Source organism: Hakea prostrata, chromosome 7 (genome assembly GCF_041222555.1).
Source record: "Hakea prostrata isolate BN-2017 chromosome 7, UWA_Hpros_2, whole genome shotgun sequence".
Lineage (NCBI taxonomy): Eukaryota > Viridiplantae > Streptophyta > Magnoliopsida > Proteales > Proteaceae > Hakea > Hakea prostrata.
This window is the reverse complement of record NC_142606.1, coordinates 72,645,971-72,790,149: the sequence shown is the minus strand read 5'-3', so window position 1 is coordinate 72,790,149 and position 144,179 is coordinate 72,645,971. Positions and strand designations below refer to the sequence as shown.

General features: G+C 39.1%; 5 protein-coding genes, 1 long non-coding RNA gene, 1 other non-coding gene and 1 pseudogene across 8 annotated transcripts; 5 read left to right on the top strand and 3 right to left on the bottom strand.

Moving 5' to 3' along the window:
- The first annotated feature begins 8,850 nt into the window (after window positions 1–8,850).
- On the top strand, window positions 8,851–12,100 carry LOC149012023 (F-box family protein). The gene is given in 3 exon segments (XM_089164318.1): window positions 8,851–9,555; window positions 10,529–10,909; window positions 10,911–12,100. Coding segments are annotated over 3 exon segments (1,263 nt in total). The 5' UTR covers window positions 8,851–9,543; the 3' UTR covers window positions 11,781–12,100.
- Window positions 12,101–17,729: 5,629 nt separating this feature from the next.
- LOC149012022 (uncharacterized) lies at window positions 17,730–18,804 on the top strand. Its single transcript, XR_016174580.1, has 3 exons — window positions 17,730–18,186; window positions 18,279–18,413; window positions 18,562–18,804. It is a non-coding gene; the product is annotated as an uncharacterized LOC149012022 (long non-coding RNA).
- Window positions 18,805–35,709: 16,905 nt separating this feature from the next.
- On the bottom strand, window positions 35,710–80,602 carry LOC149012021 (1-phosphatidylinositol-3-phosphate 5-kinase FAB1B-like). The gene is given in 13 exon segments (XM_089162053.1): window positions 35,710–36,194; window positions 36,196–36,440; window positions 37,785–38,051; window positions 68,556–70,115; window positions 70,868–71,038; window positions 71,138–71,261; window positions 72,364–72,695; window positions 72,825–73,727; window positions 74,362–74,706; window positions 75,180–75,333; window positions 77,032–77,736; window positions 78,496–79,224; window positions 79,325–80,602. Coding segments are annotated over 12 exon segments (5,496 nt in total). The 5' UTR covers window positions 79,113–79,224; window positions 79,325–80,602; the 3' UTR covers window positions 35,710–36,121.
- An 8,439-nt stretch (window positions 80,603–89,041) lies between these two features.
- Window positions 89,042–100,152, top strand: LOC149012020 (uncharacterized). Its single transcript, XM_089163519.1, has 5 exons — window positions 89,042–89,664; window positions 91,045–91,197; window positions 91,311–91,452; window positions 98,399–98,640; window positions 99,637–100,152. Exons 1-5 carry the CDS (start codon window positions 89,209–89,211, stop codon window positions 99,841–99,843), a joined length of 1,200 nt encoding a protein of 399 aa, XP_089019645.1. The 5' UTR covers window positions 89,042–89,208; the 3' UTR covers window positions 99,844–100,152.
- A 4,456-nt stretch (window positions 100,153–104,608) lies between these two features.
- On the top strand, window positions 104,609–123,552 carry LOC149012018 (AT-rich interactive domain-containing protein 4-like). Of its 2 annotated transcripts, none has more exons than XM_089160657.1 (16): window positions 104,609–105,238; window positions 106,069–106,675; window positions 106,782–106,973; window positions 109,411–109,464; window positions 109,658–109,746; window positions 111,311–111,587; window positions 111,693–111,749; window positions 114,248–114,279; window positions 114,673–114,808; window positions 114,960–115,133; window positions 117,461–118,096; window positions 118,707–118,844; window positions 118,963–119,061; window positions 120,446–120,546; window positions 121,104–121,194; window positions 122,716–123,552. In XM_089160657.1, exons 2-16 carry the CDS (start codon window positions 106,520–106,522, stop codon window positions 122,812–122,814), a joined length of 2,331 nt encoding a protein of 776 aa, XP_089016783.1. In that variant the 5' UTR covers window positions 104,609–105,238; window positions 106,069–106,519; the 3' UTR covers window positions 122,815–123,552. The 2 variants fall into 2 exon arrangements, with proteins under 2 accessions (XP_089016783.1, XP_089016784.1); XM_089160658.1 differs by lacking the exon at window positions 104,609–105,238 and adding an exon at window positions 105,250–105,272.
- Window positions 113,614–113,708, bottom strand: LOC149012019 (small nucleolar RNA Z103). Its single transcript, XR_016174833.1, has one exon. It is a non-coding gene; the product is annotated as a small nucleolar RNA Z103 (small nucleolar RNA).
- Window positions 123,553–125,583: 2,031 nt separating the features above from the next.
- Window positions 125,584–127,344, top strand: LOC149012017 (protein neprosin-like). Its single transcript, XM_089162813.1, has 7 exons — window positions 125,584–125,739; window positions 125,860–125,946; window positions 126,027–126,227; window positions 126,305–126,460; window positions 126,554–126,607; window positions 126,727–126,873; window positions 126,952–127,344. Exons 1-7 carry the CDS (start codon window positions 125,584–125,586, stop codon window positions 127,342–127,344), a joined length of 1,194 nt encoding a protein of 397 aa, XP_089018939.1.
- A 5,818-nt stretch (window positions 127,345–133,162) lies between these two features.
- LOC149012016 (E3 ubiquitin-protein ligase RSL1-like) lies at window positions 133,163–133,896 on the bottom strand (annotated as a pseudogene).
- Window positions 133,897–144,179: the final 10,283 nt, after the last annotated feature.

Below are 144,179 nucleotides of genomic sequence, written 5' to 3'. Positions count from 1 at the left end.
TGATTATAATGCATACTTGCAAATCAATGATAAACAAGGAGGAAATATACTTTTTTTCAATGATATCCAACCCTCAGATTATTCACATGAGAGTTACTATAAATCAATCGCAACAAAAATTCTTAGCCTCATTTATATACGTGTTTAAATCTGTTGATGGTCATGAAACCCTATGGACTACACTTTGACAACTTAACAACCCCTCTTTACCATGGGTATGTCTTGGTGATTATAATGCATACTTGCAAATCAATGATAAATAGGGAGGAAATATACTTTCTTTCACTGATATCCAACCCTTTTGGAGCTGTACTTATCATTGTGACCTAGTAGATCTTCGATGGATAGGACACTGCCTCACATGGAGTAACTGTTCCAATGGTCCTCAAAGAATTGTATCAAAGCTAGCTAGATCAAGTTCTCATTAATCCTACATGGACTAATACTTTCCCTTATGCATCAGCTCGCTTTCTTCATCCTAGCGTATCCAACCATTCTCCAGTGGTGGTATGCCTAGGTGCAATGCCTGCAACAAGAGGTAAACACTTTTCCTTTTATAACCATTGGGTTTATAATCCTAGTTTTCTCCCCATTGTAGCTGAAGCTTGGAGCAAGTCACAATCGGGTTCCCCCATTTGTGCCTTTCTCTTGAAATGTAAAGAAGTCAAGTATAAATTAAAGAGATGGAGCCACAACACTTATTAGAATTAGATGAGCAGATTATTGCTCAACAGAATAAAGTCTAACACTTACAAGATCTCATAGCCTTTGGCCCCTTCACCGAAAGAGAAGAATTTAAACATAAAAATTAAGAAGCTTGATGTTTGCAAGGGAATCTAAATACAAGCAAAAATCTCGGATCAGCTGGCTTTTCGAAGGTGATGGTAACACAGGTTTCTTTCATAATGCCATAAAAGAATATTGTCACAGAAATTGTATCTCTTACATCTCAGATTCCACCGGCAACGTTCTAACAGATCCGGATCTGATCTGTATTGAAGCTGGGCGGTTCTTTAAAAATTTATATTCAGGTACAACTCCTTTGCCTTGTGAAGATATAAATCTTCCATTTGAATGATCCCTGAGCCAGGCTGAGGCGGCACCCCTAATTTAACTGATTATTGATTTGGAGATCAAGTGTGTCGTTTTTATTATGGATGACAATAGTTCTCCTGGTCCTGATGGCTTTGGCGCTTGTTTTTACAAAAGTTGTTGGGATGTTATCGGACACGACTTATGCACAGTAATAAAAGGTTTTTTCAAAAAGCCTTGGTTGCCCAACCAAGTTAAACTAGCAAGGTTAACTCTCATTCCGAAAGGTGATGTTCAAAATACTTTTGGCGACTATCGTCCTATTGTAGTGTCCCCACTTCTTTATAGATTCATCTCCAAAATATTAGCCAACAAATTAAAGAAAGTTATAGACATTTTGGTTGATGTCAGTTAATCAGCTTTCATTGAAGGTCACCAAATTTCTGATAATATTCTTTTGAGCCAAAAATTGTTATTTGGATTCACAACCAAGCTTGATATTAAAAAAGCCTATGATCAGTTCAATGGGATTTTCTCTTTACTCTGTTGAGAAAACATAATTTTCCAAATCCATTTATTAACTGGGTACAACAATGTACGATAAACCCTGAATATGCAACTTTTGTTAATGGAGCCTACTCTCCTCTTCACAGCCAACAAGGGTCTCCACCAGGGATGTTCTATGCCCCCACTATTGTTTAATATTGTCCTTCAAGTCCTCATAGACAGAATTACTTATGGTGCCTCAGATGGGAAGTTCGACTATCACCCCCACTGCAAATCACCCCAAATCACAACTGTTTCATTTGCAGATGATCTTTTTGTCTTTGGTGCTACATCAATAAAAAACTCCAGGTTCCTAGGTGACGCTCTTATGGAATTTGCATCTCAATCAAGTTTACTGATCAACCCAACAAAATCAGCTATATTATATGGGAATTGCACGACTGATCTTATCCTATCTTTTGAACAAGTCCTTCACATCCCTGCAGGGGAGTTCCTCATTACCTATCTAGGGGTTCTAATTGAAGCTAAATCTCCTAACCGGGCAACCTTTAATGATCTCATCCAAAGGTGAATGGCAGAATTTAGAGTTGGAGAAACCGAGCTCTATCCTTTGCTGGTCGCCTTTCTCTTATTCGATCCATACTTGGAGGAATCATATCGTATTGGGCAAATGTCTTTTACATCCTGACCAGCATCATCCAACATCTTGAGGGTATTATGGCTCACTTTCTATGGAAAGGAAATTCTGAAAACGGCAGCTATAAGGTGTCTTGGGATGCTATCTGTTGTCCCAAATTGGAAGGTGGGCTAGGGCTCAAACGCTTACGAGATTGGAACTTGGCTTCTTAATGAAACATTTTTGGACTTTGGCAACTAACAAAAAGAGATGTTGGCCAATCTTCATCAAACATAGATGGTTCTTGAAAAGCTCTTTGTGGAGTATGCCCCAACAGAACCATTGTTCATATACACTTCGATATATACTAAAGGTACGTGACTAACTCATACCAAATGTGCAGATTCAATTGAAAGGTGGAAATGAGACGTACCTATGGATAGATCTGTGGATCAATGGCAATCCAATTCAACATGAAAAACTCCTATTGGTTGAGGCGATGGGAAGAAAGATTAGTGGTAAGGTTACAACTATTTGTAGTAGTGAAGGAACATGGAAACAAAATCTCAGCGATGCTGAAGTTTTGAGGCATTGGGATGAGATAAAAGTCATTAGATTCCACCACAGATTACCAAGTGATATTGTCATCTTGAAACCGCTAGCTAATGGCCTATTCACTATGAAATATGCATGGGACTGTATAAGACAAAGGAGCCCAGCGACAACTTGGGCCAAGGTGGTGTGGCACTCTGGTGGATAGCCTCACTTCTCTTTCATCTCTTGGCTGACTTGTAAAAAGTGGTTAAATACGAAGGATGTGATTGCTTCATGGGGGATACAAGTGGATCTTAATTGTTGTCTATGTGGTAGAGAATCCGAAACTTTAGATCACTTGCTATTTAAATGCTCATTTACTCAATTTATATGGAAGAATATTCTTGTAAGAAACGGAAGACAAATATGCTCAACTTGGATGGAGGAACTTCATTGGGTACAATCGCACTTACCAGGATCATCTTTTATTTGCAAAATTAGGTGTTTCAGTTTTAATGCAACCATCTACCAAATTTGGCAAGTTCAGAATTACAAGATTTTTAGAGGTGATAACATTTTGCTCCTACCTTACTTGCTCAAATCATCTCTAATACAAGGCATAGATTTTTGAACTCAATCGATTATGTGGAGGATACTAATCATAGCCGTGATTTTTTCAACTGGTGGCACATTCGACCTAACTTCCGACGAGCCAAATTCTCAATGCACAAGTGGACCAAACCCTAATCCTTGGATTGGTATTAATTACAATGGATCATTTCGGGATAATCGTGGTGGCTATGACACAATTTGAAGAAACTCAAAAGGCCATGTAATCTTTGCTTCAACGGGCTGTAGTGATGACAAAAATGTGCTTCATATGGAGTTGAAAGCAATAATTTGTGGTTTACAAAGAGCTACACATTATGGTCATACTCAAGTACAGGTGCTATCTGACTCTCAAATCGCAATTCAAATCCTAACTGGAGGCTTACAAATCCCATGGGCAGCAAGAGGTATTGTGGATGATAAATTGGACATTAAACATAGGCTACATCGCTATGTGTTTACACATTATTTTAGGGAATCTAATTTTTTTGCAGATTTTTTTAGCTAGTTTCTCAAAATCCCTTGGAGAAACCCACTTATGTCTCTGTAACCTTCCTTCGGATCTAGCCCGATTTGTTCACCAGGATGTCAACGGAAAGTGTTACCAACGCATGTAATTTTTATTTTCTATTCCTAGTTTAATACAAAGCACCCTTTCACCAATTTTTTTTTTAATTAAATAAATATGCTAAAAGGTGAAAAACTAATGGAGAGAAGGATAGACTAAGGGCATCATTGTAATTTAGTACCTTTATTAGTAAAGATTAAAGAAGATTTTTGATTAAGTGCATGTAAATTAAAGAACTTTCAGAGAGTACGCATGCGGTGAGGGCATAGAAAGTAGACCTTACTTAGTCTTATGGGTAATGAATCACGAGTCACAACACTCCATGCCCAAGTCAGCCTGAATCGATCGTGTAGCAATCAGCAGAGTTTTGGGTACCCAGAAAGCTTCCAAAGAGAGACAGAAACAATTGGAGGAAGAAACCAAAGTCCAAGCAGGGTGGGGATGGAGAGAGAGAGAGAGAGAGAGTATAGGCCATGAAAAGAGACGAAGAGAGGTAGATGAGGTGGGGGTCCAGCTATGTGACAGAGAGAGAGAGAGAGAGAGCAAAAGCAGATACTGACAATGGTGGGGCATCGAGAGCTCTGCATTGGAGGAGCATCGGCATCCCCATCTGGATTCTGGAACAACCACAACAACAACAACTGGTACTAGTGTTGTTTAACACGAGAAAAGAGATCGCAATTAGCGGCTTTTCTTCCTCCGTTTCTTTCCTTTCCAGTTTCCCCCACCACTGTTTTCCTTTTATTATTATTATTATTATTATATTTAATCTAAATCCGCCCCACCTTCCTTCTCCCTTCTTCCTCTCCCCTAGGGTTTCTCGTGTCCTCGAGCATTGACTTTTCGAAAAGAAACAAAAAGAAAAAACATCAAACCCTAAATCCCATTCCCCACTTCCGTCTCTCTCATATCCTCTCTCTTCTTGACCTCTTCCTTGGGAGGTTCGGTGAGGCTGGTGAAGGGGCCTACTTACTCTCTCTCACTTCTTCTTCTTCTTCTGAGTTCTGACATAATATATTTGATAAAGTGCCCTTCACAGGCTCTCACAGGCTTACTTACACACTCAAGACACAGAAAAAGAGAGAAGCACAGACAAACAGAGAGAGAGAGGAGATTCCTCAACGAGGTATTGGGCTCTGGTGGTGGAGTCTGCTTTTGCTTTACAAAGGTCAGCCACACCTGTGGCCTTTGACATATGTTTCTTCTTTGATTCTCAATAATTCCCATTTTCCTCCCCCCTCTCACTCTTTTTATTTATTTGTTTATTTATTTTCTCGCTTTTTCCCAAGTCTCTTTTCTTTACTTATATACTTAAAACTAATAATGTATGCTTCCAAGGTGCTTTGTTTAATTACGGCGGAAAGGGTGCTTCAGAAAGACAATCTCAAACCATCTACTGCATCTGTTCTTCCACCGTTCTCTGTTTTCCCATTTCTTTTTTGAGCCTTCGGGAGTGGGAACTTTCAAGTCAGTCTCTTCACGGAAGCATTACTAACACCAATGGTTCATTCTCTGTTCAAATATTTTTAGTGTTGATTCAGATCCATTGTATGAAAAAGAAAAACTATAAAGAAATTAGGGTTTCTTAAATATATAAAGAAAAGAAGAAAAAAAACCCTTTTCTTTTCTTAGCCAACCCTAACCCTTTTTGTGTGTGCGTGTGAAAGAAAGAAGGGGGAGAAGGGAGGCCTTTTACAAGTCAAAGTTAGTTGTTTGGGAGCTTTGGATTTGCTTCCCTTTCTTATTATAAATTTCTTTTCTGTTTTTGTTTTTGTTTTTGTTTTTAAGAACCAGATTCTGCAATGGTTGGGTGATAAAGCAACGACGAGTTAAAAGAAGAATTCCCACTACGACAACGGTCCAAAGTTTATTCTAATCTTTGCTTCCTCGTTACGCTTATGACTTCATGAGTAGTGGACCCACGGAATCAAAGCATGGTATCACCTCCGTGTTTCATCCCATCCGATATGTATCGATATTAGACACGCCTCATCGAAAAAAGAAATACTAATTTTTTTTTTTGGGTAATAGAAATACTAATTGAAAGCTTAGATAATAACATGGTTCCGTGTGTTGGCGGTATATCGCAGACACATGGCGAAAAATCGTTGTGTCGCTAGGGGGCGACACGACACCCCTAGCGACGCGATATCTTCCTTAAGTCGGCAATATATCTCTGAGAAATTGGCGATATATCACCGACGGTCGACTTTTTCGAAGCATTGTGGCGAAAATGACCCTGTCGACGCCGGAATCTGCAGGTGCTTGGTGGCTCTGAGCCGAAGAGGATTCCGAGAGAGTGAGGGGTGGATAGATTGCTTCAGTGGAGGCGGTGGCGGTGGACTTGGAGGAGGAGCTGGTAGCAGACTCGATGAGTTGCAGGCGGGGTCTGGGAGGAGGAGCTGGTGGTGGTGGTGCTGCCTTGCTAGTGGAGATGCAGGAGGAGGTCTGGGCGGCGGTGTTGGTGCTGGTGGAGGAGCAGGAGCTTCGATGCTGGTGGCTGGTGCTGGATTTACTTGCTGACAGAGCCGGTTTTGGAGTCAGTGCTGGTGGCGATGGTCACTAATTTCAGATGTCTGTGAAATGTGGAACCCAGTCGAACTGTACCGTCTCATCTATTTGTTCATTTTTTGGTGCTTTTCAGAAAGAAAGACCCACATGACCTTTTCAAATTAATCATCAAAAGTCCCATGTTTTCCACCGTTTCATCAAAGTTCCCCTGTTTTCCCATCTATTTGTTCATTTATGCTAGATCTCAGTTTTTTATATACTATTTTGATTGGATCCGAGAAGCCAACTCCATCAAGCCACGATAATGCTTAGTTGTTGTTGACAGGCTACGAGAACTCACCCTTCACGCCCACCGTCGCTAGCACTGAAGCATCTTTCGAACGAAGACGGAAGCACTCGAAACCCATTTCAAGGATTTTGGTCTTCGAAAAATCGCTCGACATATCGGCGATTGTCGCCGTGTTAGTGGTGTTGCCAGCCATCGACACGGCGACTTCAGTCGACGTATCAAACCTTGGATAATAGGTGAACTATAACAGCACTAGTATAGCACTAGTGCATCAGATCCCAGAAGGAATCTTTCTATTTATTTTGTTTCCTATTCTCTCAATTTTAAACATTAAAAAAATATAATAATTTTTTTTAGAAGAAGTACAAAATACTGTTATCTATCATGTAAATCATGCATGAATAAAAAAAAAAATCTTGCATAGACATAATGAGTGGAAATATACACAAAATGGATAAACTATTGATTCTAATAGTGTTGTATCTAAGCCCATGGTAAAGATCAATTTCGTCTTACATCAAAATTTGTTCAAGTTTGTTCAAATTTGAATTACTCCTAAAAGAATGGAAGTGTTGAGGTGTCTCAACAAATTAAAGAAATTGTAATTTTGGCAATATAAACTTTGGAAAGTCTACCATTGCCAAGGTTAAAAATGCATGTGAGGAAATGAGCTTGAACTGGTTTTGAAGGCTTGGATACAATTGGAAAGATTGTGTTGACTTTGAATTCATGTATAGACAATGCACAAGGAAGTTGTTGTAATGAGTCCTGAAGAATATGAAATTGTTGGTTTTTTCTTTTCTATTAAACAAGGGAGATAATCTAGGTAAAAAAAATCGATAGATCCTTACCTGAATTCGCTATTCCCAAAATAAATAAAGAATGAAGTGTAAGAATGTTAAGATCCATGCCCTCGTTTCTTCACAAGAAATTTTCACCAGCAAATCCTCTACAATCTTGAGGAAAATGAAGAAAATCTACAACCAAATACTGTTGTGGATGGTTGGTTGAATATCGAGATCAAATTAGGAAAAAAAAACTTTCACAGAGTTTTCCCTTTTGTTCCTGCATTTCTTGGAGAGAGAGAGAATCAGAAAGCCGTTTCTAGAAAATATCTCCTAATTCAAGTATATCGTTATATTTTGTAAACAGCCTAATAAGTGAACTTCTACAAGTACTATTGAGCATATTAATAAACCCGAACATAAATTCTTGTATTTATTTTTAGACATTCCTTTTGGATAAGGGATAAATTTTATAGTTTTTCAATTTGGGTTGAGAGATATAGAGAGTGGGTAGAGAAAATTAACTAAGATGTATCTTTTTCATAGTGAAATATTAAATTTGTTCAGCGACATTTGGTGCATACCGCAGAACAACCCAAATCTAGAGTCCAAGTTCTTCTGCAGTGGGCTTTACAGGTACACCTCTACGGCAGTGACAGATGGCAGGCTAGATCTTCTCCGCAATATTAATGCTCCCAACGCGACAACCACGATTCGGCGCTTGTATGTTTTTGTGTCCACCCTTGTGGTTAATTTTGTGTCCACCCTTGTGGCATGTTAATCTTCACATTCGTAGTGTATTTCCCCCTTTATGGGTGTTGGTGCTTAACTGTTGCTGTATTTGGTACAGCTCTCATTTTAAGGGTTTATTGGACTTGATCCATCCCTTAGCCTGCACGACCCTGTCAATTGCATGTACGACAGTTTGGTCAATTTCCGCTCTTTGGTTCGGACTGAACCTTGTATTTTCATGCACTTATCGTCTGTATTTTCCTTTCTTTTGTGTGTCTGTATTTTTCTTAATTTATGAATAAAGTGTTTCTCTTCTTACCATTAAAAAAAAGGATGTAGCTTTGTGGTGAACTAAAATAAACTTCTACCCGAACCTAACTACATAATTTTTAACAAATCTTGAAATTTCTAATTTAACATGAGCAACTGATCCAATAAAACCAGATTTTCTATCAATATGAATTTCTGATTTTGTTTCTTTTCATTTTTTCTTTTTGCCAAATGGCAGCTTCATTTCACTTTTCAGTTCCCTGTTTGGCTCCCCCTTCCTCGGTCCCTTTCCCTTTCCCTTTCCCTTTTATTAACCCCTTCCCCCTTCCCCACACCCACTCTGTCAACGCGAACAAAAAGAGCTCCCCAGGAAGCTTCCTCGCTGCCTGCTTCTCTCTCTCTCTCTCTCTCTCTCTCTCTCTATCTCTCTTTTTACCTTTCTTTCACTGCATTACTCAGCTCCACCATTTATTATATCTCTCAACGCAGAGCCCTTGACCACTCTATTTCACACTGGGGATCGATACTTCTTGTATTGTATCCTCTGCCGCCTTGCTCCTTGGAGCGATCGGGGAAGCTAGAAGTGTAAGATGGGGATAGGATCATAGGAGAGCTGCATATACACATTGTTTAACATCGGTGTGCCAGTTTACCACCACAAAAATAGGTGAGTTTCTCCTTCTCTCCCAACCCCTGTTATCTATTATTCATCTCCAGCCTCTTTTCAGTTTTCTTATTTTATCTTTGAATGGACTATGAAGTTCTTGGGTACCCACACCATATATTTCTCTCTTCTCCACGGAAAACCCAATTTTTATTGGGTTCATGAACATTGAAAAAACCAACCGATACTCAGGTTGTTTGGTGTTTTGTTGGAAGATGTGATATTTGGTGTTGTTTTTAAGCTGAATTAGGGTTCTATTTATTAAGCGACACCCGCCAAATGCATTTCCAGTCTTATATCATCTACTTCTTTGCCTTGTGATTTAGTGTCCATTTTCGTTGATCTGTAATGGGTTCTCTCTCTCTTCTTGCTTCCTCATTCATACTGCTGTTGCTGTTTTACTAGTCTGATTCTTTTGGATTTTCCATGATCTACGGCGTAAGTAGAGATGCCCATGAATTATCGATTGCCTTAAAAGATGTAGTTTTTCTTCTCTCTCTTTTCTGTGGTGTGTAAAAGTAGTTTTTTTTTTGTTCTTTTTTCTTCTCACGTTCAGTGGGGGTTGAAGGTTTTTATCTTCCTTATACCGTACTAAGTGGTTTGTGAAGGACGACCAGGAACTGGATTGGGTGTTGTGAAACCGTATGTACTGATTACGCTTTGGGTAATTGTCCTTGTGGGATTCTGGTTTTGGGGCTGTAAAACCCCTTACAATGTCTACTCTTCAGGTCCTTATGGGGTTGTTTGTTTGCTCTGCTAGGTGGTAGCTTCGTCTGAAAGATGCAAAATACCCTTTTGGTCTTCAGTATTTCTTTCTGAAATCTAAAAACCCATAAGTTGCAGGATTTACTCTTACTATATTGTTGATGCTTCTCAACGCCCCAAAATGGTTTTCCTTTTTCCTGTTATGTTGTTGGCATCTGCCTCCTTTTTCTGAATTCAAACTTGTTCTACTTTGACGATTTCTCTGTTTTTTTGTGTACTTTATTGGTCAATTCAGGTTTCCTACCTTGACGAATTCCTTATCTGAACATTGGATCGTGGCTATTAGATCATTTCTTCACCTCTTTTCCTTTTCTGCTATTCTTTCATAACAATCAAATTGGGTTGTCACAATCCTTATTCACATATTTTTATGCTTTTTGAATTTGCCTTAGATTTTGTTTTGTTTATTATTAGTCATATATGTGCACTTACTTCAAAATATTATTACTTATCATTTCTTAGGACTGTACTCCAACGTCTGAGTTCTTTTTTCAAGATTACTCGGTTACTCTCACATTTGTTTTCTTTTTCACCTCTCGAGTCTCATGTTGCGCATTCATTTGATGACCAAGGACTTTTTGGGTGACAATTGAGGTTGACTCATATACGCTCTTTTTACTGATTATAATCTTGTCCTTTGTTTCAGTCATTCATACATTCCCCATCCATGGAGCAAGATCAGAGCCAGTTTCTGAAGAAAACCAGGAAGAGAAAGCGAGTTGAGGAAGGGCATGGGATGCTTGGTTTGTCCTTGGATGACTTGAATGAAGACCTTCTTGAAAGGATACTTTCATGGTTGCCCACCTCGAGCTTCTGCCGCCTTCGTTCAGTGTGCAAAAGATGGAGTTCTGTTGCAGCCTCTGCAACCTTCCGACAGGCTTGTTCTGAAGTTCCATCCCGAGATCCTTGGTTTTTCATGGTCAATCCTCACCTCAATCAATCGATTGTTTTTGACACTGCCGAAAAGAATTGGAAAAATCTCAACTATCCTCCTTCACTTCAACGAAATCCCAACTGCAATGCCATACCCAGTTGCTGCCGCTGGTGGATTGATCTGTTTCCGCACTGATTCTGGGGACTTCACTGTATGTAATCCAGTAACAGGCATCTGCCAAGAACTACCTTCAGCTGGTCCTGCCAGTCTAAGTCATAACCTCCATGCTGTTGCTATGATTTCATCTTCCAAGTACTCATACAAGCTGATTTTAGTCTCTGGTGAACTCCCCTGTGTTTGTGTGAAAATTTATGATTCAAGTAAGAATCAGTGGGAAGAGGAAGGTCCAATATGTCGGAAGGCCAAGAGCATCTTGGAATCAGATTCAACTGGGGATGATACCATGTATTTCCTTAGTAAGGCTGGAGACGTGGTGGCAACTAACATGCAGAGGAGCCCATCCAAACAGTACTCCTCTGTTGTAACTGTTAAGGATGGTGAGGAGATTATATATTTCCTTAGTCCTGCAGGGATGATTGTGGCTTGCAATCTGTCTAAGAAATGCATCTCTGAATACCCAAGATTGCTTCCGATGTTTTTTGAGTATTCAATTGATGTGATCGAGTGTAAAGGGGAGATGATGGTGGTGGTCTTGTCTGAGTTCCTAGAAAGTGCAAGCCTCAGGGTGTGGAGATACTCCGAGGTGGATCAGGCATGGTATCAGATTGCTGCAATGCCCCCAGCGATGTCACACGAATTCTATGGTAAGAAAGCTGATATAAACTGTGTGGGATGCAAAGATCAGATACTGATCTGTGTGAATTCTAGTGATCTTAGTAGCTATATCTTGTATAATTTGGAGGCCAATGAATGGGTTGAATTGCCCAAGTATTTGGTGAATGGGGAAGCTAAGGAGTTCATGTCTGCCTTCTCTTTTGAGCCTAGGATTGAAGCTTGTGTATGAGAAAAAGTGGAAACAAATTCATGAGTGGAAGAGATGCTAGAGTAAGGATTCGGATTTGTGATTTTTCCTTTTCTGTTTACTTTTTCTTACACTGATTTTAGTATTTGAGTATTGTTGTAAAATGGCCTGGAGAAATTGGTAATGAATGTAAATATATCTTTACAGTTTGGCCGGAGCCATTGATAATTTGATACGTGGTTTTTGCGTACTAAACAATTGATGATAAGTCTTGCCAATTTATTGGCCATTGAGAGATAGGATCTTAAAAAAGGCGAGTTTTTCTTTTCTTTATCTTGTTGCTACATGATGTTTAATAGTATTTCAAAATCTGATGGGTTCCTAATATGGTTGACTTTGGGATGGATTCTTGAACAGTTAATCTTTAAGGCATTCGATTTGCTAGTCTAATACTTGGCAGTATATCAAAATAGGACTTTGTTTTTTTCTTGGTTCATTAGCAGCTACAGATCGATTTCCTTTGTCCTTTTTTTTTTTTTGGGTAGAAAAATAATTATTTATTGATAAATTAGGGCAAGAGGAACCCTCAACAACTTGATTACACAGATCAAGAAGCCAAGGTGAGGAAATCGGTCAGGATGTCTTACTTGCCAAAGACAATGCCCTCCTAGATAGAGCATCGGCTACACAATTAGCCTTTCTAGAAAAAAGGACAAAGACCAACTAGGGATGAGCTGTGAAAGATCTTTAATATCCTCCAGAATCAGTTGAACCTCTGACGGATCATCAAGACCATCACCATTAACTAGATAAACCAGCTGCTGGCAATCGTATTCGAAGCACAACTGGGAAAAATTCACCTCAATCGTTGCAAGGAGCCCCTCACGAAGAGCCGCCGCTTCACCACACAATACTAAAAGGGTATAGACATAGATTAGAAATAGCAAGGCAAATTGAACCAGTTGAGTCGCAGATGATTAGACCCACCATGCCCTTTTCACTCGAACTACCCTTCGCGTAGTCCGAGTTGGCTTTGAGACCTTGTGCCAGGGCAGTCCAATGGGTCTACAGTCCAAGTAATCCAAGTTTGTAACAATATTGGGCATCATTCCATCCTCCATTGTAGTCCAAAACTTCATATGGGCTTGCTTAGTTTTATTCACTATTTTCTGAAGGCTCCAATATTTAACATTAAAGACCAAATCATTACGGGCCAAACCACAGGGTCCAGCACCCACAGGGTCCAGCACCCATACAGAAGTAGGCTCAGCATCTTCTTACTTGTTCTCTTATCTGGAAATTTAATCTCTGCTCCAGTTGTTAAGGACCTCAGCTAAGGACGTTGATTCCCATTGAGCTAGAATGGAGGCTAAGTGGCACACAAACCATACTGCCCTGGTATTTGTTCACATTCAAAGAAAATTTGATTGCTGGTATCCATTCCTTTTCCACACCTCCTACATTCCACGTCCAACCCCCACCTTTTTTGGTATAACCCCTCACCAATTGCCAAACCTTTGGCAAACACTTAGTACTCTGAACTTACCTCCAAGTTTGTGGCTTCACTAATTCTCATTCGTGCCTTCTTAATGATGAGCCTTCCAAGCTTTTACAATATCCCTGCGGTTACATAAGAGATGATAGGCACTCTTCACATAGAATTTCTCATCCTTGGCTGCACTCCACACCACTCTGTCCTCCCTTTGTCCTTCTTTTCGGTGTTGGAGGAAGGGGTGGGTTAGAGGTGTTGAAATAACTTAAATAATTTTCATATGCTTTCTGATATCAGTTCTGTAGTTGGGCAGTGAAAAGTATAGTAAATTGGTTTGAAAGTTTCGAAATAATGGTTATGAACAACATCAATTTCATTTTGATTCTGAGATTCATTTCGTAAATGTTTTAAAGATTTGTTTGCTTACAGATTAATCTTCTGGTTTCGATTAGATAGAAAGAGATGTAGGTAGAAGATGGGCGTACCTAAGAGTTGGGTAGGATCATTTTAAATGATTTAAATGGGGATAAGGGCATTTAGGTAATTTTATTTGTTATTTAATAACAAAACATAACTATGAGTAACTTGTAAATATTCAAGTGAGTGACATATAATTTACAGCCATTACAAAAAAAATTGGTATTTGCCTAAAACCACCACATATCCTCCACCAATTTCACCGCAGCCATTTCATGGTGGAAACCGTGGAATATCCTAATATTAAGGGGCGATAAGGTAAAAATGCCACTAATATATTCACAATTGCCAATGGTTTCCAAAAATCGCCACTAAATGTATGTTTCTTTCATTATCTCATAGGCATAGAGTGGTGCCTAGTGGGTTTTTATTAATTAGTTGGCAGTTTAAATTAACCGACACTAATTCTCTTTTTTCTTGTAGTGAGTATAATAGTAGGTGGTTACTAGTTTCACCCCAATAATTGTAGGTGACGTGTAAAGAACTCTTAATATTTTATTCTAATTGAATATTATTCTATTCGATAAGCAATTATTTGAATTCGAATCGAGTTGCTTAAAAAATGGATACATATACTTTTAGATAAAAAATTTCTAAATTTGAACAAGCAGACGAGAATTTCAAAGCTGATTTCGACTGTTCGCTTAAATGTCAAATTTTAATGGTCATGATAGTCATTATCATTATCATGCCATGACTCATCATGACCCATGCATGTTGGTAGTCTTTGTCAAGAACTGTCCAAATATATATACCTCCTATGGCAAATCTGAGGGGGACAGCTTTGGGCCCCAGCGAGAATGTTGTAGGGAAAATTATGAGATTAGCCATTATTGGGTTTACTTTTACAAAACTAACCACCATTAGTGTACTTCAAAACAGTGTTCTACACTTAGTCTTCGACTGTATACCTATTGCAAATCGATGAAAATAACAACGTTGTTGTTGAAGAGGTTGTAGCAATCGGACTTTTTTTTCTTCTCCGAAATCGTGGACTCAACTGTTGATCGACAAAGATTATACCGAGATCGCAGGATAAAGAAATGACGGATCCTAAAACTTGTCGAAGATTTCAAACTATTCAGTATTGATCGATGGTAAGCATTTTATGTCTCTTACATATCTTTGCTGGTTAATTTTGTTCCAAACTCCTTTATTTTTTTCCCCTTCTTCTCCTTCTTTGCTAACTACTGTTGCAAATCAAGCAGATATCATTTTCTTCTTCTAGTTGATAATGACTCTTTTGCTTCTTTTTTTCGTTAAACATATTGAACATTTTTCTTTTCTATTATGTATATCATTATTTGTTGTCTATTGTTCATTTTTGATCTTCACATTCAATTGTTTTGTTGTTTAATCAAAAACAAATTAAAGAGATACATTTGTATCTTCTAATGTCGTTCGTTACTGGTTAGTAATAGAGATGTCCGATGTAATGCCTCAATGGGACAAGGAAAACTCGGAAACCCTTGTATGTTGCAAAGCTCCCTCTGTCGGACCCATTCTCAAATGAGAACGAACAATGGGAGAGAAGCAAATTTTTTTCTTTCTTTCTAATAGCTTCCCTTGATTTAGCACAAAGCCTGAATACATGTTATATAGAATACCAAATAGAGTTAATTAACAAACTCACGCCCAATCTAGTTCCTTATGCGCAAAAGGATGATGTACACCATTTGGAATCTAGTTCAAGATATATGAACTTCCTGCTGTATTCGCCTAGGTTTTCTATTTAGAAAAAGGATGCTATAGTTGTGGGTTGGTGAATCTTTTGTATGTCCAATATCTGTGTTCTATAAACATGGAAATTGCTTCAATTTTGTGCATTTAATGTGCAGGATTGTCAAGCCGAATTATGGATGGTCAGATCTGAAATTTTGATCGAGATTTCGATTTCATCAACGGCCGAGATTTTAATCCGACGGCCAAAATTGTTTTGCTTGACAGTCATGCGCATTAGATGCGCATGGACTGAAGCAAAGTCCAGTGAAATGAACACTCGTATGTACCTTAGATATCCATTTATGTGCTCTAGTTTGGATTTACATGGCCTGACAGCAAATTGTCATTAGAGAGGTTAGCATTCCCTTAGCCAGTTACTTCATGTTTCATGTTTCTTGAGCCATCTCAACTCTAATCTCGTCTAGTATGTAAAGTTCTGGCTCTAGTTTCATGTAAAACTTAACATGTTATGAACTGATCCAAAATTGATTGATACCATGGAAATTGGTCAAAATTAGCTATTAAAACTTGTCAAAGATATCAATACTGAACTGATTGAAATCAGTGAGAACATAGTAAATCTGTTGAGCTTTCTTTCTTTCTTCCCCTTCTTTTTCTTTTTTTTTTTTTTTTATATTTATTTCTATCGAACTTTATCTTGATGATGATTTCTTAGGAGCTCGGAAACAATGACAAAAGGTTTAGCAAAGTAAGCCTGTTCAAATCAGTGAGGTCCTTGCTAATAGCAATAGAACAAAAGCTTATTCATGTAGGGATTATGGCTGTTCTCACCCTTTCTCTCTCCTCTTCTCCTCTGGTGTTTTCGATAGTAATTATTTTTTCTTCATCCAAAAAAATCTGAATCAATAAAGATTTTTATGTTTATGTTCTCAGTATGCTGGTATACAACTTGCTTCAAAGGGAGAAAAGATGTACAAACTGTACTAACAATGGGAATCATGTAAGATGATAGCATTATTGCCTAGCTTGCAAGAGGTGATCTAGGTTGTCTATTTTTTTTTTTAACTAAATAACTTTCTAATGTTGTATCTCTATTTTTCACTCACCTTTTTCATTCTTAGAGATGGTACACTTGGTCATTGTTCAAAGTAAATGAAGATCCTATACCATTCTTAGTGATTCTTCTTGTAGATTTTTTTTTTGGGGGTTCCATTTGTAAGTTTTTCTGTTATCATTTCAATGTCTCGTAAGTTGTAACTTCACTAACTTGTATCCCTTTTAGTCCTTAGAAAAGCATTTAGTGGTTGATCTTATCTATCAATCTTTTTCTAAAAAATATATATATATATATATATATATATATATATATATATATAGATAAATAGATATATCTTTCTTATCATTTGTTTTTTCCCTATTCATTGTTGTTGGCTAGATAGGGTCCTCAATAGATTTAACGCTGAACCTTTGCTTTCATGCTTGTGCTTCTAAATAGCGCATTCATTTATGATTTAATGATGGGATATTTTTGTAATCAAATGATTCGTCTTTAACTTCTTATGCATTGGGGCATGTCAGATTAGTTGATAGTGTCATGGTGCTATGGTAGTATATCTTTGTTGTTAGCTGTTGAGCTATACTTTTTTTTACTAGGATTTTGCATAAAAAAACATATCCAATATCAAAGGCTTTTGCACAAGCTAGTTCAGGGTACAGTTTTCCTATGAAGTCTTATCCCTAATAAAGAGAAAAGAAAACATTAGGGACGTAAAATACTTACCATCGATCAATACTGAACAGATTGAAATCTTCGACAAGTTTTAAAATCCATCATTTCTTTATCTTGCGATTTCAGTGTAATCTTGGTCTGAATACAGTCGAAGACTAAGTGTAGAACACTATTTTGGCTACTTTTGTAATACCTAAACTGATACATGGGTATTAGCTGTGAGAGAGAGAGAGGGGGAGAGAGAGAGGGCGTTTGGGGGAAAAAATAAACAAAACTTTATTTTAAAAGACGACTACCTTCTGGCTTCTACCTACAATGATAAGTGTTGATTAGTTTTTTTGGGTTAAAATAAGTTATAATTATTGGAGCCGGAGGTGAGTAGATAAGAATTATATCATTAAAAATTGAGATGCGAAAAGTCATCTCAGAGATGACCTAATGAGGCAGAATGACTTTTACCAAAAAAAAAGAGGCAGAATGACGCATTAGACAACTCACCCAATACATAAAAATGAATTTGTGGACACGCTAACCACACGCTAACCCCTCATCCAATCCGCATTTGTCGTCTTTAATTGATAAGATAACTAAAGAGGACCTACTAGCTTTCGTGCATGTCTTATCAGATTAGTTCAATACAAAATGAATGCACCATGATGATGAATCGTATCCTCATCACCCATGCACCGTAGCTGCTGCTCCTACTGTCTTCAGTCTGTATTATATAACTTCAACCTGCCATTCATGATTAAGCAAACCCACATTATCTTGGAATTCTGAATCAGCATTAGTTTAGTAACAGAAGCACACAGTAGAGTAGCACCAGAAACAAGGGCTTCTTTGATCGATCATCTTTCTCCCTGAAAACTGAAAAGAGGCCAGCAAAGGGGGAGTCATCAATGGCTCTGAGAATAAGCTATTCTTCACCAGCTACAAATCAGTTTATCAATCCACTATCCAGAGCATCTTCCAGGAAGAGAATGGTCATGATGCATCACAATAGTCGAAGTCAGGCCCAGAAACCAATTCCTGTAAAGATCATCAAATACTTCCCAACCCAAAATAAGGTTTGTATATAGGGTGTTTTATTGATGAACCCATACTTCCATCACATCTGAGATGTGCTGCTTTTGCTAATTTTGTTCTTCACAATTCACAGGTATTTGAGGATGAGTCAAGAGGGAGTAGTCTGTTACAGAGATGAAGACAGTGGGGAGATTGTCTGTGAAGGATTGGATGAAAGCCCGCGTCCTTGTATTCAGCTGCCTTCCACACCGCCAGCGTACCACTTAAGGTTAAATTTTATTTCTCCATAATCACCAATTCATCAACTACTCTCATGAAGTAGTGATTGTTAGTTGATCAGACTAGCTAACTTAATTGATTTCTAAAACTTCTAAAAATTGCATTTTCCCCCCTTTTCCCTGCAATTCTCTGTCTAGAAAACTTGGAATCGTGGATCTCCTCCTTCTACAACAAAGCTCTTTCCAAGCAGTCGGAGACGTCTGATGGATTCCCCTTGTTGATCGCAAGGTTTTTCAGAATGATCTCTTTACAAGATATACATAGATTTTGTTAATGGCTTGTATATATTTTCTTTTTGTTCGTCCATCACTTACCATGGTTTACATTAAGGAACTCATCTTTCTTTCTTTCTTCTTCTTTCTTTTTTTTTATTTTTATATTTGGGAAGGTGGTGGCTGGAACGCGGTGTAAATTGCTTGTGAACAGTTCTAAAAATTCTACCATTAAATTTGGTGGGATTAAATCTGAATCGTCCATCATTCACGATTTAGATTTAATTCAATACGTTTAATGGTGGATTTATTTACACACGCCTTCAGCCATATTTATGCCTTTATATTTTTATTATTATTTTATTTGGGGTAATCTATAATTCTATTGAAAATACAAGAGGGAGTGGAAGATGGGTGAAACCAAGGTCCGAAATATGGCATGTGTTGCCATGTTGGTGGCTGGCGACACCATCAACATAGGCCGATATTTCGGTTGACTTTTTGAGTGGTGTCGATGAAAAATCAACCCCCAGTTTCAAGGGGTATTTGGGTCATTTTTGCCTGAATTTTGATGAGTTGCCTAATTTGAGGCCAATAAATACATTGGAGTGTTATTTTGACCTAAAACAAACCTAAACTAATGTTCTTGATCGACACATGCTTGACTGCATGTAGCCGAAACTAGTAGTCTGGAAACTCATATAAATCAAATCAATATAAACATGCAAAGAGAACACAAGTACACAATTAGTGGAGAATGAAGAGAACAACAATTCATTATACAAGTACATAGAGTCATCCAATCATCTCAAATCTCCAACTCTCAATTCCAAGTATTGTGCCTAGGTGGATCCAACTCCCATTGAATGTGCTCTCTCCAACCCATAGTGTCAATCATCATCGCCCCCAACCAATTTACATATTTATCCCATCTCATTTGATATTGATAGTTCTCCAGATAGTCCTAAATTGTAGCATTATAGTGGTCATCTTCTGCCTCCAAGAGAACTCCCATGTGAAGGAATTGAGAATAGGGCCAAGGAAGGTCCTATAGGCCTAATGATGGTACTACTGGTGCCAATGACTGTGCAGATGATAGGATTGTCTACCATGAGCCAAATATGGACTCCACAACAGACTCTGACCCTGAGAGACCACGCTCATAGTAACTATCGTCTTGCGAGTGCTCATAATACGAACTACTAGAGGGGATACCCATACCCATACCATAATATCCATGAGAAGGAGGGACCATAAATGTCGATAGGCCCATAGGCAAATGTAGAGCCTACAGACTCATCCAAGCTCATGGACCCCATCGCTCCTATTAAATTGTCCGCCGAATCCAGAGTTGAAGGATTTACGTAAGATCCTCTGTAAGAACCGTAAGATCCGTGCAAGAAGGTGACATCATCATAACCACCTCTGTGTTGTTGCTACTGCCCATGGTCCTTCCCCTTCCGATGGTGGCTCGTATAAAGATATTCACAACCACGATGTTGCTCACCACCATGATCATAATCTTGGATGGCATGTGTAAAATGACTCTCGCCAGTGTATTTGAGTGGGGGTTGTTGTGTCTCTAGTAGTGAAACATTCAAACACTCTTCAAGTCCTCCGCCGCCATTGCCACCGCCACCACCATCATCATCATCATCATCATCCCTCTCAGTCGGACTAGGAGCGAGTGTGTCCTCTAGATCGTTGTCCTGCCGCTTCTGCATGCCTGGTGCCACCATCCAATCCTCATCAACAGTACTAGCTGCCTCTGGTGCATGTGCCTGCCCATCTCGAGAGGCCATAAACTCATCCCTATAGCTCAAGCTAGCTCTGGGTCAAGCCTCCCTCTAGGTTGGTCCAACACCGGTCACTCCTGTCCAACATCCACTGAGTGAGGGGATCTTGCTCATCTGCGCCCACCTTAAATATATCATCGAGATTGATGTTCTGCCGACTATTTTCAACCTGCTCCCTGACATGTTGTATTTTCAACCTCATATTGTAGTGACAAAACACTAGATCATTTAGGCACTGGCTTCCCAACCGGTTCCTCCTCTTAGAGTGGATCATGTTAAATATACTTCAATTCCTCTCACACTCAAGGCAGAGCAAGTTTGAAACAGGATCTTGATCACCAATCTTCGAAGGTTGGATGCACTGTTCCCACAGAGATACTACCACTCAGTTGCATTATCACAAAAACATTAAGTTAAAACTTTAATACTTAACATCAAACCAACTTATCTATGCATTTATCCATTTAAGGATCTAACCTGGATCACTGGTTTCTCTGCCCCGTATAGCAACATCTCCACTAAAGGCCCCAAATGCATCCCTAAACAACTTGATCTGCAATGGTACATCATTTGTATTGATTGGTTAGCTAAATTCTTTAAACAAAAAATACAAAACCTGATGGTTCGAAATTCTTGATGTCTCACCTCGTTGTTGAAAAATGATTGGACCATCGGATCTGGCTCCAACCCCGAAATCACCTATAACAGGCATCCAACAGGTTTGTGTCCAACCCTAAATGTTCATTATACTGATATCTAGGGTTTAGAAAATAGGCTGCACAATTAAAAAAGTTTACAGTTAGAAGTTAGAGTTAGGATTGAATGAGTTACCAATAGCTACAACTACAAGTCAATAACCCACAATATTTACTTTTCAACCCTATTTAGTGGATGCATTAGATGAGTAGTCCATCATGCATACACAATATCCAAGAAAGCTTGATGCCCTCTAGGGTTTGCTGCCTCTATAGCAACCTTCATACGCTCAAGGGCTGCATAGGTGGGGCATAGTGGGTCCCCTCAACGAAGAGTCCACCATGGGCAAGACCTTTATAATAGGCTCTAAGGTCTGCAACACCACAATAACATTTCTCCACAACTCATTAGACGATATTGTATTATGTGCCTCACACACCTTGGTCATACTGAATTATCACAAACTCATTAAGTCAATAAATAATATAACTAGATATACAAGATAATCATAGGCTCATGGTATAATAATTTGAAAGATGAAATAGCAGATAGTTATCTTACTTGGATCCAACCCAGTCAAACCACTCTTGAGATGCAAACATGGATCTGAGGCCCAACTTCTTCTCCTACATACTGCTTAAGGCAATGAAATTCGTTGTAAATCTTGTTGTACTAGGTCGCACCAACTCACATCCACATGATATCCTCATCATAGCCAAAGTAGTGTTATGATTGTAGATGAAGTTGATTACCTGTCTAGCCCTTTCAACTATGTTATGGACAATGCTAATTTTTTTCAATGTCCTTCAGCATTATGTCGATAGAATGAGCTGCACAAGGTGTCCAAAAAACATGATGGTCTAGTGAACTCATCAACACTTCACTAGCCTTCTTGAAGTTGGAGTCATAGTTAGTGACTATTTTCACCACATTCTTCCTCCCAACCCCATCTATCACATCCTATAGGAGACCAAGGATATATCTATGGTCTTTTGTATGACCAGCTGCATCCATTGATTTCAAGAAAATGGTTCTCCTATCACAATACACTATAAAGTCAATGCTGGACTTTCTTGTCAAACCAGTCCATCCATCAAACATGATGATGCATCCAAATTTACCCAAGAAGGGTTTCATACTATCTATATACTGTTGAAGCTCTTTCTTCTCCTCTTGAAGGAGGGTGGTCATCAACTCTGTAGGGGTGGGACCCTCATATCCAAGACATGCATCTGCAATAGTATCAATCATGTGCTTGTAGTATGGACCTTGCGTCATGTTTATTGAAATGGAACTATAATACATCCACTTTGATTATGCCTTTATAACCTTCTTGGCCATATATTTCCATGCACCATAAATCTTGGGCTGCTTGCCCTCCTTCTTCCTGAAAACTTCAGGATCCTGCTCCAGGATCGGGTCCCCATAGCGTGGATAATCAAATGGTGATGGTCTAGCTGGATCTGATGTACGAGGGGTCCTCTGACTCTTTGATCTGTTAAACATGCCAAATACCCACCCCTTCCCTAAAATTTAGATGGTCTAGCCCCTACAGCCCTAGAGGAACCAACTCCTAAAGCTCCAGCTCTAGCCCTATCCTACTCTTGATAGTGCAATATTCTACTCTCTGCCATGGCCCGCCACATGTCCCTGTCCTCTTGATCTCTCGCCACATCAACAGGATCAACATGTTGATCATCATCTGAATCATCTTTGTATGATGACAATCCTCGCACCGCATCATCTATTGTTTTGTTCACTCTCCTCTTATCATATTTCTTCTTCCCCTTCACTTACTGTAAATCCCTAAGTGCCTTCACTACATCTAGATTGGCTTTTGTCCATGTGGTCACATCCTTCGAACTCTCAGTGATGTGACCCTTAAATCGGCTAATGCCACCTGGGTAGATTTTCTTCCCACACAAATTACATTGTGTTTTGTTCTTATCTCCAACAATAGCCGCACAGTATTGCCATGCTAGGTCAGTCCTCCCTCCTGCTACTAGTCTCTTAGACTCTCCCTATGGTTGTGGTTGTCCCCGTCCACTCTGTGTCCATGACTGTCCCTGTCCACCCTGTGTTCGTGACTGTCCCCGTCCACCCTGTGAAGAACCAACTCCCCTCTAACTCCCACTAACAGACATGATGATTGTTGCATTTAAAATGACTTCATAAGTCACTGAAGAACACCAAAATAATTTTCTCCACACAAATAAACAATCATGTATGATATACCTAAATATAAGTGTATAACTAGAAATTCTTCATTTTATTGAATTTTTACAATTTTTTCGGCAAAAAAATAGGCTGCCCATATCAAAACCAGCAACGAAGCCACATGGGCAACAACTACAACACTTGAGAAATACTTTATAATTATTCCATAGTTTTCAAAACCTTTTTCCCCATTTCCCCTATTTTCTCCATTTTTTTTTATAATTATTGATATTCTTATTAATATTTTAATAATTTTTAAAAAAAAAATATGTATTTATTGGGTGGAAGAATGTTCGACTCCGTCCGTACATGGAGTTCCACATATATTTTTTCTATAATCATACAATAGACATATCACTTAAAAAGTAAGCATTTTCCATGTAAAAAATACAATTTTTACTCCCAAAAATAAAATAAAAAATTAATTTGCGATCCAACTCCGTGACCTCGTAGATCGGCTCATGGTATTCAACATACTTTAATTTCATAACCATCCAACAACATTATGGCATGCATTTTGTCAAAAATTAGTTGGAGAAGAATGGTTACTTATGAGACGAAAAAACTCGCAAATCTATGTGAAATCCCTCTTGATCGTCAGAAACAATGTGATATCTAGAAATAACAAAGCAAGATGTACTCGTAGATGTCAAAGATCGGAGCAAAATATGGTGAAAAGTGCAAGAAATAAGAGAGAGAGGCTTTGGAGAAGTTTGGAGAGGAGAGAGAAAATATGTAAAATTGAATTGAAATTCGATCAAAAATTTGACTGACATTTCATTATATTGTTAGAAACTGGAAATATATTACTGATTTCTTGACGATATATCGTCGACTTATGACATATATTGCTTCGGGTGGGGGTTTCGTGTCTCCTACTAGTGACATGGCGATATATCGGTGACACATTGAACCATGGGTGAAACTTCATCTACCACTCAATGGAAAACGACCATTCTTTTGGATCCGAAACCAAAAGGGTCTTCCCAGCTAGGAGATCTGCAACATTGTTGGAAATCCTAGGCGCATAAGAAGGATCACAAGAAATTCATATTGTTCCTTACTTTATAGCTAGCTGATCCTTCCCCTTCCATACTTCATCATTCTTACTTTCATGTCAACTGAAAATATTACAGGCCTTCGAGGCCTAAATTTAGGAGCTCTCTTCATTTAATTGGAGCCTATGGGTTTAGCTTAGGGTTGACCCCTAACAAATTAGGGTTCTAACTCTCTCTCTCTCTCTCTCTCTCTCTCTCTCTCTCTCTCTCTCTCTCTCTCTCTCTCTCTCTCTCTCTCTCTCTCTCTCTCTCTCTTCAGGTAGAAAGAAAGACTTTATTAAAGGGAAAAACCACGAGTAAAATCAAGACTTAAAGCATCAAACAACATAAGCCACCAAACATGAAGAGGGGGTGTGTGATGGTAAAGAAAAGCCTCCTGAGTTAAAGCTCCTTCCTTAGCCAAAGCATTTGCAACCATATTTGCTTCCCTATGCACATGATTGAAGGAGATGTATACAAAAGAGGTCGCCATGGCTAAGGATATTTGAAATTATGGGAAAGACCTCCAAGGTGCCTCGGTTGGATGCTTTTGAAGGATTGCTATTAACGCTTTATTATCACTTTCGATTTCCACCTGAGTTGATGAAAATCTTGTGCCCCTATTAGAGTCTGTCACATGGCCAGCGCCTCTAAAGTGAGAACATCCTATAATGCATCACCACGATCAAAGCTAAACAACATCTTGCCCATATGATCACGCTCAATTCTTCCATACCATCTCGCTTTAAAGAAAGATCCATCAACATTAATTTTGGTGATACATGGTTGAGGATTCACCCATTTGATCAATCTGGGAGGCAGAGGATGAACTATCTTCAACGATGCATTCGAACTATAAAATTGAAGGCCTTTACATGTCTAAAATCTAAGATGTGTCACCAAGTTATTAAAGGCCGTATCCAGTTATGTCATATAGGATTTCCATAGTAGCCATAAAGCGATCAAATTCTCTATGACCCTCATAGCTTCATCTCCTAAATGCCATTAAGTTACTAGGTGCTTAACTGTTTCAATAATCGACCCACCCGCAACCATCATAAGGTATTGCAAGGCACCCCAGACTTGAGTGGCATTGGAACATTGCAAGAAAATGTGATTTGGAGATGTGTCAAATGCCCCATAAAGGAGGCATAAAGAAGCAACCTCTAGAAGACAATAAAGAAGCAGTATGGAGTTTCTAATGTATTAACTTCCACAGAAAATGGGTAACAAGCGGAGGTACAGGTATTGCCATAGTTGCTACCAAACAATAGGAGAAATCTTCTGATTACTACTTCCATGAACTTGGAGTAATGCAAGCCTATAAGCGGATCGAACCAAAAAGTCCCCTGGAGAAGTCCTGTACCATATGATGTGATCATCAATAGCCAACCGAGGAATTGAAATGGCTAGAATTTTTACTAGTATATGGCTAGGTCACCAAGTATGCAAGAGCCCAAGCCCAATTTCAAGTATTAAAGTGAGTATCAATCAAGTGAACTACCTTAGTAGGACCATGTGTAGCATACGAATAACAACCAATATCAGGCAAAGTATCAGGGATCCAATTTGATGTCCATGGATTTATCATTTGACCATTCCCAACCTATGAGAACATCCCTTGCTTTATGATATCTCGCCCAATCACGATAGATTGCCAACTCCAAGAGTCTGATGGTTGTGGTTGCACGTCCAAGAAGGATCTATGTTTGCAGTATTTTTGCATCATTAACTTCCCCCCACATAGAATGTGGGTGTAGAAGCAACTCCCATGCCTTTCGAGATAAAAACGCTAGGTTAAAGCATGAAGGTTTCGAAAATTTAAACCACCTTCATATTTTGGAGAACAAATAGTATGCCATCCACTGTATGCACATGTTGCTTTTCTCCATTAGCCAAAAAAAGGATCTCATATGCTTCTCCATATCCTTCAATATTGCTGATGGCATCTTGAAACATGACATGAAGTGGGAAGGCAAGGCGGCAAGCGTAGATTGAATGAGAACAACCTTCCCAGGAGAAGATAAGAGTTTTGTTTTCTAGCCTTGAAGGTTACTACTAACCCGAGATAAAAGGGTAGCACAATGATTCTGCCTTAACTTACCCAAAAATAGAGGAATACCTAGATGGATGTTCAATTATGACATTGGCTTGATGTGGAAATGGGTTGATAACTCCCTCTTTATACTAGCTGACGTACTAGGGCTGTAATGAGCTCTGGTCTTCTAAATGCTCATTTCCCGATTGACTGCAATAATCCTGAATTATTTGACCGAACTTCCGAGCTTCTGCCTTGGTAGCTTGTCCAAACAAGATTAAGTGGTCAAGGAAAGCAAGGTGAGAGTCTTTCTCCCCCCCCCCCCGTCACCAATTGAATACCCTTCAGTTTCTTCTACATCATAGCCAGCTCTAAATGAGAGGACAACAATTTAACACATAAAACAAATAAATAAGGTGACAAAGGATCGCCCTACCAAAGACCTCTAGAAGGAGTGATAGAGCCTGAAATTGACCCATTGATAAGAGTAGAGTATTTAACTATAGTATCACAAAACATAATCCACTCTATCCATTTCAAGGGAAATCCATAGGAAGAAAGGGCTTGTTTGAGAAAACCCCACTCCAGCCGATCATAAGCCTTACTCATATCCAGCTGAATGGCCATAATACCTTTCTTTCTTTTCTTATGATGATGAATCTTTATAAGGATCTCATGTGCAATCAAAATATTGTCTTATATATGATGCCCTTAAACAAAACCATTTTGTTGAAAAGAGATCAAATGAGGAAGAATATGTTTCAACCTGTTCCACAAAATCTTTGAAATAATTTTGTAGCTCATATTGCATAGGCTGATTGGCCTATAGTCTCCAACAGTTTGTGGTGAGTCCACCTTCAACATAAGAGTGATGAAGGTAGCATTGTGAGTTAGAGAGAAAGTACCTGTATGAAAAAAATGATAAACCATTGCTTGAACCTCATCTTTCATAGAATCCCAAGCATGTTGATAAAACAAGCCAGGGTAGCCATTGGGACCTGAAGACTTCAGCCCATTAGCACCAAACATTGCAGTCTTTATTTCCTCTCCCGAGATTGGCCTTAACAGCCAAGACTTAACCTCATCAGAGACCCTATTCTTTATAGGATTTAAATAAGACTCAGAGATCACTGGGTGGACAGAAGTAAATAAATGCTTATAATGTTGCTCAAAGGTTGAAGAAATATCTCTTTGATTAGTGAAAGTTAGGCCATTATGGTGAATTAGCCTAATATTATTACAAGCCCTTCGTACCATAGTGCTTTGGTGAGAGAAGGAGGAATTTCTGTCCCCATGCAGCTTCCAGGTAATACGAGATTTCTGAAGCCACTTATCTGCTTGTTGCTTGATGATCAACTTCAATTGAGCTATTATTCTCTGTCCTTCTACATACCATTGCTCCAACCTGTTATTCAATGCCACACTTTCATGAGCAACAATAGGTTTTCTGATTGTGTCCTCTTTTAGCTCTAGATGCTGCATTGTTTCCTTATTCCATTTCTTTAATGAAGTAGACAAATAATGCAGTTTTTAGCTAGAGTGAAAGAGGGAGTTCCATTAAATTGCATTGCCATGTCTTATCAAATAGGGCTTGATAGGTGTCTTCATGAACCCAAAAGAGTTGAAATCTGAAAGGATACAGATGCTTCCTTATCTGTGGATCCATATGAAGGAATAAAGCCTTATGATCCGAATGTGAGATAGCAGTGTTGTGAACAGTTGCCTCGGGAAACTTTGAGAGCTAGTCCATATTACAAATAATATGATCCAGAAGCCCCTCTATACGATGAGCACCCTTTTGTTTGTTGTTCCATGTAAATTTGCTTCCAGTACAAGGAATTTTAATCATGCCAAAGTCATTAACAAATTATAGAAATGGGTTCAAAATTGCATTAGTTAATGGCCTACCCCCTAGTTGATCAGCAAGCTCTAAGTTGGCATTCCAATCACCTCCAATTGCCCATGGTTGTTCAATGAAAGAAGCCAAATTGGATAGCGTTTGGCACTGAAATCTTTGAGTGATTGGGTTCAAGCTGAAGTACACACAAGTAAGATACCATATATTAGAAGGATATCCAAATAAGAGATGAACACACCAAGAAGAAAACAACACCACATCCACTTTAATAGCATCACTCCAACAAAACACAACACCACTAGCTCTACTCTCCGGTGGAACAGACACACTTTGAAAACCCCCACTTGTTACAAAGCACATTGACATCAACTTTGACAGACTTAACCTTAGAAATAAAAACAAACATGGATCTATGCTTCTTAATGAGAACACTAATTTCCTTTTGAATAGAGGACTGCCACAATCCTCTACAGTTCAGCATAATTCCATTCATTTTCCCTTGGATGGCCTATCCCGGCTGGCCATCATCACCTCAGTACACCTACAGATTAGAGCCGTATTAATCAACTTTTAATTTTTTCCATCCTTCATCATCATGTCCTAGCTTGACTTCATCAGATAGTTCCTGAAGAACCAATTTCCGTTTGCAAGGCAGCAAGTCAGTTGATTCACTAAGGACTATCTTACCTTTGCCTTTTCCGTGAGATGTATTTTTGGAGGAAAAATTAGTATACACGATAGATTGGAGATCAAGTTCTAATGTAGCAGGGATAGTTAGAGCAGCATCTTTAACTGGGGTTGAATGAGGTGTAGGAGGTGGAGAGTATGGCATCACATTGTCCAACATAGAATTAGGAGAAACTGTATGACAGTATGAGAGAACTCTAGGAGAGTGTGAGGTGGATTAAGCTGGTGAACAATGAAATGCATATCCACATCTTGCACGGTAGATGGTATTGTTGAAGAATTGTTTTGGCATGGTCAAATAATTGCCACCGCCGGTGAGTTTCTACCTTCCACATGTTTGGGGATACTCACATTGAAAATGGACAACTTGAGGAAGCTCCTTTTTATGGCTTCTTCTCGATCCTTCAAAACCAGGCCATTGTAAAGAGAAGGCTCTGCTTGAAAGAAACCCACAAAGACTTGCTCATACAGATAATCATTTTCACAAACCCAGTTCGTTTGGCTGGAATTGCAACTGGGGGAATAGTATATGGTGGATAAGAAGTAGTAGTTGAAGAGCTCGCCTGTCTAGGGTCGAGACTTCTAAAGCGACATTCCTAGCTTTTATGTCCCAACCAACCACAATAAGAGCAAATTAGGGATGGGTGCAGCTCATATGCAAAGTTGACTGCGATAACTTCAGTGGAAGAGATTTCAAACACAACAGAAGTAGTAAGGTCCTGGTTTAAGGGATTAGCACTCGAGCAGCAGAGACAAAGGGGGGTGAGCCATCCCCTTTGGGACATTCAATTTCAATGACATAACCCACCTTATTGAAAATTAAGTTGAGTACCTCATGATTATGATATCTCTAGTGAAGCTTTAGAATCTGCACCCACATCAGAACATATATATTGAAAAGGTACAATAGAAATGCAATGAGGTGACCCCAATAGTTCCACGGCTGAGCAAACATGATTAAATTCATTGTTAGTAAAGCGATCAGATGCCCCCTCAACTAGGTGAACCCCATCAATTTCAAAGCTTTCTACCTTTAACGCACAAGAAATTAAGGTATTTCATTACAAAAAAAATGAAGGTATTTAGGTCATACATGGTAACCACACTACCTCAACAGCCGAACCCAGAATAGTAAACTTGATGCTTTCACGTATGTCTTTACTATTGCCATCAAAAAGGGAAACTTTAGTAGGAGGGTGGACAGGTAATTCCAATTTGGCAAAATCAGCTGCCAGACGATTAGAGGAGAAGGAAGTGGAGGAAGAGGAAGGGCAAGAAGATAAGGGTGTCAATCGGTATGGTTTCAGTAATTCGATATAGTATCGATACGATACCAACTTTGAATGCCAAAAACTAGAACCATATACTGAATTTGAATTTACATGGTACGGTTTCGATATTAAATCGGTGTGAGAAAACGGTTTAAACACGATATCTAGTGCGATACTATTTTGGAACGAACGAACGTATGCCACTTTTGTTATTAGTTCATTAAGATCCTAATAAAATTGTGATCAAACAATCAATAGAATTTGATATTAACAGAGACAAAACAATTAAATCTAAGAGGAGGAATGAAGCACAAAACAAAAAACTGAAACAGGAAATTAAGGGATATTGTAAAGTTACATTTATATCCCTCAATTTGATACAGTAACAATTTGATACGGTTTTGGTACATACCGACGGTATGAGTACCTGAAACCGGAACGAAGAAATTCGGTTTTAGTATATACCGCAACGAATTTTGAACAGTGCAGTTTTAAACGGTGCGGTTCGGTACGGTTAAATAGTTTTGGTACTGCAACTAACACACTTACAAGAGGAAGAGTACATGGGTATGAAGAGAACACAATCACCAGAGCAGAGAACAAGGCTAACGAAGTTTGCTGTAATACAGATTAACTCTTGACCTAGAATCCGCTCCAAGATGTGTAAGCAAAACCTGTAACAACAGAGAATGTATAGTGAGAGGAAGAAGAGTCTGTCCATCGTCTATAAACCATCTCACCACAACTGTCACATGCCCCGCCCTTACCTCAAGAATCCATGACGAGCAACAACACACAAGAGAGGCAGTGTTACCAAGTAAACGATAGAAACACATCAGAGGTACAGTAGAGATTTAATTGCAGTAGCTCATGAGAAATAGAGGTGAGGCAGCTTGTAACGTTCCATCTATCTCTGTAAGCTCGAGACTCAATCCATGCTGAAGATTGATAAGCGAAGAGAGCTAGGTCATCAATCAATCGATCACCAGAGATGAATGAAGAGAAGACCCATAATCGACATGTAAGCGCCAGATACTAGCTTCGACAATAACAAGAACATGATCAACGACGACATGTAGGTGGAGATTCAGGGAGGACAACCCTAGAAACGATTGAAAAGATAACCACCCTACCAGAAGTAGCTGATTCACGATCCACTTCTTCAAAAAGATGTGACCCACTTGCAAGTTCCATCATGAACACATCCCACAAGGCACCCGCTTGAGTAGCAGATAGAGAAGAGAGAAGGGAAAGATACAACACCAGACGCATGAGAGGAGGTAGGGAAAGGAAGAGAAATCATGGCGGAGATATGCATGCACCCCCAACCCTAGGTCTCCAGAAACCTCCTCTCGCACACTCATTCTCTCTGTTCTCTCTATTCTCTCGTTATGGGGTTCCTGTCTATAATACCATCGGGTTCTAACTCTTACATTGTCTTTTCTCCTTCGAATAGTTTGGATTAACGTCCATTTCGCATGCCAAAGATGAGCCTGTTTTTTCACTTTGTTGCAATTTTGCACGCATTTTGGCATTTTGCCAACAGCTAATATTTCACATCTGGTAAATTCAAGATGAAAATTTGAAAGAAAAAAGATTTATGATAATTGGAAATTTCAATTAAAAAAAAAAAAAAAAACTTCTGTCCAAATACCCAAAATTTGGTTACTCCTCGTCATGTGTTAAATTATGATAGGTTGTTAGGATCGAAACTAAAAAAAAATGCAGTACACAAAAATTTTATGTAGGAAACCCTCAAGGGGAAGAAACCTACGGCCACCAAATAATCCACTAATTTTCAACGAATTGAAAAACCAAGTACAGAGGAGGAGAATTACATTATACCAAAAAATCCTAAACCGAGGTATGATCAATACCATCATAATCTTGGCCATTGGATGAACGATTTTAATGTAAATCAGGTACACAAAAAACTCCACGAGCTCCATTCCCCACAGGAAACTGCAGGCCCCCTGCCAACCCCTGCATGATTGCAGAATCAGACCCAACATACGTAACATAAGTTTGGTTAGACTGTTTGAAATCTTGATATTAACATTGACCCAAAAATCTTGATGGACCCTTTTCCACCTTGATTGACTTTGATTGCACTAAGCAAAGCTGAGTTAAACTCTAATTGGCAATGGTCTTGTTTATGCTACCAAGAATCAGGGCTTTGATCTTGATTGGCAAACAATAAAGCCATTCACAATTAGAGTTAGGATTAAGGCTGAAATTAGGGACAATATTAGGGTCATAAATGGGATCTGATATGGCTGGATAAACACTCAAACCTGATCCAACCCTGATCTTTGGTTCGAGGCCTATGTCTTTAGTCCCTAATCTCCTCTTTTCCAACCTAATCCTTGTTCGTATCCAGGGCATGATGCCAAGACCAACTCAGGCCATTAATGCCAAAATTGCATCCCTATTTAAAAAAAAATGATGTTCCTATTCTTTTCCTTTCCAAAATTGGGAAAAATGAGTTCCTGTTCGTATCCTTTCCTATTCTGTTAGCCGCTAGGAGGTAGATTATATCAAAGAAATAAAAAGTTAGAACGTTACAGAACACATGGGAAACAAAGAGATACACAACAATGGCCCCTTTCAGTTTTCACGAGAATTCACCCAGACCTTTATCTTGGACAGCCTGATACTGCGTCCATTTCCAAGTCATTAGAATAGTTCCTGGCCAAGAAAACTCATTTGATGAAGATTGTTCCTTAGCAGCTGAGTAGCTAGAAAATCAGATACTGGGTTTGCTTTTACGGAATCAATGAGATTATATCTTCCATTCTATCCCTTGGTGATAGTCCTGCAAACCTGCCACCTCTGTAGTATAAACCAAGATGGTTCCCTCTTTTCAATGAGATCTACCACTATTGCTGAGTCACATTCAACACAAATTTTCTGTATATTCATGTCTTTGGCCATTTAGAATCCCACCACCAGAGGGTGATTTGCCAAAATCAATCAACCTGAGAAAATAATACTGAATCAAGAGTAGGAGGCAGGAACAGTCCAGGAACGGAGTGAATGGTCATTAGAGAAAAGGAAAGACCGTGGCAAATACAGAATCCAAGTTAGTGTTGAATATTACTAGGGAAACGGTTGTTATGTACACATCTGTGATGTTAAGGAGTTTTATGAAGTAAAATCACATACATCTAAGGCAAATAAAGTCAATGCTAGATAAACGTGGGACGCCTAAGGTCAAGACTTAAAGAGGACTTCCAATTCAAAACCACATCTAGTGAAACACAGCCCTCTAGCAAGCTCCCAGTGGTTGTATCACCAGGATACCATAATTCATTTGGCATAGGTAATTACAATCAAGAGCACTTTGGATCAACATAACAATATAAAGAACCCCCAAAAAATGACAAAACAAATAAGTTCATCTGGCACAAGTAATTGGATCTGCAAAACAATATAAAGAGGAAAGACAAAAGATCACATCACAAACCCATTTGTTGATAAACATGCTAACAGTTAAATAAAGATGGATTCTACACAAAATAAATAAATACAGAAAAGGTTCAATACAGACTGAATAGGCACTAGAAAGGTGAAGGGAGAAAACAAAATCCTAGGCATCCTAGGCATCCACAAGATAAAACAAATTCAAACTAGCATGAAAAAATTATTCATAATAACATCTCTCAGACATGATTGCTGTCGGTGAAGACTAGTTTGGCTAAGTCAGAATAATCTGCAATTCATTTCAGGGTCTAAGTATGTTTGGATTGCAAAACAAGATGAACATCATTTTGAATAATATTCAGATCATTGAGATGGGCTGTTAAAAAGAATCATATAGATAAACTGTGGCAGAAGAGGTCCTCAATTGTTCAGAGATGGTTAGTGTCATTTTCGTCAGCGACATTTCAATAATTTGCTTGGTTTTAAGGTTTTTCTTTTCGTCCTTTATTTTTTTTATAACTAGATGTCTCATGTGTTTGAGAGCTGTTTAAAAAAAGTTCACCTATGTCTGTATCGAGTTCTTCATCGTCTTTGTGGTAAAACCATCAGGTAGTTTGGTCATGGATGTAAACTTCAGATGAAACAGATAAACTTTATCTTTTGCGTGTGCCTTCTCTATTTCTGTGCTTTTTCTATGTTGCTTTACTGACAATGATGTCCCAAGAATACCTAAGAACAAAACATGCATAATTGGACTAACCATTGAAAAATATAATCTAATCTAAACAAGCAAAATATATATAAAAAGTAAATGGAAGATTAAGCACACCTAAAATAGATTAAAAGTGAGAAGGGATTGGCCCTAGTAGCAGTATTCACCAATTAAAAAACACCCCCCCCCCTTTTTAGTGGTAATCTACAAGCTTAGAAGCTGAAAAAGGAGATGCAAAGCTAAGATACAATATCATCATAACACATAAGCTAAATAAAATGTACAGGTAATAAGTTTCATTAACAAGTGCTCCATAGTGTAGGAATATCACTAAATTCATAAGACAAGTACTATTAAATAAATGCCATGTAATTACTCACGAAAAGTCTCAAATTGGTAATGATATTGTTGGATTTATATTTACATGTAATGTCGCTCAGTAAAATGCATGCAGGGGCATCAGCAAAGATATAGTTTATTATATCATGAGGGTGACAGTATTTTCAAAACTCTGTATAAGAGCCCCATGGCTGTAACCAATCCATGCCGTGAGGGGAAAACAACATAGTAAAATTGAACACAGGATAGCCGCACCACATTTCATACTTCATCTGTTTAACGTTGACTTTTCTCCATTACTTTATTATCTTCCTCTTATAAACAAATTGAAGGAGAAACTAACTGGAACTACTGAATTGAGCTCAAAAGTTGCCTAGATGGCCATTTTAAGACGAAATCATAAAGACAAGCACACCTTATTCTTATGCATGGAAGGGCAATTCTGATAACTTATTTTGGATGGGTCATGGACCTAATTTTCAGACCCAAACCCAATCATATAACCCCCTAATGTTTATCTATTCACCCAATGAATAATCCTGAGCACCCCCTGTATTGAACTGGTTATATCAGATGATTTTTGGCATGTGACCAACTCCTTTTACATTGCAAGTTAGCATATGAGTAGGTACCTTGGGGTCAAAATTTCAGTTCCTACCAACCTTTATCTTCCATTTGGCAAGACTACCTGAAAGAGACTCAAGAAAACTCAAAATAAGTGACAAGATTTAAAAATCTAAAACTAGGCCCAAAATCAACCTCCAATGCTTCTGATTCAATTTGAATAGGATGAGACTTGGTCAGATCAGCTAAGAATCAATCAAATCCAAGTATCCCAAATAGGAAGTCAAAAGGATTTCTACATTTGGAACATTTTACTCTAAAAGACTCCAGATTCACACTACAAGGGTTTAGTTTTCTTGTTTTTGTATTATTCTACTGACTACAAGACAGGGAATAAATCAGAATTGAAGATAAAGGAGCATTCTTGCCCTATTCTAAAATAAATAACATTAATGATCAAACTCTGTGGTCTCCATTTCTGATCCAAATTCTGAAACATGATTAGTGCCTAATGACTGGGACTTCTGGGCCATGAAAATCACCTTCAATGTACTTCGACGAATAAAAATTCAAATATCTCAGATGGGTTACACTGTACACATGCTGCCATTATAAATACAATGTACATGTAATTCACACATCAATTACGCTCTAACAAGTAGCTGATTTTCTTTTTAAGAATAAAGACACTATCTGGCATTCGAAGGGAAGAGGGGATGATTACAATCGAGGAAAGAAACAAAAGGCTGCAAGAGCCAGAAAGTAAGGGCATGATCAACAAAAAAGAGGGGAGGAGAGGTAGTCATCCTCAGATCTCTAGCATATACAAGAAGACTGTTTCATGGTATCAGTGAAGGAAGGTCAAACCTGGAGGATCTTCACAGAGGTCAGTATGGGATCCACGGCAGTCAATGGTTGGACCACTGATCTGGTACCATAAGGAAATAAGTAGACATCGCTTTCCTGAACCTTTTCTTGTACTGCTTGGGTGAGATTACGGTTGGAGATGCGTTCTTTGGCCCGCCAAGAATGCCTGAAGCCTTCACCCATGTCTCAAGATGCTTGTCCCATGTGTACTGCCTCACAAAATCAATGATCCCCAGGACAAGCTCATGCTTCTCCTCATCCACCCCAACCAGTAGCGAGTAATCCATTACATCAATTGACTGCCACAATTTCAATGAGAATCCTTTTATCAGAAAATACAAGGAAGCAATTATTTCTGCTTAGACAGGTAGAGTGTATTTTTTTCAGTCATTTTTCCTAAAACACAAGCATGCCAGTCAAGATTATAAGAATTTTACAGATGCACATCAACATGATCTCTAAAACTATTTCACATAATTGAAATGTAAAAAGCAAACTAAACAAATGCACCAACTGGGAAAAATCAATTGGGTCTGAGCCACAAGAAATCAATGCCATGAATTCCACCTGTCTCATAGGTAGGGCCCGCTGGGTTAGGCATGATTAAAACGTGGTTCTCCAACTCAACCATGATACCCACATTATATGGGCATTTGACTTTTTTTCATTGTAGCAACAGCGGAAGTCTGTCAAGCTCCTATGATTGATCATTTGACCTCATTTGCCATGTGAAGGACTTGGGCTGAAATTATAGAGATGATGGGAAACAACATAACCTATCTATACCCCCACCCCCAAAAAAAGAGATTGCCATGTGGCAGCATATGGCAGGCTGTTGCATCAAGGCTGGCCGGGCTTGTGCTAGCAACACCCTAATGTACAATTATCACTCAATGCAAGACCAAGGCAAAATAAAATCATTTAGTTTTTCTGAAACATAAATATTAAATTTGAAAATCAAATGGAACCAACAGATTTCACTCGTTTTCTGTAGCATTTCGGTGCAAGAAATGAACATCCGAATCTCATGAAACTGAGAGTAACTGGTAAACAGTATTATGCTATCTAAAGTTTAGAACTCATTTGACTTAATCCAATTTTCCATGATGATGCCATCTCAAATAATGAAGCCATTCTCAAAACACTATGGAAATCCCAAAGAAATTATTTCATTCCAGGGAGTCTCCAACCAGTGCCTAGGAGATAAAAATGCAAGTCAATCTTCCTAAGGTTGCTGGAAAGAAGTGCCTTAGAGCTCATCCTTGCACCCTGACAAGTGCAGCATATGATTAAAGTAGGCTGAATGGCATTTGATAGAACAGAAGTGATAACCGTAGAAACCAACCCTGTTTAAATGTCATTAGCAACAACTTTCCTGCTCATCTAAACAGTTTTCTAATGTTGTGAGACTATGGTGTTGTCTCCTAAAGATAGGATATTATCAGTTTGGATTTCTTGAGATGAAGCATATGTGGTAGAAGCACACATCCAATCCCTCAATCCTTGATCCCAGAATTAACTATTTAGACAAAGATCTGATTTGAATTGGTTATGTTAGCCCTTGAAGTCTTAAACTTCTCGTCATCTAAGTTCATCAGTTACTTTTCTACAAAAAAAACAGTTCATCAGTTACTTAGGCTTACCGCTAGAAAAGAAGTGTCATTCCAGACAGCTCTCTCAAGCAACCGCTTAGCCTTGTTTTCCACAAAAATTGGAGAGGTTGGCATAGCTTCAATCAGGTTCTGATCCAGCAAAACTTTATTGCTCCCACTAGAATCTGGATTATACCGTGACCGAGATGATCCTTTGAGATCATAGAGTCTTGTAAAATTCCGGCCAAACAGAAGATTCTCCATAACTAGGACATCCATCCTGGATTCCTTCCCACCCTTTATGTGCTTTGACGAAACCTTCACATAATACAAAAAGTTATTTAGAGAAAGGGAAAAAAAACAACAAAAAGACAACAAAAAAACAAAACAAAACAAAAGCCTCTGAAAAAGGCTAAATAAGAATGTGAAACTAGGAAAAAGAATCAATTAAGTTTCAACCTAAGTTGCACGCCCCCTCAGATCAATGTGATAGAGCACCACCTAGAAGGTTCCTCTACAAATAAACATCCAATCCCAGTATATGGTTATAAACTTGCAATTGATACATTGTTCAGGAGGTGAAAACATGGTTGCAATTTAAAAAGCTTGAGAAGAGAGAACAGTTCACCCAATTAAATAAGCCTTTTCCTAAGTAATACACACTTATACACCAATAAACTCTATACATTAGCTCCATGGCGACGTTGACATTTAATAAGAAGAACCCATATGACAATACCTGAAGCCACTAAAAGCATCCAGTAAAGAGAATGGAGCATGTGGAGCAATCAGTAGTTGAAATTCAATTTTAAACACGACTTTATGTAAGTTAAGCAGGAATGGAACAGGAAAAAAGAAAAACCCACCTGACTCCAATGGTGAATTTGGAAGAGACAACTATTCAGTGTAATGGTGCCTATTGCAACCATACTTGTCACAGGATCCCTTTTTTTGTTGTTGTTGGGGGGTTAGTGAAGCTCAGCAACAAGGCAACTAGGCATCACCTACACAATCAAGGCAACACCAGGTGTAGGCACAAACAAAGCACCTCAACAGCTAGGCCTTGACAAATAAGTTGCAACAGGAAATAAGCAGGGTAGATCTGAAAGTTCTTGAAAGAGAGGGCAATGGAAGTTTGTTGAGATCTTCAGCTACTCGAAAGAAGAAAAACTTTCTTGTTCCAGAGAGCATTGAAAATTTTAGCCATTTGAAGTATGATAGCAGTGTTATGGTGTAATACAATAGGGGAGTGACTGAGAGTTCATGCAGTACAGCCGTATGGATACTTTTGGAACCAGTCCATTGACTAGCAGCCTAATTATTTAGTGCTTATTTTTACCTTTACCTCCCTAGGGAGATGTATGTGATTTCTTCTATTATCACTTATGAAGGAATATAGGCACTGGAGAATCTCTCTACATGCAACATTCTATCATTTCATTTATCTTTTCTCTTTTTCACTATCTACTTCTTCCTCAACACTTCTTCTTTATTGATTTTGCTGTTCTCTACATTAGTAACTTTCAACATGGTATCAAACCAGATCTTGCTGGTTTCTCTAATCGTTCTCTTCTTTCCCTCTCTTTAGAACCTTAGGTTACAAATGATTTCCAACAAAGGGATTCTTAAAGTTCTCTGAAGAATCACTTGGTGTAGCATGAATGCTGATGATGGGGACATCAAACAACCAGCTCGTTTCAAGAAATCGAGCTTCCAAAGCAGACATCAAGATTTCCCTGCCGCCACCATCCTGGGTACTCTTTCTGTTGCTTCTTCAGTGTTTGATCAGCTATATAGCCATTATTTGGCTCATTTGAATCACCCCAAGATGCGGTCTTTTCCCCATAGTGTTCCTGTGTTACTTCAAGAGTTGGAGGTCCACCTCCTGTTCATGCTTTAGATTAATGCCAGAACCTTATTTTATGAAAATTTTCTTCAATCGTGCTTCTCAATCTCTTTGTTGATGATTTATGTTGTTTAGGGTTCTATGGTATTTGAGGAATGCAGTTGTGTTTCGTAAAGCTTGTTTGAAAATTCTTCCCTTGGTTCTTGTTCCTTTGTCTTTCATTTGCTACAATCCTCAACAGTATTCTGGTTGAGACCACAACAACAACAATGACAACAAGTCTTGTCCCAACTAAATGGGGTCAGCTACATGGATCCTGACTTGACTTGGGTTGCTGTCCTATCCTTGTTGGTTTGTTTTTTACATTGAGACTCTTCTCCCCATTTAAGTTTGGTTGTTGTCCTCTACTTGGGTTGAGACCATCCACCCTTCTTTAAAATGTCTGGAAGTAGCGACTAAAAGATACTTAGTATGCGTTTGGTAACGTTTCCGTTCTGAGAAACCAGTTCTTATGCAAAACCCTTTTTTAATGTTTCTGTGCTAAAAGACCGTTCTTTGCTTGAAAATGGAGGTTTGATAAATCATTCTGAAAATATTTTTAGAACACTAATAGAATATTTTTTTTTTTTTTTTTTTTTGTTGAAAAATAAGTTGGTGTTTGATAAACTTGTTCCAAGGCTTCAATTTGAACCAATTTTATCACTTCCGTTTCTGTTCTTTTGTAAAAACATCTTTTTGATGTTTTGTAAAAAGCGTTCTTTAGAACACTTTTCTGACCGGTCCATTCTTAAAGAACAGAAGAACAAACCGTTTTATCAAACGCCTCTAACCCGTTCTTCCGTTCCCAAAGAACAGAAGAACGCCAAAAACGTTTTTTAAGAACGTTATCAAACGTGCCCTTAACATCCCGTTCAGCTGCTCAAGTGTTCCTTGACAACTATAATGCTCAGATATCTCTGATGAAGTTGGATTTTACCAACTTAGATTGGGAAGAATCCATGACGCTTTCAGAGTAGGGGGAATTTATGCTATATTATAGGTATTACCAAAGCTCCCGTTACACTGACCCGGCATATCTTGAATGGGAGACAAAAAATTCTACTACAATTACTAGGCTTATCTTCTCCATGAAGTCTGAGATAGGAAGAAGGTTTATGAAGAAGGAAGCAGCCAAGGAGATTGGAAGGTGTTTTTTCTTTTTTTGGGTGAATAAATAATTAAATTAAAGGCAAAACCAAAGAGAAATACAAAGAGATACAGAGGGAAGGGGGGCAGCAGCCAGTCAAGAGGAAGACTGGAAAGAGGAGGCGAGACTCCAAGAACTAACAATCCACCTATTCCTTGGAGAGTCAATAACTGAGGGATGGGGGAAAGACAGAAGTCTAGAAGAAACATCAAAATAGATGGCATTCCAAATCACATCTCGGGATCTAGATTTGGAAGTCCATCTCCTCATTTTGCGTTCCCACCACAAATGGTGGACGGTGGCAGCAAAGACAAGCTTACCAACTTGGTCATAAATCATAGCACCAGGAAAGCTTCTCAAAATCCAATTCTAATCTCGGGCAAACCCAAAAGAACGTCTCGATCTAGACCAAATAGAAGCAAGAACTAAGGTCCAAATGGAACATGAGAAGGGACAAGAGAAAAAAAAAGGTGATCTGGGTCGTCTAAATCATTCCAACAAAGAATACAATTGGGGTTGACTAGGATATGGTGGCTAATGAGGAAGGATTGGGTGGGGAGGGCGAGGTTGAGAGCTCTCCAAAGGGTGAGGAAATGGCAAGGGATTTGGCATTTAAACCAGACAAGAGGGGTCCAAGGGACAAGGGAGAGGGGGACCTAAGGAGGTTCCAGGCAAAGCGGTAGTGAAGGATTTGGTGTGGGAGAGGAGCCAAATGGTGAGGTCAGAAGCTAAGGGCGAGAGGGGGGGGAAGGGAGTTTCATACTTGTGTGACACTAGGGTGGGGAGAGTGGACCAAGAGCCATTAGAGATAAAGGATGAGAGGGAGATAGCTTTTGGAATGCGAGTATCATAGACAGCACGAGGGACAAGAAGAGTGAACAATATGCTCATCGGATGCCAGGGATCAAGCCAGAAGGATGTGGAGGACCTTGAGGAGATTTGAACAGAGATAGCAGAAAGGGAGCGAGGTCAAAGGATTAGGAGCTTCCTCCAGATCCAGGAAGAGTTGGAGTGAATCAAGACAGTCTAGATGCAATCCAATTTAAGAAGATAGGAGTGAACCTAGGAGACCCAGATGGAATAGTGTTCAAAGGCAATTTTCCAGATGAGTTTGAGGAGGTAAGCCAAATTAACATCAAGTATGTGGCGGATTCCAAGGCCACCTTCAGTTTTAGGGCGGCAGGTGGTAGCCCAACTGATAGGGTGAAGGAATCGGGATTCGTGGCCTTTCTAGAGGAATGCACAGAAAAGGGATTCCATGGCATGGATGGTAGATGTGGAGAGGGAGAAGATACCACACCAATAAAGGTTTGGTGATTGGAGATCATAATAGATGAACACCACTCTACCAGCAAAGGAGAGAAGTTTTCCTTTCCAGAGTTAAAGCTTTTTGTTGGAAGTATGATTAAGGTTTCCTAATTGAAGTAGACTCCTCTTTTAGTTATGCTTCTATTCTATTGGCTTTGTATTTCCTTATCCTACTCAGAGTAGGATTTACTCAGATTGTAACTATAAATACCCCATTGGGGCCTATGAATGAAAATAACCTTCTGAGCAATTATTTCTTTAAATTTCAACATGGTATCAAAGCCTAATATTTGATTAGGGAAGGAGAGGGAACTAGAGAAACTTTCTTTCTCTTAATTTCCCTCGCCGCTGCCGCTGCCGATATCCTCGCCGCCGCTGTCGCTACTGATCTCTTGATTTCACTCAATGCCGCTGCCGCTGCCGCTACCGATATCGCTGCTCTTCAACTCAGCATCCATCGCTTCCAGCAATTGGCCTTTTTTTTTTTTTTCATTCCCATTGCCTTCCAGCAGCAGGTCTTTTGGAATCGCAAGAGCAGCAAGTTTTTTTTTCTTTCCTATTCTTGCAAGAGCAAGAGCAGCCAACCATTTTTGCTTTTTTTTAGGAATCGTAGGATCAAGCTGCCTTCCAGAAGCAAAATCCACATGCTAGACCACCTCAATCCTGGTAGAAGCATGTCTTGATTTTTCACTTTCTAACCTACGGTTCTATTAGCCCAAAAAAAGAGAAAAAAAAAAAAGAGGAAGAAGCCTGCAACCAGCACAATTCGCAACAGAAGTTTTCTCTGTTGATCCAACTAAGAACAACTTCTTTTCTTGTTCAAACCTGCAAAAGTAGTTCTGAAGTTCGAATATAGGTGAATACAAGAGAGCAGCTCAAACTTCGTCGTCGGATACTAAAATTTCAAGACAAAAAGGATATTCAAACTCAATTGAAAAGGCTTGTTTTAGAATTTTAGCATCCGATGAGGGAAATCAGACTTCCTGAACCGCCTAGCAGTTCTGTAGGCATGCCGGAGATATTTGAAGGAGGGATTTCCAGTGTTATTAGGCGGGCGGTGATAATCGGGAATGGTTTCGCCGGTCCGGAAAATCAGAGTTTTGGATTCGTTCGCGCTCTAGGACTTGCGGAGAGGCAATCGTTCTATCGAGTCACAAGACCAAGAGGAGTCAATGAGTGGCTTCTTTGGCTTCCAGTTTCTCTCCACAAAAAATTATACTATGTCATCAAGCGGATTTGTGGTGATTCACGATTTCTAACTGTTGGGACAAGGAAATTGGCTCCCATTGGTGTGGAAAATGGTGGGGTTTCAGGCTTGTCTGTTGTTCTAGAGGCTGATGCTAAACATATTGCAACAATTGCTCGTGAGTCCTTTGAGAAGAATGGCCCTTTATTGGTGGTAGCTTCTGGCCATGACACCATATCTATAGCAAGCTCTATAAAGCAATTAGCACCAGAGCATGTTTTTACGGTCCAGATACAACATCCAAGATTGCAATTAAATAGGTTTTTGGATTTGGCTCACTGTGGTTTTTCAGATCTGATTTGAGACTACATCTCGTCTGCTTTGCGATCTGTTTTGTGATCGGTTCTTGATCTATGATCGCTTTGTATTACTCTGAAATTTCAGATTTCTCAAATTTTCAACTCTATTTTGTGGTTTGTTCTTTTTTTCCGAATTTCTTGGATACTTGATGGCCTTTGCCTCCACCTTTCCGCCATCAACAATCCATCTTTCAACCATCATACCTGCAGAATCGGAAAAGCCATCATCCCTGCTAAACAAAAGGAATGAAAAAGGAAAAAGAAAAATTCCATAACTTCGATACAGCCCCTGTAAGTATCACCATCACTTCTTCTTCTTTCTTTGTCAACCTCTGAAACCAGACCTGAAATTTCCTTTTTTCCTATCGTTGATATCTTCTATCAAATTTTAAAAGACCATCATTACAATTCTCTTCCTTCTGCCATCATGAGATTTTTTCTTTAAATTTTTAGGGGGCTGGTTTGTGAATTCACATATTTCCAGGGGGTTCATTGTGAATTCCTATACATTCAAGGGTCTATTTGCGATTTCACATATTTTAAGGGGCTAATTGTAAATACTCATATATCCATGGGTCTATTATAATTCCTATATTTCTAGGGGTCTAATTGTGAATTTCCATATATTTAGGGGTCTGTCTATGTTTCTCATATAACCAGGGGGTCTCTTTCGTAAATTAAAATATTCGTAAGAAAAAAAGTGTTAGTTGGACCTTTCAAATTTTGTAATTTTCTCTAGATTTATTTTCATGATACTTTCATCTTACCATTACAATTTCTTCCTTTCCAAGTTTCCCCATTGGCTTGAATTTTGTCTTCAGAGAATTCTTCTAATTACATTCAAGCCATTATCTTATCTTAACTTGGTGGACCATGGACCATATCATTTGGGATTTCCTTTGTTATTGTTTTTCCCAGATGTAAAGCTACACATGAGGGGGAGATTGAAGATGTTCAAGAGTATTGTCTATATTTTTTAGGTCATTGTTTAAATGCCTTTCATGTAGACTTCCTTATGTAGACTTTGATCTTTGTTACCTTTGAAAGTTTGTCCCTTACCTTCGCAATCTTCCACTTTGGAAATCTAACATTGCTATAGAGCTAACTTTTTTGACTGTGCAGAACTTGATCTCTGTTAAACCTGGAGATTTGCCCCTTACCTTGACATCTTCCCTTCGGAGATCTAACCTTGCAAAAGATTTGGCGTTTGACCTTTGCAGAACTTGATCTCTATTACCTTTGGAGATTGTCACTTATCTTGAAAAATTCTCCCCTTACTTTGGAGATTGTTCCTTGGCAAACTTTCCCTTTAAAGATCTAACATTTGAAACTTCCCTTCTCAACATTTGAAGATTTTACCTTTTTTTCTTGGGCGTTCTTCCTTGGAGACATAAAGTTGCAGTAAAGATGAGGACAAAGCAAATGGAAGTCTATAAGGCAGACGTGATCTATACGCTATTAATGAAGTTTGAAGATCAAACTGCAGATGTTTACCTGGACAGATGTTTTATACTCTTTTGGTAAAGTTAGGCATGTGTGATATCCATGCCTCAACTTGAGGGGGAGTGTTGGAAGTATGATTAAGGTTTCCTAATTGAAGTAGACTCTTCTTTTAGTTATGCTTCTATTCTATTTGCTTTTTATTTCCTTATCCTACTCAGAGTAGGATTTACTCAGATTGTAACTATAAATACCCCCATTGGGGCCTATGAATGAAAATAACCTTCTGAGCAATTATTTCTTTAAATTTCAACACTTTTTCCCAATGGGATCAAGCATTGGGTAAAAGTGGTGGCGGGTGAGTCTACCAGGGATAAGGGGGAGGCCAAGGTATGTAATAGGAAAGGAATCGAGCTTAAACCCAAAAGTTGCAAGAGAGAGGAGCGAGTAGAGTCAAAGATACCCGAAAGGAAAATGGTAGTTTTCTCAAGATTAACTCGAAGGCCAGACAGGGATTCAAAGGAGGAGAGAGTGGAAAGGATAGAGGAGATAGAAGTGTGGTCAGCCTTGGAGAAAATCATGAGATCATCTACAACAGCAAGGTGGGTAAGTTCGAGAGATTTACACTTAGGAATGAGGGAGATGAGAAGTTGATTGGTTTTGGATTGGAGGAGCCGAGAAAGGACTTCCAAAGCCAGAGAGAAGAGATAGGGGAGAGTGGGAAACCTTGACGGATACCTACCCTAAAAGGAAAAAAAAAAGCCACCAGGGGATCCATTGGTGATAATGGAGAAATGAGGGGAAGAGATACATATTTCAATCCAGTTGACAAAGGAGGGCGGGAAACCCATAGCAGAGAGGACCTCGCTAATATAGTCCCAACAGATGGAATCAAAAGCTTTGTGGAGGTCAACCTTCAGGAGGGAGGCCGAAGAGTGGGCAGTTCTATCAAAGCCTCTAACAATTTCTGCACAGAGGAGAATATTTCCTAAGATACTGCAGTCGAAAATAAAGGCACACTGGTAAGGACTCACTAGCGAGGGCATAACCAGCTTAATACAGTTGGCAAGGACTTTGGAGATGAATTTGTAAAGGAGATTACAGAGGGAGATGGGGCGAAAGTCAGAAAGAGAGGAGGCACCGAGCTTTTTGGGAATAAGACAAAGAAAAGTTTGGTTAATGGAGGAGAGTTGGGAAGGGTTAAGGAAGAAACTATGAATAGCATGAACAAGGTCTTCCTCAATGAAATCCCAAGCAACAAGGAAGAAACCCATGCTAAAACCATCAGAGCCAGGGGCACAATTAGCTTTGCAAGAGCGGATGGCGGAGAGGATTTCCCCCTGATGGAGCGAAGAGAGACCCAGTAGGAAGACTCAACAAATTTATTAAGGATGGAAGAGGGAAGAGAAAGCTGGGAGGGAAGAGAAGGAGGAGAGAGGAGCCTAGAGAAATAGGAGATAACTTTAGTCTTAATACTAGGGTGTCATAGATCTAAGAGCCACTACTAGTAAGAAGACAAGGAAAATAATTAAAGTTGAGGCAAGCTTTAAGGGAGCAATGGAAATAGGCAGTATTGGCGTCCCCAAGCTCAAGCCAATTGATTCACGATTTCTGGTGGAGGAAACTCTCCTCCTGGGAAGCAAGGGTAGAGAGATTCTCTAAAAGAGATTTTTCTTCCTTAGCCAGGATCGGGTTAAGAGAGTCACTTTCGAGAAGGGTTTGAGCCCTAGAGAGTTCTGATCAACAAGAGGAGACCCTAGAGGAGATATTGCCAAAGGTGGAGGAACGGAGGGCAATCTTGGTATTCCTGAGCTTACGAGCGAAGGCCACAAGAGGGAGGGAGTGGCAGTGGACCAGCTGAGTCCAAGTGGCTTGGACAATGGGAAGGCAGGAGAGGTTGGAGGTCCACATATCAAAGAATTTGAAGGGCTTAGGACCAAAGGAAGGGAGATCTAGAAAGTGGAGGTGGCAAAGTGGTCCGAGAGAAGGGGGGAGAGAAGTGGCTATGGAAAGTAGGGAAGTGAGAGATCCAGGTGTCATTAGCTAAAAAGCGGTCAAGTTTGGAGGCTATACAGGCAGCTCCACTTCTACAGTTTTGCCAAGTGAGGCGATGGCCGAACTAACAAAGATCAAAGATTCCCACATCAGCTATCCAAGAGTTCAAGGCTTCAACCGCCACACGATCTAGCGGGCAGCCACCAACCCATTCATGCTAGAAATGAACAACAGTAAAAAGTCACCTCCAATACCCCAGGGCTGCCCCCACCATGGAGGGGGAGAGAGAGTGGAGGTCAGCCCAAAGTGGGGCACGATCAAAGGAGCGATTAAACCCATAAAAGATGGTGAGGAAGGAGGGGGCCGAGGGAGTAGTAAATGGAAGTGCATAAGCTAGGAGGAGGAGAAAAGGAGAGAGGGTTGGAATTTAGCCGGGTCCCAAAGAATCCAAATGTGTCCATTAGGAGAGAGAGGAAAGACCAAGAGGGGGCTATGGAAAGGGCATTCCGACAAGCATTGTCACTATGAATGAGGGTTTCAAGAAGAGCACAAAAGGATGCTTTCGAGTCACAGGGAATGTGCTTGATTTCAGATTGTTTAGCAAGGGAATTGAGGCCCCTTACATTCCAAATGAGGATGTCAGTAATTTAATGGCTAGTGGGGGGGGCATCAAAAGAGTCACTAGGGGAGGGGGCATCAATTTGCAAATTGAAGTTGATCAATTGGCCTTCAGAAAAAGAGGGGGAGGGAGTCTCACACAAAGAGGAACCCAAAGGGAAGGGGGGTTCAAAAATGTTAGGGTCAATAGTGGACCTCAGGTGGGTTCAGAAAGAAGGTTTTGTTTGTGTTGAGGCGTATCGAAGGTGGTTTCAGAGGGTTCTAAGAATGGTGGGTTAAGAGGGTTCGTGTGGGTTAAGGGGAGTTGGGTAAGGGTTTTAACGGGGGTAGTTTGATGAGGTGGGCCAAAGCTTGGCTGGTTCAAAGGCCTTTGGACAAAAATAGGAGGATGGGTTATAAGGGTTGGGATTGGAAATTGAGGCCCAATAGGTAAAAAGGTAGTAAGGCTAGTGGGGGTGTGGGGGTTTAGAGGGCTTATGTTTAGTTGGTTCGGGGGCCTTGGGCCAACATAGGGAGATTGGGTTAAGTGGTTTGGGCCAGATGAAAGCCGAGGCCCAGGAGGAGTTAAAAGAGGGTTAAGCGTGGGCTCCGGGTAAGAAGTTAAGAGCCTAAAACCAAGGATGGAAGGCTCAACTTTATCGATAAGGGGGGTAGAGAAAGGTGATTTAGCAGGTTTAGGACTCGAGGCATGAGGGAGAGGTAGGTTAGAAGCAAGGGAAAGCATACATGGATGGCTAGAAGAGGAATGTTAGTTTGACTTGCGAGAAAAGGGAAAAGTACATGTTCGAGATAAGAGATCTGATCGTCAAGGATTCGCGGCAACCAAGAGGCAGAAACCATCGGTTCGTAGTGGCAATGGAAGTAACGACGATCTCCAGAGGAGCAACAACATCGGCGGACAGCAGGGAGTCAAGCACTGGAGTTGCAAGAGTCACGGCAGAGGCCATTAGCGTCATATTTTCTGCAGGTACAGGGGTACGGCCAACTTTCTTTTTCCTTTTTCTTCAGTAGGTTTTTGCAGTGGGAGGGCCTACTAGAGAAGGAGCAGCAGCGGTAATGTCTGAAGTGGTGAGACTTAACCAGTCAAGCAGAGAGCTTGGAATAGGCAAGCTTTCCAACGGCATGCAAACTTAAGGTAATGGAGATGAGATTTTGGCATCAGGAGCATTCGGCGGAACCACCAGTCGATCGGCGGAGATAGAGGAGGTAGGCGTAGGCACCATCGAGAGAACTCCAGTAGTAGTGGCAGCGTTATTCAACACTTTGGTACAGGCATGAATATCATGACCGAAAGATAAGCAAGCGGAACATCTGGCAAGGATCCAATCATTTGCAATGATTTGGCTATAGTGCAAACTGAAATCATCCTCAATGGAGATGCAGGGGGGAAGTGGTTTGGAAGCAGACACTTTAATACAAATGGGAGCATAGGACAAGCACTCCAGCTTGCAGGTCTTCAGGTCAGATCGGAGAGGGTGACTAATGGCAGAGCCAATATGACTAAGGTATTCTTCATTCCAAAATTCCAGGGGAAGACCAGGGAGGTTGATCCACAGGGGAAGGGAGCTGAAGTCGACCCTGCGGAGAGGCATAGAGGGCTCCCAGGATTTGATGAAGATAGGGGATTTCCCCACAAACCAAGGAGAACCTTCGAGAGCTTTATTCTTACATTCAGCAGAGGGGAATTTAAACAAGAAGATACCAGAATCGATCACAAAAGTTTCCATAGAACCAAGAAAGTTCCATTGTTCGGAAAGAGAGGCTTTGGCAATACCAAGGGGAGGGCAAGGGCCAAGGAATTGACCAAGGACGGCCAAATTCCAATGGAGAATACCGGATTCAGTAGCTAAGGAGGGGCAGCGGACCAGGGGGGATAGGATCATCGGAGGAGGGAGAGATATATGAAAGGTTACAGTCGGTGGAGGAGGGGTTGGAGGTGGAGGAGGAGAAGAGGGATTTCTAGGCTACAGGGGTGGGGTGGTGGTTGACGAGGGAAGATGGAGAGGGGTTGATTGGGGGGCAGGAGGTGGAGGGAGGAGGAGAACCATCGGATGATTATGGCTTCCTCTCCCTCTAGTTATTCAATCCATTCACTCACTTTGTATTTTGGTTTTTGATTGGGAAGGTGTTACTTGAACTGTTGCATACGTTGGGGACTCATTCAAAGCATATCAGCTCCTCCAATAGATCATTACAATGACAAAAGGGGATAAATCCATTTCTGAATTTTACAATACCTTCACTGGCCTTGGGAAGAATATGACCATTATAGAGATCTTCATCTAACCAGGCTCGAAGTTGAAGAGAAGGTTTATCATATTACTTATTCTCCTTGGAAAATTAAACTCCAAATTTGAGCCCATCATGTACAAATATTGGGCAAAGTCCTCTTCTATCATTGGGAGAAGTGAGATTTTCTGCCAAAAATCAGAGAACAATTTCCTCCCAAAACCTGCCCAAAATGTCCTCTGTTGTGCCAATCCAATTTTAGGAAATATACCCCAAAAATGTTGCTGCACTCTCTGCTAACTAGCTGGTACATTGCCAACACTGGCTACACCCAAATACAGCTATTTCACTGACAAACTTCTCAAGCATTCCAATCTCCTGAGATGGTTAAGGCTCCAAACTTGGTTCCACATCTTCAGCAATGGGTACTACCACCTGATCCTTAATTCCTATTTCCAGATACATGAATTTTTTTCAGTCCAAAGTTGTTGAGTTGCATAGAAGGCCAACCCTTCCCAATCCAATCTTATCATCCCTACAAAGGTGGCACTTTACCCATTATGCTGAGTCTTGCACCAGGTTCATTAGATTTTTCTCATTAGGTAGCATTGCAAAGATACAGTCCCAAAATGAAGAACTGAAGTAACATTGAAATACAAGCAACCTCTGCTCTCTATACCCAACCAACATAATCTACAATTTGGCTGCACCTTGATATTCTTTTTGATTAAGATCTCCCTAGTTGGAAACTTGGAAGCGCATTCCTAAGGCATCTCCGGTAAAAACGAATGTCTAGGGATATTATCTTAAAACTAAACTGTTGCCAGCCAGTCCAAAATCTGAGACTTATTTCTGATTATCTCCCAAGCTGATTTAGTAGCAAAGCCTGTTAGGAATAGTGTTTAGGACTGCTTATGTGGAGTCATACTGTGGTTTGGTAATTTTTCTAAATTTCTGTTTCTGTTCGGTGGGTGTTAGTTATTAACCTCTTTTTAGTGGGTTGTCAGTAATCAAGTTAGTTACATTTCTGAAGTAAATTAATTCAATTCAGTCTTTGGCCCAAACATCTCTCTCAACTCTCCATTTTCACTGCTCAATTCTTTCCTTCTCTTCTCAAAATAACTACATATGGTATATGAGCCCTCTTATTAAGCGACTGTGTGTGAGTTTGATGTGTCATGGAAGCCGAAGCACGTCTCTCATCAATTGCTCCACCAGTGTTCGACAGAGTAAACTACCAAATTTGGGCAGTACGCATAGAGTCGTACTTGGATGCTCTGGACCGTTGGGAAGCAGTCGAAGAAGACTATGAAATCCCTGCTTGTCCAAACAATCCCACTATCACATAGAAAAAGGCACATAAGGAGAAGATGAAGAAAACAAAGGCAAAGGCCTGCTTGTTTGCTACAGTCTCATGCACTATCTTCACTCATATCATGTCTCAGAAGTTGATAAGACCCCAGATCCAGTAGAACAAAAGTGACAAACAGCAGCAATACGTTATTGGATTCAAATCAAAACAGGACATGCTACATCAGTAGGTGATCCTAATCTACCCGAGAGCAATTGCCCCCTCCCTTATTTCCCTAACAACTCAAAACACATAATCGACTATTCTCCCTTCCCCTACTAATAGTAGTTACTTTCCTAATAAGAATCCCTTAACCAAATCACACCAAATCCAATCCCAAAAGGCATCATGTATCTTAACAGAATCACCCCACAGTAAATATCTCTCAAATATTTCCTTCTATTCCTGGCTGCTGTGCAGCAGGTTGTGTATCTTGCTTTCCTTGTCTGCGAGTATAGACTCTTGAGATGAGGGGTCTATCAATACTCCCCTCCAAAAGTTTCACCTTGTCCTCAAGGTGAAATGCTGGAAAATTGGACTGCAGCGCATCAAAATCTTCCCACGTATTCTCACAAGAAGGGACTCCTTTCCACTGAATCAAAACTTCCAATATCCCCTGAGCAGAGAAGCGAATGCTGATCAAATGTTCAGGTGTGAGTTGTAACTCGCCGTTTTCTCGCAAACAGGAGGGAAGAAGTTGGGAACCATGTGTTGACCAACTGCTGGTTTCAACTGCGAAACGTGGAACACAGGGTGGATGCAAGTACCTTCTGGTAACTGTAACCAATAGGCAGCTGGGCCCACTTGCTCTATGATTTGGTATGGCCCGTAAAAGCGATGACTTGGCTTTTTGTTTGGGCGTTTGGCAAGCTTTTGAAAATGATAAGGCTGGAGCTTAAGAAAAACCTCGTCCCCCACTTTGTAGTGCACTTCCCTGCAATTGGGATCCGCGGTAGCGCGCATCGGTTCTTGCGCCACCCGGAGGTTAGATTTGAGATCATCCAGCACGCGAGTGCGCTCACGAAGGAACACATCAACATCCTCAACCTTGGACCAGCCATCCTCTCAACGCAAAAGCGAAGGCGGTTCACGAACATACACAATCTGAAATGGAGACATTTTAGTGGCTGAATGAAAGGTCGTGTTGTACCAATACTCTGCCCAAGGTAACCAATTAATCCAATCCTTTGGTTGGCGAGCACAGAAACAGCGTAAGTAAACTTCAAGGCTGTGATTCACCACTTCTGTTTGGCCATTGGTTTGTGGATGATACTATGATAGGCACTGATATACTTCAGGTGGGTGCCTGCAAGCTTGAATAACTCCATCCAAAAGTGACTAAGGAAGACACGATCTCGATCAAAAACAATGGATGATGGAAATCCATGCAAGCGGATAACTTCCCTAGTGAAAGAGACAGCCACCTCTTTCAAGGAGTAAGGGTGCGAAAGAGCAAGGAAATGGGCGTATTTTGAGAGACAATCCACTACCACCAGCACTGTTTCCCCGCCTTAGTCTTGGGTAATCCACCTATAAAATCCATACTAATATCCTCCCAAATGCGTTCCGGAATTGGCAGCAGTTGAAGGAGACCTGCAAGTTTTATAGCTAAGTATTTACTGCGCTGACAAGCATCACAACTAGCCACAAAGTCCCAAACAGCAGCCTTCATTCCCACCCAATAGACCACAGCCGTTAATCACTTGTAGGTCCACAGGAATCTTGAATGTCCACCGAATGGGGTGGATTGATACTTGGACAATAATTTGGGGATTAGGGGAGATCCTTCAGGGATGACTAACCTGTTTTTATAGAGTAATGATCCTTGTTGGAGCTGATAGTTAGGATAGTCTTGGGATCCCTTCATCAAGGCCTGAATAATCTTCTGGTAACGTTCTGAGGCGTGAACTTCTGCATCTAATCCCTCACTTTCCTGCCAAGTTGTTGTTGTCATAGTGAGGAGCTGCATATCAGCCTCTCACCGTCGCGAGAGCGTCGGCGGCTTTGTTCTCGCTGCCCGGACGATACAATATCTCAAAATCAAAACCCAAAAGCTTCAAGACCCACTTCTGTTGATCAGTAGCCACAATGCGCTGTTCCAGCAAATATTTCAAACTCTTTTGATCAATTCGTACTTTGAAATGTCTCCCCATCAAGTAGTGACGCCATTTCTGGATAGCTAGCACAATTGCCATTAGTTCTTCCTCATAGACAAACTTGGTTTGTGCGCAAGGGGACAACACTTGGCTCCAGTAGGCAATTAGATGGCCATCTTGCCGCACCTAGCCCAAAACCTGAAGCATCAGTCTCCACCCAAAACTCCTTTGTGAAATCGGGAATAACCAACATAGGGACGGTTGTCATGGCTGTCTTTAGGGCGTTAAACGCCGTTGTTGCCTCTTTGCCCCACTGAAATGCATCTTTCTTCAATAAGTTAGTGAGCAGAGCAGCAATCTTACCATAATCTTGGACGAATATGCGGTAATACCCGGTTAAACCTAAAAACCCTCGTAGGGCTTTAAGATTGGTGGGTTGGGGCCACTCCACCATGCACTTGATCTTCCGTGGGTCCGCCGCAACTTCGTCTTTAGATATGATGTGCCCTAAATACTCCAATGTAGCAACCCCAAACATGCATTTTTTTTTGTTGACGACAAGGTTGTGCTATGTGAGGAGTATAAGGCGGTTTGTAAATGACCCACATGTTCCTCCATGGTCCTGCTATACACCAAAATATCGTCAAAGAACACCAAAATAAATTTTCACAAATGTTCTAGAAATACCTCATTCATGAGTGATTGAAATGTGGCTGGAGCATTCCAGAGCCCAAATGGCATCACCAAAAACTCGTAATGCCCATTATGGGTATGAAAAGCCGTCTTTTCCTCATCACCTTCCGCCATTCTGATCTGGTGGTATCCTGCTTTCAAATAAAGCTTGGTGAACACTGTGGCTCCTCCTAACTCATCCAACAGTTCATCAATTGCGGGAATAGGAAACTTGTCAGGAACCTTTAGCCCATTAAGGGCACGATAATCCACGCAGAAGCGCCACTCGCCATCCTTCTTTCGGACCAACAATACCGCATTGGAGTAAGGACTCACAGTAGGCCGTATCAATCCTACAGTTAACATTTCCTGTACTAACCTTTCGACCTCGTTCTTTTGAGAGTGCGGGTAACGATAGGGTCAAATATTAGGTGGTGTACTCTCGGCTAGTCGTATCCGGTGGTCTTGTTCTCTCCTGGGTGGCAATTCAGTGGGTTCCGCAAAAAGTTTAGCAAATTCGGTTAATAAAGTTGATACAGCTGTACTCTTATGTCCCTTCAGAGGTTCACATTTGGGTCCCTCCAAAGGTTCACATTCGGGACGCTGAGGCTGTAGCCAGTATCCATCACTGCCCGCCTGAACTGACTGTAGCACGCCTTTCAATGTCGTTTTCAATCGCAGCAAAGTCAGATCCCCATTTAGTTTCACGGGTCGTCCCTGCCACTCAAAACTCATAGTTCTTAAACGTCAATTGCTTCTGACCTCCCTGAGCATCTGCAACCATTCTATGCCCAAGATTATATCAATGCTACCCAAATTAAAAGGGTAAAAATTCTGTACGAAAATCTCACCGCCCAGGTGAATCAGAACTTGTCGACAAACTCCAGTGCCCTAGTTAATCGTTCCATCCCCCAAAGCCACCTGAAACTTTGTGTTCTTTACCTCCAATCCCATCGGCTCCACCAATTCTTGAGTGATGAAATTGTGTGTTGCCACAGTCAACCAAAACGATAACATTGCAACCATGGATCTGCCCTGTTAGTTTTAAGGTGTGTGGGGAATTGATTCCGACTAGAGAAGTATGCGAGAGTTTTGTTTCAAGCACAGGTTTGATTTCAACTGCACCACGATCCTCATCGAGAACTCCTACTGGCGCTGCAACTTCTGTTTCATCGTCGTCGTGAAGTAGCAGCAACTTAAGTTGCTTCAGGGGGCATCGATGGCCTTTAATGTAAGGAGTGTCGCACCGGAAGCATATTCCTCTGTCCATTTTCTCCTTAATTTAGTCTTGAGACAACCACAGTGAACGGCTGGAATTTCCAATCGCAGAAGACGTTGCAGATTGTATTTGGGAGGAGGAAGACGATGGCCCAATTTTTTGGTTTGGTCGAACCGGCGTGCGATTCCCTTGGTTCATTACGGATCCGGTTCCTTTATAAAAACTGATGGTTGGGCCCAAATTAATAAACCGTTGGGTTGGGTTTTGGTTTGGCTGAATGGGCTGGGCCCTGGGTGCTTTCTTACTAAATTTTCCAACCCAATTTTTGGCCTCCACCGCCTGGGCAAGGTCCATTATTTGGCCCAATGTTGAGGGTCCAGATAAACGAACTTCAGCCCTCACTTCATCGTGTAGCCTTGCCAAGAACAAACCCTTAGGCCAATCTTCGTCTACAGCTCCGGCGTCACTGCAAGTATCTCAAACACTTCTCTATAAGCTATGAACGTACCAATCTGCTTATGAGTGATCAACGCCTCTTGGGTGGTCTTCATTAGCGCTGAACTAAACCGCTAGATCATAGCCTCTTTCAAACCTCTCCAAGATAGCAAAGGTTGCTGTAATTAGCGGAAGCATATCTATCCCAAGGCTGCTCCTTCAAAACACAGAGTTGAAGTTCTGAGTTTCTCCCCGTCGCTCAGTTTGTATAGATCAAAGTACCTCTCAGCTCTTGCAATCCACCCCATCGGATGTTCCCCCATGAAAATCGGCATCTCAAGATGTCTAGGAAGGAAGTCTCACAATTTTTCTGGTTCGATTGTTCGCTCGTTGTAATCTGGAGTTCTATCGGTTTCAGTCACCTCTGCTGATTTTCCTTTCAACAGCATAAACCTTAATTCCTCTCTGAAATCGTCATTAGCCTTTTCTCCTTTTTCTATGTGTTGTGCTAAGAGCCCAACTTGACCTTGGATCTCCTTCACAATACTTTCCAATTCCTCTACCCTCTGCTCCATTCGACTCTTTACCATTCCCCTGGAATCGATGGCTCTGATGCCAAATTGATAAGACCCCAGATCCAGTAGAACAAAAGTGACAAACAGCAGCAATACGTTATTGGATTCAAATCAAAACAAGACACGCTACATCAGTAGGTGATCCTAATCTACACGAGAGCAATTGCCCCCTCCCTTATTTCCCTAACAACTTAAAACGCATAATCGACTATTCTCCCTTCCCCTACTAATAGTAATTACTTTTCTAATAAGAATGCCTTAACCAAATCACACCAAATCCAATCCCAAAAGGCATCCTGTATCTTAACAGAATCACTCCACAGTAAATATCTCTTAAATATTTTCTTCTATTCCTGGCTGTTGTGCAGCAGGTTGTGTATCTTGCTTTCCTTGTCTGCGAGTATAGACTCGTGAGATGAGGGGTCTATCAGAAGTCACAAAGGAGATATCAGATTATCTCAAGGCCAACTAGGAAGGAGATGAAGGGATACGAGGGATGCAAGTGCTGAATCTGGTACATGATTTTAAGTTGCAGAAGATCACGAAGACTAAATCCATCAAAGAGTATTATGACAGGTTGTTACCATTGGAAGCCAAGTCAGATTACTCGGTTTTTCTCTGCTAGAATCAAGGATTGCCAAAGAAATCCTTGTAATGGTACCTAAAATATTTGAGGCCAAAATTTCATCCTTAGAAATGTCAAAGATCACTCAGGCAAAACTGTTGATGCTTTACAAGCATAGGAGCAAAAAAGAGCCATGAGGCAGGTAGGTGATATTAAAGGAGCCTTACCTATCAAGCATCAAGAAAATACAATAAACAAGACAAAGAAGGGTGAAAGTTATCAATGCTCAGATGAGAGTTCATTATCAATAATAAAGGAGCAAAGCTGGAAACATAGAAGGATATCATCCTCCATGCAAGCATTCCTTGGTGCAATGGTTGGTAGACCACAGTTGTAGCTTGAGGTCAAGTCTCAAAACAGCCTCTCAAAAAAAATTGTTGAGGTAAGGCTGCATAGGAGAAATGCCCCTAGGGCTCTACTTGTGCAAAAGCCTTTAGCATTAGGTTCACATCCTCCATGCAAGCCTATGGTGGAAAGTCTCATCCACATTTTAAATGCTAGAAAAAGACCAAATGCCAAGTGCACCAAATGTGACTAAATGGGAAATGAAGCTATCATCTGCAAAAAAAAAAAACCAACAGCATGGTGGAGAGGCACAGATGCTGCTCAAGAGGACGATCAGTTCTTCGTGGCCACATGTTTCTTTGGCATTAAATCAAGTGCATGTTGGCTTATGGAAATGGTTGTACTAACCATATGACACATGACAGGGATTTATGTCGAAGGTACAAATTGGAAATGGCGAGTACATAACTATGGAAGGAAAGGGAACAGTTGCAATTTTGAGCTATTCTGGTACAAAGTTCATGCCCAATGCAGTGAATACAACAACAACAACAACAACAATAAGCCTTGTCCCAACTAAATGGGATCGTCTACATGGATTCTTGCCCTCCAATCAGTTCTGTTCGAGGCCATGCTAGATACAAGGCCTAAGCTATACATATCCTTTCTCACCACTTCTCCTAAGGTTATCTTAGGTCTACCCCTAGCTCTTCTAGTTCCTTCAATATGGATTATATCACTACTCCATACAAGAGCATTTATAGGTCTTCGTTGAACGTGGCCGTGCCACCTCAAACGACTTTCTCAAAGCTTATCACTTATGGGAGCAACTCCCATACCAACTCTAATATGATCGTTTCTTATCTTATCCATCCTAGTTTTACCACTCATCCACCTTAGCATCCTCATTTCTGCTACACTGATTTATCTATATGATTCTTTTTAACAGCCCAACATTCTGCACCGTACATCATAGCTGGTTGAACAACGGTCCTATAAAATTTTCCTTTAAGCTTTAATGGAATGCGCCGATCACATAAGACCCCGGACGCACCTCTCCACTTCATCCACCCTATTTTAATTCTTTGGGAAACCTCATCCTCTAAATCACCTCTTTTACTTATGATTGAACCTAGGTACCTAAAACAATCACTCTGAGGAATCTCTTTATCGTCAAGTATCACCACCTCATCATCTGCCTGATCATGACTAAAGTTACAAACTAGATATTCTGTCTTCAATCTACTAAGTTTAAAGCCTTTTGATTCCAAAGCTACTCTTCATGATTCTAATTTGGTATTAATCCCCACTTGGGTCTCATCAATCAAAACAATATCATCCGTTAAAAGCATACACCAGGGGACCTCATCTTGAATGTCTTTGGTTAATTCATCCATTACCAGTGCAAATAGATATGGGCTTAAAGTTGACCCTTGATGTAGCCCAACTGTTATCGGGAATTCATTACTTTGTCCCCCCACTGTTCTAACACTAGTCACCGAACCATCATACATATCCTTAACTATATCTACATATTTACTTGCAACACTTCTTTTCTCTAGTACTTGCCAAATTAACGCTCTATGGACTCTATCATAAGCTTTTTCTAAGTCAATAAATACCATATGAAGGTCTTTCCTACATTCTCTATACCTTTCCACAAGTCTCCTAATTAAGTAAATAGCCTCCGTTGTAGATCTTCCCGGCATATACCCAAATTGGTTCTCCGTAACTGTAGTTAAGTGTCTCAAACGGGTTTCAATTATTCTCTCCCATAATTTCATTGTATGGCTCATCAATTTAATGCCCCTATAGTTATTACAACTTTGAATATCTCCTTTATTTTTGTAAATTGGAACCACAACACTTCTTCTCCAATCATCTGGTATTTTCCCTGTGCTCATAATCTTATTAAACAACTTAGTCAACCAAACTAGTCCATGGGTTCCTAAGCTCTTCCATACTTCAATTGGGATTTCATCAGGACCTTGTGTCTTGCCGAGTTTCATCCTCCTTAAAGCTTCTTTTACTTCGGACATCGAAATTCTACGTATATAAGTTCAGACATTGGTGCCTTGGTGAAAAGTGTAATTGTCCGAAACATAAGTGCTTGAAGAATGCTCATTTAGTAAACTAGAAAAATAGGTTTCCCATCTTTTCTTAATATCCTCCTCACAAACTAATACTTTACCATCTCCATTTTTAATACATCTAACATGGTCAAGATCTCTCCTCTTCCTATTCCTCATCTTAGCTATCTTATAAATAGATTTTTCCCATTACTTCGTGCCCAACTTATTGTATAACTCTTCGTACTTCATTTCCCTTGCTTTTCCTGCAATTTTCATAGCTTCATTTCTATCCAACCTATACCTTTGAAGATCATCAACATCCTTAGTTCTTTGCCATGTCTTAAAACTAGCTTTTTTATTCCTAATGGCAGCTTGAACCTCACTATCCCACCACCACGTCTCTCTATAAGAATGGATCTTTCCTTTTGATTCACCTAGAACATCTTTAGCCACCTTCTTAATACACATAGCCATCTCATTCCACATTGCATTGGTATCCCCTTTAAAATCCCATTTTCCTTGTTTGACTACTTCATTAACGAAGGATTTAGAGTACTCTCCTTTCAAATTCCGCCATCTTATTCTGGGATAGTTTACCTTGGACCTTTTATGTGTTCTTGGGACTAAGCACATATCCAAGACCACAAGTCTATGTTGTGCAGTTAAGCTTTCCCCCGGTATCACCTTGCAATCCTTACACAACAATCTAGCCGTCCTTCTAGTTAGGAAGAAATCTATTTGGCTTCTATACTGTCCACTTTTGAAAGTAATTAAATGTTCATCTCTCTTTTTTAAGTAAGTATTTATAATAGATAGATCAAAAGCAGTAGCAAAATCCAAAATTGAAATCCCCTCCTCATTCCTTTCTCCAAAACCATATCCTCCATGAACACTCTCATATCCTCTTTGATCTTTTCCAATATGTCCATTTAAATCACCTCCTATGATAATCTTTTCTCCTTGACGAATTCCTTGCATTAATTCATCCATATTTTCCCAAAATTCTAGCTTTAGACTTTCATCTAATCCTACTTGAGGTGCATATGCACAAATTATATTTACGAACTCTTTCTCCATTACAAGCTTGATAGCAATAATCCTATCACCCACTCTTTTAACATCCACCACATCATTTTTTAAATCTTTATCCACAATTATACCCACTCCATTTTTATTTGTTTTATCCCCAGTATACCAAAGTTTAAAGTCATCCAACTCTTTGGCTTTTTTACCCCTCCATCTAGTCTCTTGAATGCAAGCTACATTAATCCTTCTTCTCCTCATAACATCTATCAATTCTAAGCTCTTACCAATTAAAGATCCTATGTTCCAAGATGCCAATCTAATCCTATGATTATGGACTAGCTTCTTTACCCGCACTCGTCCACGGCGTGGGAACCCTTGCCTACTTATCACCACATCCGGGCGCTAATGCGACGCGTTGCTTAGAGGGGACGCCCTAGCTAACCCTTGCCCACTTATCACTACACCCAGGCCATAGTGTAGCGCGTCGCTTCTATTGTCAGGGAACGCCCTAGCATAGCTTTTATCATATAAGGTTGAATCCATGAAAAAAGGTTTGGCTAGATTTTTTCCGGTGCCGGCTGCCGACCTGATGCACCAACCCTCCTCCTTTACCCGGGCTTGGGACCGGCAGCAAAACACTAGCGGAGTTTGCCCAATGCAGTGAATGTTCCTGAAATTGATCAAAACTTGTTAAGTGTCAAACAACTAATGCTAAAAGGTTGTAAAGTTTTGTTCAAAGACAAAGTTGCTTGATTAAAGATGCAGTTGGCCGAGATATTTTCGAAGTAAAGATGAAAGATAAAAGCTTTGCACTGAATCCATTGGAGGAGCAAACCACTTTTCCAATCAAAGGAAATATCACTTAAAGTTGGCACAAAAGGCTTGGGCACTATCAACATCAGGGGCTTTTGCAAATGAAGTCCAAGATGATGGAAAATGATCTTCTAGAACTCGATGATCACATTCCAGTCTGCGAAGTATATCAATTTGGAAAACAAAGCAGAAAACCATTTCCCAAGGTAACATGGAGAGCATCAAAGAAGCTCCAATTGATTCATACAGACATTGTAGACCCACAAAGTATGCCTCCTCTGAAAGGTAGTCTTTATTATGCTAAAATCATTGATGATTTCACGTGTATGTGTTGGATTTTCTTTTTGCAGCACAAGTCATAAGTGGCTCAAGTCTTCTAAAAGTTTAAAGCTAGAGTTGAGAATGAGAGTGGTTGTAGAATGCAAACTCAATCTTCTGAAAGTCTAAAGCTACAGCTGAGAATGAGAGTGGTTGTAGAATTCAAACTCTTAAATCAGACAATGACAAGGAGTACACTTCTGAATTATTTAATCAATTCTGTCATACAGGCATCAAACATCAATTAACTGCTCCATACACTGACAAAATGGAGTGAGAGATGGAACAAATTCATATTGGAGATGACATGATGTATGCTACATGAGAAGAAAGCAATTCTGGGCAAAAGCAGCGAACACTGCTGTCTTTTTGCAAAAACAAGCTTTTCACAAGATTAGTGAAGGATCAAACACCCTTCAAGGCATGGTATGGTTATAAACCATCTGTGATTTTTCTTAGAGTATTTGGAAGTTTGTGCTTCACTTATGTTCCACAGGTTAAGAGAGATACACTAGATAAGAGAGCACTTCCAGGAATCTTCATTGCTACAGCTTGGTTACAAAAACTTTTAAAGTTTTTCAACCACAAACTAGAAGCATTGTTTTTAGCAGGGATGTGCACTTTGTGGAAGATGAACGGTGGAACTGGGATGTTGCAAAAATGATGGATCTAGCCTCAAAAGAGCCAAAGCACAATTTTGATATTCTAGACACAGCAGAACAAAGCACTGGAGACTAACAGAACAACATGATAGATGAAGTTCCAATAAGAAGCACAAGATCGAATTATGATGTATATTGGAGATGCAACATAGTTGTGTGTGAACCTGCACACTATGAGGAAGAAATAAAGAATCAAAACTGGATAGCTGCAATGAAGGAAGAGCTGTCAAGGATAGAGAGAAACAAAACTGGATAGCTGCACACTTCGCATTGGTGCTGGTTTGCAGAAGTCCACATCCTATCCTGAGCCACCAGGAAATTTGCCTTCAATTCATCAAAGACATGGTCGCGCTCCACCAAATAAGAGTCAACCTCATCTATACTTCGGTATGGTGTCCATCCCAGCAGATCAAAGATGGTGGTTCTCGGCCATATACTACTGCTACGAAAGGTGTCATCTTAGTGGAAGCATGGTAAGCTGTGTTGTACCAATCTTCACCCCAAGCAAGCCAATTTGGACAATCTTTAAGTTGCTGTGCACAGAAGCAACACAAGTAGATCTCCAGACATCGATGGACTACCTCTGTTTGCAATCTGTTTGTGGGTGATAAGCACTGTTGTACTTGAGATTTGTGCCAGCAATTATGAAGAATTCTGACTAGAAGTTGCTTGGGAAGAGGCGGTCTCAATCAAAAACTATGGATCGTGGGAATCCATAGAGTTTGACAACCTCCAAGCTGAATAGCAATGCTACCTCACAAGACCGATGAAGTGCCCGTACTTGGTCAACGTGTCCAATACTACAAGTATAGTGTCCCTCCTTTTGCCTTTGGTAGCCCTATGATGAAATTCATGTTAATATCTTCCCATATGCGTTCAGGTACAGGCAGGGGCTGAAGGAATCCCGCGGGACTCATTGACTGGTATTTGTTTCACTGGCAAATATCACAGGTTGCTACATAATCTTCAATTGTTGCATTTATGCCTACCAATAGACCACAGCTACTACCCTTTGTAGGTCCTAAGGAAACCCGAATGCCCACCATAAGGAGTGGAATGAAATTATGCTAAGAGCTTGGGTAGCCAAGTTGTCTACTACTACGAACCTCCCTTTATAGTAGAGGACCCCATTCTGCAAGTTGATACTTGGGATGAGCAGAAGATTCTGAAAGTTTCTCTTGAACAACAATTTTGTACGAGGATGAAGGCTTTCTTCTTCAATTAGTTGCTGCCCTTATTGTCAGATGCTTGCTGAGAGTGTTCCCAGGTCTGTTTTATCAGTTTGCTGTTGCAACAAAGCATCAACAGCTCTGTTTTCAAAGCCTGGTTTGTAGAGGATCTTGAAGTTATAACCTAGCAACTTCATGATTCATTTCTGCAGGTCAGTGGCTACTAACCTTTGCTCCAAAAGATATTTCCAGCTGCATAGACTGCTCTTGACTTTGAATTGCCATCCCAGCAAATAATGCCGTGACTTGGTTAATGCCAAGACAATGGCCATCAATTACTTTTCATACGCTAATTCAGCTTGAGCTCGTGGGTATAAAGCTTCAGTCCAATAGGCAATAGGATGTCCCTCCTGCATGAGTATAGCTAACCCAAGTCCTGATGCGTTTGTCACCACGACAAAATCTTCTGCAAATACTGGAACTGTGGTCATCGCCTCTTTGAGTGCTTGGAAGGCTCTTATAGCGTCCTCTCTTACATAAAAGCATCTATTTTTAGTAGTTGACAGAGTGGAGCAACAATCTTACCATAATCTTTCAAAAAAATTTGATAGTATCCTGTTAGTTCTAGGAATCCTCACAATGCCCTCAACTTTTCGGCTCAGGCCGGTCAACCATGCTCTTGCTCTTGTGTGGGTGTGCTGAACATCCCTTCTAAGAAATGATATGTCCCAAGTATTCCAGCTCTACCAATCAAGTGAGCATTTCATCCTATTCAGTATTCACCACAAGCTTATGTTGTGCTAGCAAAGAAAAAGTAACTTTGAGATGTTCTACATGCTCTTCCATGGATTTGCTAAACACCAAGATGTCATTAAAAAGAAATACTGAGGATTTTTGCGAACATTCTCTAAATACCTCATTAGTTAAGGCCTACAAAGTTGCTGATGCATTTGTCAGTCCGAATGGCATGACGAGAAACTCATAGTGCCCATCATGGGTTCTAAAAGCAGTCTTCTCAATTTCCTCCTCATTCACTCTGATTTGATGATATTCAGCCTTGAGATTCAACTTGCTAAACACCATTACCCCTCCTAACTCATTCAATAACTCATCAATAGCCGGAATAGGGAACTTATCAGGTATTTTAATCTTGTTCAAGGCCCGGTAGTCCACACAAAATCTTTAGCCACCATCTTTCTTTTGAATCAGCAACAACGGACTTGAGAATGGACTTGTGCTTCGTCAAATAATTCCCACAGTTAACATCTCATTCACCAGCTTCTCCACTTCATTTTTTTAGCATGTGGATAATGATAGGGCCTGAATTTGGCAGGATGTTGGCAGGTACCAACCTGATGCGATGATTGTTAGCTTTTCTCGGTGGTAATCCCTTCAACTCAGAGAATTAAGTGCTTAAACTCAGTTAACAGATGCCCTGATGGTGGATCGGTAGTATTTTGTACCTCCGGCTCTTCAAAGTACTAACGGTTGTAGCAAAAATCTTCTCCTCCTACCTGCATCATTCTCCACAATCCTTGTAGTGTGGTTTCCTTGAGTAGTAAAGACGGGTCCCCCTATAATCTAATGTGTTTCCTATTCCAATGGAAGCTCATAGTTTGTCGCTTCCAGTTGCCTCGGATTTCTCCCAGGTCCCAGCAAGGACAACCATTCGATACCCAGGATAACATCAACACTCCCCATGTTAAACAAAGCAAGTTCAAAGAAAAAACCGTGTTGCAAAGCTTGATCGGGACCCCTTCACAGACACCATACCCAAGGATGCATTACCCATCGCCCAATACCACTCTAAAACCCTCCAACACTTCCATCCCAATCGATTTTGCTAGATCTTATCACATGAAGTTGTGCGAAGCCCCACAATAGACTAAGACTCCCACAAAATTCCCACAGATCACCCCTCCCAGTCTCATGGTGTGTGGCGAATCAGTTCCCACCAAAAAGTGGATAGAAAGGTCTGCCTTCACTCCTAGAGGCTCCACCTGCTCTATTGACCTCCATTGTTGCCGATTCCCCTGTCTTCTTCTTCATTCAACAACATAACAAGAAGCCGCTTGTTAGGGCGCATATGATTTTGAGAAAATGGCCCATTGCACCTAAAACACAAGCATTTTTAGTACTTTTCTTTTGATCCTCTATTCATAGCCATTGGTACCCTATTCCCCTTAGACTTTTGTTTATCACCGTTGCAAAAGATGTCAAGTGGGGAGACGAAGTTTAAGAATCGTCTTTCCCAATTGATTTGGTATGGGCTTGGGTTTGATTCAGGGGTCTGGGTGAATCCCCTTAGAGTCCTTTGGATGAACCCTGTTGTTGCACCCCCTAGAATCCAAGGCTCAAGCTCATGCTTTGTCTGGTGGGAAGTGGATCTGTTATTGGCCCTCAAAGCCCAATATTTTGCTTCAATGACTAGGGCTAAATCCATTACATGGCCCATACTTATTGGAGCAAACAAACGTACCTTTGCTTGAATTTCTTCTTCAAGTCCAGCAAGGAAAACCCCTTAAGCCATTTTGGCTTCTCACAGCCGCTGCCACTGCTAGCCACCTATATTCTGTTATTGTCCGTGTTTGCCTAGTGACGAACTCCTCTTGTTTTCATTTGCGGCCACCAAAGCTCTTCAACAACTCATTCTTGAGTTCTATCCATGATTGAATAGGAGCATTAAGCTCCCTGAATTGCAGCCATTCCAACGTTGTTCCATCAAAGAAAACATGGGCCACAGTCAATCGCTCCTCTAGTATGCCATTAATGGAAAGTAGCGTTCCTCATGAGTCAACCACAACATGGGGTCTTCGCCCCAAAATTCCAGCAGTTCAAGTTGTATTTGGTAAGTCTCCTTTGGCTTTCCTCTTCAACACATGGCGCCCTTCCTTCTACCCTACCACTCCAAGAAAACCCTACACACAATGATTATGGCTGCCTGCCACCTCCCCCCAAGTCAGTGACTTTGGGAGATTCGGAGTCAATCTCAATAGAATTTCGCCTTGCCTCCGTCATATATTCCTTCATTTCCTCCATAAATGTTTCAAAATGCTGCATCCCCATTTTGAGCTTCTGAAACCATGTTCCAAACTTTAATTCCACCGCGGAAATTTGACCTTGCAAACCTCGAAATCTCCCTTGGAATTCATTAATGTTTTTTTCCAACTCCTCCATTCTCCCGTCTCCCCTATTCCCTTAGGATCATACACGCTCTGATGCCAATTTGATAAATTCTCTTTTTCCACTCGACAATAGAGAAATAAAAGTGAAAGAAATGCAGTAAGAGAAAAGTCTGGATTACCTAGAGTCCCGGTCTTCCCAGCAGTAATCTGCAATCAAAACACCAAAAATTGATCTTTCTTGCCTCACATGATTCCTCCCCTTTCCCCATATCTGAGTTGCATAACTGAATTGATTTGTCTACTCAACCATTTCTGTCCACGTATCTCTCTCTTATTCTCTTTATTTCCATTTCGTTGGCCTCTTGTTCCCCTCAATTATTGCTGGATAACTGCTCCTTATTAATGTAGTAACTGCTGGTCTGATCCCACGAGTGTAAACTCGTGAAATCAGTGGCCTATCAGCTTCCCCACCCTCCTGTTACAGATACCCCAAGAGTAGGATTATTGTTTTTAGCTGGGGCATAGGTTCAACATTATTGTCGACTAGTCGATTATAGTCCCCCCCCCCCCATTTGTACATACTTCTCCCTTTCTTCCCTTTGGGTTTTGGTAATGATATTCTTCATTCATCCGAGGGGGAGAAGGAAAAGGAGTTTACCAAATTCTAATTAGAAAATGGCCGCCGAATTGGATCCAAGGGAAGTAACTCAGTTGTGGTAATAGCAATCTGCCTTTGGTGACTCATAAGTATGAGTGTATGTATTCCCATATATTTTGTTAGTGCTCAGTAGTTTCCCCCTTTATAGAAAGATGAGCACCAAGCAGCAGAAGAGACAACAAAGGACTGTCAAAGGGACATCCATCGACACATCATCACTAGACCCACTAAATACAACAGTTACAGCGACAGCAGTATAGGAGAGGACCATTGGCACATCATCACTAGAAGACCCCTTAAAGAACATCGTGGGAGAGAAGTAGATAGCAAACTCATGGAACACAACATCCATAGTGACAAAAGTAAGACATGGAGGACGATAGCACTTATAGCCCTTCTAAGTGGCTGAATAACCAAAAAACATGTACTGGAGGCCTCGAGGGTCAAGCTTGCTACAAAAATGACGATTACATACAAGTACACACACCTAAAGACTCAGGGAGGAAGGATAACAGAGGGCTACAGCATAAGAATATCTAAAGGAAACTTAGAACCCAAAACACAGGGATTATTTATTACCTATAAAACTATGAGCATTTCTTTTTTGTTTTGGATAAGTAAAAAGTTAACTTACAATGAATGGTGAAGGAGTATCTCACAGGGCTTAAGGACTAACTTACAATGAATAGTGAAGGAGTATCTCACAGTGCTTAAGGACATGCATTTCAAACATAAGGACATGAGCAGCCTACAGTAGGTGGTGATACTGATGTTCCATGAAAGAAATTAGTACATTGAGGTTGAATGCTACTTTCAATGGAATGTAGTCATGAGGAAACTGATTGTTACTGCTTCCATTTCTTTTTTTTAATCAACTGAGTAATGCTTTTAACATAGCTTTATTTGGTACTGCTTTCCAACAAGTTTGCGGCAAGCTGAGCAAGGCTGACTTGTTAGCTTCAGCTTCAACAGCAGCATTAGCAGTGTTGTCATGTACCAAAATAGTAACATGTACCTTGGTTTGAGGTTCCCCTAATTATGTTGGGTCTTATCTTGTTCTCTTAGCTAATTGTTTTGTTTCTAGATTCCTACTTGTTCTTAAAGTTTGATTTCCTACTAGCTATCTATGTTTTGCACTCTTTTCCTTATTATAAAAACAATCAATCAGGGAGCTGCAAAGATATAGAGCAAGTGTGCTATTTTCCACAATATCACCCTCTTCTCACATTGTCTTCTCTTTCTTTGTGGTTGCTGCTATTCAGTGAGTGGTATTGTTTTAAAGACAAAACAAGTTCTTGTTCTGGATATCGTTTTAATAATAGTTCAGCTGAAAGAATGCAGAACAAGATCTACTAGGTCACAAAAGCAATGCTAGAATGCATGCCTCAATGGAGCTAGGGGATAAGATTTGCTAAACCCCCAAAAAACCCCAGCCATTAAACCTAGAAAGCTGATCATAGAGAGAAAGTCTTGCAAAAGATGGAAGACATGCTTAAGAAAGGAAACAAATAAATTTGGAAACTGTGATGGGCTGAGCTTAAATTAAAGTTGTACCTGATAAATCCCAAGAATCTTTGCCAAACACGTAGGGCTTCCAGCGCTGATCGACTCAGATAGGTACTTGAAGTATTCAGGAGCAAACTTGATGAAAGATTCCAGCTCCGTCTTTGTAACCTGTTTAACAATAAACCTATCATCCAAGGTTTTTGCAAAGAATACATTGCTCTTTCCTCCCTGGGCCCCCCATTTCTTACAATGACTAAGTGACCTAATGAAATCCAACTCAGATGGGCAACATGTCCGCCTCAAGTTCTCAAAGCTCTTTGCACAATAACAAGTCACAGTATACTTCACGCTTCCCAAAGGGCCATCATCTGTAAAAGAAACTCTGACATGCAATGCCTTCGTACAAAAAAGTGGGTCCAAAGCCAAGGAACTTCGGGACCCTGATATGGATAAGATGCTATCATCCGTAGATCCAAGGCTTCTAAAAGATTCAATATGTGTCTCATCCAAGGAATGAAGTGAGTAAAAATTTACTGAATCAGACAACAGTGAAACTGAAGACTCCCCATCATCCTTTGGTCTTTCACAGTCATCGGATATCTGAAGATGGTAATCAGGTGAGACCAGAGCATATGCAATAATACTTGTGGGTTCATCATCATAAACTGGCACCACAGCGTCATTGACACCCACAGGCAGGAGCAGCCTAGCCCCACCTTGACGTTCCAACTCCCAGAAAGATGAAATATAGATAAGATTATACTCTCTAAGAATATCAAGCTTTGGAGCACTCCCAGGGGAATTCTTGTTGAGAGAACGGTCGAAGTTCAGAAAAGGTATCCTTAGCCAATCTGCAGAGTCTTCCATAGTTACAGCCCCCTTGATGGGTAATGCATGCTCGGTAGATCGGGTTGCCTCAACCGTGTTGTGGTCTTCCACTTGCTCTTCTAAAATAGGCCTCGTTGATGAAGCAGACTCTACCACAACTGAAGAATCTGCAGAAACTGCATCAGAAAATGTGCAGCCACTGTCCTTTGAAGTGATACTTCTGGCCTGACTTTCACCTGTCCATTCAGCATCAAGGGTGTCTGACAAATTTTCCATGAAGGGGACATGCCCTTCTGAAAGGACCCTTCGGACAACTACCCCAGATTCCAAAGGATCAGACAGACTACCAAAATTAGCACTAGCAGAAGCATGGGCAAGACCCTCCTTTTTGTGATTTGGATCCTTATCTACATCATTTGAGTGAGGAACTAATACAGGCAATTTAGGAACATCACCAATATCACTTCCTTCACTAAGGCTTTCATCAGGACCCACATCTGCAAGTGAATCAATACTGGTAAAACCACAATCTGGCCTACGAGACAAATTCATTTCAGAAAGCTTCTTGGTATCACTCGAATGCTTCTCCTTTTGTCTTTTTGTAGAGCAGTTTCGCCCTTCCTGATGTATGTTGTTGTCTAAACTGGCTGCATTTATCAGGCGGTGGTCCCAGACATAAGAATAAAATAGCAACTGCCTCCGCAACCAATTGATGTCAAGAATATTAACTACAGGTTGGCCTTTTTCAGGCTCTCTGTTCAGTGTTTTGTGGAGAGCTTCCTGAACAATATTTAAAAACAATCAAAACCTGCATGCTTGAAACAGGTGTTTCTTCAATACTTGAAAATAAAATGCCACCCAGAAAAAGCCCCACACCGCCCGCGGCTTGGGGCGGTGTTGTTAAAACAAACATAGAGTATTGGGAACCAACTAACAAAAGCAATCACAGGTCAGATTTCTTGTTGCCTCTGTGTGTGTGTGTGTGTGTGTGTGTTTGTGTGTGTGTGAGAGAGAGAGAGAGGAGTAGGAGGATGCAAGGGAACCAGAACCTTCTTTTTCATTTTTCCATTTGTGTGTGTGTGTGGATTATTGGGTTGATGGGTTGGGGCTTGGGGGTGCTATTGTAAAACATGCACTTGCACGCATATCAGTCAAATGGGAGCAAAGACGCTTATATTGGATGACTTGCCGTAAAAGGTTCACAAGTACCCACAATTGTGGATATGCATATTGTCAGCCTACTCTCTAATAGAACATGGATCACAGATCATATAAGATATCCTAACAACAGCTATTATTAGGTAACAGTTTTCATCTAGGTCTCTTTTTTATTTCTTTCTCTCGAATGTGAAGCTGAAGGTCAACCCATACATTTTTGTGGTTTTTGTAGCACATCCAAGATCTCACCCGCTGATAGACTGACTTTGCACCATATCCCCGAATAGATATATGGTGTCAAATTTGCAAATTTAGGTCTTGTAAATGAAAATCTTAACTAAGGAGGAAGACAAACAAAAATCACAAGGCACAACCTCAAATTCTGTCTTCTCCTTCTGTAACATCACTTTTAGTTCAGAAATGTGGCATCTTGATTCAGGTGCTTTCAAGTTGCTGTTAACTAACCCAGCATCTGATCTTTTCTCTGCAATCTGACAAAGAGCATTGAGTACTTCAGTAAATAGAAGTTCTGCCCTGTCAACCACCTGGTACACACAATTTCAGAGAATCAATTACTATGGGTTACAAACACCCAAACCTAAAAGGTTAGAAAAAGATCTTTCAAATTGGCTTGATAGTTCAACCTCACTTGCTTCTTTTTGTATCCACCCCTGATTTTCATGGTTAAAATCAAGTTCCGGGGGTGGAAGGTAGACAGAATGAACATCAATTGAAGCATAGCGAAAGCAAGCAACCATTTTCCCAAACCTGCAGATGCTAGAATGGGTGAGAGAAAGAGAGCAAATCGTTATGCACATAGATTTAATCATTTAGGCATCAGGATCATAAGGACCATATCAAACAAGTTAACTAAAGGACCAGAAATCACCAAGCCAGCAGATACTGCATTATACCACTTATCTCACCTCATGGATTATATTGACTGCATCAGCCAGAACTCGGGCTTGGATAGGACCAATTCAATTCTTAAATCCCAAGGCCATCTCAGAATAATCATTATGGATCACAACTATATATAATTGTAGCACTACTAGGCTGATTAGCCTTTTGTGTACATTATTAGTGGATCATAACTATTTCTGTGTCTACTAGGTGAGAATCTTAGACATCTAGAAAATCATATTTAACACAACCATCTGACAGACATGGCAATAAATACATAAAAAGGACAACATTGTCGTTCCAGATAACTTGTGCATGCAAAAAAACTGTTATGTTTAGACAGTCAAACAAGTAAACCATGGAAATTATAAGTAATACAGGAAGTTGGTGGAGGAGATAAACTCTCCACAGGAAGCTCTATCTGCAACATGATAGCTTTTAGTGTTAATTTTCTACCACTAAACAGGAGGGGAAAAGTCCAACCCATGGTGTGCATACAAGAAGAGCCACAAAATTTGAGAACATGCGGTCTATCAGGTGGATAGAATGATTAAATCAGCAGTCAAACGTGGTATAAGTAACTCAATGTGAAGGAAGCATCCCATCCAGGTAATGAAGAAAACCTAAATATTATATAGCATGTATCTTATTACTAATAATTATTTATTACTTTATTTATATTGACCACCTAGGAATGCAACACATCTATACCAGGGGTAATTAAGTTTGAAAATTCCTGCAAAGTGTTGTACAGACAACAGAAACAATATATATGGAAGGACTTTTAACCGAAAAAAACTAGACCATGACAAACATGGGTCAAACTGATTTTCTTCAAAAATTTCATCTAGTAGCAGGGGCCAGCCAATGTCAGTAAGTACAAATTTGCTATCCATTGTGGCATCTGCTTGTATATCAGACTAAATGTTACAATACAGTACATCATTTGATAAAGAATAATTCATACCCATAGAAACGGAGACAATCTCTGTGCAGAGAATGACCACAGCTAGCCGCCCTGCTGGCAGCAGCATGGTTGGAGAAACTAAGTTCCAAAAACTTCCCAAAGGATAAACCCCAAGCAGCATCAGACATCACGATTCTCCGAGTTGCTGGAGGGAATCTGTTGGTCCTTGGACACCGGAGGCACCGATGCCACATCCAGATCTTGCCTTCTTGTTCCCCTGGCAAGGAAAATTCTGGAAGCTTCTTAACAGAAATCATGAGGCTTCCTTGTCGATGAGTATAACAATGAACATGTGCTTCTGATGGCATCTCACATGAACGGCAGCAGTAACTCTGAGAAAGATGATACTGCTCTATGTTAAAAGACTATTTTTTTTCCGCGGGGGGGGGGGGAAGGAGAAGAGAAAATGTGGATAAATGATTGAGTGGAGGAGAAAGAAGAGCAAAAATTGTGATGATGACCTGATCAAATAAATGATCTCGTAAAAAACGCCCCAAAGGCTTGTCAAAGCTGCCATAGTATTTGATGCGGAAGAGATGGGCTCGTTCACACACAGTCCCTTTCCACACACACCGGGTTGATAAGTAGACTAAAATGCTCTGATGGTCAGAATGGGATGGAGGAAATTCTTCCTTAGAAGACACCTGCTCATCATGGTAGGTGTTGCCATCCTGATGCAACGATGCCAACCTTGAAGCATCAGGTAGATTCCCAGCCATGGCGTCGTGCTCAATAACAGTATCATTAACTACAACCCCACCTTTCCCCAAGGACTCAGGAGCTCCAAAACAATTAGTGACAAGATTATCATTCACATGGCCTCTGTTAGCTGATGAAGCAGTGGCCTTAATAGATTCTTCCATGTCAACTTTCTTTCTATTCTCTAGTTCATTTATAAAAGGCTTGGCTTGGCTCTCTGAAGGAGATAAGGAAGGGACAGAAACAAAAGAGCTGATAGCATGTGCAGGTCCTATAAAATGGGAGTTGTGACTTTCAGGTGAACTAGAAAATAAGGGCTTCTCTTTCTCAATTTTGCTAATAATGGTGTTGGAGATTGCTGGACTTAGACCTGAAAACACGTCCCCGTCGGGTCTTTGAGGTTCACTACTAGGTCGAGGTTCCTGAAACTGGCCAGCAGCAGGAATTATGAAACCAGGTATGGTTGAAATGGACCTAGCTGTAGTAGATGGGTTGTCAGGAAGTGCAACAGTTATTGGTGATTTCAGTGGATGTTCAGGCAGAGAAGCACCTTCATCTGCAAGAAAAGATGTCTCCAAGCCCAAGTGATATGCAGCAAAGATACCATACTGAACTACATGCTTCACTTTCTTCAACTCATCCACGTCAGCACCCTTGAGCAAAATCTAGAACAAACAAAAAGCAAATATAATATTAACACTCTTCCATGGTTTCCATATCCAAATTACCACTTAGACATATACCAAATGATAAATGATGTAATCAACAGGTAACTGAGTTGCCTACAATTATTCTTAATGGGGCATGAAAAGATATATAAATGACGTGCCAAAGTACATTGCACACAAATGGGCAGTTGTACACTTATACCAACCACTAGAAGTGCATGACCAGGAGAACACCTTCAAATCACAACCCTCCAGTCAATGTTGCACATTATGCACAAAAAGAGAGCTGTACTTGTACCATCTACTAGATCTATATAACCCAGGAGAACACCTTAAACGACCCTCCAGTCAATTTTTACTGACAATATACAGATTTCTACTGAATCATGAAGAAAAATTTTGAAAAGTTCACAATAGACTTGATGATTGAAGATCTCTGGGGCAAATCGTGAGCTAAATGAAGCGGTGGCCTCAGCAAGCACCATGCAGTGTTACATAATACACCATCCAAATTATCAAGATTTTGCACTAATAACATGCAATTCGTAGACATATTGCATTCAGTTGACCTAAACTGTGAACTACCAGACCCAAACAGATCTCGTTGAGGTTAAAGTTCTCTGACACTTACAGTAAAACCCAATGGCTTTGGACAGCCTCCGAAAAACATCAATGTCTTCATCAATTTCTTCCCACCCTGTCCAGCATTGCCATGTTCTTCAAGTAACTTCTCCACATGGAACATATCACAATAACCCAGCGCCTGCGGGGTGAAACGATCGATTGAAGGGACAATTTGTGCACCTGTACAACGGGCTATACGCTCTAACATTGGCCTCTTAATACTGAGAACAAGTGAAATATCTTTGGCAAGGAGGTACTCTTGAGCAAAACGGGAGACTGACTTCTCTACCAGAAGGACATTTGGGTGGTGAGCATCTATCTTCGCAACTGCCATCTTCAAATAGTCCATTTCCTAAGGATGTAAAAGCCATGAGAAAACCTTGAGGAAAGATTTTAATTGCCTAATAAATATCAAGCAATAAATGCCTAAATGTGAAAACGGAAGAGAAATTTTAAGACAGTAAGATAATCTCCTGCATCAATGTGACAACCACTTATAACAAAAGCTCAAGCAGTCAAATAAGGGGCAACAAAAATTTATATTAACACCCTCCTCCCTAGGGCATGTGAAGGCCTATGCACACACAGCATCACATGTGGCACACTCCACAATGTCACATGGCACCAAGGGGGAGAAAGTGTCGGGGAACCCTGCTGCACTTCCCAGAGTTTAAAACTCAATTTCCCTGCTCTGATACCATGGTACAACCACTTATCCAAAAGCTTGAGCTGTTAAGTAAGGGAAACAATAATTTATATCAACACACCTTACTCTCACTATAAAGTGCACATATTTAAAGAAAATGTACAGATAAATGGCAGAACCTGCTGCAGAAGAGTATCAACACTCGATAGGTGATTCGAAACCCGCTGATACTCAAGAGCTCCTCCAAGGATTAGAATACGAGCCTTCTCAAATTTTGACTTCATTCTCCGGTGGGCCACATTTTTCTTACAAACAACTCCTTTGACCACCATACTAGAAGTCAGGTCAAATGTTTCATCAGCGAAAAGAAAAATGGAAAAGACACTAACATGAACAAACTTTTCAGAGAAATATTGTTTGACTGATAAATCTGAAACAAAGACAATAAGATTCAAAATGAGGAACACAACCAAGCATGTTTTCACCCCTTCATAACATTAGTGATAATACTATATTGCTCGATCATACTATATAGTAAACAGGAAAAATGCCTATGACAATACTATATAGCAGGTTTTATTTGTCCTCCTACTTCTCAAGTATTTAGATAAATATCATTATAAATAACATTATAAATAAAATTATAACAAACAGGCAGAGCCTAGGGATTTGGGACACCATCATATCATTATTTAACTTTTTCCGTGCAAAATGTCCACTGTCAATAAATTAAATTGATTAATGAGAGTCAAAAGAAGGAATAAAATATTAGAGTCCAAGTGAGGTAACTGAAAGCAAATCTGATAAGATTTCACTTGTTTCACTAGTTTTAAGCCAACTGAGATTAAATGTCAGGCGAATCACTGACATACATGATTTCAGTCAAAATTCCAGTGTTTTCCTTATATTTTGGCCGAAATTCGTTATTTCAAACTTGCATGTCATCTTCGCAAAACAACACATCCTAAGTCGCTTAGATACTTCATTTCAAGTTTTTATTCGAAATTCAAGCAGAGCATGTCTGCTCCATGTATTCTAATTTGCAGAAGGAGAAAAACCTCCTTCGCTTGAATTTTCTACATATCACAGCCTCAAAATTCTAGGATACACCACAGAGGCCAAAGTTCAAGTAATAAAATCTTCCCAAAAATTATGGTAGAAACTACAGTCATAGCCTTATCCCAACTGAACGGAGTAGGCTACATGGATACTAGAGGAGGCAAAAACAAAATGAAATAAAAATGAGTTAATAAAAAGAAATATAACCCAAGAACTTCCCCAAAATCCTAAAACCCTAACTTCTTCAAGGAACTTACTTCTACCTTCAATTTGTTTCAAACATGGAAGAATCTCTTATTACATTATTCCACAAACACCTCCTAAATTTTGACCAAAACCCTAACTGAGACATCCCATCTCAAGCCACCAAAATTGATAAAGATCCTCATTCCATGTGACAAAAATTTTAATTCTCCCATCCCACAAGCAATATTTAACTTTTCAGCATCACTGTTTAGGATTGGACCCAAACCTAACCATAACCATTTCAGATGGTTCTTGAGAGATTCTGTTATTGGCCCTTAGTTGAAACGCTTCAATCTAACACTACATCAAATTAATCTTATCAAAGGTTGACAGTCTTGCATTAGTTATCCGATTATTCCTGAATCCTGATGAAATATCATTCTCTGGTTCATGAATAAAGGTAATCAATGTTCAAGTGTCTAATTATATTCTTACCTAGTTTTCAGTTTCCTCATTCATTTATGATTTACATAGTTCAGAATCTGGCCTAATGTTTGCAGAATTGTTCTCTACCCTACAAAATGGCTTTTGACCAGACTTATAGCCAGATCCGATCTGCTTTCATTATATCCTCCTGCATGCTAGTCCGGTTATTTTCTTATGAACCTGTTACAAGTTAATCTCCTAGTGGATTTGCACTGGTTTTAGTTTCACATTAATAAGCATATTAAATAGGGCGGTAAGCTGCATTTATTATGCATGATCAGATATTTATCAAAAAATTACCTCTCACTCCGACACCCACAAGCTATGCATTTGACCTTCACATATTCACCAGGATCCATTCCTCCCCCCATGCTTGTATCAGGTCTAAGGAATGTTGCAGCCTCCCAGGACAAGGATGTAATTATCTCCAACCAGCTTTCCCTGTCATCTTCCTCCCCTACAGGTAGATTTTCAACCTGCAAAAGTTGACTAACCAGAGCCCTAAAATGTCCATCAACCACATTGTTCATTCCCTTATGGTGATCTCCCCTTGATCTATCCCTGGTGCAGCACTCCCCACTGCCAAAAGTGCATGAAGAATGTAAATAACCCCACTCTCCTGTAGCATCGTACTGAGCATCATCATCATCATCAAATTGCACAGCTTCCTTCTCATCCTCTTCATCTTCTGGCTCTGGAAGGAACCAGAGCAGCCCATTGTTCTCAAAATCTGATGGCTCTGTTTCTGTATCACAATTATCATGTCCCCCTGCATCGTCTCTTAGTTTTTCAATTTCCTCTAACCCTTGATAATCTAAAGTATCATGTTCCGAAGAACCACTTATGCCCTTAGTATCTTCTGCATCAGGATGCACTGTATGTAATCCATAAATACTGTCAATCTCATCAAACTCAACTGGACAACAAAGATCGTCAACCTGAGGAAAATGTCGCCTTTCAGAATCAAATTGATATGCACCATATTCATCACCATCAGCATCACTCCTAACAACAAAAGAATAAAGAGGAAACAATAAAATTCATTAAAAGCATCTATAACTAAAAAGACATCAACCAAGGTGCCCAAAAAAAGTTTATATGGAACTACATATAAGAATAGAGAGACATTGTAAAAGGGGGAAAAAATATGAGTTGCAAAAAGAAACGAGAAAAAAATCAACGCTGTAGACACAAGAAAAAAAGAAAACTGGCTAGCCATGGGGCTGAAAGATCTTGAGGAAACCTAAATGGGGTCAGCTAGATGGATCCTTCCCTTCCAACCAGCTCTATTTGAGGTCATAATAGAAGGCCTAAGCCTTGCAATTCGTTTCTCATCACTTCTCCTAAGGTTATTTTAGGTCTACCCCTAGCTCTTCTACTTCGTTCATCTTGATTCAATCATTTCTTATAAAAGGGCATTCAAAGGCCCCGGGTAGTGCCACCTCAAATGATTTTTCTCGTAGATTATCATTTATTGGAGCTACTCTCAAATCAATTCTAATATGATCATTGCTTATTTTTTCTTTCTTATTTTTGCCACTCATCCATCTTAGCACCGATTGATTACAAGATATCCATAAATTGATGAAACATAGGGACAAGGAAGGGCACACATAGTACCTCAGCACCTGCATGAGCACACATACATACTTCATAACTAGAAAGCATGCTTATATTGATCAAATTTTGCAATAGACTATCTCCTGCAAAATATCTCTCAGTTGAACTCAAATGAAACTGAATATAGGTGAGGTTAAAGAATACCTGTTCATGTAGAATAGATCTTGATTGGGAGATTGATCCCCCTTCTTCGCAATGGGATCCATGATCCTCTCTGATGCTACTATTTCTTGCTTGTCCACACAATGTTCAATTTGAGACAATTGACGTGGGCTAAGAACAGAACTGCATGGCATCTGTTGATAAGATCCAATTGAGTATGGCATTGAACCAATGGTGCTGCTGCTGCTGTTCCCAGTTGCACTAGATTTAATGCTGGCAAAACTTGTTGAGTGTGAAGGACTGTGAACAGGAGTAGATGTTTGGATCCAATTATTGGGCACTGCTTGCCCTTGTTCCCATTGTTTGTAGCAATAAGAACAGGCCCGGATCTTCTCCGACGACTCTACAGATGTATTAGGTTCATCAAAGGAAGCGGGAACCGAGGTTGCTGTGCACTTTGAACAGAAGACTTTTCCACAGATTCGACAATGATGTCTACGATTCAAGATAGTGAATTGAGTGTCACACTCGTAGCATACCCTACAGCAATCATCTGGCATCCAGAAAGCCTTAGACACATTGGCCGGCTCAGTCCTCCAAGGGATCCAGGATTTAACAATGCCAATCAAGTCAGAGAACCTTTTGCGGCGATTGTCCATGGATGAACAACCCTCATAACACCACTCATTGTGTATAGTTCATCAGAAACGGATGAAGCTATGTAACTGATTACCCGTGTTGAGAGGACTGAAATCAAATCCAATGGTTCACCTAATAAACAGAAGACTCATTTAGAAACCAAAAGCTCACTATTCAAAAAGGATTCAACAGAATGCAAATCCTAACCCAAAAAAATAAAAAAAAACCATACCGGAATGGATCATAAAAGAAGTCCCTGCAGTTTGGGATGCTCCAATCCGTAACATTGAAAATCCCCAGCTCCAAACAAAAAAAATTATGACTTACGGTGTCGTTCTTTGAGGAATCCGAATAAAATAACGGGTGATAATAACACCGAAATTAATAATAACCGATTAGAAACTCAGAATTGAAAGCTAAAAATGGTAAGTAGCCAACCAATTGAACCTTGTAGTTTCTTGTGCAAATACATTATAACTAACATCCACGAATACCCTCCAATTCAAATCTCTGATAATTCTTCCACCACCAGTGCGGCATAAAACCGCAATGCAGATTTGCATTCGAAAAGAAAATTGCTTAGATGCATACCAATCCGTCGGAGGAATCCAAAATAGTTTCACACAAATCACTCTTCATGAAGGTTATCATTCTGGCCTTCTGGGTACGGAAAACCAGCAATCCAATCCATTCCATTCAAACTACTAACTCGCATTATCTGTTTCAACTTTCAAATGACGAAAACCAATTCTGCAGTTGTCGTTCTAAAACTTGAAAATGGAATACATGAACGGCGATAAACTAAAAAGGAAAGAGGCCTCCTCAACTGGAATATGCAATTTCACGCATCTTTGACAATATAATAAATAGGTGAAGCGGAAATCCTACAAATACCAGAAAATTAAAAAAAAATAGACGTGGTTGGAAATTCGTGAAGCTTTTCCTTTTCCCTCCGTTTTGTTTTGTTCCTTCTTTCTACGTTTGTAGCTCTTTTCTTCCCATTTCCTTTTTCCTGTGGCGGAGAAGAGGAAGAGACCCTTCCTCGTTAGGCTTTGACGCTACAAACCGTTAGCTTGAAAATCAAAACTTAACAGTGTTTGTCTGGACTCTCTGCTTGGTGGATGATCATGCGTCTTGGGTGCAACCGTTCAACCAAAAAAACAAAAATATCTTGTGTTAATTACAAAGAAATCTCCGTTGAAGAAGGGGGGGTGTAACTGACAAATGGCACAATTCCTGATGATCTGGGATAATAATACAACTTTCTTTCAACGTAGGAAAGCCAAAATAAAACGAGTAACTCCCAACGGTATTCCGGAATCTTAGGATGGATACGTTATATCTTTTCCTTCCGCTCCATGATTCTAATTAACAGTGATTCAACTAAATCCTACAAACGGTCCTTTGAGAATGACCTTTTTCGAGTGTGGATTGAAAATGAAAGATTTTTGGCGTCCATCGCATACAAGACTTTCTGTGTGATATGCGACGAGTGTCTGTAGCCTTTTGAGCTGATCCTGTTTCTCTCATGTTTAGCATGCTTTCAAAGGGATATACTTCATCCCACTTCTTCATGGACACCCAACCAAAAAAAAGAAAAAAAGGCTAACCAAACGTGACCCAAATATAATACAAAAATATATGGCTTGGAAACTATTGATTCTTGTAGACATGCATTGTAAACAACCTATAAGCTGATTGTGAAGTGGAAAATGATACCAAAGAAGAGTGTTGGGAAAACCCTCATATGCACGGCGGAATCCAGCATAAGAATAGAGACAAGAGACATTGATTTACTTGGTTCGGTCAAGTGACCTACATCCAAGGATGAATCTAGATGATTCAACATAATATGCACAACTAAATCAATATAAAGTTGGGTACAAATGAACTCTCAAATAACATATACAACTTCTCAAAGAATGATCAACCAATAGATCATGGCATCACAACACCGAAACACCATATAACGGTCGGTTTCCAAGGCTTTGCCCTGACTAATTCGGTGTTCAACCCGGGTCGCACACCTCCAAGGTTTTGCCCTGACTAATCCGGTGTTCGACCCGGGTCGCACACTAGGCTGTGGTGGGTGAGTCTCCCCAGCGGAGATTTTTTGCATCCACAAGGTTTCTATACCGGAACCTTGCTTAAACGGATCAAGCTACTTACCATTTGGACCAACCCCCGTTGGTTTATTTAATCCATTCTATTATCTTCTTCTTCTTCTCCTTTTTTTTTAGAGGGGGGTTGGTGTTACACCCTACTTGATGATATCATACCCGCCCCAACAACTCATGGGTGTGATCCACAGCCACAAGATCTCAATTACACTATCAATAATAAATAAAACAATCCCATAATCAAGAGCAAAAAGAAACAATTCAATATTTAATTAAAGAACTAAAGGTTTCAAAATCCAAGAATGAATACTGAATGAATTAAATAAGAAAGTATCAGCGGAAGCAAAATCAAAAAGAAATGTCTTATCATGGTTTGTTATTATCTTGTAGCATTTTAGGGTATTCTATCTCAAATCTTTCTATTAAATTGGTCATAAGACCCTCTTTCATCCACTTATTCATGCGGCAAATGACCAAAGTTCTTTTCTTGTCAATGGGTGTTGTAAGAGCACTCCATGCACCAGTTAGAAGCTTCGTGTATAACATAACTAGCTACCACTAGCGTCTCTAGTATCTCTTCAGGGTTGTTCTCCCATGCATAGGAAATTTCTCCTATTTTTGCAAGGTATCTAAAGAAAATAAAGAAAATCCACAAGGATGAGTTCTAATGAATTCCATAAGGCAACAAGTCCATACATATACCACAATCACATAGTAAGTAATGAGGAATAGATGAAATGCTATGTTATGAATGCAAGAAAAAATCTAACGATACGAGTCTCTATCTAAGAAAACATGCTGTAAGATAAACACTAGGCCTCCTTTGGGTAGGTCTCGTCACTCTGATCACTAACAAACTGGGATCCTGGGTAAGGGTTATAGTCCTCATCATAAACCATGGTTGGGGTACAGGTTCACACTCTCTCACCACAACCATTGGTCTGAGAATTGGTGTATGTTGGAGATTCTAAACCCAATGCAAAGTCATATGGTTACACACTACATGTGGTCCAAATACCTTTCCTCATGCCTAGTGCCTTTTTGGTTTAGTGTCCTTTTCCATCTAGGAATGTAAATCCTCACAGACTGGTTATCTCTTTTGAACCACATTCATTAACCCTATGGTCATCCACATATTGTTGGGGCGGATGCCTCTCATGTCTCCTCATGACACTTAAGCCGTATTTTGGATGCCCATAAACCCAACCCTAACATATGCAACCCTACTATTTGCATGATAAATAGCGGGTCATTGTGTCTCCTCACGAACTAGTTACCTCTGTTGGATGCCCGCAGGACCACGTCATTGCCATCACGGGTCACTTGACTTTAATACCCTTGTCGAAAGGATAGTAGTATGCAAGGGTAACTTAACCATGCATCTAGACATCCTATGTCACACCCCACCCAGCCAGATCCGGCCATATCCGAATACCCGTGGGGGTGATACACCGCAGGACCTAGGTTCAGTGACAATTCCATACAACACAAGATATAGCATAATTAAAAGGACAAGAATAAATCAAGTTCAAGTATAAAGTTATCAAACTTGATTGATCAAAAGGTTACAGTCATCCATATATCTAAAGTTAATCAAAATGGACATCAGAGTTTGAATGAAACATAGTTTGTTGCAGCGGAAATTAAACTAAACTGATTCCCTAATGGAATCCAACCTCATAAGAATATTCTTTGCACATGCATGAAGCTCCATGCAAGTCTACATCTTCTTCAGTCACTCCTTCAAGAAAGCCTGCCGACGACGAGTCCTCCACTTGGAAGGAGTTCTCATGACCTGTAGAATATTCTAATAGAAACAAACATACAAAAAGGAATGAGTTCAAAAGAACTCAGTGAGGTCAACTCAACATCTTATCATACATTCGTCCACAAGATTCCACATCATATAGTGCATTCGTACACAAGATCCCACACCACACATATAGTTTGAGTATCGATAATGTAATTAATGATAGTGATATGATGTATGAATGATTATGATATTATGCTCCTAACTCTATCATGAAGTCTCTATGGTAGACACGCATTAAGTTTGTACACCAATCTCCTTTGGGCGGTCTCAGTCACTCTCCCTCAACAACATACATCTATTGGGTTCTCCGCAGTTGTTGGGTAAAGTCCTGTCAAGCCATGGTTGGGGTATAGGTCACCACTCTCTCAGGCTAAGGCAATACTTTTTTTTTTTTAATACATAAACGGGGTTAAAAAACCCAAATCAATTTAAAGAGAGCTGGTCAAACAATCCACCTGAAGGAACTCCTCTATACCTTGAGGGGGTTCTTGAAAGAAATGCGTAGGAGACTCCAATGTTGTTCTCTTCGCCATCCAATCGGCAACCATATTTGCTTCTCTATTAGTATGAGTAATGATGATATTTCCATGCAAATCTACCAACTCTTGAATCACCACAATAATCCTTGTCATCCTTCCTTGATTTTGAGCACTCAGTTTCAAACAATCGATTGCTTGTGAAGAGTCAGACTCCGCGTAAACAAGTAGCATATTTCTTTCTACTGCATAGCATATGCCTACACAAATAGCATGGAGCTCAGTTTCAAGAACACTTGTCTTGGGGATTCTATGCACAAAACCTCCCAAGTACACCCCTTCTGAGCTGCGAAAAACCCCTCCAATTTGATTGAAATCTTCTTTACCAACTGTAGCATCTACATTGCATTTTAGCCACCCTTCCGTTGGTCTTTTCCACTTTGCCTTTCTTCTAACACTTCGTGATAATGATTGTGGATTATTTTCCTGGGTCCAAGCTGCCTCCACATGTGAGTAGTATTCTTTTATCATTTCCACCCCCTCCCCCCGGTCGAGTGAAGTCTTCTTCATGAGTATCACGATTTCTCCAACCCCACAAGATATAGTATGATGGCGAAATTGGCTGACCATCCTTTCTATTGTTGTGATAGATTTCCACAAATGTTTAGGTAAAGCCAATCACGACGATCACAATTGAAGAATTGTCCTTGTTGATTCATTGGGATTAATCATTTCCATACTCCACTCGCATATTGACAATCTCTAAATACATGTAGACTAGTTTCGGCTTCTTGAAGACAGAAGTTACAGAATGAGTGGTTCATGAGTCCCATTTTCCACTTCCTATCATTAGTTAGCAGCCTGTTCAGACTTAGAACCCACATGAAACAAGAGATTCTTTGAGGCACCTTTAACTTCCAAATGGCCTCCCAATACCTGTTATCAAAAGAAATGTCCACACCAAGACTATTGGAATCTTCTAACACTTCATATGCAGATTTTATTGTAAAACATCCATGCTGTGATGGATTCCATAGCCATACATCCTTTCCTCCTCCTGTACTTGGCGGTGGGCATGCTTCAATTTTAATGCAACAGTCAGAAGGTAATATATTTTCGAATTTTTCCTTTCTCCAACCTCCATTTCCATCCACATATGATGATATTTTTTCCTTATTCATTCCACTGGGTATATCATATATAGCTTTTGACTTAAAGTTCTGCCCCACCTCCAGCCAATTATCTTCCCAGAAAAAAGATGAAGTTCCATCGCCAACATCATCTTTGTTGTTGCTCAGTACTTTGGGAGCTACAGTACAAATTGCTTTCCAGATGGGAGAGTCACTCGGACTAGCTTTGAATTTCTCTTTTCTTCTATTGCTTCCATATTTTGCCTGCAAAATTGATTTCCATATAGTATTATAATTTAAGAACCCCCAAGCAAGCTTAATCTGGAAAGCTTCATTCACCTTAAAGAGATTCTAAAGCCCAATCCACCTATCTCTTTTGGTTTGCAGATAGTGTCCCACCCAATGAAATGAGATCGCCTTTTGTTTTGAGTATCACCCCATAAAAAACCTCTAGCTGATTTTTCAACATCTTGAAGTATTCCTTTTGGTAAGGGTCCTGACTGCATAGAGTAAACTGGAATAGCCATAATAACTGATTTAGCAAGGGTTATTCTACCAGCCAAAGAAAGTGTATTTATCATACAATCATTGTATTTGGTACCATAGTCACACTAGGAGCAAGGTATAAATGTGAGTTAATGTGTATGTGTATTGGTGAAAAGCCAAATATACTTCATTTATTCCTACACGTAATACTACTAGTTGTTTTTTTTTTTCCGTTACACTAAACGGGGTCAATGACTCAAGAAGAGCACTAATAACGATAAGAAATACGATCCACCATGAGAATCTCCTCCAAATTTGAGGGAGCATTCTGAATGAACATTAAGGAACACTCAGGACTAAGTATCACTTTAGACATCCAATAGGCAACCTTATTTGTGTCACGTCCCATGTGACAACACCTAATGCAATCCACACCATCAAGCACCAGGTCAATCTCATCTATTAACCTATCGAATCTACCCCGATCCACGCATCCAGGGTCCAAAAGATTCACAGCCTTTAAGGAGTCTGACTCCAAATGAAGAGGCATAAAACTCATTTCCTTAGCTACACACAAGCCAACCCAAATGGCTCTCAACTCCGGAGAGGCCCCTTAAGATATAGATCTCATAAGTAAAAATCTAGATCTACATCATCTTCTTCAATAAGATTTGCCATTAAATCAGATATAAAATCCACTCATCTTGACAAGATCCAATCGAGATCATTAATGAGAAAGAAATATATTCATCCAAACCACCAACATAACTAAAGGAAGAATAACTATTTTCTAATAGAATGAAATTCAATAGATTAAGAGAATGGTTAGACTTGCCTTCACTTTGGATCTAAAAATCAAAGAAAACTCGAAAGATTATCTATGAAAATAGGTTCTCTTCCACCAACCACATACTTTCTGACTCTTCTCAGTCCACGACAGCCTCTAGTAATAAAATAACACAAAATTAGGTCGTGGAAGGCTTTAAATGGGGTGTTGGGGGCAAAATAGGGTTTTTTCTGTGAAATTTTTCAATCAACCGCCAGGGTGGTGGTTGCTTGGCCAATCGACTACCTTAAGCAACTGCCCTAGTACTTTTAAGTACTTGGGCATTTTGCACTCCCGATTGATCCCTAGCCCTGTTACAACCTTAACCAACATGTGAAGGGCTCTTACCTCGCTCATGGACATTTTCCAACTCGACCTTTCTCATACTATATATTCACTAACCCAATTCAGTCGGGATCTGGCTGGATCTCCTTTTGGTTCCCAATGGGGCAAGTCATTTACCCACACTATCCAAATCCATGGGCTCTGAGGTTGAAACATGGGCTTCAACCTGAATGACCCACAACTTCTTTTGGCTAGAGCTTCGGGTATTCAGACCTGTAATTCGGGTTTTGGGTTAGGAATATGGGGGCCATTATAGGTGGGGAGGGGGGATATTAGGGGGTGGAGACTATTGCATATATCATAGGGAGACTTAAACCCATGACTTCTTCACTAAGAGGTGTTCGTTATTATCAAATGAGCGAACCTTCGATGGTCATCTTATCCCCTCTTTTTTTTTGCCAATGGTCATCTACTAATCCATGTTTTTTTTTTTTTTTTTTTTTTTTTGCTTTTGAGTTTAGTGCACTCACATTTGTTATTCAGACATTGTGACCAAAATATGGCTATGTATTATTACTAAGTTGGCAGTCATGACTAAGATTTGGGCTAAGGCAATACTTTATCATACAGTCATTGTATTTGGTACTATAGTCACATTGGGAGCAAGGTATAAATGTGAGTTAATGTGTATGTGTATTGGTGAAAAGCCAAATATACTTCATTTATTCCTACAAGTAATACTACTAGTTTTGTTTTTGTTTTTGTTTTTTTGTTTTTTTGTTTTTTTTTTTTTTTTTCCTGTTACACTAAACGGGGTCAATGACTCACTAAGAACGATAAGAAATACTATCCGCCATGAGAATCTCCTCCAAATTTGAGGGAGCATTCTGAATGAACATTGAGGAACACTCAGGACTAAGTATCACTTTAGACATCCAATGGGCAACCTTATTTGCGTCACGTCCCATGTGACAACACCTAATGCAATCCACACCATCAAGCACCAGGCCAATCTCATCTATTAACCTGACGAATCTACCCCGATCCATGCATCTAGGGTCCAAAAGATTCACAACCTTTAAGAAGTCTGACTCCAAATGAAGAGGCATAAAACTCATTTCCTTAGCTACACGCAGGCCAACCCAAATGGCTCTCAACTCCAACTCAAGAACACTCCCAGAGGGTACCCGTCTAACAAACCCTCCCATGAATTGACCTTGTGAATTACAAAAAACATCTCTCACCATCCGTTGCCTGCCCTCTTACTCACGGTAGTATTGACATTTAATTTTATCCACCTAGTTGGTTGTGGATGCTACCTCCCTTTCACAACAGCACATTTGATCCTTATAGTTCGAGAGCATGTGTCCCAAGCTTCCATCACAGATTCCCCATAATCTAAAGTCAGCCTTCGCCCATTAACCATCCTAATAAAGTAATGTTCATGCAAGTCTTTATTCCTCCAAAACCAGAGCAAGGACATTGTGCAAGCAAAAAAACGATCCCAACCATCTTGAATAAGCATGTAGTATCTTGACCTTATGTTCTAAGAGACATTTGTCACCATAGTGTTAACTCTTATTCTTGAATTATCAAGTACTAAAGATTAAATAAACTTACCAACACAGAGTTGTTCTAGTGGATGAAACCAACACTTCTTAGTGAAGAAGTCGTGGATTCGACTCTCGCTGAAGCATATTAATATCCTTATTCCCAGCTTAATAAAGTCCCTTTGTACAAAAAAAAATAATAATAATAATAAAACAAAAAAAAATAAACCTATACCAATATATGAGAGTAAGAATATGCAAATGTAAAATCAATTTGTAGAAGTAATGGCAGATGGTTTTGAAAAATAATTTTTATAGTAAAATCATTTCGGTCTAAAACATACTCATACATTTATTGTATGTTTAATTGAAATTTTTTAAAATTGATTAGGTACAATTGAACTTCCTAAGAGGCCTAAATTAGACCTTTACGGGATTGGTAGCAATTAATTGTCCTAGGGTCTATTTTATAAATATTAATAATAAAAGATTTTATATGTAAAAATAAATAACATTTACCTCCCTTCTTAATTTATTGAATGATAACTATATCCCTCATAATATGCATATGACATTTTAAAAGTCCAACTTTTGGGAATCTTTGCTTTTCAAGATAAAGTGGAATGTCATCAAAGGCCTATGTTTTGAGGTGTAGGAACAATTTGCTCATTTAACAATGTGGGAGACCTCGTTCTTATTTCCAAGAAGATCCAAACTTTTAAACTCATATTTCTTACGTAATTCTTTTAGTTAGGTGGTGTAAATTGTAATTGGATTTTTACCAAAAATAAAATAAAATTGTAATTGGATTTACCGGATTGGCTGCACAATTCAAAATTTGAAAAGTACAATATACAATATTGTAATTTAGCAATAATAGGGGGATGCAAGTATGCAACACTACTTACTCCAAAACTAAAAGTAGAGTGGACCAAAACCAAAAGTTCCATTGGCTTCAAATTCGTCCAATAACAAACTGAGACGGTCTCACAGATTACAAGCAAATCGCTTTAGTGTTGTACCGTGCAATTTATGGTCTAGATCAAAACTTAGTGATTAAGTTTGCCTTGTTTCACATAAATAATTTATTTTTTAGTAATGTTTAACTGTGAAACAAGTAATTAAAGATTCTGTCCCGCCAAGTTGTATCTACACCGTACACCTATGGTGCAGTGAAATACCATAAGTTTGTACTTGAACCGTAGGCTACGCAGCACCCAAGTCGAGCTCCAGACCGCACGGGCAGGGGCAACCCAAAATTCACAGAGTGGGAAGAACTATTTTACGACGGATTTGCGATCCGGATGAAGAAATAACTATTAACTACCGCTGTCGAAACCTCTGCCGATTGTATCCACTATCCACAGGGGGGGCTTTTCTTTCGTCTACGAAGCTTTGGTTGGAGATTCGCTTCTTTCATTTCGTATTAAATGTGGACGAGGTCCGCTTCTTTCATTCTTGAAAGACAACAACTTCAACCGCCGGGGATGACAAAGCCCCAAATCTTTCATTCCCCTTCCAACGAACCAACCACTACCATGCCTGAAACCACCATACAAAACCCTAACCCCTCTATCTCTGCTTACTACCAGACCCGAGCGGCTCACCATGCAGTGGTCACCAGCGACTGGCTAGCACAAGCTCAGGCCGCCGTGGGACGGAACCCAACCGATGTTCTTCCGGACGAGAACTCCACCAGTAACGTCAATATCTCTCCAGGCAAACCTTTCAGCGTGATCGACGAGTTCAACCGATGGAGGCAGCAACCTGATCTCGCCGAAGCGGTCGCTGCTATTTTGGCCTTGGCTTCCGTCATTCGATTTAGTCAGGCTACCACCATGATGGAGCTCGAGATCGAACTGAAGAAGGCATCCGATTCTCTGAAAGTTAGTTTTTTTCCTTCTTTTTCCTCACATGTTTCTGAAATTCTTTTTTCTTCTCCATTTCTTTGATCTGCCTTAGGGTCTTAGGGTTCTGGTTCCTCATAGACTGTCAACTTATATCCTGATGCATCTTTTAGATTTGTTGAAATATGAGCATATGACTGGTAATCTGTCCAGTTTCTTCGTTTTTTCGAGTTTAAGAATCCTCATATTAAAATTGGTTGTAGCTTTCTAAAATCCCTGATATATGGAAACTTCAATCAAAAGGGAAATATTTATGATTGTGTGTTAGTGTGTGGTAAAAACTCACTCATCAAAATTTATCAAGGGTTGGCAAATTTTAGGTATTACACCATGACTTGAGAGCATCCTGTTACTCGATATTAAGCTCATTGATGAATTCCATCTGTCAATTCTCTTTTTTCCTAAATCCTTTGGGATTTTTAAAATTTAGCTTTAAAAGGAGGGAAAAGATATCTTGACCAGTTGGTTTTTGGTTTTACCATTTACAAGTTGGAGCTCTAACATCGTGTTTTACTGGTGATAAGCCGCCCAAGAGTGCCAGTATAAAAGATAATGATCAAACAAACTTACAGATTCTGATCTCTATTAGATCTCCACTGTGGTAGCAGATTTATTCCAGTTTACAACAGTAGGAAGCGACACAGATAAAAAGAAAGCTGAGAAAGTTCAGGACAACAACTAGAGACAGCTCAATCACTGATAATAGGACTGGTTGCCCTATGTCTAGAGTTTATAGTGGCAATGGATTCCAGTTCTAAAATTTCAGAGAACCATGCAGTAGGAAATGCCAGCTAAATGCCTTGATAGGCGGTCCATTACTCTCAACTGGAAAATAGAGCTCCATTAACAACAAAATTCTACTTTTCAGTTACTGCTGTGCACACCCTGTTTTGTAATGATATTTGTATGATCTTCCCTAATTCCTGCCCTAGTTTTCTTATTGGTAGAATTACATCTGGAGCCCCTATATAAACAAGAGGGTTGACAATTGGCTGGACTGGATGCTTCCTCATTGGTGATCCTCTGTGGTTATGCTGAGCGCAAGTGTCAGATTTAACCTTTGGTTTTGCTTATATAATATGGTTTACTCTAATATTATTCCTAAGCATAGGCCCTTTGTGTGGGTCATTTTTGACTTTGCTGTTGGTAAATTTTTGTTTGAGGTTTCAAAACTTGAAAATTGTTCAGTGGTTGTTGCATGTCTTTATATCTAAATTCAAAACCTTGGCAAAGACCATTTGTGATATCTCTGTGATCACTCTGTCACACTTTGATGAGCACATCATGTGCTAATAATTAGGCTTCTTTGTATTATTTTTGTATCTTCATTTGAATTGGTTAACCCTATTTAAATTTCAGTCATCGGACGAAACCTCTATCTCCTTGAAGGCCGGATGTGATCTGTTCATGCGGTACGTTACCAGAACTTCAGCTTTAGAATATGAGGAGTTCAATGCTGCAAAAGCTCGGTTAATTGAACGTGGTGAGAAATTTGGGGAGATATCTCGTAAGGTATGAAGTTATTGACTGTTTTGCCATTTATATTCTTGTACTACTATTTTATTCAATCATGCTGGTTAGGAGCAATAATCATTTGCAGTGCATCTTGTATTTTCATGATTCAGGCACGCAGGACCATTGCAATGCTTAGTCAAGATTTTATCTTTGATGGTTGCACCATTTTGGTACATGGTTTCTCAAGAGTTGTGCTTGAAGTCTTGAAGACAGCAGCTCAGAATAAGAAACTCTTCCGAGTTCTTTGTACAGGTTAGTCCTGTTCTATTCGTTTCTTTTCTCACCCTCATGAATGTTTATCCCCAGAGGATTTATTAAAAGGCAGCAGCTCAGATAAGAAATTCTTCCAAGTTCTTTGCACAGGTTTGTGTTCCTTTTCTTGCAGAATGTATCGATCTCTCGAAAATGTTTTAAGTCACTCAATGATTAGAATAACGTCAAATTACTTTATAGTCATTAAGGAAAATGGACTATAAAAATTGATCTGGTTTAGTGGCCAATGAGGGAGGTTGATTTGTAGGAGAGGAGATCGAGCTGTGAAATATATATATATATATCTGATCAAAATACTCTGAGAGTATAGGTCATATTTGCATATAGCTTTGCATAGTTCGACCCAGCGAACTTAAAACTTTCTGGAATACCTCCTAATACCTCCTACCCCCTATTAGTGGTATCAGAGCAGTTACTTTCTCTGTGACTGTGTAAGTAGTAGTTTTGCATTGCATAATTATGACATGAAACAAGCCCTTAGTTTCTTTAATGTATTACATTTATCGATGTTTTTCATGCCTGATAGATAGATTAGCCATTTATGGTGAATTTGGCTTACAGACAACTTTATGAAAGATTATTTATAAGTCTTTTGTTAGATTTATAGTTTACAACAAAGAATCAGATTTACATCAGCTTCCTGATGAAGTAAAAGATATCATTTTTGAGAAATGTCTAGATAATTATCAAAATATTCATTTTGATTTAGATCCTTACGTAAAAAGATATATATCTGCAGGATGGAAGTATAACTTACCAACTCCTGAAAGATGTCTAGGACATTTATTTGGAAGAAATGATTGATCCTATTTCTTTCATAATTATTGTCATGCTAAAACAGTTTCCTATGTTAAAGATATTAGAAGAGATTGCTGATGAGATATGTTTTAAACATGAAATAAGTCGTGAAGATTTTTATTTCAGTGAAGAAGGTTCAGATTATTATCCCTTGGAATATGGAGAAGATAATGAAATTACAGATACCGAAAATTGGTACAATGATGACTGATTTAAAAAGATTAGATTATCTTGGTCTCGAAGTTTCGGATAAGATAGGACAGATTACCACTACTATAGATAGATATAAGATCAAATGTTATTTTCAGTCTATTCACTTCAGGCATAGGCTGCATGTGGAAGATTTAGATGATACCCATGAAATAATTAATTCTCTCATGGATTTAGTTATAAGCATGAGTATAAGTCTAGAAGATAATTGGAGTAAAATCCAAAACACTATAGATAGGATAGCCGATATCATAGGAGATAAAAATAAGATATTAAAACAGATAAATCAGACTCTTGATTTAGGAAAAGATAACACCCAGATTCTTAAAAATCTAAATTACATAAATCATAAGATTGAAGATTATAGAAAAATAATCCTCAACATTGATTTATCTAAGATTCCTCCAAAGATGAGATACGAGAGTTAATCCACCAATTAAGGTTAAGAGAACCTAAAGATATAGAAAGACAGACTCTAGCAAATCTAGAAAATTTAGAAGTTGAAGCCCAAAAGATGAGCCTCCAAAGGCAACAAGATTCAGAAGAGTTTAGAAAGAGAATGTCCTTAATAGATACAAAGATCGATAACCTTGAAAGTTTAACCAAAAAATTATTTGGAATATGAGTTTATCTTGCAGTATAGACTATATGAGAACCAAAGAAAGATTGAAAGAATTATATTGGGGAGACCTACCAGAAGAAAATGTAGGAATAACCAAATACAAAGCTCCAGGAGTTCCAGATACAGTTATCATAGTTCAGAATAATATTGAACTAGAGATGCTCAAGACTATCATGGAAAAGCTTGATAGGATAGAATCCAAGATTAGCCAACCAAGTACTGTTTCAAGTGCTGAAATTGACAACTTGAATTCGTCCTTGGATAGGTTAAAGGTTACTAAGAATATTGTAAAACCCAAAGGAGACTTCATTAAGTATTCCCAGGATAAGACATTCAGATTTGGTCCATATTTTTCAAAATGAGTATTAGACCATTTACTGGAAGATCCAATTCTGTAAATAGATCAGGTGGATATGAATCAAGTGGTTCAAACAGTTCTGAGTCTACCATAGGAAGAATTTTCAGAAGATTTAAGCCTTCTAGTCAAAATCTTGCATTAGAAGAAATAATAGATATAGATCAAAACATAGAAAACTTTAGAAATAATAGATTGAGTTTGTTAAAACCAGAAGCATTATATGCTTGTAATGGTTTTCTTAAAGATACTGGCTTAGTAAGAGCTTATCAAGAACAACCCATGAATGTTACTGAAAGACAGACCGGAGTGATCCAAGTCTTGTCAGATGAAACCTTGGGTAAGTTAAGGATAAACAAAAGAATGAATTTGTTACACCTTGGTGTTATAGTTATTGGCATCAAAGGACTAACAAGAAAGAATTTAGGTACCAAAGTGTTGGTAGCCCTGACAGATGACGGATGGCAAAATCCCATGAGAATCGATTATAGTCATTATGCGAAGTAGATATGAATAACAATATAGGATTGTTCTATATTGCTCCAGATTTTATGAAAGATATAAGGATGCTCGTCAGATAAGGTTAAAGATTATGACAAAAGGCTATGAGAGTTACGTTGGACATAACCTTTTGGCATGCGTAGGATTTATGGGGAACCTCCAATAATTCTACAATCAAGTTTAATGTGCAGATAGACGATGTTATCCAAGGAATAGCATCAAAACATATAGCTTTACAAAAACCAACCATGATTGACCCGATAAGATTGGCAGGATTAGAATGGGATGTCACACAACTCATCCACCAAAAGGATAATAAGGTAATTACTCCAACAGAGAATACCTTATACCAAGATTCACAAGGTAATACTTTGCTTAGATTCCATAATTATTTAGAAACTCAACAAAGAATATCTACAGATAGGAGAGATGAAGATAGTAGTATCATAAGATCAGAATTTGAGTAGACTTTGATGGCAGAGAAACCAGAAAACTCTGTGAAATTAGAGAAAGAGCTATAAAAAGAGGAGATGAAAGAATGAGGTTGATGGCGAAGATGTTCTCGAAGACGAGGAATCATATTTGAAGATAATACCCATACGAAGCTGCTGAGATTGAATCCAAATTTTTGGCAAAAATAGATGATGAGCCTACCGAAAAAGATGAGATAAGGTCAATCCCTGAATCGACCAATGACAGCATAAGAATTAGAATGGATAAGCAGGATGAAGACTTGAATCAGATTCCTTCTAATTTGGAAGATGTTGGTGAAGAATTAGACAAATAAAATTTTGTAGGAATGAACATGCAAGGAGCTCCATATGACCCTAGTAAGCCATATGGACTAGGTAATTCAGATATGAGGTTTGGAGACAGACCTAGATTAAAGATAGAAAAATTAGATTATGATGTTGAACAAATTGGACCAGGAGATATAATCAAGCCTCGAGGAAGAGAAATGCTCCGTAGAGCCTCCGGTTAGATTAGGATTAGATACTATCACAGGAAGAGGAAGATTACTGAACCTAGGACACCATGATCCTCAAAGGTGGGACAGTGTCATAGATGTCTGGAAACAGAATGTCGTTAACGAATTCTTTAAAGAAACTCGTAATTGGACGGCAGAAGAGATGTACAGATATTTGGAAACCTTTTTAGGGGAATCCATGAAAGCTAATTGGGAAAGGTATAAAACAGAATACCCACAGTCATATACTAGACTTGTAAGTCTAGGAGTAAATCCCTATAATTTTACAAGTTTTATTCATATGTTATGTACTGGACAAGATCCCAATAGTGCACAAACAAAGGTTCAAGCTATGGCTTTAACTAATCTTGAACAGTTAAGCCTTCAGAGTTACAGATACATAAAACCATTCCTAAAGAAATTAAAAAAGAAACTTACGGAAGAAGACGCGGTCTTTCTTCGCTTTGATCTTCTCAAGACAAGTGCAATATTTGAAAGTAGTACTTCATAAACATCTATTACAAACCTTACAACAGTTACTATTACAGAGCTTCACTCCTCTCTCAAGCTCTCTTCATTCCTATTCTATTTAAAACAAGAAGTCCTATTTATAGACTTTGAACTTCAAAGTTTATACAACATAATTTAATAAAAGATAAAGTGGAATCCAAAAACTATAAAAGGTAGTTTAATAAAAGATAAAAGGACTCTTATTTAGTGGTTACATGACATCAAGCATGACGTCACGGCATCTTTGTTGTGAGTGGAATCTTTTAGGCAATTATCGTTCCTACTTCAAAATCTTCAACCATGAGGCTAATGATTTCTCGCAATAGTCTCGTTGTATCTCAAGGGCCGATCATCCATCATTTCCATGATTTGGGATCTGCTCCTTCTATTGGCTTTCTTGGTCACCTTTTCATCATGCTTCTTTTCATATCTTTTCAGAAAACAGGTAACTTTCTTATTTTTCTTGAACCTTCGTCCAAGTATTTGGTCATATCTGTTTACCCATCTTAGAATAGAAATGTCTCCAAGTTGGGCAATGACTATTCTTCCGGATCTTCTATTATACTCATCTCTTCCGAGGGCCTTCTACGAGCCATCCGATCCCGTAGACCGGATGAACTGGGTCCACCATCTTCCGCCGATAGTAGCTTCTTGACCTCTGTACCAACATTCCATCAATTGATTTTACATATTGCTGGATAGGAGGTTCTAAAGCTTCTACAATTTGTTTATCTGTAGAGGGTTTATCTTTGGAATCTTCATTTGATCTTTTCTTATGCTTTCTGACAAATGATGTCATAATCTCTCGACTCATTCATGCCTAAGAGATCTTTGGCACGAAGTAGATGTGTTTATCAACTCTACTTTCTCGCTTTCAAGCTTACGGTTCGCAAGCCTTAAGTCGTTTACTTCTTCAACAAGGCGCAACAGCGGACACCCCTGTTTATTTCACATTGCTCGGTGAGATCGTTTATCTCCATCTTTGTGACAGAACACTCATCGCACGCCATAAGTGCTCCTTTGAAATCTTTTTGATCAACTTTTTCAATCTTCGGATCTTTGTAGAAGTTAATACCAAGAGTCTTCCTGGCATCCCTCAATGCTTCAGATAAATCAACATAGCCTTTGTAAAGAGGCTTGTCAAAATTTCTGATGCAAACAGAGACATCTGACCATTGTGTATAAATTCCAGGCAGCTTTCCTTTAAACACAACGTAGTATCTATAACTGGATTTTGACTTGGAATAAGCCATGTTCATCTGATAATTTAAGCAATTCATGACTGAGCTAAAATAGTCACGCTTGCTTTTATCTGCTGGATCTTGGATACTCTGGTGATGAGAAATCCAAAGATTATCTAAAATTGTTTTATCTTGTTCTTCAACTTCAAGGAGAACCTTGAACTCAAATCTTTCATCTATGGTGTAGAGGTATCTCTGCCCATACATAATCTTCTTGGGTACATGCTTCTTTTTCAAGTTAGCACTTCCCATTTGAGGAACTTTATCTTTGTTGCTTCGGGTATTAACCACAGAAGCTATAATCTCTTCAATGGAAGTATCTTTTGACTGGGAATCAATCGTATTTTCAGAATCTTTGGGCTGAGAATCAGCCATATCTTTGGGCTGGGAAACAGCCAAATCTAGTTCCTGCAAATTATTTTCCAAATAAGGATCTGGATAATCCATCTGCAAGAAAATTATCTTTTCCATTAATATGTTCAAAGGTTATATCAAAACCTTTGTTAATAATGGTATCTCTAAAAATCAACCATCTTCTTTGTGAGATCTTTTTCTCATTTAAATTTTTATAAAATCTGACTATGGCTTGGCGCGTTCTAACAAGAATCTTTTTATTTTGAAGAAAAAGTTCAAAGGCTTCTAATCCTTTAATAACAGACTCAACTTCAAAATCTATTGCTGCCAAATTTTTGTTCTAGTGCAAACCAGAGGCATATCTGCAGATTTCTTCACTGGATTTAGGTGAATACTCATTTGGTCTAATTTTGAGTATTGCTCCCCATCCTTCTTGTGAACCATCTGTTTCAACAATATGGTAATAATTATCTTTGGGATATCTCATGGGTTTAACTTTTGAAATCAACTGTTTTATTCTTTGGACCAACTTAATGTCTTGTTGGTTAAATCTTTTCTCAGCTTTTGTGGAAGTCTTAGCATATAGGGGCCTAAGATTTTTCCCAAATCTTTTATAAAGTTTCTGGCTTGGTTGAGTAAGCCAACAAAAGATTTAATCTGGGTTGTTCCTTCAAGGACATCTGGGAATTTCAAGATTTTTCTCGAAATATGATCTTGTAAAGATATCAGGTCCTTTCCTAAGACTAAGCCCAGAAAGTTAATATGTTCTTTGGCTATCTCTAATTTTTTTTTAGAAATGACTAAACCATGTTTAGCAAATAGTCTAAAGGCAGTGAGCAAATGCTCAACATGTTCCTTTTCATTTCTGCTGAATACTAAAATATCATCTATATAGACTGCAATAAATTCTCTGTATTCTAAGAATATCTGATCCATTCTGCGTTGGAACACAGAAGGGGCATTCTTTAGTCCAAAAGGCATTACGTTCCATTCGTAATGTCCTCTGCTTGTTGTAAAAGCAGTCCATGGAATTGAATCTTTGTGGACCTTTATCTGGTGGATATATATATAAGGCGCCCGTGCCCCACACCGGGGAAGGACCAGGCAGCCGGGGCGACGAACCCGCGACCTCCAGCGCACAATGGAGAGACTCCACCAGCGCCGGCGGGGTTGGATATATATATATATATATATATATATATATATATATATATATATAATATATTCAGTTTTGCACTTCAAATCATGATGTCTTTTTATGATTAAAAAGTACTGTTTGTACTAGGGATATTGAATTATACTTTTTCTTTATTCTACTTACTGTTTATATAAATTGAGCACGAACTAATGTCATTCAAAACTTGCAGAGGGAAGGCCGGACAGGACGGGCCTACGGTTCTCAAATGAACTTGATAAACTTGATGTTCCTGTAAAGCTTCTAATTGACTCTGCAGTGGCATATATAATGGATGAGGTTGACATGGTATTTGTCGGGGCAGATGGTGTGGTGGAAAGTGGAGGTATAATCAACATGGTGGGAACATACCAGATTGCATTGGTGGCTCATAGCATGAACAAACCTGTTTATGTGGCTGCTGAGAGTTACAAGGTATGCACAGTGAATTGCCAATTATGGAGACTAATAAAAAATAATTTTCTTGAAGGGGGAAAGGGAAAAAAATCCTGGCTCTCTCAATCTTTCCATCAGTCCATAAGTTTTGGTGGGTGATGAAAGATGTTTTGTAGAATAATGAGAGATGACTGCTGAAACACTACTGTTGGATGATAGAAGCTGCTTCACCACTTGAGCACGTACAGGTATAGCTATAGACTTGACCATAGGCTTGGATGATGGCAGCCCATAGATACAGAATGCCAGCTTGAGCCCAGTATAACCTGCGTTCAGACTGATTCAGCAGACCCTAGAAGAATAAAGGATGTATTTTATTGGGAAAGTGTTCCCCAGGCTGCCAGGGTTAGGAGTCAGCACTCCATGCCAATAGGTGTTTTGAAAAGTTATCATCTAGACATGATTCAACTTTTCAAAAGCAATTGAGAGCAAATAATATAAAATAGATGAGAGGGAAACTGCCCACTGACAGTTTGTCGATTTTTCTGCCCATCTGGTTCTTAGTATAAAATGTTCTTCTTTGTCAATCAGGGCTGAAACTGGCAAACCAAGAATGAGCTTGTGAGCCTTGAAGCCTAACCTGGCCGATTTTGATTCCGTGTCAATTTAACCAATCCTTGCCCGTTCCGCTCTTAAACCTTGCCCTTTATGACTAGTGTTTATTTGTGGGATGTAGCTATAGTTCTTATATGCTTGAACATCAATGCATGCCCCACTTATTAGAAAGTCTGTCATTTATCTGTTGTTTGCAGTGACATTTGATATCACACAACCTAAAAGAAATCATTTGATATTACACAAGCTGATAGAAATTGTGACTATCAAACTCTTGCTGAGTGAATAGTGGGAGTCTGTATTTAAACTGGAATAACTTATAAGATGGTAATATGGTTCTACAGTTCATAAAGCCAGTTCAGCGTTGCAGTTGTAAATGTAAATCATCTTGATGTATTGTTTCTATCTTTTGCTGTACAGTTTGCACGTCTATATCCATTGGACCAGAAAGACATGGAACCAGCCCCGCGTGACATTGATTTTGGGGTCCCTATTCCAGCTCGCGTTGAGGTCGAAAAATCTGCAAGGGATTATACTCCTCCCCAGTATCTTACTCTTCTATTTACAGATCTTGGTGTTTTAACACCTTCTGCTGTTAGTGATGAACTTATTCAACTTTACTTGTAACTTGTGGTTGAAATCAAACTCTTTCAACCGTTGTTCATCAAGCTTCGAGTCTTTGGTGAGTTTCTCTGACCCCAAAACCCAAGAAGGTTTTTAGATGTTTATTTTCTCCCATAGAGGATGCAGAGTGAAAACACGTTCACAGAGAGGCAGTTTGGCCTCTGATTTGCCTCATGGCATGCCAGGTGAGGAACTATGGAGCATTGATTAGGGAGAGGGCATATTTATGTAAACTTTTGGGGCTTCATTCAGTTTTCTGACCCATATGTAAATAGGCTATTCGCCCTGTGCCCCATTTTGTTGATGGGTCCATTCTTGCTCTCAAACCTTAAGACAACACACACGAACGGTGATATTCTCTATCCTTGCACTGGTTCAACCCGGGTTGTCTCATAAAGTATGTTAAGATATGCTAATCCAAAAATGCTGCTTTCCGTGCTAAAGTTTCTTGTGTTCGCAACCACTTGAACGCTACAACGTCATGGATGTCTTCCAACTTTACATTCACTTGTGGAACACCGTTTGGTGAAGCTTGGTTTTCTAGATTGCAGTTTTAACTAGCTATGGAAACCCAAGGATTGTCTGACAGATGGTTTAGCATGTAGTCAATTTTTTTAAAAAAGTGTTCACCGCAGAAAAGTAAGTTAAATTTTTATTATACGAGATTTCTTAAGAGGAAAATATCAGTATGTAATGAGTTTGGTTAGAGGTATGTGAAACAGTCACGTGTTCCCTGAGTCATGGTAAATTAGTTTGGCTAGGTAAATTGGATTCGAAAGCAGTTTACTTTTATCTTGAATTTTCAATCTTTTCTTTGGAGAGAAGTCGACGTCAAACATGGTGCAAGGAGGTTACTGGCTGCTATTTTTCTGTGTTATCTTCGTGGGAAGAGCGCAATATCCCAACTGAGGGTTTTCGATTACGTTTGACTTCATGATGAATTCCCAATCGCTCATTTATATGGGCAGATTTACTGAATATGAGCAGACATACCGAATATCCTTTAGAACATGCAAATTTCCATAATTTCATTGGGAATAGAACACGTTCAGCAATCAGCATCATGCTGTCTTTGAATTAACCGCATGATAGAAATTCTTGGGAAAGGAGCCCTGGAGTCTATTTATTACACGTGCCTTATTTCATTGTCATTATGATGTTCAATGTTGGGATGTATCTCTCCCATATGTCCTCTTTGGCTCAACTCATTGGAATTCTAAGGTCAAGACTGGGGGTGCAAGTTTTGTCTTGAGGGCCTTGACTCAATCTATAAGATTTTAAAGATTTTGGCCTTAGAGGACGGGTTAGGGTCAAAGGCGGATCTGGAATTACTTTTTAATCCATCGATCTATCCTAACTCATCCTTTATTTTTTGCCTATACACTAACTTTGATTCTGATTTTAATTTTATTCTTGATGCTTGATCTCAATGAATTAGGAACACGGACAAGGATATGACCAATCAAGGACAGGGATAGGGCCAAGTATATAGCCAATTAGGGCTAGGGCTAAGGATATGATCAATCATAGCTAAGGACATGGCCAATCAGGACCAATGAATCAATGTTAATTAGGACGGGAATGAGCTTGGTTTAGCCTTGAATTACGGTCAGAGCAAGAATGAGCTTAGATTAAAATATATAGCGTTGAGCTTGGAATTACATAAGTCCGGCCCAGCCCGGCCTTGTTGCAGCCCTAATCAAGACTTTAGAAATTGGTAATCTTTTCTCAAGCCTAAGTTCAAGTAGCTATGCAAGACAAGGAACTGATTGGATTTGAAGGTGCAGAACCGAATGCGGGCTCAACCATTCTTGCTGCCAATCACACTGTTCAGGAGAGCGTCCATTTTGGAGCCCAAGGTACAAGCAAAGCAACCCTCCCCATCTTACATCAATGCTATTTCTCCTCCTCAGCCGGTGGACTTTACCATTAAAGTCGATGGGGTTTGGCCTAGCGAGACAGCAATTAAGGCAAGGGGGTGTTATTGTTTGGAATGTTTTGCAAAGCGTAAATTGAGCTATAGCTTTTCGTCATCCTCAGTGGAAGCTAAAGCTTCTTACGATGCTTTGTTGTTCTCTAACACACTAAACCTTCTGAAAATCACAATCTTCATGGTTTGCTCTCTGGTTGTGGCTGGGCTGTTCGCTGGACTGGGCAAATGGAGGGAATCATTACTCACATCCTTGTGCTAGCTCCAGAGTTTACCTCCGGTCAGTCTCGATTCATCCATCGATTGGACAATATCTTTGCGGATTTCTTAGCAAGGGGTGCCTCTAGGGTAGGGTTAGTTTATTTCCACTTAATTTATTGTAAATCCTGCTGTATCTAGGGTAGATCTTTCTCCCCTGTTTCTTTGAATAAAGCTTCTTTCACTTCATACCAGGAAAAAAATAAAATAAAAATGCAACATCAATATTTTCATTGCAGGCCACCATTGCGGTATCTCTTTGATCATATATTTTTTAATTTCAAGGACAACCTTAAATGAAGAGCATAAAGCATAACACTCAAAAAAAAATAGGGTAATTTTCATCTGACTCCTGAGGTTTGGTCCAGATCACTTTTAGTCCAATTTAAGTTTTCTTTTGCATATGGTTCCCTTGGTTTAAGAAATGCTTAAATAAGGACACACTTAACAAAAATAATCAGTTTAATAAATTTTATGAAAAAAAATACCTTTGTATCCTTTGGACTTCTTTTTATTATTTTAATTTTAGTTTTCCCCAGCAATAAAGTAGGCATTTTCAGTAATTTCCAAAGGTCTAACTACCGTAAGTTTCAAAACTCATCTAGAAAGCCATACATTTAGCAACTGAAAAACCATAATTTACGAATATTCGGCATAGGTAAGAACCTAAATCAAAACTCGAGAGGAACTCGTTAATAATTTCTTGCCTTTTCTTTGTCCGACTGAGAACGTAGAAACGTCAGTGATCGAAGGCATGAGCGGCGCCAAACCACCTGTAAGCGCATGAACCTATAAAAAAAAAAACTCCCGAGAAATGCCATCAAGCTTTCTCTGAGAGTCCTTTTGTGAACGAGGTCTCTTCTCCTAAGATGCAGAGAAAGGGGTTTTAGGCAAGCTGAGAATATTCTTCGCATCCATACGATGGAGAAGAATAGGCTTATGCTCTTCGCTTAAAAGACAACACGTCGAGAGATTAAATGAACCAGTTTCATTCGCAACAAAATTAGATATAGAACTTCTGTGATTTTTTGCAAATCAAATTATGAGGAGTTTTATAACTTTGCAGGGTGGGAAGGACAAACAAAAGATGATTTCTGATTCGTCAGGGAATTCAAATGGTGCTCCTGCTTATGGGAACCATGAAGGCGATTTTGGTGTTGTCGGTTCATCAATTGTAGTTGCAAGTGATGGTAGTGGTGGTGGGGGTGGTGGAATTGGAGGTGGAGGTGGAGGAGGAGAAGATGAGAAGCTAAGAGGTGAAGAGGGTGAACTAGCTATTTTTGTTAAGTGTGTCCTTATTAAATTAAAATTAAAATAATAAAAAGAAGTCCAAAGAAAAAAAAAAAAGGTACTTTTGTCACAAAATTTATTAAACTAGCTATTTTTGTTAAGTGTGTCCTTATTTAATCATTTCCTAAAACTACATGGGAGCCATATGCAAAAGAAAACTTAAACTAGACTAAAAATGACCTGGATCAAACCTCAAGGGGTCCAGATGAAAATTACCCAAAAAAATATATCAAATTGGCAAAGATACCCAAAATATCTCTTAAATTATCATGATGGTATATTATGTTAGCAAATTTGTTAGATGATTAGACTCATAATTCATAAATTGCTCTTAACACTTGTAACTTTATAGTATTACACTTAACCCCTTGTCTATACTTTAGGGAAATTTCCCTGGCATGCTTTATTTAAAAAAAGATTTACTTCACCTTCATAAGGTTGTAATTATCTGCAAATGGTTCTATCTGGAATCTTCAGGGTGGTTACTGTGTAATAGCAAGGGTCCATGAATGTTCGGTCCTTTATGCTTTAACAAGTGCAACACATGAGTTGAGTATCAATGCAAAGGGTCTATGCTAGGCTAAATCCGCTAGCATTAGACAAGTCGAAGTGAGATATGGCTCTTAGGCTACTGTTTCAGCTATTAATAAGACACGAGCTGTCACATGGAATGTCCTTTGGGTCCTAGATGAAATTTAAGAGTTGATTGAAGTTTTTGATACTTGTTTTGTGATCCACAACTAGAGAGAGTCAGACGCCTGTGCAGACTTCTTGGCTAGGAGTTATAATTCCCCATAAGAACAATATTTGGCTCTTCTTTGGTTTCTTTCTTTTTTTTTGGTTTGCCTACCCCGGTTTATAAACCGGTGGTTCGACCCGCGTCGCACGGTTTCTTTCTTTATATGCAAATGAGCTTCCATATTTTAGGAATTTAAGGTTTTTCTGTTTTACAGTTAAATAATATAAGTCTCTTCATCCCAATTTTTTTTTTGGGTGAGGGGTAGGAACGTGGGTTTCAATTTTTGAAAATATTTACTTACTATTTATTTTAATACTTTTATTCTTTTTAATAATTATTATAATATTAATTATCCAAAAAATATATATTTTTATATTTTCAATCATTTATTCTTAAAATTTAGTAACCGGTCTTCTTGTTTTTTTCCCCAAAATATCATTTTTAAGTTTTGTCATTAATCTTCATGCTTTTTAACCTCAAAGAGGGCTTGGTTCATTTAACCCTAAAGTATGTTTTAGATAATCACCCGTATAGTATGCGATCAAGAGATCAAATTTCTCTTGGGTCAAGGGACAAAGCTATCAGAAGAATGTAGTCCAGTGAGCATACAATGGGTCCCGAATCCCAGTTCATGAATTAATTTGGAAAATCCATTGAAGTCAGAGGTTTGGTGAATCTCACCAAGAAAATTGTGTTTTTAGTTTGTAGCAGTACAATTGATGCTTTATCAACAGTTCTGATGCTTTATAGGTAACTGATGAAATGAAGTGGAGCTATGGTTTCAGGAAGAATCGTACAGAGAATATGACCCTACATCCTAATTTCATGGTTCCAGGATTTGGATTTTAGGTCTGACGATCTACGCCAGAAATTCTAACTTCATGCATGTTATGCTGTTGGCTTTACAGTTCGAGTTTGTTTTGGATGATCAATTTCCACCCTCATTTATTTTCCACGCTTTTTACGGTTTTACTGATATGGAGAGTGATAACAGGGATCAATTCCAACGCAAGACTGGAAGAACAGTGTGAGCGATAGGAAGAGGAGCGTGGCTAGAGAGAGAGAGAGAGAAGAGAGAGAGAGAGAATGAATGCTCTAGTCTCGAGCAGTAAGATTAGCAGTCATACATCCAGTCGCCAGCAAGACAGGGAATCCAAAAGAAAAAGGAAAAGGAAAAAAAGGTTGCAAGACCATCTCAGGATTATTCAGAATTTGGTATCTCAAGAAAGAAAATTTTGCTTTTGTGTATTTTTCCAATCACGACAAAATACTGGGTTTATGATTTCCGAATCTAATGGTTACATACAAAAATAATCCAAAAATCTCTTTCTGGGTTTTTCTTTCATGTTTCATTTGTTGAATAAAAGCGGCTCTTTAATATTTTTAATGATTTGTTTACGTCCTTCGCTCTCTCGCTTTCTAATTTCTAATTTTTTGATGTTCTTTTTGTTTTACGATTTGTTTCGTTTTCTTCTCTTGGTTTGTCAAAAGATCCCAGCATTTTTATTTAGTTAACCTCTCAATGACTCTCCACACGGGCATTCTCTCTCTCTCTCTCTCTTCTCTATTCCTTGATTCTTTTTCTCTGTTTCTAATTTTTTGTTTTCGGTTTGACCTTGTTGATTTGGTTTGGGAGTGTGTATATGTTTTGTGACAGCAAGAAAACTGACACTTTACTTAACCAATGCGGATTTAATTTTAAGTTGCTGGATGTTGAGTTTATGCTGATATTGCGCGTAGAGGGGGAAGTGTTAAAAGTTTTTATTCAAGACGTCCTTTCCGGTTTTAATTTATTTGCTTGGTGTGATTTTTAAGAGCCCTAGGGTTTTCTTTCCACTTTACTTTTTTTCTTGGACCAGCGTTTTGAGTTGTTAGCTGCCGACCGTGTTCTTCTCAATTTCCTCGTTGGGCTTTTCCTGATTTTCTCCTCTGCTAGTTGCCTTTCCCTGGTTTTCTTAAGGGTATCGACCGTAAGGTTTGCTGATTTCTCCTGTTTTGGTCGTCTGGGTAGGTTGATTTCGGCCATGGAGGTGTTCGCACTTATGATTCGAAGTTTTAGACTCAATTAGGTGATGCGGGCGGTTCTCTGTCCAAATGGGCTTGTGGTGTTCCTTCTAATTAAGGTTGTCAGGGAATCCTTCAAAATTTTCTAGGTTGAGGGCGTTCTGGCTGTGATAGATGTGATTGGAAGGATTATGAAGTGCTTTGTTTGAGATTTGGCGTTTTAGCTCTGCCTCTTGGTGAGATTTTGGTTCTTCTCACCCGGAATTACTGGTGCCGTGATATTGTTCTATGCTTTTAGCAATTTGGAGGTGGTGGCCTGGAATTTGAGTTTTTGAAATGGTACCGTTAAAGCCTCTGGTTTTAAGGCTTGAAAGGGCGGCAACGATTCTAACTGTTTAACAAGAAGGATATTGCTCCCCGTCTTCTGCTTTATTTGGTTTCTCTCGGGGCTGCCATGTATGATGATGTTTCATGCTCAGGGTCCTTCAAAACATACGTGTAGTCTCCTTGCAGTTCTATGTGGACAGATACCTGATCACAAGCAAAAGGAGGAGAATTCGGAGGATCACCCAAAATATCCTTTTCCAGAGCTTGCCTCTTCCGGGCGTCTAGAGGTGGAATAACTAGTACCGCATCCTCGGCATTTGATGTTGTTTTTCCCCAGCTGAACTCTACCAGTCAAGTTACTATAAGTCACCCACCTTTTGCTTGTTAATGCAGGTTCAAACATTAACAAATCCTACTACTGATGAGTTCCGTCGTGTTCTTGAATCATTAGAGCCAAGTTTTGTCTATTTGAAAGGACAGCAGCTTTCACAGGAGGAAGACTTAGGCTCTCTGGTATGGGGTGACGTTGACTTGTCAAGTCCTGAAGCTATATCGTCGTTGTTTGGTCCAACATTGCCGTCTACTGTGAGTAATTTATATGTGGCAGTGATATCTACATTGTGTTTCAGGGTTTCCTTTTTTTCTCTCCTTCCTGCTTCTGAATCTTTCTTTGGTAGGGTGATTTAGTCTGACTAGAAGACATCCCAGACCTTGAAGGTCTATTCTGGGTTTATTGTAAATGCTACTATTGTTCTGAAAGAATGTATATGAATAACCATAAAAAAAATTAGAGAACTCTTATGTGGAAGCACAGTATGATAAAATATAAATTTTGATGTATTCACTGTTTTTCAGTCTGCAAATTCTACTTCGCTTTCCTCTTCTTTGTCATCTTCTTTTTGGTCCTTATGACTTTTCCCCTTATCCCCCCTAGGTCAGTAAGAAGAAAACTCATCCAGATGAATTTGGGTTCAATTCCCAGACATGGTTTTACTTAGACAGTCTTTTCCAGCTGAGCTAGCTGGCACCTTTTGTTCCCTTTAAATTTGATGCTGGATACATAACAATTAGGTTGTATTGGTAGAAAGATGTTCTTTGGATCCCTTTGACCAGAAGATTGCTGTTTGGACCTTTGCTTTGGACTTCTGTATTTGCAGGATTTGCCTCCTATTTGATGATAAGGATAGGGAACTGTGAAAGGGAGGAAGTTAGAGGAAGATTAGCCACAGAAATTTAAGATGCTATACATTTGGAAACAGTTCTGACCCAAGCAAATCTCAAGGGACCCCCAAGTTATCTACTAGAAATAGAGGGTTGGGGGGGGGGGTGGGGGGTTTAGTAATTCTTTAGCTTTATTGTGCCTTGTTAAAGATAATCAAATGTATGGGGAAAGGTGGAAGGAAGGATAATTGGGTTTCTAAACTTCTAGCAGAAACAATACCTAACAAAGAATAGAAACGGGAATTTCAGAATGTGGGAGAGAACCAGAAAACATTGCACTCACATATCATATAAGTTTGCAACTTGGTGGACCTGGTTGCAGGTAGAATCATGATTTTTGGCTGCATTTTCAGAAAATCCTACTTTCTGCAAACCAGACAGTTGTATCACAATATCCAAATGGGAATGAATAAATCAAGAAGAGAACTTCTAGAAGTTGACTAGTGGCACCAAAAATCTAACCAGTAGATTTGGTACTATTATAATTCAAAATAATAGACCAATTTCAGGCCTAAACCAGTAGCAGATGTTAAAAATTAATGTGAATACAGGTCTGAAAATTGAGTAGGAGAAGTAGAGCTTGTAAACAGAACTTCGGAAAGAACTATACTAAAGACTGAAAGCAACGAGCTGGATGGGCAGGATCAAACAAGCAAAACATATCTGAAAACTTACAGAACAGTATATAGCAGCAGGCTATTAAGTTGAGTTGATCTGACCTTAACCTCAACAGTGAGATTGATAGCTAGATAGAAAGGAGAGATAAAAAAAAAGAAAGACAGCCAGGAATCACACCTAAGCCTTACCCAGAATGGACAACACCAGTGAATCCGCAGAGGTGGGTCTGACTTCACAGCACTGAATTTAGAAAGTGATTGCATTGTTTCTTAAATCATGAGATAGTGTTTAATCCTTTGATAGCAGTAATAACTAAAACCACTGGAACTGGAACTAAACAAGTAAGGCTCCTTAAAAAACCTCTCAATTGTACTGTTGATTGGGCCAGTTGATAAGATTCCTGCAGTAAAGTGGAATTTTTATTTCAAGCACAAGCAGAAAATAAGCAGGAGTTGCAGGTTGTCATGACTGCAGATCTCTCAGATTGCCTTACGGTGCTGTTTGTCATGGCTGTGATAGCTATGAGATTTCTTCCTCTTCTGGTACCATCACAGGAACTTGCATTCTATATCAAATCACTTATAGAGGAGATATTGACCCTTTGCAATTTCAAGGAAGCAAAGAAAAGAATTCTCGGCTTGCCATTTTGTTGATATTAGTGATAGTGTTTCTCTGCCCTTACATGTTCTCAGTTTGTTGCCTTTCTTCTGTATCTCGTGGTCACTGTCAGTATCTTAGATGCCTAGAGAGCTGATAGATACTTAACCAATCAAAACAACAACCACCCCATGGCCACCTCCCAACACCAACAACCCCCCCCCCCCAAAAAAAAAAAAAAAAAAAAAAAAAAAAGAAAGAAAGAAAGAAGAAAGAAAGAAGAAGAAGAAGAAGAAGAGAAAAAAGAAAATAAATGGAAGAAGGGTGGTAGTTCCATTATCTGTCTTGTTGGCTGATACGAAGCTTCATTTTTAACATGAAGCTGTGAATATATATAGTAGAAACATAATGGCCTTTTCATTTAGACAATGCTGAAGTTGGGAAATGGTAGTACATAGAAAGAAAGAGCCAAGTGATGGGGAATATGGTATACACACCTCTAGTGGTTTAGAGAGTTCTACAGTTTTTCGTAAGTGCGTACATAATTCTGGAATTTGATTTGTTTCCTTTCTAAATTTTGGCTTAGGTTTATTTGGAGATTCCGAATGGGGAAAAATTGGCAGAAGCACTCTACTCTAAGGTAATACAACTCAAGAAGTTTTAAACGATTTTTTTTCTTTCTCTTGCTCAGAAAGTTTTGACCCTTTGTCTTTTGGTTGAATAACAAATTATATTTGTAAACTGAATTGTAAATTATATAATTGCTTTTGCATTCTCTGCATTTTCTGCTCTCTATAGAACCCATCATTGAGGCAACATCTTTCTGCTTGCAGGGTATTCCATATGTGATATATTGGAGGAATGCTTTTTCTTGCTATGCAGCCTGCCATTTTCGCCATGCTTTGTTTTCAGTGGTTCAGAGGTATTAATTGTGTATTGCATTAGAAAGTCTGGTATGAGGGGATTCCTGCTGCATCATGGATACAACAACAACAATAATAAGCCTTGTCCCAACTAAATGGGGTCGGCTACATGGATTCTTGCCCCTCCAATCAGTTCTGTTAGAGGCCATGCTAGATATAAGGCCTAAGCTATACATATCCTTTCTCACCACTTCTCCTAAGGTTATCTTAGGTCTACCCCTAGCTCTTCTAGTTCCTTCAATATGGATTATATCACTTCTCCGTACAGGAGCATTTATAGGTCTCCGTTGAACGTGGCTGTGCCACCTCAAACGACTTTCTCTAAGTTTATCACTTATGGGAGCAACTCCCAGACCAACTCTAATATGATTGTTTCTTATCTTATCCATCCTAGTTTTGCCATTCATCCATCTTAGCATCCTCATTTCTGCTACACTGAGTTTATCTATATGATTCTTTTTAATAGCCCAACACTCTGCACCGTACATCATAGCTGGTCGAACAACGGTCCTATAAAATTTTCCTTTAAGCTTTAATGGAATACGCCGATCACATGAGACCCCGGACGCACCTCTCCACTTCATCCACCCTATTTTAATTCTTTGGGAAACCTCATCTTCTAAATCTCCTCTTTTACTTATGATTGAACCTAAGTACCTAAAACAATCACTCTGAGGAATCTCTTTATCGTCAAGTATCACCACTTCATCATCTGCCCGATCATGACTAAAGTTACAGCTTAAATATTTTGTCTTCGATCTACTAAGTTTAAAGCCTTTTGATTCCAAAGCTACTCTCCATGATTCTAATTTGGTATTAATCCCCACTTGGGTCTCATCAATCAACACAATATCATCCACAAAAAGCATACACCAGGGGACCTCATCTTGAATGTCTTTGGTTAATTCATCCATTACCAGTGCAAATAGATATGGGCTTAAAGTTGACCCTTGATGTAGCTCAATTGTTATCGGGAATTCATTACTTTGTCCCCCCATTGTTCTAACACTAGTCACCGAACCATTATACATATCTTTAACTATATCTATATATTTACTTGCAACACTTCTTTTCTCTAATACTTGCCAAATTAACGCTCTAGGGACTCTATCATAAGCTTTTTCTAGGTCAATAAATACCATATGAAGATCTTTCCTACATTCTCTATACCTTTCCTGCTGCATCATGGATGGTTGAGGTTAATGCCTCTCTGCCTGCTGGATGGGCTGTAGCCTAGGATTTAGCTATTGGATTATAAGCTTTAACTACAGGATTATTTTTTATTGATAACAACCTAGGGTTGTACAATTGATAATCCTTACTTTTGATTTTATGTCCTGATTAATCTGAATGATTTTACCTGTTAAGCAGTAAGGATGGTCCATTCTATGTTTTTCTAGGCCAAGGACCGGATGACAGTGATAGATAAATACATGTTGAGCTCTAACATGGAGCGAGCCAACACCCATTCTTGGGGTTCAGCATTTATTGTTCCTTTATTATTTATGTTAGAGGGGAACTAATGATCATGTTCTTATTTTTCCTTCTTTTTGTCTATGGCAGTTCTTGTAGTCATACATGGGACGCATTCCAGCTTGCAAATGCATCCTTTAGGCTCTACTGTGTACGAAACAGCCACGTCTTGCCTGCAAACAGCCATAAGGTTAGTGGTAAGCAGGGACCTCGCCTACTTGGGGAGCCTCCTAAAATCAACATTCTTCCTCCTGAAAAGGATGCAGTGGAAGAGGAGGACGAATCGATTGATTCTCTCCCTGCTATTAAAATATATGACGAGGATGTAAGCATGAGGTTTCTTGTTTGTGGATTGCCTTGCACATTGGTAAGCTGGGATAATTTCTTTATTCTTCTGTATTTGTTTTCTGCTGACGGATTTACTTTTTGTTGGTGGAATAGTATTCAGTGTGTACAAATTCGTTATTTGCAGGATGCTTTCTTACTAGGATCTTTGGAGGACGGTCTTAATGCTCTATTGAGCATTGAAGTAAGTGTTTTTGTAAAGTGTTTTGGATTTTGTCTATAAGTAATTTCTGGCCTTGATGTATATGCTCATCTCAGTATTTGAGGACTTTGTTGTTCCGAGTGCTACATTACCATGCCATCAAGTTCTCTTCCGTTGTAGATCCTTTTTCTGTAGAAATCAAGTTCATGTCAATGGTCAATTAAAAGGGTAATAGTTAGGATAAATGAAGAAGCTGCTTTCTAAACATCGACACAGTTCCTATTTTCTTTCTCTCTTCATGCTTTTCTAAGTGGATGTGGAGTCTTGGATTGTTATGATTTCTTGTCTGAATATTAATGAATTCCAGTCTTTATTCTGGTCATTATTTTATATTCCATAACAAGGATAGCCACATCTTGATGTAGCCTCACTTTTTCCAAAATGTCTCGAACTACAAAAAATTGTGGTTTGGCTCGTTGGTCCAATTTATGAGATCACCACTGGTGGATATAATATAGAGAAAATTACATGGCACCCACTATTTTTGGGGTGAAACTAGTGACCATCCACTATTAGCTTCAAAATTACATGACACCCACATGCATAATTACAAGTTACCCACAATTAAATTTGCTGTTAAAATGGATCATAAAATTACCCAAATGCCCTTACTTTTATTTAAGTCATTTAAAATTTCAAATTACAATCATGGATTTCAAATTACTTAAATTCCCTTTTGGCAAGGAAATTATGTGTTACCCTATCTCCCTTACATCAACAGTGTTCCTCCCTTCTCTTCTCCGACAAGGCGACAACCCTCTCTCTCACTCTTTACTTCACTGAACATCTCCAACTGCAACCCATCTTCTCTGACGACCACCGCACCAGTGCTCCTCACTTCTCTGCTCTGAGGACCCTCTCTCTTACTGTTCTCTGACAATTTTGAGAGGATACTCGATCCATGGGAAGCCAATTTCTTATTTGTGCCTGTTTACATTTCCTGCAACTCAGTTCTCAAAATGGGTTTTAGGCGATTGGTCAAGTGTGGCCTATGTTAGCGTCTGTGATTCGCCTCATCTTTTCTAAACTTTTATTCTAGAATGGAAGTGGTGAGGCTGATCATATTTTTGTTGCTTCCCACGATTATGGAGCGTGTTTTCATGCTATGGTGAGTCCAAAACCTACTTTTACTGAGATTTGAGATTTCTCCCCAAAATTTTAACCTACTTTTGCTTTTGCTGAAAGATTTGAGATTTCTCCCCAATATTTTTTTTGGGGGGGGGGGGGGGTTTCAAAACATAATAATTACGAATTGCATTCAATAAATCAGAAGTGATATGTCTTGGATTCTGAAGGAGGACGAAGCAATAGCAGATGGAATTCCGTGGTTCTTGAAGAAATCTGTTATACTACAGACATTTGGAGTCAGATACCAGCATCCCCGTCAAGATGTGGAGCATGTTTTGATTCCACCGTATATGTCGCTGGAAAGCATACAATCAACGCTCGATAGGGTGCCAGAGAATGGCAAAAGGGACATTTGGGTTCGAGGGAAGATGGAAGCTCATCCCAAGAACACCGGCAGACAAACTATAATTTCAAAAACGGTCTGAGAAACTGCTGGAGCCGAAGAGGATTTTCCTCCTTTCATCTCAAATCGCTCTGATTTTTGAAACTGTTGAAGCCAAAGAGGGAGAAGGCGGAGGAGACGAGAGACGAAGAGAGAAAACAAGATTTGTTAGAGTGGTGTGAGCACAAACCAACCAGGTCAAGAAGAGAGATAGTCCGGTTCTTGCTGAAAAACACAAGCCAGAACTGAAAGAAGAGCAGGAATCAGACTCGAACCAGAACTTGACAAGGCAGAGTTTTTTTTCTTTTTTTGTTAAATCTGTTTCGTTTCCCATATATGGATCAGATTTCTGGCTTGGATTCTCCGAAGAAGAGATAAATAGCTTCATATCATCATAGTTGAGCAGTTAGGGAAAGAATCATCACCTCCATCCATTCCATACGATCTCTGTTTTTTCATCCCAAATTAAACCAAATCACATAGAGGTCGGAGAAGATGGGTTCCACTGTAGAAGAGAGGTTGGGGTGTTTTTGTAATTTCTCTGCCCAAAGGGCATTTATGTAATTTCAATTTCAAGTTTACATAATTTCAATTTCAACATTTGAATGACTTAGCATGTTAAGGGTATTTAGGTAATTTTATCCTTCATTTAACAGTAAAATTTAATTGTGGGTAACTTGTATTATGCATGTGGGTGCCATGTAATTTTGGGGATTATAGTGGGTGGTCACTAGTTTCACCAAAAATAGTTGGTGCTTTTTTTTAATATATATATATTTTTGTGTATATATATATATATATATATATATATATATATATATATATATATATATATATATATATATATATATATTTTTTTTTTTTATGCTACGTTTGCGTTATTTGCTTTTTTACTCCAATTGAAGTTTACAGAAGAAATACAGGTCCTTATTGTCTGATTTTCTTCTATGGTGTTTTTTTTCCCTTCCAGATACGGGGGAGTAAACTTCATAATCGAGTTAGGTATGTTTTGCTCTAAAGCAATTTACTTTTCTTAGGCTGGTGCTATTGGGATCTATTCAGATTTCTATCATTGTTTGCTCTAGTTGAATGTCTTGTTATGTGAGGCCCTTTTGGGTTCGGGTCCCATTCTAATATGTATTCTCCATGTGTCTAATTGTGTTTTATGTCATTCTATTCATTGAGAGTCTTGTAATAAAAAGGCAAGTGGTCAAGGGAGCGTATGCACTCTTTCTTGGGTGATTATTATGACGATAAGAAGAACATTAGTTGGTTGACAACTTGATATCTACAAGCATAACGGCAACAAATCAGTGACTGTTGATGAAGTCTTTTTTTTGTTCTGAACAAATGAATAACTGTATGCTGATGCATTGCTTGAATTTGCTTTTCTAGTGCTCCACCACCCCCTCTTCAGGCTGGGACATTTTCTCGTGGTGTCGTGACCATGCGATGTGATTTTTCTACCTGTAGCTCTTCTCACATATCACTTTTAGTCTCTGGTAGTGCACAGACTTGTTTCGATGACCAGGTAATGAAATTTGCGTGTGGATATCTATTGAAAGGACAAGTTCGAATGTGGACAGCCTCTCTGTACTGGATTTCTATCCTTATTGGGGTTCCTAGAATTTGTTGATCTGCATTGCTGTATTATTTTATGTTTTCATGCTGTTGATTTTCAGCTTTTGGAGAATCATATAAAGAATGAGCTTATTGAAAAAAGTCAACTAGTCCATGCGTTGCCTAGCTGCGAGGAAAATAAACCACCTCTCTCTGAGCCTCGGAACTCCGATTCAATAGCGTGTGGGGCCACTGTATTTGAAGTTTGCATGAAGGTCCCAGCATGGGCTTCACAGGTATGTAGTTTCTATCTCTTCTCTTTTCATATAGTAAATAAGTTATAATGCATTAAGTAAAGTTGAGAGATCTTTATTAAGTGCAGTTATCCAGTGTTGGGCAACTGATGTAGCCTTAATCAAAGGAGGACCAAGCTGCCAAGATCTAGGTCAGAGTTATCTCTAGCCTCTAGGCTCAAAAAATGAAGGGTTTGAGAGAGTTCACAATTGCCTATGGGAAGGATTTTCAGAGAGTGGCTATGATGGGATGGCTTTTGCTGCTATTGATGGATATGCATATTGTATAATGGCTTAGTGGTCTCATATGGGATGGTTAGGTAAGGCTTGAGATGGATTATATTAGGTTTCAAGGGGTTTCAAAGACGGCAAAATGTGGTTTTTTTTTTTGGGGGGGGGGGGGGGATCTAAGGGGCTGAGAAATTGCTTGAGAGTTGGACCGAACTAGAGCTTGCTGCCTAGTAGATGTGCACCAAGTTTCATCCGATATGGATTGCTAAATTTCAAGTTGATAAAAATCTTGAACATAGGGTTTTAAATCAAGAAGTGATCAATCTATGGTTTGGTTGGGCAGAAAAAGCTGAATTTCGGAACAAAGGTTCAGGTGTGGTGGTGGTTTTTTGGCTGTAATTTGATGGAATCTTGTTGTGGACTTATAAGATATGAAGCTTCTTGATAATGTAGGGAAAGAAGGGAACCTGAGGATTGAATTGTAGAACAGAAATTAAAGGGGATTATGTAGTTTGCCAAATACCTAAATAAACCGCCTTGTAGATGCTTGGATTGAGTGGAAATGGACTGTTGAAGGTTGTCAGTTCAGCCACAACAAGGATCTTTGATTCTCTCTACCTAGAACCTTAGGGTTTCTCAATACTCTTGGACCTTCTTTGACCAATATTGACAAAACAAGTTTTATAGCAGCATACACCCATTAAGAGTACATAAAAACTGTGAGAAAATTGAATTTTGCTGAACTGTTGAGGCTCCCATCAAACTAGGGGCCCATTTATAATAACATTCATTTATAATAGCATTAATGTAATTTATGTTTATTTTGGATTACAATTTAAAGGCAGACTGTTTACTAGGAAACAGAACAGCATCTTACTAGGTCTTACAATGCAACCTGTACAAGGACTGGAGACCCTGTACATGGGCTCCTTTATTAAATGAAAAACCGAGTTGAGCAAACCTATTTAAAAAGGACTAGGTTGCCCTTAAAGTTGGACGGAATTGCTTGGCTGCTGCTGCCCAACTGAAATACATAGTAAATAGAAAAACTTTGTATGGAATGTAACCCATTTATAGTTGTGCTTCTGGGAAGCAACCCTAGGGGCTTATCTTGGTCTTGGCCTTCCATCTGTGGTGGGACAGGGGACCTTGCTTCAGCAAAGTATGTTGGCTGTGGGTTTCTAGTCTCCTTGTTGACCGGGTGTTGTTTAGTGAGATGGTTGCAATATTGAATTTGAAGTTTGCGTGAAGGTTTGGTATTGGTTTTACAGGCCCCAGTTGAATTGCTAATTGATATGTCAAAGCAGTTCCATATTTTATGGACTGAAGGCCTAATGTTAATGAGTTCCTCCTTAGAAGCTGCAAAATGATCCCTTCATTTGATGTTTTGAAGAATCGTAACAATGGTTAGCTTCATAGTTGTAGAGAATCCTGGGCACCTTGTTGGTGTCACCTTGGTATTTGATCCCTCAACTACCTTGGGTTCTATACACTGATGACAACTCTAGTTAGCTTTGTTGCTATATAAAAGATTTTGTATCAATTGATAATTTCATGCAACTCCATTGCTAAACAAGGGATAGCAGTAGAACTTCTTGTGCAGCCAATATTTCCGGTTTTTCACTTTCTCCAGGGATAACTATCCCAGTTGTTGTATTGGTCAAACCACTGGTTCTGGATTTTAAACTCTAGGCATCTACAAGTATGGTAAATAATAATATTATTGGCAGTTTCTTATTTTTATGAACTTCAATCGTTTCATTGATGGTGAGGAAGGTAATACATCACTTCAGGTACCATCTAACAGGAATCACTAGGGAAGAACGAGTATAGTTGGGGCTTATGTTCCTTGAAGATAGCTTAAAGATTCCAGACCAAAAGTTAGTTCATGCAAATTCTCTGAGTGAACTTACTAAGTAGGCAGGATGAGTTCAGTTTCTGCCGCCTTTTCCATTAGAATCCATGACAGTTGTTTTACTTACAAGCAGTGATACTTTACTCAAAAGAAACACTTATTAACCTCATTATGTGGTTTGGTTAAGTTGACCAAACACCCTGTAGTTAATATTTTAAGTCCTTTTTGTTGCACACTTTGGCAGGTCTTAAAGCAGCTGGCACCAGATGTTTCTTACCGTAGCTTGGTGACACTTGGCATAACTAGCATCCAGGGATCATCTGTTGCCTCTTTTGAGAAAGATGATGCGGAGCGTCTCCTATTCTTCTGTACTAGGCAAGGGAAAGATTTCCATCCGACCAAATCGAGATTTTCGAATCCTCCAAGGTGGTTGAGACCACCTGAGCCTACTCGAAAGAGATCTGAACCATGCCAAGGGACAACTGATGTTATCAATAGGAGACTGGCTGCTGAAAATGGGGCTGCTTTAGCAAAAGTAGATCGAAATGAAGGATTCAGATCAATTGATGAGTTCAGCGTGCCTTATGTCCCTGTTCGTCAGAAGTTGAAAATTGCTGCTATGAGGCCCATTCCTCACACTCGTCAGCACAAGATGCTTCCCTTTTTGGGTATTCCTGAGGCAGATGGAAATGATGGGGGACAAACAAAACCTAGTCTAGCGATTGTTCCCTCGGCAAAGCATAATTTTGCAGGCCCCCCGCCAGCCACACATCGGAAATCATTTTCAAGCTCATATCAAGCTCAGCAGATTATTTCATTGAATCCCTTACCCCTAAAAAAGCATGGCTGTGGAAGGTGTCCAATTCAGGTTTGCTCTGAGGTGAGTTGTTCTGGTGTGATTTCCACAAGTAGTTTAAAGTGAGTTGGATATAGTTCATACTGCAGTGACAGATGCAGATGTTGGCTGTTTGATGTTGTTTCAGGGTGATCCAATATGCTTGTTGCCACTAATTGTGCATTGTTGTACTGCATGCTATATGCCAAAAATACTATATATGCCGTAGCTAGGACGAAAGGAATGGAAGACCACTTTGTGTTATTTTTAGAGGTTCTTATGCTAAATTTTGTTATTTATAATACAAACTTCACTTGTATACAATTTTGTTCAATCTTTAGTCCTTTAAAAAGCGAAAATTAGTTATTCTTTCGAGACATGAAAGAAAGAAGCAGGTGCCTTGGTAACGTTCTATAACATAGCAATGTATGGCAAGTATACATTATGGATCTTTATGATAATCTAGCTAGTGGGCTTTCCATCCATATTGCATTTGACCTCTCTTTTCAACTAAGTATTCATTATGATAGGTTGGAGTCTTGTTTATTGCAGTTGACTTTTGTCCCAGTTTAGCTTTCAGGTTTCTTGTAATTTTATACATTTTGTCCTTTTTACTTTTTAACCTGATTTGTTCCCCCCATATTCCTAATTGCAGGAGGAATTTCTGAGGGATGTCATGCAGTTTTTAATCCTTCGTGGTCATTCTCGTCTTGTTCCTCAAGGTGGCTTAGCAGAATTCCCGGAGGCTATACTCAATGCAAAGCGTCTTGATCTCTATAATTTATATCGAGAGGTGAGGAGTAGTGATGTTTGATTGGCCTGAGGTTGATATTTTTCTTCCTCAGATGGGATTTCAGTTTCTTGTGATATTTCTTTAAGATAAAAGTTGTAATATGATGGAGCTGGTATAGGTGGTTTCAAGAGGAGGTTTTCATGTTGGGAATGGCATCAACTGGAAAGGCCAGGTTTTCTCGAAGATGCGCAATCACACATTGACCAATAGAATGACAGTATGTCACTTGCTTTCCATGGATTGCCGGGTTTCTTTTTTCCACCAACTGCTAGTGCTATCATAGGATCCTATGGCTTGCTGAATCTGAGTTTTCTTTTTTTATGATATGCTTTCGTGCTTACCTTTGATTTGCTCTCTTGCTTTAGCTAACAATTGAATTTATCTATCATAACTATAATTCCAATTACACTGCAATTGTCTTTCATTTTCTTCTTTAGTGCTTAATCCAAAAGATAGGTTGAGTGTACTGTGAACCAAAATATATATTGAGATTGTACTGCTTGAGCCATATGAATAACCTAAAGAACTAATAAGATAGAAATTAATTTTCAGCTATTAACTGTTTTCCTTATTAAATTGGCTGAAAGTTTCCGTTTTTCTGTGGTCAAGCATGGCATGATTGATAATTTTTTTGGAGAACCTGTCAGAATTTGCAAACCATTCCTGTTTAAGCAAGGGGAAATCAATTTTCCCAACCAACTTTTGTTTCCCTTGGGATTAAAATAAGACACGAATGCCCCTTCTCTTGAGAGGAATCTGCCAAAGTTGGCTAACTATTTCTGTTTACCCAGGGAAATCAAATACACAAACCATAATTTGAACACTGATGACTTGGGTGATCATTACATTGTTTGCTTGACAAAGTAAAGATTAAAATCACTTTGGTCTGTGGAATTATAGCTGTTTGTCCAATGACAATGGTGCTTTTCTTATAATCTACCTTGTGTGGCTTTGGGAAGTTCAAGTTGCCTTTTTTTATTTTTTGGTACAAAGGGGCTTATTAAGCTGGGGGATGGGGATATTAATATGCCTTAGCAAGAGTCGAACCCACGACCTCTTCACTAAGAGGTGTTGGTTTCACCACTAGAACAGCTCTGCGTTGGCTCAAGTTGCCTTTTACTACTTTACTTTGGGGGTTGTATCATGATGATTATCTGTTTCCCTTCCCCTGCAATTTTTGTCTCTTCTGACTCTTAAGTCGCATTCATTCTGTGGTCCATATTTTAATTTTAGTCTAGTTGCTTAGGGGCACATAAAATAGTTGTCAGGAGTTGCTTAGCATTCAGATGTTGGTCATCTGATGTTCAAGGCCATCCAATACTGTGGGTTGCCTAGATGCTGTGACAGCTACGGCTTGTAATCTGTTAAAGATGTGTCACTGGAGAAAGAAACAAGACATTTTATTAGTTATTAGGGTGCATGAGCTCTGCTAACCATTAGCTTTTTCTGGAGACCTATCCAAAGTCATTCAGGTGTTTAATGTGCTTATTTGCAATTTATGGTGTTATTCTAGATTTTTCTCTAGCCTGTTGTTAGCTCCTTACATATGCTTTGTTTGGTAAGAATATCTCTTTAAGTCTGAAATCTTTGTGGTTCCACAGGGTGTTGGGAATACTCTAAAAAGGCATTATGAGACATATTTGTTAGAATATGAGCTCGCTCATGATGATGTAGATGGAGAATGCTGCCTGTTGTGTCACAGGTCCTCTCTCTCTCTCTTTCCCCCTCCCCCTTCCCACAAGTTCCCAAGGTCAAGGTGTAGAAACCACCCCAATCTACCTATCTAGTGTCCATTTGTCCCTTGGGGGCTTTAAGCATGTTATCTTTTTACCTGAGGTACATTAATAGGATCCCTAGTGCCTAGAAACATTATCATCTGGGTATTAAAGGATCGGGAAACTTTTGCTGAGCTCAATCCAGAGGCTTCTCATCTGATAGTTTATAGCCTCATAATGGTTGTAGTGGTTGAACCAAGGATTAATACACTTCACTGTAGTGGTTTTTAATGATTCAGCCTTATGTTACTGTACCCATTCCCCTGACGGAATGATGCTGACTGACTCTTCTGGAGAGTTCTTTACAAAATCTTGAGGAGAATCAGTACTTGGGGTTGGATTTCTGGAGTGGTTCATTCCACCAGGTGGCTTAAATGAGTTTGGCTGCCTAAAAGAAGACCTTATCAATGCTTTGGTGCATCCGTGTGTGTGTGTGCATGTTATACTTTGCTAACAATGAGCTTGGTGCATCTTTCTCTATCAGTAGTGCAGCTGGTGATTGGGTGAACTGTGGGATATGCGGTGAGTGGGCCCACTTTGGTTGTGATAGACGGCAGGGTCTTGGAGCTTTTAAGGTATGCTACATATTGCTGTACATAATTATTATGCGACTATATTTTTGAACACCATCCAACAATGTTTGTTTTATTTGTGGTTCTCTGGTGGGACTGCATAGATAAATGTAATTACTTGTCTGGACCATCTCTGCTGCTACCTTCAAGATTCTGTGGGAAAATGGTCTGGTTTTTCTAGTTCTGACATTGTTTACAGAGTGGAGCCTGTCCTTAAGTTGACATGGTGTATAGTTGTCACCAATTCTTATGTTCCCATTGCCTGGTTTTGTGTAGATTTGTGATCACACAAGAGGTTAATGTAACGAAGTGTAACTTGACATAGCAAGTTGCTGGTTTGGCGTATGACTTGTGGTCATGGAATGAATCTGATGCCATAACAGGCTATTATTCTAGAGAATCAATACATTATAATTCAAAAGTTAAAGATAATAAAACGTATTAGTTAATGGATCTGACCTTTACATGATTGAGTCTAGACCATCTTGAGTCCTTGCATTTGGTTTCATGTCCATCCTAGATACAAATGGACCATAAATAGGGGATTGGATTTGGATGTTTTGCTTCCTCAAAAGCTCTTTGTCCTTATTCTATTAATAGCTTGCCCTGGATCCTAAGAAAGGTGATGTTTAAAGTAGCAACTTGGTTGGAATGGATGAGTGGACATGTATCTATTATCCATTTATTGTGATAATTAAATGCAGTTGCACTTGATTGGATGGACTAGCATGGCTGTCCTAACCCAGTTGGAAGCAGCCCACTCTGGGTTTTGGGTCCAATATGGATTGGTAAATTTTGTGTTAATATCTGTAAGAGATGTATACACAGCGCATGAGGTCCTAGCCACTGAAGGGTCTGGGGAGGTCATGATTTAAATAGCCTTACCCTTGTTTCCACAGCAATGCTGTTTCCATTACGCTTTCTTTAGTTAATTTCTGTCTTATGTTTGCTTTGGGTAGGATATGTAGCAGTTTGGCTAGTTGTATTGAAACTCTATTTTTCGTTTTAGTGTTGGATTGGGAGATAGTTCAATTGCAAGTTTTGTTAGTTTTAGATTTTTGTCAATTTGGACTCTTTTGACTTATAACCCGAGGGTGAAAACACGTACTGTAAATACAAAGTGGTGGTGTAATTCTTTCCCTTCTGTGCAGTGACCTGAGTTCCTCAGATTCGCTCTTTCCAAATCAGTCCTCTTCCGTAATTGGAAGACACTGCTTTAATTATCATATACTTCATGTGTTGGTGATCTCTATTTTCACATCAAGACCGATCATTTGTCTAGTGGAAATCTTAAAAGATTAGTCTTTAGTGTGCTATCAGAAAATCCAGTTCTCAGCAAACAGAACTGCTGGGATCCTGGTTTTCCCCCCTTTCAGTTCTGTTTGAAACTGTCCATTGTCAGCTCAAAGGCGTTCCTTTTTTTCAATTGACGTTTTGCTTTACATGGTTTTGACCACTTCAAATTACAGCCCCAAGCTGTATAGACATGCATATATCTCATTATTAGTTATGTGGTGATGGCAGGACTATGCCAAAACCGATGGCCTGGAGTACATTTGTCCTCACTGCAGCGTGACGAATTTCAGGAGCAAACCACAGAAAACTGCGAATGGATTTGCCTAGGGGTCTTTAGTCGAAGGCCAGTGTAATCTTTTTTTTTCTCTTCTATATTTTTTGTTCTTATGAAGCATAAGAGAAAAGAAAACCCTAACCTCTTCTGGGGTTAGTTGTATTATTGTTGTTCGCCCATTGTTGGATTGTCACAGGTTTTAAAGGGAAGAAAGGAGAGAAAGCTCCGCATTTCCCCAACAGCACCACCTAAAAAGATTTTAAGGCATGTGTAATAGTTCGAGTATATGAACAAAAGCCATTGTAGAATACGTAACACTCCCGACCCCCCCCATGGCATATATAATAGTCTTGAGGTTTTTCTGTTCTTAATTTTTGTTCTTAGTTCCACTCCTGTTGAAATGGTCAAGTTGATCTTTTTCTAACTCTTGTTTTGTACATAATAGTTAAATTTGTTCGCCTCTGTCTGCAGTTGCACCATGAGCCTCTTTTCCACGTTATTTCGGGGTAAAAAAATTAAAATTCCGATATCAGGTATGGTATCAGTTGGACGATAATAAGGGGTGTATCATGTTCATTGACCGTTAGTATGACATTTTCTGGATATACACATTAAGAAGCGTAAAAGTAACACAGGTTATATAGGGATAATTACTATTGCTCCTTGTACTTTAATTTTATTACTACTTATTCCCTCTACTTTTCAAAATTACTATTTCAATTTTTAACATTGTCTACAATTATTATTGTTCCCTACCGTTAAGTTCTGTGAGTTTACTGATGATGTGGCATTTTATACAACAACAACAACAACAACATAGCCTTTTCCCACTAAATGGGTCGCCGGATTCGCCCTCCTCGCTCGCTGCGCGGCCGCCTTCCTTTCCCCCTTCTCCTGGTTTCTTGGTCTCCCTGCTCTTCGTTCCTTCTTGGTTTTCCTTCCCGCTTTTGGTCTCCGTTGCGTGGCGTGCCCCTCCCTTTCTCTGCTTCCTTTGGGCCTCCCCCCTCTTTGTCGTTTCTTCTTTCCTCCTGTTTGCCCTCTCCTCTGCTTCTCTTCGGTTTTCGGTTCTTCCTCGTCTCTGCGGCGGGTCCTTTTTTCCTTTGCTTTTGGTCGCCGTCCTGCCCGGTTCTCCCTTCTCCCCCTTTTTTCTTTGGGCCTCTCTTCTTCCCTCTTTCTTGTTGCCTGGTCCTCTCCTCGCTCTCTTTTCGTCGTTCCCCTTCTCTCGCCGTCTGCTGTTCCTGTTTCGTCTTCGTCTCTGTTTGCCTTTTGTTCCGCTCTCTCCTGTTCTTTTGGTTTTCCCCCGGGTCTCTCTCCACTTCTCCGGCTCCCGGGGGCCTCTCTTGATGATGTGGCATTTTATATTTTCTCAAAAGTCCAAAATACCTTTATACTTATCTCTTTACTTATTTACCCTTTTGTCAAGTTCATATTCACCCCTAAAATAAAGAACCTTGAGTACTAGAAGAAAAACACCTATACCTAACAAGATTAAATGAATATTTAAAATTGTGGTCATTTTATTTCTATCTTTCCATACATAACCAAAGAATGGAAAAGATTCTTTCAGGCTACGCATTCTCCAAGTAGTTGATCTTAGCGTGCTAGCCACTGGTTCATTTCGTAAATAGTATCTTAATTAATTGTGGAGAAAAAAATAACTACAATTTGTTTTATTAAAAAAAAAAAAAAAGCACCAACTTTTAACTCATTCATACGTAGATTCACCATCATAAAACAAAATGCACATCATGCTCGCGCCAAACACCCCTCTCCTCTATAAAAATTTCATCCTCGAAATTTTAATTCTAGAAGGTTTAAGAAAATGTAGAGCTCACCTAGCGGTCAAAATATAAAATGACCTAAAAACCCTTTTACGTTAAGCATGGATGTTACATATGAGGACCTGGACATGACCAACAAGTTTGCCCTAACTCTTCCAAGAGCCAATAATCTGCTTAGTGTTCAAAGTTATCCTCTTTCCCTTCACAGCTTAGATATGTGAGGAGTAATTTCACAATATTTCCCTTATAAATTTAAGTAGTTAATGCATCCAAATATGTAAGTAAAATAATTAATCCATCCAAATGTAATAATCAAATTAATTAATGCATCATTATTTCGTTTTAATGCATCCAAATATGTAAATAAAATTAATCAATCCATCCAAATGTAATAATCAAATTAATTAATGGATCATTATTTCCTTTTAATTTTAGTTTATACCAATAAATGCTTTTTTCCTTTTCTGTGTCTTTGGGAGAAATGCCATAGAGTAGTAGATTCTTAATGAGAAATGGATTAGCATTTGCTTTTCATTTTATTTTTAGTAAGTAATGGAGATAATCGACTGCTATCAATCAAAGTGGTAGAAATGCTCTTCCTATTCTACTTGCCAGCCAATGCAATGAATTTAAAAGATATTTTTGAAAAAAAAAATAGAAACCCAAGAGAGTACGGATCCATGGCACATGGCACAATCCTACATCAAAGGGAATTGTTTTTTTTTTTGTAAAGAATTAAAGGGAATTGTATGGAAAGTAATTACAGAGGATGTGAATCCGATTTTCTTCTCTTTCACATAATTGCTTTGCCAGCTTATTACTGCCAATTTTTGGAAAAAAATTTATTGGTTTAAAAGCTTCATGAACCTAGAGATTTGAAATCTCTAGATTCAAGTAACCAAACAGGCCTTTAAAAGATTTCGTGGAGAAGATCCGGAGCAAGCTAATGAGCCGAGGTCTTTATAAAGAAAACCTTGACTTGTAAATAACCAACAAGACGAGAGAGTGCAACATCAGTAAAATTTCAACTCCATGCCTATGATGAGGTTACTGGTGGTTACATTCATAGCTTTGTTAGCATGTTCTGGTATCATTCTAAGTTTCAATGGAGTTCAAGGGGAGACAACCGTGGAAGAAGATTTGGATTTGGAGAGACAACTCAAACACTTGAACAAGCCTGCCGTCAAATCTATCAAGGTACAAACCACTCACTGATAGTTTGACATGTTAAATCATTCAAACCCCACTTTGTTTCACCATAGAATGATCAATTTGGTAGATATTTGTTTATTGATATTTATGAATTTTAATTTACAGACCGAGTACGGAGAAATCTATGATTGTGTTGGTTTTTACAAACAGCCAGCCTTTGACAATCCCTTACTCAAGAACTCCACACCCGAGGTACGTATTTAGAGTGTGAACTCCATACTGCCAGAGACATGCATGTACTTGTTGACATGATTTTTGGATGTAAATTGCAGATTAGATCTTTGTTTCCAAGTAAAACTCTTAAAAAAGCTTCTTCGTCAAGTGTAAAACATCTCGGACTCCCAGGTAGGGGTTGTCCGTGGGGAACGGTTCCTATCAGGAGGACTACAAAAGAAGATCTAAAGAGGTGGAAATCCTCCTCAACCTCTTCTGGAGGTTATCACCAGTTCTCTACCAGGGTCCCCCCTACACATGTGAGTCTTCCCTAACCTCTCCCCTTAAAGATCCACGCTCTGTGATCTGCTGGTATTCATTAAAACACTACATTCAGTTTGCAGGCTTTGCAATGGCAGATGACCAGTCGAGGTACCATGGTGGTTCATCAAGAATGAGCCTCCACAATCCATCACTCTACTCCCCTAACCAATACAGTGGAGCCATGATGTGGGCTCAAGGTGGACAAGAGCAAGTGCGGCTCGGATGGCATGTCAGTTCTATATTCCTTGACTGATCATTCTTCTTTTCTTTAGATTCCAAATGCTGTTTTATGAGCTAATGAGTTTATTTTTATCTTCATCAGGTAAATCCCAAGTTATATGGAGACAACAAGACCCATCTTTTTGGGTATTGGACTGTAAGTGAAACAAAGTTCCATTGCCAGTTTGCCTCTACGATTCTCGTTTCTTTTCTTCTTTCTTTTTCCTTTTCTCCTATCCCATACATCTAATCTATGCTTTTAAATGAAATGTGCAGACAGACAACTCTCAAAAGACTGGCTGCTACAATGCTCTATGCAAAGCTTGGGTCCAGGTTGACCGTAAGATACCCATTGGTGTAGCTTTTACTGTGACTTCTACCTATGGTGGTCAAATATATGTACTGTCAGCCAATCTATCTCAGGTGAGGGAGGAATTTGGTTTCTCTAATTGATGAACTTTTCATTGCTGACAAATGACTAATTCTTAATTACTACTGCAGCACAAAAACGATGGTAGGTGGTGGGTGTCCATAACCTATGAAAATATTACTTATGATATTGGATATTGGCCAAGTGAATTATTTAGTAGCATAAAAGAATCGGCTCAATTGGTCGGTTGGGTAGGGGAGGTTTATGCTTCTGAAGGTGAACGAGATCCTCCAATGGGTACTGGAGATTTTAAGATACTTCCCGGCAAGAGCTATCCGGACTCCAAAACAACCGCATTTTTCCAAGATGTCCGTGTTTATGGAGAAGATTATGTTGCCAGAGATCCCAACGATGCCAGCCTTCAAGCCGTTGGTGATGGTGATGAGCACTATTTTGCGCGTGACTTTCCTAACACCGATGACAATTTTAAGCATAGTTTCTTCTATGCGGGTTCGTCTCCGTAGCCAACATTATTATTATTAATTGCGAGTTATTATATACATATATGTATCTCCTTGTTAGTCATAACATTTTACTTGTAATAAAGTGAACTTTATCGAGGAATCATTTTAACTCATGCAGAAAATCAACATATGCTAACCATGCTACATTGGTGGTGGTAGTAGATGCACTTGTAGTTCAATGCACGATTTATAACTATTCAAGACAACTACCTAGTGCAGTATGATGGTATAAATGAAAAAAATGCTCTTAAAATGGAATTATTCTTTTAATGTGTAAAAGATACTAAATAGATCAATGGAATACAAGGAGTGTCACACCCCACCCAAACAGTATTGGATTTGCCCTGATAACCCAGGGATGTGATCCACAACCATAAAATCTCGGTTACAATATCAATGATAAATAAGGAACACGATTCCATAATCAAGTGCAAGAATATTTAGTTCATTAATTACTAAAAAAGAAAGTTAAGAATGCTAAGAGTATTTGAAAGTTAAGAATATACAAGCGGAAGTAGAATTAAAAGTTTGTCAGTATTGTTTATAGTTCTTCTATCCCAAGCCTTTCCAAAAGTCTGGCAACCCATCTAACATGGCGAACAAACATAAACATATTCCCAACACTGGCCACTACGCTCTCATAAGTAACCTCGTGAGTCTCAAAAGGGTTGTACTCCTTAACAAAAGTCCCAACAAGAGCAGGAGTCTTCGTGCACCTTGGGATATTCCCTTGAGGGTTCATAACTTGGTTCTATTAGAGTCTAACTCTCTTGAAAAAGCGTTCCCTTATGACCTGCAAAGTAGTTTGAGGAAGCTAGAAATCTACAATTAATGAATTCTGAAGAACTCAGTAAGGCAACAATCACATACATATACCACCATTTGCATAATTGTAGGAAGGAGAATATGAGATGATATGCTATGTATGCACCTAGAAAGTCTTACTATGCAAATCTCTGATTAGACAGACATGCTTTAGGATATACATCAGCCTTCTTTTGGGTAGATCTTGTCACTTTGATCCCTCATGGATTGGCTAGCTACCTTTGTTGGCATCCTGGGCAAAGAGTATCATCCACATCAATAACCATGCCTAGGGTATCGGTCAACACTCTCTCACCACAACCATTGGTCTCAATACTGGCGCATGTCAGGGATTCTAACCCAATGCAAGGTGATATGGTAACACACTACATGTGGTCTAGATAGCTTTCCTCAGGCTAATGCCCTTTTGGTCCAGTATCCTTCTTCACTTAGGAATGTTAATCCTCATGACTAGTTACCTTTATTGGACAACATTCCTTAACCCTATGGTCATCCACATATGATAGGGTGGATGTCCCACCCCACCCGCCGGTATCGATTCCGCCCGACAACCCATGGGTGCGATCCGTCACAAGATCCACGGTCTTACCATCAATAATAATAAATGCAAGAAATAGAAATCAAGAGCAAGAGTAAGTTCAAATAATTAATCAAAAAGGATTACAAGAGTCCCAATACTCCAATAATGAATCAAAGAAAAGAATCAAAATTAAAAAACTATCGAGTTTAGCGGAAGCAATAAAATAACTAAATCAGTTTCTTTCCAGTAGCTTTCTCTAAAGCTAAAGTCTACTTTTCTAAATTAGCGAGAAAGGGGGTTCTCTAGTTCTTCTCCAAAGACTTCTCAAAATGCTTGCAATCTGCCTCCTTCTGTCGTCAATGGGTATTGTAATCGCACTTCAAGCATCTGCAGGAGGCTTCGTGGAGTACATCTTCATCTCCCATTGATGGTACCACATTTTCTTCATAGAGGTTGTTCCACTCACATGGAACTTCTCTTGATTCCGTCACACTACCATCTATACAATATAGTTTAACATATAAAGAAACAAATGAGTTCTGACGAACTCAGTAAGGATAACACATTTCTCATACATATGACAACATATCCAGATAAGCATATATGAAATGAATGATATGTAAGTATATGAATGCTACCTAGATCTAACTATGCAAGTCTCTAGACAGATGATATGCTTTAAGATATAACACCATCCTTCCTCTTGGTAGGTCTAGTCACTTTGAGCATGGACTGGGTTACTTCGTTGGGATCCCGGGTAAAGGGCTTCAGTCCTCATCAATCAACTATGGCTGGGATTTAAGTCAGTACTCTCTTACCACGACCATTGGCATGAGTACTGGCGCATGTTGGAGTTTCTAATCCAATGCAAGGTCATACGGTAACATACTACATGAAGTCCAGATACTTCTCCTATGGCACGAACCAACTCGTGTATCCTTCTCTACCTAGGAATGAGAATCCTCAAGGACTGGCTACCGCTGTTGGTCTCCACTCCCTAACCCTATGGTCATCCACATATTGTTGGGGCGGATGCTCCCATGATTCCTCAAGACTCCCTGGCCGCTCCTTGGATGTCCATGAGCCCAAACCCTAACATATGCAACCCTACCATTGCTTGATCAACAATAGACCACTGAACCTCCGGACGGACTAGTAACCGCTATAGGATGAAATAGAGTTACATCACTAGTATCACGAATCACTCGGCTTCAATTCCCCTACCGAAAGGATAGTAGCATGTAAGGGTACCTAGCCATGCAATCTAGACTCCCTGGGTATGTCATCCAGTAGTCATGATAATGCTGGGGTAATCAGTGAGCATGTGTCCTATACCACAACCCTTTGATATCCCAAGCAATGGATACCCAAGTGGATACCCTTCCATCATAACTACATCACATCATCCACCTTCATAACATAATCATTCATTCTATATCATAAAATAAAAAAGTATATAAAAACATCATTTACAACATACATACAATTACAGTTCAATGACTTAAACAACTATAGCAAATTACATAAGCAATGAATAATATAAGAATTAAAAATTTCATCATATAGCATATCATTGCATATAAATAAGAATGTGTATCTTTACCTGTAAATACGTAAAAGCTTGCCCTCCGGGGATTGAACCCGAAGGTTCCAGCGGATCGGGGAAAGAATGAGGAGGAGCGGATCTAGGAGTAGCAGGATGAGGAAGGGAGATCGTCTCTTACCCTTGTCGCGTTGTTATTTTCACGAGGTTGTAAATAATCCAATGTTCAGTGAGATGACTTTACTCCTGACTGAATCGCTTGAATTAGTGCCAGAATGCAATTAAACTTCACCCACAACACTTCCAGTAAACACAGAGGATACCTAAACATAGAGTTGCAAAAATATATTGAAGACATGAGTCAAATCAAAGCAAAGCCAAACTTCACAACGTTACTGTGACCTAGCCGGTCGCTTGGGCCAATTGATTGGGTCAAGCGACTGCCCTGAGCGACCGCCCCTCTTACAAACAGTCTACAAATCTGAAATTCTAACTTTTGATATCCCAATTTTAATCCGATTTTGGGAAGATTTAGATCCGAATATCATCCTTAAGAAGTCTACAACACAAGCACGAAGCAGCAACCCTAAAATTCTAAAGATTCATAATTCAACTCATCTCCTTTGATCAAATCCATCCTTTATTCGAATGCAATGATATGTTTTCGGACAAGATCTACTCAAATTCATTGGTAGGGAATAGAACTAATACAATTTAGTCACCACCAATGAAAGGGGAAATAGATCCACACCACACAAGAGATGAGGAAAAAGAATGGAGAGTGTGGGGATGACTTACCTCTTCAAGATTTGCAAAACAGACGAAGGATTGGTTCTACTTCACAATCCTCGCTTCTTTCACCTTCCAGCATGTGTTTTGCCTCCTAACCATCCACAGCAGCAATCTCGAGTAAAATAATGAGTAAAAAGGTTGAGGTTTGCTATATATATGGAATAGAGGGAAAATTAGGGTAAAACTCCCGCATGCATACCTGGGGTCTCTTGAGGCGGTTGATTGGCCAATCAACTGCCTTAAGCAACCACCCCATAGTACTTTTCAGTACCTGGGTGCTTTGCTCAAGGGGTTGATCTCCAACTCCAACCTAACCCTAAACAACATGTGGGGGATGTCTTACCTTCAATCCGGACAGCCCAAAAGAATTTTTGATCGACACACTTTAATTAAAAGGTAAAATTGATGATTTAACTCATTCTCTCCTAGTCTCGCCTTCCAACTTTCTCTTCTTTTTAGTGATCTCTTTCGTCCTCTTCCACAAGACCCTATGAGAGGAGAACCCAAGTCAACTGGAAAATCGCAGGAAACTTCCAATGGATATGGATGGGAATTGGCAAATGAACAATATCTTGTGATTTAATTACAAAACCATATTCACCAATCAATCAATCCTTTTTAGTTTGAACATTCTATTGGGTTTCCATTTCCATCAACTATTGGTTTGTCTTTCAATAATTGGAAAATCACTTGAAACTTTAAGTGATTTACGATGGTGAATTTTGGCAGCGCGAAAGTCAATGGGGGCAATGGTCTTCGGTAGGGGAGGGGGTGTAGTGGTTTTTGACAGTAATAGACCATTCCTGGTGAGGGATAAGAAAGAGATAGGCAAAGAGATATTAACTTGTGGGTATTTGAATAATTTCACTGCACAAAGGGTATTTGGGTAACTTAAATTCCAAATTTTAAATGAGTTAAATGGAAATAATGTTATTATTTGTGATTTTAAATGTGGATGTCATATAATTTAATAGGTACTATGTAAAAAGCTCAAAATATATCTATCGATAAAAGTGTGGTCATCAACAATTCTTTGGCCTAAATGTATTGGAACAAACAAAAACAGAAGAGGTTTATTTTATTATTATTTATTATTATTATAAATGATGTGAAATTTCAGGCATTCCACTTTAGTGCATAAAATTATAGTTTACCAACATAAAAATTAAAAGTTATCCACAGCTACTTGATTTTGTCTAAATCCTTCAAATTTTGTTTGTAAATGACCATAATGCCCTTAGGGGTTGTAATGATCTATTTACCCAACTCATAGTTGGTTCACCAATCATCTTCCTATGCCTTGTCGGAAACAGTCCACCGTGAAAACCACCACACCTTCTCTTCTTGCGGGTCAGGGTGACCACTGCCCTCACCTTCCTCCCTCTTTTTTGCATAACCGAACCAAGTAACTGTCTTGAAGTGGGTCAGTGGGTGATCAGTATTTTTTTCTTTCTTGGATAAGTAAAAGAGTAATTTTTGACACTAACGAAAGGCGGCTCGAGTTTCAACTCCACTAAACTGGAAACCGTAAAAAACTCAAAAAAAAAAAAAAAAAAAAAAAAAAAAAAATCTTGACTTCTTGAGTGCTTGAATCAATGATCGAATTTTGAGGCTGGTGAAGAGAAAGAATCAATGATCGAATCATAATCTACTAATCTTGAGTTTTTTTTTTTTTTCTTTGGGTGGGGGCGGTAAAATTGAGAAATTGAGTCAGAAAAGCCAATGGGAACTTCGAAACACAAGGAAAGGATTCAAGGATTGGTATTTGGTACAATGCCAATAACATGTAAAGAAGATACAGAGAATTCCTCCTCTGTTCATATTTGCCATTTCAGATTATATCCAGGGGGAAAAGGTAAAAAAGGAAACTCTTCACGCATGCTGGCATACATAAATGAACTACAGAGCTAGGATCTCTTGAAGCAGTCGATTTTTAAGCTCCATTAATGGTAGCATATCATGGACAAATGCTGTAGTAACATCCGCTCACCCAAACAACAACTAGGACTAAGAGATACGATCTAGTTTATTTATACTTTGATCACCTCCTAATCACTCTCGCCTTCTAATTAATAACCCACCACGGCCATCACCACCACCACCACCTCCTCCCGATTACCTTTAGGTGCTTTGGAAGTTCACTGTTCTTGGCAACCATGATGAGCATTAGACCATGCCGATCCACATCCATAGCAAAATTCAAACCCACACCTGTAACCACATTAACCTAAAAAATATGAGAGTGAAGATGTGATTTCAGCGATAGACATAACTAGCTAACCAATCATGAGTCATGAGAGAAAGAGACCTGCAAGTAATGTGAAGACAACCCTCTCTTTTCTCAACAAAGAAGCTGCATTTTTGGCATCTCTTCCACCTGAGTTTATTAGCCAGTTCAACAGCCATTAAATCTTGAGTTGTAGTATCATTTTTGTCCAACCTCTGGAACTCCTCGCAGGTAATTCCAGCGTGCCATGGAACCTTGCAGTGTGCGCAGAACAATCTACGGCAATAGGGGCACTCTGATTCTCTAATGATATTGTTAGCTGAAGTTCCCCCTCCATTACCTTCAACGCTGTCGACTACCAACACTCCTGAACACTCCTTGAAAGGGCAATAGAACCTGGAAAAACCAAGTATGAGAGAATCGCACAGAGTGGTCGACCACCGATCGAGAACTTGGTCAGGGACGATGGAGCGACAGTGGTGTGGCTCCAACACTGTTTTACAGTCGGGATCGGGGCACTTCACCTGGTATGCGTTTTCTTGGATCTTCGATGCCACGTGTTTGGCGATACAGTGCCTACAGTAAGAGTGGAAGCAGGTGGACATTTCCCTGAACATTTCTTCTTCAGGTTTTACCTCCATGCATATCTCACAGAAGTAGCTCTGCAGAGACCGAGAAGATTCGCCGGTTTCTTTCTGATAAATCTTAATGTCACTCCTAGTCGGTTGAAATTGTGGAAGAAGATCCATGTTAACATCCATGTTGGATGGTGATGGTGATGGTGATGACGATGATGATGATGGCGACGGTTTCATGAGGTTGGAAGAGATCAACGAGGACATCAGAACCTCCTGAAACTGTAACTCTGTTGCATATTTCTCGTCGGAGATTGGAAAGACTTCTTCATTAGTTAGTGCCAAGAAATAAAAATCATCCACGAGGATTCCAATATCGGAAACAACCATTGATGTTGTTTTTGCCATGAAATGATGGATGATATTGCTCTACTCCGAACAAATATCTTCTGGTTACAAGTACTACAAGTGCTTGACTCCTCTTGCTTCTCCCATGGATCCTGAGGACTTTAAATGGTTCTAGCTCCCTTCTCCCTCACCATTGAATGTCTTTGGAAACTGTGTGGAATTTTGAAATAAAATATCTTCTGGTTACAATACTACAAGTGCTTAACTCCTCTTGCTTCTCCCACAGACACTTTGAGGAATTTAAATGGTTTCTCCCTTCTCACTCACCATTGAATGTCTTTGGAAACCGCATGGAATTTGAATGGTCTGTGTCTCTCTCTCTTTTCCGTATCGCATCGCTAACCATTTAATGTAAAACTCTTATTTCTTAGCAAGGAACGAAGGAACAGAGCCACCACACCCTGGAGTTCCAATGGTCTCTCCTCTCTAATTGGATTAATCTGTATAAAACAAAACAATGATATGAATACAGACAACACAAGGGAGGACGTGGCACATGAGAAAGTAACTAAACCAAGAAGGCCTAACATCAGAGTCCGATCATCTCTCCGACCTCAAATTACAGGAGGCCCACAGGATTAGGTTGTAAAGTTATTGGGGGAGCTGCCTGTCAAGAAGATGATCCACACTCCTAACATCACCCATCCAGATTGACTTTTAACCATAGACTAAAGGGGCCACAGGGTGCTAGTGATGATGAGTCTTATTTTTTTATATATATTTTTTATTTTTTATTTGTAAGCTCCATCTACTTTGGAGATGCTCCACACTTTAATATGGAATCACTGGCTTAAGGAATTATTTGGCGTGATTCAAATGACGTGGCAGAGTTTGTTATTTGCAGAGAATAAAACGGTACAGAAAACCATCAGCAAAAGTAGAATTTTTTTTTCTTTTTATTGCTGAAGAAAAAATTCATTCATAAATCATACTATCATATCAAATTATATTATACTATCATACTATCATATCATATCATACTATCATACTACTATTATAAAAGTATGAACTCAAGAGACCTAGTTACATTTCATTTCCCTCAAATATCTTTCTGTATTCAATTAATTAGACATTTGTATTAGTAACAAATGATGTCTATAATGGTTAATGAAAGTTTTTTAAAATTATTTGAATCAATTTAATTATCAATTTATCATCTTTTCATTTTTCAAAAAAATCATTAGCAACCAAAGGAATATGAAGGGTTTTCTTCAACAACCAAAAATGATAATTGAGGAAGAAGAAATTGCATAAAAAATGTTTAATCAAAATCACGCATCTAAAAGATAAACTTATTCCAAATTCCAACCTTAGTTGTTATTAACAGGTTCACTTATGCATAGGCCATTCAACTTCCATGGCCAAAACATGAAAAATACATTGTACATTTGCATGTAACACTTTTATTAGTTTAAAGAAAAAAAGTTACAGAAACACATTGAATAAAAAAGAATACCAAAAAAAAGGAAAAAAAAAAGAAGATGCATGGAAACACAAGGTTTGGACAAAAATTTGAAGCCGAGGAGAGGAATTTGACCAAACTATCATACATGCATTAGACAGGGTCATCTAGGCTAAGATATAGTATTACCCAATAAAACCTTAGAAATAAAGTTGTAACCACAACAGCAACGAACAAACTCAATATGCCACAAAGACGAAGATTGATACGCCACAAAGGCAGAGGGAAATCACATCACAGGGGTGGAGAAGCTACGTCTTGAATAGCTACTGGATTGATCTGAAAGACGGAATTGCAGGGAAGTTCCATCGCTTGACTTCGTGAGAATAATGAACATACTGGTGCTTTGACAGCGTTGACCTTTCCTTCGCTAGATTGGCCCGGATGATGTTCCAGAGGTAGAAGCTTGAGGATTGGACTTCAACTCAGAGAAAACTGAGTTGAGGTAATCTATGGCCAGTGTAGGGGTCAAAATGATTGAAAAAGCGTGAGGCTTGATGGTTCCAATAGGGGTTCTTGGGTCCCCTCACACCCATTTGGATCCGAAGCCATTAACCCCACAATCGACTAAGCTACTACTGCCATGAACAACACCAACACCCACACATGGGCGCTCGCTCACTTTCCTGCAGTTGAGGTTTACAAACCAAGAGATTGACTTCAGAGCAAGTCTCGACTTTCAGGTGGATAGAAAAAGGAGAAAGAGAAAAAAGAAGAAGAAAAGGAGATAGGAGAAAGGAGAAAGAGAAAGAAGAGGAGACAAAAGACCGTTGGGTTCTCTCCGCCTCAAGAGGCCGGTGCTTTAGGGTTTCCTTGCTCCTCCTAGAAATACCATGAAGCAAAAAATCACCCTCAAAATTAGCTTGGGATTGAACCTCTTCCTCTATAAACATATATATGTAATGGTTGAACTGAAGTTTTAACTTTTTAAAGAATTAAAGTGTTAATCTCCCTTTTCTTCTCTTTGTCTTGGAGCTTGGAGGTCTCCTACGCTCTCCAAGCAGAAATTCCTAACAAACAAGGTGATTATCTAACATGATAATGCCTTAGGTTCCCTAATTCATCTCCGATTAATTCATTTTATAATTGATTTCTTTTTCATTTACCGAATCAACTCCATCGGCATCGGATAATCGGACACGCCAAAAAATGTGAAGCTTTATATGGTAAAGAAACAACTCAACAAACCAAAAGGGAATAATAATAATAATAAAAATCACTTGCCTGGTAAGTAAGGGTGTTGATTCGGTATGGTATTGGTAATTCGATATGGTACGGTATTGAATTTGAAAACCTCAAACTTAAAAACCGTATCGTACCAAATTTATACGGTACGATATGAAAATGGTATTTAAAAAAATGACACGGTTCGGTATATGATTCGGCTTTATTACTGTATGAAAATTGGTATAAAACCCATATGGCATAATTTTGTTCACACCTTCCACCTCAAATAAGCATTATGGTTTTACTCAATGATGAGTACATTTATGTGTGAAATTTTAGGATATAAAACATGCATTTTACACACTTAGAGTGGAGATACATTGGGTTTTATATTGTTTTTGCAGATTTTAGGACTTTTCAGATTTAATCAAATATTTGGAGTTTTGGGTATGAAACATGCAATTTTACAAGTCAAGAGGTCCGTTCAAATTCTCAAGTGCAAAAATGGGCCTAATTTGGAGCATGATGGGCTAGAGATGTGATTATGGGCCAACTCCAAAATATTTTACAAATAAAGAAGAAAATGGAGAAAAAGAGTCCTTGAATTCTTCAATATTTTATTTCCTATTTGGGACTAAATCAAAGAAGGAAAAAGAGGAAAAATAATCCTATTCAAAGAAGGAAGTGGGAAAAATCCCATTTTTGAGTATCTTTGTCCAGTTTCGATCAATCCTTTCATCGAATGGTCATCCGATGTCTGATTAAGCTGATTTTTGGATGAGAGCATCAAGACTTCTTGATCCTCAAATCCAATGGTGGAATTGTGCATTTGATCTCTCTAAGTCAATCCGATTAGTAAACCAAAACCCTCCGTGGTTGAGTTAGATAGGAACTTTGAGTTTGATTCAAACTCTATCAAGAATTATATCACATGTAAACTCTATAAAAGGAGACCTTATTCCAGCAAGGGAGAACGTTTTTTAGAGCTTCGGAGGAGTACACTTTCTTTTCTCTTTAGTTTATTTAGGCTTTCTCTAGTTTTCTTTGATTGCTTTTGTGGGATTCTAATTTCTAGATTGAATGTTTAGATTTAATTTTTCTATGTAATGCAATTTCAAATTCAAGTTCAAGTTCAAGTTCAAGTTTGAGGATTCGTTTTTCTCTGGGTCTAGCAATTGTAGATCTAGATCATTCTAGATCTGGTTGTTAAGGTTGGTTGAGATTCAAATCGTTCGTTCAATTCTTTTTTATTATTTGAAGTTCAAAGATGCAAGTAAGTAACCTTCTTCAATAATATTCTCTCCCCCTTCATTCCTTGCTTCTATCTACCCCTCTATATTCTTAATTAGGATTTACTTTCAGCATTTATTTGTTGTTCTCCCCTCCCCTGGGTCCTTGATCAGAGATGCCTACGGTGGTAACTCTCTTTGGTTAAGGTTTTCTTTTCCTTTTATTGCTTTGTTATTTACTTTATGTAATTTACTTTTAGCATTTATTTATTGTCCTCTCCCCCCCCCTGAATCATTGACTACATTCATGCCTCTCTTTGGTTAAGGTTTCATTTTTCCTTTTATTGCTTTGTTATTTACTTTCTACAATTTATTTTTCTCATATTTATTTATTGTTCTCCCTTCCCCCTGAGTCCTTGATTAGAGATGTCTACAATCATGCCTTTCTTTGTTTAAAGTTTCCCTTTTTCTTTTATTGCTTTGTTATTTCATTTCTGTAATTTTTTTCCTGCCTTTTATTTATGCGTTGGTTATATTTGTATTATCTTTAGTCTCAATCCGATCACATTAGATGTATGAATTAGGACCGTTTGTTTAGTTTAATTAATTAGCTAACAAATTTGAATCATTGCACTCTCGCATTACCAATAATAAATTAAATTCTAAGTGACGACATATCTCCTTGAAATCGACCTGTTAGCTACACGATACCGTGCGCTTGCGGTTATTTTTATTTTGCAAACACTCAACAAATCCCCTATGACAAGTGCACAACTAAATTCTATACCATAATTTTCCACCTAAAGAATTAAATCAATATTTTATACGTTAAATGGGATTCACTGCCATATTAGATTGGCTTCAAGATGTCGGGTGAAAAAACTATCCAACAGATAATCACGCATCATTTATCTCATTCGGTCATCATCTGAGCCATACTTCAACTTCCTCATATATCAAACAAACAATTACCTTCTTTGACCAAAAAAATGCACACAGTTGATGTTAAGAGCCACAATGTTGAACTATTGATGTAAACCTCCACTTAACGCTCTATCATTATAACATGTAACATTCTAGAAAAGCCAATATTTAACTCCATCTAAACTTGTTAGAAGTATGGACTCACTACTGGGGACCACCTTAAAAGAGCCAAAACTCTTAAGAAACACACAAGCATATCCCACCAAAAGAATGACTACCAAAGACAAACAAACATTAATCCACCAAAAAGATTTACTCTTATGGATGCATATTGCTTTCTCATAGCATCAACAATATAGGCTTCAAGCCTTTAACTTGTAGTAACTCTGCCAAATATAAGTTGTGTGTGATAATCATTTTTGGAATGTGTTCTAGGTCAATAAACTAGTTTGGATCATACAAATAGCCCAATAAATGATCAACTTAGAATGCATAACAGACAACAAAAAGTCCCAACAAGATAAAGTTGAGGATGGTTACAAGTTGGCATTACTAAGGGCTATGCCCTACATGAAATCAGCTTCAATAGGTTGCAACAGACATATAACTGAAGTGACCGAGCTCAACTAACCAATTACCACCTGTAGCTCGGAGTTCAAAAATATCCATCACTAGATGATCCATTAGCTTGAACAACAGTTGCGACCATTAATATGCAACTCAGTAGTGACAATGTGAGACCCAACATATTGTAAATGTGAAGACCCATCAGCTGAAACATGCCATCAAAAACAATATTGGAGTAACATTCGACCCATTCTTCATATTGTGAAACTGAGACATGGAAGTAAGAGTATGCCTAGCAACATGAGCCTCTTTTAAACCATTCACCTTTGAAACAATAACAGGGGTATGTTAGGTCATCTCAAGGAAACCCACCTCCCTCTCTACTATGTTACATAGTCATCCATCTATCTGTTTTACAAAGGGAAATTTGGTGGTTTTTTTTTCTTTTTCTTTCTTCAAACAGAACAGGTTGTAAACCATAAAACCCATAGAGGGTAGTTGAGTTTTCAAGGAATTTTACAAAGAACAACGTCAGGGGTGCTGTTATATGACCAAACTAACAAATGAGGAACTTCTTAGACCTCTTATAGAAAAGAGGCAATAACAATTCATAGTATTTCCCAATAATAAGAAGTAAAGAAAGCATAACCACCCTATAGAGAATCAAAAAATTCTATCTGGGTGTCAACTCAACAAAAAGGGGGAAAAAATAAAACTCGTAACATATACATAAAAAATCAAATAGTTGATTAATGAAAGAAACAAAAATTTCACTTCAAGCTGCTTACCGGAGTTTGACGAACAGAGTAGTTGCAGACTTGCAGTTGCAGGCTTGCTTGCAGCTTACCCTTACGGCCTTACCCAGCCAGATGGAACTTGGAAGAAGGAAGTATGAGAGGCGATGTGCTTTAAGAAGGAAAGAAGAACGAGATTTGTAGAAAAGAAAAAGCGGAAAGAGTAGAAGAACGAACTAAACAAGAAGGAAGGAAGATGAGAGGCATTAGGATTCAGGCAAGAGCTCTCGCAATCTCGCACTCTCGCTACTTTCTTAGAATGTGACAAACAACGAGCCAGGTTTAGGGTTTAAAGTTATTATAATTAAGGGTTATAGTTATACGGTATACGGTACCAAATTCGGTATAAAAAACGGTATGCGGTATTCGGTATGGCGGTACGGTATACGGTATATACCAACGGTTGATGCCGTATACCAAAACCATACCTCACTGAATTACCAAATTCGGTTTCAGTACAATCCATACCAAATTTGAAACAATTCGTTACGGTGCTGTTTATACAGTTTCGGTACCTAATCGACACCCTTAATGGTAAGACGCTTTTCTTTAATGAAAATATTATTTTTAGACAAACGATTTTTATGTTTTGAGAATATGATTATTGCTTAATATACGATCAGAGAGTGTCAAATTCACGACTTCTTCACTAAAAGGTGTTGGTCAAGACAATCCCTCCAAGAAAAAAAACTAAAATATAGAATACAAAAAAGAAAGACAAGATGAGTTCAATCAGAACTAGTCCATTCAGTTGAGTGCATTACATATTTATAATAGAAGGAACATCTACTCTGATATGGAAATATCGAGTCTACAAAGAAATACAATATATGATTCTTACACACAATAAGATATTCTTGATATGGAAAGATAGATTGCCACCCAAGATAGAAGGTGCATAGAATGGAAATATTGACTACCAACATTGTGTGTTGAGATCACTGTAATCTTCAATTAAGATGGGAATGTGAATCACCAAGATTGTATGCTGAGGTGGTTGAGATCTTCAATTGGAAGTATTGTCTATTGGGGGATGATAGATATCCACAATCAATATTATTTATAACAATTAAGATAATTATTGTTGTCCTCTTATGCTATAGCTTAATTACTATTTTATTATTTATATTTTTTGAAATTACTAATTCAACCTAAACTTCACCTGTAATTACTGTTGCCCCCTAACCGTTAAACTCCGTCAGTTAAGAAATGTATGACAATTTTTATTTATTTAAAATTTTCAAAATAACCATAAAGTTTTATTCTACTTATTTATACTTTATACTAAATTACATTATTACCTTATTAATTACAAAAAAATTAACCCTAATTAGATAGCTCTTTTTATTTTTATTTTTTTTTTTTTATTTTTAGCTTTTTTATATTTACCTTTCAATTTGGTGTTAGCTTTTAGTTTTGTTAATCACTTTCCAATTTAATGCTATCAACTTTAAGAAGTTCTCATTTCCATTAAATTTTCATTTATTTACTATCTAATTTGGCGTTATCAATTTTAGGATGTTCATTTTCTTAACAGAAAAAAAAAAAAAAAAAAATTTAGGTTATCTTTTTTTAGAATTCAAAATAATAAGAATATGATATTTGATATGATATTTTTTTTTCTAAATGAGGATGGTATTGTATTTTTACTTTAGTTTTAAAATGAAAAAATAGACATTAAACATTCAACTGAATAGTCTGTTAACACTGTTAAAATTGAGGGGGCAATAGTAATTTCATAAAAAGTAGAGTCATTTTAGTAATTAAACTATAGTATAGGGGGCAACAATAATTATCCCATAGTATTTTGTCCCAAGAAGACAAAAATATCCTTTTTCTTTCTACTTACTTGACAACGGTATAACTTGGTCCCAAGTTCAAAGGATACTTTTAATTCTGATGGTATGTTAGGTTAGACTTCAAATTTTCATGCCTAAAATTATACCTTATATTTTTTTGATATAATACCGAAGGAGTGGAATTGTCTCCCCTCTAAATATACAATTCAAAATTTTCTGATTCACAGGGTTCTATAGCCTCTACATCTTACTTACCTAATGTTCGAAAATCTATTTGGTCTATCCCCACAATTACCAAATTTTAACATTTTCTCTTGAGGCTCTATCATGAGGGTGTGGTAGTATGATCAACTATATTTTCTTGGGATGCTATTTTTTTTCTCCTTTGTGCCTTTTTTTTTTTTTTTGGGTAAGAAGAAAAACTTCATCCATGTTATAAAGTGGAGAATATATTCAAGATAAGAAAGAAAATGAGGACAAGATGAGTTCAACTCTTTTATTGAATTTTTCATTACATATTTATAATAGAACTAACATCTTCTCTGATATGGAAATATCAAAGTCTATAAAGTAATACAATATATGATTCTCGCACACAATAAGATGATCTTGATATGGAATGATGGATTGCTAAGATCTTCGGTTAAGATGAAAATACAGATCGCCAAGATCGCACGCTGAGATGATTGAGATCTTCATTTAGAAGTTACATATTTTGGTATGAAATCTGTTGGGAAATGCCATGTCAGCATTTGCCACATCAGCCTCTATTGGTTTTGATGATAATAAGCATGAATTACTAATGGCTATATTGAGTTATGATGTTTTAGTTCAAGATGAGAACAAGTGGACCAACTCCAAGTCAAAGCCATATGCAAGTCAAAGTCAAAGATAGACATGAAGTCTAAGTCAAGATGACCATGCCAAGATGGACATGAAGATCGTTGCACAAAATCAAGTCGAAGATCAAGACTTAGGTTGAATTAGGGCTTAGGACACTCTCGCATCACTTCATGTAAATGCATCAATTATATGTAATTCATATTACTAGAGTGACCTAGGACATGTTAGTGAGGTGTACATGCTTAGGGTTGACCAAAAGTCCAAAACCCAGCCATGTCCGCCCCAACTTAGCCGCATAGATTCACGCCCTCTGCGATGTCCGTCTGTCATACTCTGTTTCTCGCCAACGATTTCCGTCGCGCGATGTCCGTCGAGCCCCGCCAACGGATGCCGTCCTGGGCGCGGATGTCCTCGGCCTCCGCGCGGATGTCCGTCGGCCCGTTTGACTATACGGCTAGTTTAAAGAGAATATCCTCTACGCTGTTTGCACGGATACTTTGAGACGGATGCCGTCACCGCGGCGTCCATCTGGGCTGAAACGACAAAATGTGTCCGTTTTCTATCCGTTGGGGATTGGGTTTTGGCACTCAAGGTGCTCTATATAAACCCAATTCACCTCATTTGAGAGTAAGAACACTCACACTTGATCACCCACTCCCCAAGTGATCCTAAAGCTCTCAAATTGCAAGAAAGCCTTGTGCTTTGTCTTATCTTCTCCCCAACCTTGAAGAACATACCAAGGTGTTAAAGTAAGCTTGTGGAAGTCAAGCGTGAGGTAATTGAAGGCTTTGGTGGTGCATACATTTCATATCTTGAGCATACAATTCTTATTGCATCACACACACACAAGAGGTAAAGTGTCACACCTCTTGTTAAGGTAACATCCTTCTCTTGTATCTGTTTTCAATTCTAGTCTAGGTAGATTAGAATTGGTTTTGGGTACTCTTGCCCGTAAACAAAGATTGGTTGGGTGCTCTTGCCCGTGAACAAAGATTGAGGAGGGTGCTCTTGCCCTAAGATAAACAAAGATTGTAAAGGGTGCTCTTGCCCCATAACAAAGATTGTAAATGGTTTGATCTCTACCCATTGTATTGAAAGAGAATCACTAGTGGAATACTCTCTTGAGTTCAAGAGAGGAGTGGACGTAGACTTGCAAAGTC

What these genes read in the sequence shown, in the direction of transcription:
- LOC149012020 (XM_089163519.1), top strand. Translation starts at nt 89,209, where the DNA reads ATGTGGACGAGGTCCGCTTCTTTCATTCTTGAAAGACAACAACTTCAA. An exon ending in AGGCATCCGATTCTCTGAAA is followed by an intron (nt 89,665 to 91,044) that starts GTTAGTTTTTTT and finishes TTTAAATTTCAG; the next exon opens with TCATCGGACGAAACCTCTAT. An exon ending in TGGCTGCTGAGAGTTACAAG is followed by an intron (nt 98,641 to 99,636) that starts GTATGCACAGTG and finishes TTTGCTGTACAG; the next exon opens with TTTGCACGTCTATATCCATT.
- LOC149012018 (XM_089160657.1), top strand. Translation starts at nt 106,520, where the DNA reads ATGATGATGTTTCATGCTCAGGGTCCTTCAAAACATACGTGTAGTCTC. An exon ending in ATGCTCTATTGAGCATTGAA is followed by an intron (nt 111,750 to 114,247) that starts GTAAGTGTTTTT and finishes TTTCCCTTCCAG; the next exon opens with ATACGGGGGAGTAAACTTCA. An exon ending in CAATTCAGGTTTGCTCTGAG is followed by an intron (nt 118,097 to 118,706) that starts GTGAGTTGTTCT and finishes TCCTAATTGCAG; the next exon opens with GAGGAATTTCTGAGGGATGT.
- LOC149012017 (XM_089162813.1), top strand. Translation starts at nt 125,584, where the DNA reads ATGAGGTTACTGGTGGTTACATTCATAGCTTTGTTAGCATGTTCTGGT. An exon ending in CTGCCGTCAAATCTATCAAG is followed by an intron (nt 125,740 to 125,859) that starts GTACAAACCACT and finishes TTTAATTTACAG; the next exon opens with ACCGAGTACGGAGAAATCTA. An exon ending in ATCTTTTTGGGTATTGGACT is followed by an intron (nt 126,608 to 126,726) that starts GTAAGTGAAACA and finishes TGAAATGTGCAG; the next exon opens with ACAGACAACTCTCAAAAGAC.